We start from the raw sequence: 119,336 nt of genomic DNA on the forward strand, positions 1-119,336 counted from the left end.
ACGGGTCTGAATACCTTCTCAAAGAACTGTATATCTTAAAGGGGCCATCTTTAGTTGCCATATCAATGTTTGGACTTATAAATATGTACCCATTGATCATTGAAGAATATAACTTGTAAATGCCTCATGGTGAACTTAGTTCAACTGTCATACCTCATCAGAACCCAAAATATAGCTAATGTCTGTAAACAAAGTAAATGTAAACAAACACTATATAGCCTCAAAACGTACATTTTAATATCATGGATGATCAGTCTTTGCATCCATAGCTCTCTCTATGAATTTGAGTGGTTACATTTCTTCATCCCCATCCCCTTTAGCTTTTTTACCAAAACCGGCGCTATCGAGAATCCCAAATAAAACAGTATTGGACATGATCCAGAAATTAGGCGGGACTTGCAAAGCGTATAACAGCACAATACATCGGATTCAGAAGTTTACATACACTTAGGTTGAAGTCAATAAAACTTGTTTATCAACCACTCCACAAATTTCTTGTTAACAAACTATAGTTTTGGCAAGTGAGTTAGGACATCTACTTTGTGCATGACAAAAGTAATTTTTCCAAAAATGGTTTACAGATGATTTCACTTATAATTCACTGTATCACAATTCCAGTGGGTCAGACGTTTACATACACGAAATTGACTGTGCCTTTAAACAGCTTGGAAAATTCCAGAAAATGATGTAATGGTTTTAGAAGCTTCTGATAGGCTAATTAACATAATTTGAGTCAACTGGAGGTGTACCTGTGGATGTATTTCAAGGCCTACCCTCAAACTCAGTGCCTCTTTGCTTGACATCATGAGAAAATAAACAGAAATCAGCCAAGACCTCAGAAAAAAAATGGTAGACCTCCACAAGTCTGGTTCATCCTTGGGAGCAATTTCCAAATGCCTGAAGGTACCACATTCATCTGTACAAACAATAGTACGCAAGTATAAATACCATGGGACCACGCAGCCATCATACCGCTCAAGAAGGAGACGCATTCTGTCTCCTAGAGATGAAAGTACTTTGGTGCGAAAAGTGCAAATCAATCCCAGAACAGCAGCAAAGGAACTTGTGAAGATGCTGGAGGAAATGGGTACAAAAGTATCTATATCCACAGTAAAACGAGTCCTATATCGACATAACCTGAAAAGTCCGCTCAGCAAGGGAGAAGCCACTGCTCCAAAACCACCATAAAAAAAGCCAGACTACGGTTTGCAACTGAACATTGGGTCAAAGATCGTACTTTTGAGAAATATCCTCTGGTCTGATGAAACAAAAACCATCATTATGTTTTGAGGAAAAAGGGGATGCTTGCAAGCCGAAGAACACCATCCCAACCGTGAAGCACAGGGGTGGCAGCATCATGTTGTGGGGGTGCTTTGCTGCAGGAGGGACTGGTACACTTCACAAAATAGATGGCTTCATGAGCAAGGAAAATTATGTGGATATATTGAAGCAACGTCTCAAGTTAAAGCTTGGTTGCAAATGGGTCTTCCAAATGGACAATGACCCCAAGCATACTTCCAAAGTTGTGGCAAAATGGCATAAGAACAACAAAGTCAAGGTATTGGAGTGGCCATAACAAAGCCCTGACCTCAATCCTATAGAAAATTTGTGGGCAGAACTGAAAAAACGTGTGCGTGCAAGGAGGCCCACAAACCTGACTCAGTCACACCAGCTCTGTCAGGAGGAATGGGCCTAAATTCACCCAATTTATTGTGGGAAGCATGTGGAAGGCTGCCTGAAACGTTTGACCCAAGTTAAACAATTTAAAGACAATGCTACCAAACACTAATTGAGTGTATGTAGACTTCTGACCCACTGGGAAAGTGATGAAAGAAATAAAAGCTGAAATAAATCATTCTCTCTTCTATTATTCTGATATTTCACATTCTTCCAATAAAGTGGTGATCCTAACTGACCTAACACAGGACATTTTTACCAGGATTAAATGTCAGGAATTGTGGAAAAACTGAGTTTAAATGTATTTGGCTAAGGTGTATGTAAACTTCCGTCTTCAACTGTATGGTAAAATGTACAGTGCTTTGTGTCTATAATAAAAATAGTAGTTTCCAATTGTGGTTGAGCCCAAGTGTTATTTTCTGGTTTAATGTAAATAATTGGATGAGGTTATTTTGACTAACAGAGGTCTTGCAAATGTTATGCAAACGTTGTACTAGTACTTGACTGAGAATATGTTTAGCTAAAGCTCCTTAGGAATGGAATTATTGTAAACTTGCTCATGGCTTTGCAATTTTGTACTCCATTTAGGAGTGTCACTGACAGGACTGTGATTACTCTTTTGGACTTTAATCCCGACACACTCACCCACACACCTTAAATGACAAAATATTCGCTCTGGAAAAAAAAAATCCTTGAGTCCTGGGACACCACGCTGGAAGTGGAACACACAAAATACTATCTCAAGGTGAGAAGGACATTATGAAACATACTTGCTGTTCTGGAAATCATGGCTGTAAAAGTATCCAGTTGTAAATGCTATATATAATGAGGTGTTTTCTCCATCTGAACCATTTATAAAGAACTGTGGCAAAAACAAGACATCACTTATTGTCAAACCAAAACCAAGCAATGAAAGGGCTTCACAGTAACACATGTGTTGTATCCAGTAAAAACAACTGCAAAGTACGGAAGTTCCAAACATATATCTTCTGAAAGTATTCACACCCACTGACTTTTTACACATTTTGTCCCACTGAATTTTAAATGGATTAATCTAAGATTTCTTTTGTCACTGGCCTGCAAAGTGGAATTATGTGTTTATTGTTTTAAAAAAAATCTATCTATATAAAAAAAAAATCTGAAATATTTTTGAGTCACTCACTATTCAACCCCTTTGTTATGGCAAGCCTAAATAAGTTCAGGACTAAAATGTTGCCTAGTTGCCTTGCACAGAATAAGTTGCATGGACATTGTGTGCAATATTAGTGTTTAACATGATTTCTGATCGACTACCTCATCTCTGTACCCAACACATACAATAATCTGTATGGTCCCTCAGTTGAGCAGTGAATTTCAAACACAGATTCAACCACAAAGACCAGGGAGGTTTTCCAATGCTCAAAAAAATAATGTATCAATACACCCAGTCACTACAAAGGTACAGGCGTCCTTCCTAACTCAGTTGCCGGAGAGGAAGGAAACCACTCTGGGATTTCACAATGAGGTTAAGGGTGACTTTAAAACAGCTGTAATTGTGGAAAACTGATAGATACTCCACAAGTTGACCTAAGCACAGGCAAAATCCTTGAGGAAAACCTGGTTCAGTCTCCTTTCCACCAGACACTGGGAGATAAATTCACCTTTCAGCAGGACAATAATATAAAACACAAAGCCAAATCTACACTGGATTTGTTTACCATTTGAGTTAGGCAGGACACCCATATCTTTGTAGTGACTGCAGCTTCCTCTGAAGCCAAGCAGGGTTGGTTATGGTTGATCCCTGGATGGGAGACCAGATGTGGCTGGAAGTGGTATTGGAGGACCAGTAGGAGGCACTTTTTCCTCTGGTCTAAAAAAAAAAAATAATAATATCCCAATGCGGAAGTGATTGGGGGATTTTTCCCGGTTAGGTTACGGTCTTTTGAATGGGATGTTAAATAGGTGTCTTGACTCTGTTGCCACTAAATATCCCATTGCGTCCTAACTAAATTCCCAATCTGGTCCTCATACCATCATGGCCACCTAATCATCCCCAGCTTCCAATTGGCTCATTCACCCCCCTCTCGCCTGTAACAATTCCCCAGGTCGTTAATGTAAATAATGTGTTCTCAGTCAACTTACCTTGTAAAATATGGGATCAAATAAAGAAAGACAGTGAATGTGGACAAGTTACAGTTTTGACATAAATCTATTTCATTTTCAATAAATCTGCACAAATTTCTAAAAACATTAATTCACTTTGTCACTATGGGGCATTGTGTGTAAATGGGTGAGAAAAAAAGTATATTTAATCCATCTTGAATTCAGGCTGTAATACAACAAAATTGTGGAATAAGCCAAAGGTATGCATACTTTAAGGCACTGTATGTACAGTCGTGGCCAAAAGTTGAGAATGACACAAATATTAATTTCCACAAAGTTTGCTGCTTCCGTGTCTTTTTTAGATATTTTTTATCAGATGTTACTATGGAATACTGAAGTATAATTACAAGCAGTGTCAAAGGCTTTCATTGACAATTACATAAAGTTGATGCAAAGAGTCCATGTTTGCAGTGTTGACCCTTCTTTTTTAAGACCTCTGCAATCCGCCTTGGCATGCTGTGAATTAACTTCTGGGCCACATCCTGACTGATGGCAGCCCATTCTTGAATAATCAATGCTTGTCAGAATGTGTTTTTTTGTTTGTCCACCCGCCTCTTGAGGATTGACCACACGTTCTCAATGGGATTAAGGTCTGGGGAGTTTCCTGACCATGGACCCAAAATATCGATATTTTGTTCCCCGAGCCACTTAGTTATCACTTTTGCCTTATGGCAAGGTGCTCCATCATGCTGGAAAAGGCATTGTTCATCACCAAACTATTCCTGGATGGCTGGGAGAAGTTGCTCTCGGAGGATGTGTTCGTACCATTCTGGCTGTGTTCTTAGGAATTGTGAGTGAGCCCACTCCCTTGGCTGAGAAGCAACCCCACACATAAATGGTCTCGAGATGCTTTACTGCTGGCATGAGCGCTCACCTTGTCTTCTCCGGACAAACTTTTTTCAGAATGCCCCAAACAATCGGAAAGAGGATTCATCAGAGAAAATGACTTTACCCCAGTCCTCAGCAGTCCATTCCCTGTACCTTTTGCAGAATATCAGTTTGTCCCTGATGTTTTTCCTGGAGAGAAGTGGCTTCTTTGCTGCCCTTCTTGACACCATGCCATCCGCCAAAAGTCCTTGCCTCACTGTGCATGCAGATACACTCACACTTGCCTGTTGCCAATCCTGAGCAAGCTCTGTACTTGTGGTGCCCCGATCCCACAGTAGAATCAACTTTAGGACAGTCCTGGCACTTGCTGGACTTTCTTGGGCTCCCTGAAGCCTTCTTCACAACCATTGAACCGCTCTCCTTGAAGTTCTTGATGATCCGATAAATGGTTGATTTAGGTGCAATCTTACTGGCAGCAATATCCTTTCCTGTGAAGCCCTTTTTGTGCAAAGCAATGATGACGGCACGTGTTTCCTTGCAGGTAACCTTGGTTGACAGAGGAAAAACAATGATTCCAAGCACCACCCTCCTTTTGAAGCTTCCAGTCTGTTATTCAAACTCAATTAGCATGATAGAGTGATCTCCAGCCCTCACACCTGTGTTAACGAGAGAATCACTGACATGATGTCAGCTGGTCCTTTTGTGGCTTGGCTGAAATGCAGCAGATTTTATTTTTTTGGGGGGGGGGATTCAGTTCATTTGCATGGCAATGAGGGACTTTGCAATTAATTGCAATTCATCTGATCACTCTTCATAACATTCTGGAGTATATGCAAATTGCCATCATACGAACTGAGGCAGCAGACTTTGAAAATTTATATTTGTGTCATTCTCAAAACTTTTGGCCACAATTGTACACTATACTGGTCATCAGTGGTTGACACAGGCAGCGCAATTCTGATATATTATGTATACTAGTAATACTGTGTATGCTAAAGCTTAAGAAAACAAGTTTTGGGTCATTAGATCTGTAAGCGTTTATTCTGTCATTACCTACTTGGTCCAAAGGGAGGTCAAGGCCCAGCTATGATGGATCAAACTATAAACCACATGAAAAACTAATGTATAAATAAAGTAACAAACACCAATAACAATGCATTTTTTAGCCAGCTGTGACAAAGCAACTCACCTTGCAAGTGGTCAATGGTCAACAATTACAAAGAAAATTCAGTCAATGCTAGACCCAAAGAAATAATTGGGTTTGATTATATATATATATATATTTTACAATGATCTGGAGGAAATACCCTGAAAACATTTGGTATTAAAAGGTGCTACACAGGATTTAGGGGGGAAAAAATGTTAGCATTGTAATTTCAGAAAATGTCCAAAATATACAGTTGAAGTCAGAAGTTTACATACACCTTAGCCAAATACATTTAAACTTAGTTTTTCATAATTCCTGACATTTAATCCTAGTAAAAATTCCCTGTTTTAGGTCAGTTAGGATCACCACTTTATTTGAAGAATGTGAAATGTCAGAATAATAGAAGAAAGTGATTTATTTCAGCATTTATTTATTTCATCACATTCCCAGTGGGTCAGAAGTTTACATAAACTCATAGTATTTGGTAGCATTGCCTTTAAATTGTTTAACTTCGGTCAAACGTTTTGGGCAGCCTTCCACAATAAGTTGGGTGAATTTTGGCCCATTCCTCCTGACAGAGCTGGTGTAACTGAGTTAGGTTTGGAGGCGTCCTTGCTCGCACAAAATTGTTCAGTTCTGCCCACATATTTTCTATAGGATTGAGGTCAGGGCTTTGTGATGGCAACTCTAATACCTTGACCTTGTTGTTCTTAAGCCATTTTGCAACAACTTTGGAAGTATGCTTGGGGTCATTGTCCATTTGGAAGACCCATTTGCAACCAAGCTTTAACTTCCTGACTGATGTCTTGAGATGTTGCTTCAATATATCCACATAATTTTCCTACCCCATGATGCTATCTATTTTGTGAAGTGCACCAGTCCCTCTTGTAGCAAAGCACCCCCACAACATGATGCTTCCACCCCCGTGCTTCACGGTTGGGATGGTGTTCTCCGGCTTGCAAGCCTCCCCCTTTTTCCTCCAAACATAACGATGGCCAATATGGCCGAACAGTTCTATTTTTGTTTCATCAGACCAGGACATTTCTCCAAAAAGTACGATCTTTGTCCCCATGTGCAGTTGCAAACCGTAGTCTGGCTTTTTTATGGCGGTTTTGGAGCAGTGGCATTCTTACTGAGCGGCCTTTCAAGTATATCAATATAGGACTCGTTTTTCTGTGGATATAGATACTCTTGTACCTGTTTCCGCCAATATCTTCACAAGGTCCTTTGCTGTTGTTCTAGGATTGATTTGCACTTTTCGCACCAAGTACATTCATCGCTAGGAGACAGAACGCATCTCCTTCCTGAGCGGTATGACAGCTGCGTGGTCCCATGGTGTTTATACTTGCGTACTATTGTTTGTACAGATGACGGTGGTACCTTGAGGCATTTTGGAAATTGCTCCCAAGGATGAACCAGACTTGTGGAGGTCTACAATTGTTCTGAGGTATTGGCTGATTTCTTTGGATTTTGCCATGATGTCAAGCAAAGAGGCACTGAGTTTGAAGGTAGGCCTTAAAATACATCTACAGGTACACATCCAACTGACTGAAATGATGTCAATTAGCCTATCAGAAGCTTCTAAAGCCATTACATCATTTTCTGGAATATGTAAACTTCTGACCCACTGGAATTGTGATACAGTGAATAAGTGAAATGTCTGTAAACAATTGTTGGAAAACAACTTGTGTCATGCAAAGTAATGTCCTAACTGACATGCCAAAACTATATTTTATTAATAACAAATTTGTGGAGTGGTTGAAAAACAAGTTAATGACTCCAACCTAAGTGTATGTAAACTTCCAACTAACTGTATCTGCAGTAATAGTGGAATGATAATGTTTCACAGTATTACTTACTTGCCAGTGTTGTGATTGGCAGTGATATTCACCTGTTGATTTCTCCTACCAGAGCAGTATCTGTTGTCAGAATGGGTAAGCTAATTCGACTTTGTAGCTGTGTTATCTAGGATGGGTCAATTGGCCAATGTAGAAATCACTTTTCCTAGTTGCAAAAATTCTACATGGTTCCCTCAATTTCAGTTTATGTGAGAAAACAGAAGTGTTGGGAAGCATTGTACCATCCCAAAAATATATATATTTTTTAATAGAACTGAAGGGAAGAAAAAAAAATGGGGGGAAAAAAATGAAGTTGGAGACTCATATCTCCCTCACCAGCTCACAGATCACTGCACCTGTAAATAGCCCAGCCAACTACCTCATCCCCAAACTGTATTTATCTTGCTCCTTTGTACCCCAGTATCTCTACTTGCACATCTATCACTCCAGTGTTTAATTGCTATATTGTAATTACTTCACCACCATGACCTATTTATTGCCTTACCTCCCTTATTTGCACACACTGTGTATAGACTTGTATGTTTGTTGATTCCATGTGTAACTGTTGTTGTATGCGTCAAACTGCTTTGCTTTATCTTGGCCAGGTTGCAGTTGTAAATGAGAACTTGTCCTCAACTAGCCTACCTGGTTAAATAAAGGTGAAAAAAAATAAAAAGCAGGTGACTAATTCTACAGGGAAATGGGATGAATGGGAGGGGGAGATCTGCTTTGAGTGCCTATTGCAGTTGCAATTCACCTGCTTCCACAGAGGAGAAATTCTAGCTGTAGCACCTTTTAAAATGTTTCTTTCAACCCCCCCCCCCCAAAAAAAAAAAAACACACCCGACTTGACAAAACAAATACATTATTTTTATTTTTCTTAAATATTTTATCACAAATAGATGCAATGTATCAAAATTTCCACTGTAAACAGTACTCTGTTGACCCCAAATAACCAGAAAATGTAAGTTTTGTACATTATTATTTACAAATGTTTGGTAAGAGGAATGGCGCATGAAAATAGTTCCCTTCTTCTAACAGGGGGGGGGGGGGGGTTTAGAGACATGCTAGTCCAGCGCAATGATGTCATTATCATCATCAGCTGAGGGTTGACTCAGGTGTTGGCGCTTAGCCGAGGCCTCGCCTGTCTCAGCATCATGGAGCTTCCTCTTGTGGCCTCCTGACTCCATGCTCACAGCCATAGTGCTGGAGGACGGCACCTCCTCGTCTGAATCAACTAGCAGAATGTCATTCTGTTCAGCAGGAGCTAAGAGGTGACAGGAAAGCAAGAGGAAAACAAAGTCAGATTGACCTGTACCCCTTTAGAGTTTCCATTCAACTACAGAAGAAACATTGCCTCATTCTCAGCACTATAAACAAATGGTTTAAGGACCGGACTGATTACTTATGACCAGGATTTGAATGATCAGATGTAGTCTAAAATAGTTCATTTCTGTAGACAGTCAGTTTTGCTCACCTTCAGAAGAGGTGGACGGTTCTGAAGATTCTTTGTTGCCATTGGCAATGTTCTTTCCCTCTTCTTGTGACCTGGTTGGGGTTGGGGCCTTGTCAGGTGCATCACCCACCACCTCAAATTCCACATCCTTCTCCAAGTTCTCACTTTTTCAGCAGAAATACATTTACATTAGGGAAATACAAAGGCGAATACAGCACACAGAGAAATACATCCTTCTCTTACCAGTGAATCACATTAACCAGGAGTGTGTAATCCTGCAGAAAGTCATCCACTTGCAGACGGCTGCCATTTCGAATCGCAAAGTCAGACAGGAACTTGCAGTTGTTTGCTATGAGAAGAGAATGGTGCATGAAAAGATTTGTATACTGATGATAATAAGAGCGTATACTGTTTAGGGGTGGGCACAGTTAATCAAATATCCCAACAGACGTTAGTATCGGATTATTTGCAAGAGTATTCATGTTGGTGATCGTGTGCCCACTGTTTTTATCTGATAGAAGAAGTGCAACCCGGTGTGGTCTGCTGCAATAACCCTCTACAAGGTGTGGAAAACTTTCCACAGGGATGCTGGCATGTTGACTCCCAATACTTCCCACAGTTGTATCAAGTTGGCTGGATGTCCTTTGGGTGGTTGACCATTCTTGATACACACGGGAAACTATTGAGCTTGAAAAACCCGGCAGTGTTGCATTTCTTGACACAAACCAGTGCGCCCGGGCTTGCACCTACTACCATACCCTGTTCAAAAGGCACTTAAATATTTTGTCTTGCCCATTCACCCTCTGAATGGCACACATACACAATCCATGTCTCAATTGTTTCAAGGCTTAAAAAAAAATTACTATTTAACATGTCTCCTTGTTCAGTCTGTTTAGGCTCTAAACATCATATCACTCACCTATTTTAAGACACATGTAGGCTGTGAAAACTGGTAAGAATCGGTTCTTGATTGTGTTAATGCTTTAATGGAGTAGAGCTAAGAATCTCATCTCTCATGTAAGCTTGCCTCCCTCTTGGAGGGGTAAGCAGTTCGGAGAGTGCCTCAATTAGCCTTGCTAGCTAGCTACTTTGTCGATTTGACGTACAGTGTCAAGAAAAAGTATGTGAACGCTTTGGAATGATCTGGATTTCATCAAAATCACAACAGACAAACAGTCTGCTTAAACTAAAATCACACAAATCATTGTATTTTTCTTGTCTATACTGAATAGATCATTTAAACTTTCACAGTGTAGGTTGGAAAAAGTATGTGTACCAGAAAAAGTACCAACATCCCCACTGTAAAGTATGGTGGAGGGAGCATCATGGTTTGGTGCTGCTTTGCTGCCTCAGGGCCTGGACACCTTGCTATCGTTGACAGAAAAATGAATTCCCAAGTTTATCAAGACATATCGCAGGAGAATATGGAAGGCTATCTGTCCACTAATTAAAGCTAAACAGAAGTTGGGTGATGTAACAGGACAACAACCCAAACACAGAAGTAAATCAACAACAGAATGGCTTCAACAGATGAAAATACGCCTTCTGGAGTGGCACAGTCAAGAGTCCTGACCTCAACCCGATTGAGATGTTGTGGCATGACCTCAAGAGAGCACTTCACACCAGACATCCCAAGAATTTTGCTGAACTGAAACGGTTTTGTAAAGAGGACTGGTCAAACATTCCTCCTGACCGTTGTGCAGGTCTGAGCCACAACTACAGAAAACATTTGCTTGAGGTTATTGCTGCCAAAGTAGGGTCAACCAGTTATTAAAACCAAGGGTTCACATACTTTCCCCACCCTGATCTGTGAAGAAGGTTTACACGGTGTGCTCAATAAAGACATGAAAACGTATAGTGTTAGTTTAAGCAGACTGCGTGTGTCTATTGTTGTGACTTAGATAAAGATCCGATCAAATTTTATGACCAATTTATGCAGAAGTCCAGGTAATTCCAAAGGGTTCACATACTTTCTTGCCACTGTAGTTAAAACAGGCACTACCAGATGGTATGATAGATAACCTATAGCAGCAAGTTTGTCAAACTAGCATGACTATGGCTACTTTCACTCTCTGCCTATCCATCCCATCTCTCACATATACCGGCCCCTGCCCTTCCCACTCTGCTGCAGCTCTCGAGTCACGCAGCAAACAAGAGCTGTTTTACAAAAAACATGCATTTCGACTATCTGAAAGAATGTCATGATATTATTTGAACAGTACAAATATTTCAAATGCAAACCCTTAACTGTTGAGTGCAATATGCAGTCCTCTACTGGTCTCCTTTGGGACAGTCTGATAATATTCTGTGATTGTCTCATACCTTCTGTTTCACCCTCCTCAGAAGAGATAAGGATTGTCCCTTTCCCATCCTCGATCTGCACATCTGGCGCCACCATCCCAAACTTCTCCTTTAATATCTAACAAAGAAACAAGAGTCTTTAGCTGAACACATGGTTATGGAGTAGCCTAGTGGTTAGAGCGTTGGACTAGTAACAGAAAGGTCGCAAGATCGAATCCCCAAGTCGACAAGGTAAAAATATGTTGTTCTACCCCTGAACAAGGCAGTTAACCCACTGTTCCTAGGCAGTCATTGAAAATAAGAATTTGTTCTTAACCGGCTTGCCTAGTAAAATAACAGTATAAAAAAAAAAAGGTTAAATATATATACACATGCTGATCACATTTCACTCTGTCATGTTTGCAACAACGAAACAAGATTTGTTTTGTTTAGATTTTACATGCAACCCACTAGTCAATATCTACATGGCTTTATCTCTTCCTCCCTCGTCAAAAATGTCTCTGTCTGTGCATTTGTCTGGCTTTATCAGTATGATTGTAAGCAAGGTTACATGAAAAAGGGAGCCAGAAAGCCATACATTACCTTGTCTTGTAGGGCCAGCACAAGAGTTTTGTGCACATTCAGTTTGACTGTGACTTCTGGCTTGCTGGCGCACACATAACAGTTGGCACTGGGTGGGTCCAAAGCACACGGAACCAGCAACTTTTTCCTGGGGTTGGGCTGCTTGTTCAGGAAGATCTAGGAAGACAATACAGGAATGGACATTGGAATAGGTTTCAGATCACACTAGCTATACACTAAAACAGCCCTAAGTTGCCATTAAATTATTCACAACCACAGGGTATCTGCAGGTTCAATGACGCTACATTTTTAATGGCACTTGGAATGCAAATTAATACGAACTTGATGTCTGCACGCACCACACACACGCCAATATTCCTCTCCAGAAATGAGCACATATTGGCAAAAATAAGTCTTTTTTTGGGCTGACTTTCATCAGAAGGCTATAGCTTATATTATCAGGCAGGTGTGCCATTTTAGGCTTACTGATGTAGCATAGTGGCTAGGTTATAGATGGGTAAAGCATGGGGTTGCCCATCTGCATTTGTTTAGGTTACCCCGATGGGCTAATCATTATAACCTTTATTTAACTAGGCAAGTCAGTTAAGAACAAATTCTTATTTACAATGACGGCCTACCCTGGCCAAACCCTAACGACACTGGGTCAATTGTGTGCCGCCCTATGCGACTCCCAATCACAGCCGGGTGTGATACAGCAGGGAATCGAACCAGGGTCTGTAGTGACACCTCTAGCACTGAGATGCAGTGTCTTCGACCACTGCGCCACTCGGGAGCCCTTTCATTAGCTAGATCACAAACTAAGTGTTCAGAATATTTTGGGTTCAATACCTAAACCAGCCTAGTATAATGACACTCAATATCATAATGATACCACTGCCTTAAAGTCAAATATACAGCACTGTTACTCTGCATCTGGAGAGCTAGGCCACATAGGAGTCAGATTAACAACGTCCTGTTGAGCAGTGTGCTAGAGTAGAGCTGGACCAAAAGTCTACACACTCAATCGCTCGCTCTGAGGTATTATGCTATAACATTAGCCTACAACCAAGAAGTCTAATATATTCCTTAATTCCGTGAAACAGGTATAAAATGGCTATACTTTGAAGCAAAGTAACTAAGCAGGAGAGCTCTAGACTTACTTGGCACTGGGAAAAAGTAAGACCTGGCAAAAGTTAGATATTTCAACTAACATGTTCAGGGAACGCATGATGGATATTTTTATGTGCAGCATGTCAAGGCAGGATCCAGAATAATCACAATTATTTTTGGCTCTTTAGAGAGATTAACTTGCCGGCATTGTTTGTGTACATTGGCATAGGCCATGCCTATATGCTACATAACTCAAATCAAATGTTATGGTCACATGCGCCAAATACAACAGGTGTAGAATTTACAGTGAAATGCTTGTTTACGATCTCTTTCAAACGATGCAGTTAAAAAATTATTAAAATAGTAACAAGAGGAATGATCAATGCCAAGCGTCGGCTGGATTGGTGTAAAGTTCACCGCCATTGGACTCTGGAGCAGTGGAAAAGCATCCTCTGGGAGTGGTGGATCACACTCAGCCATCCGGCAGTCCAACAGACGATTCGGTGTTTGGTGGGTGTCAGGAGAACGGTACCTGCCCGAATGCATATTGCCAACTGTAAAGTTTGGTGGAGGAGGAATAATGGTCTGGGGCTGTTTTCCATGGTTCGGGCTAGGCCCCTTAGTTCCAGTGAAGGGAAATCTTAACGCTACTGCATTCAATTACATTCTAGACAATTCTGTGCTTCCAACTGTGTGGCAACAGTTTGGGGAAGGCCCTATCCTGTTTCATGAAATTGCCCGTGTACAAAGTGAGGTTCATACAGAAATGGTTTGGCGAGATCGGTGTGGAAGAAGTGGACTGGCCTGCCACGCCCTTGACTTTAGGGGCCCACAGTTACACTGCAACCATCACAGCTACTATTACAGGGAATGATACAAAATGACAGGCAGGTAAGAGGGCTACAACAAAACCGTTCTGTCACCAAATGTATTTTGAAATAAATGCTGTGTTGTGTACTTAAAATTATGAGTTTTGAAAATAGTTCCCCATTCCTACTGTCAAACTTCCCCCGGGGTGTATTCATTAGTTGCACACCATAGCAAAACGTTTAGCAACGGAAGCGGTTAGATCCAAACGGAAAATGGTATGCAACGAAAACAAGAGTTTGTATTGGACAAGTTCAGGTTCGTCCTGTTTGGTTCCTAGTTAATATGACAAAATGTTTGAAGGCTTAGAACCACCCTTAGCAGAAAGGATCACTCCTGATTTCTCACTGTGCGACACTGCTCCACATCTCCTGAAAGAATCTTCAGTGCCTCCAGCACTATGAGGCCAGCAATGACTGCATTGGTCGTGGCAATCGCTGGGATGATGTTCCCTGCCATGGCTGCAAGGAACAATTTACAACACGTCAAAACAGCTTACTAGGAAACAGACCTTGCAACATTTTTATCAAAAGTAAAATCACTTATAATAAATCATCAAAATAACATACATTTTTTTTTTTTTACAAATGCTAGACAGCTTTCACTCAAAATACCCACACTTGATGTCAAAACGGCTCTTCATATTCATGCTGAAAATATACATGCGCAGGTTGGCAGCTGCTGTCACAAAGTCCATCGCTGGAGGATCATCCTAGCAACAAGAGGAAGACAATCATATGGCCTGCCAAAGAACTTGCAATGAAACTTTAAGCTTAAACTATGAGCACATCTTCACCGTTCTGTTGTACCTTGATAATATATTGTGTTCCAGTTTAGACCCTGCAGTTATCCATCCAAAGCCATTCCCTGTGTCCTCACCTTGTCCCACACAAGCTCTGCTCCATCCCCTTTGTCAGCCAGCACGGAGTGCAGGGTTTCCACGCTGCGGGAGAAGAGCTGGCAGTAGCCTCCCACACCCAACACCTGCTGGTCCTTCAATCCCGTCCCAGTCACCCCCTGGGGACACGCTATCACACAACCAGAGAGAATCACAAACCTAAACCTCAAAGCTTCTATAACAAGACCAGAAAATGAATCAGAAAATATTCAAATTCAATTTGTATTAGAAGATGTTCTCATTCAATTTCATTGAAAAATAAAAATAAAAATCTACTTCAAATTGGAGCAATATAATATAGGATGTGAATATCTTACTAAGTTTCTGATGCTCAAGCCAATCCAGAGGCAGTGGGGCTTTCCTCTTCTTCCACAACTTGTCCATGGTCAGGAGGTACTGGATGTCATCTTTAAAAAGCTGCAGGACCACACAAATATAGTCCTGGACTAGTAGCTATTTCTATACATTTTAATACCCATAGCTTAGGGTAATAAGCTGCTTGACAACAAGACATGGGGCCACATTCAAGCAGTCCTCTAGTAAATGCTTGCTCACCCGTAAGCCTACAGTACCTTGTTGAAGAGTTTGACTGGGTCGTAGCCAGTGGAACGTGCCCAGTCCTTAGTGGACACACGTTTGATGTCTCCATCCTGGTCAGATGCTGTGGCTCGGGCTTCAGTGTCTGCAGGGTTCCCTGGGAATAGGCAACAAATATCCAATGGCATATATTATTATCCCAAAGAAGCCCAGAGTACACACGACTCAGTCTCATGGAGACCAGGGAGAGTGGCAGTTGGAAAATGTTCAAGTGTTTTGTTATACTCACATGAAAGCTCTGGGTCAGCTGTGTCAGGGGACACCTCTTGATCTGCATCTTCCTCTCCAAAAAGCTGGCTGAGGTGGAGATAGAACTGGATTGTCAATACCATGGACGACAGCACAACCAACCTGATCGCAATAACAGATCTACACCAGGAATCCCATCAATAACCCCCTATTGGGTAAAATGAAAAATCTACTCCACAATTGTTTACTACGAGAGAGATACAAGCACTTTTACTAGGCTTACTTGAAAAGGTACTTGGCCCACACAATGCAATGTATGGGCTCAGATGGGGTGTTGCGAATGGTGCAGCCAGGGAATGTTTTCTGTGTGGGTTTGGGCTGGCACTCATAGCACTCAGTAAGACCCTGTAGTGTGTAAAAACAAGAGGAGGGAGGTGGTTGTTATGTGTTACATTGGTGCTCAACATTAACAATTGGATGAATGGTACTCACAGGTTGTGGTTGACAACTACACACATGTGATTCACAATCAAATTGTTAAACTCATCCTTAGAAGTTTATAATCTGTTTCTTACCTTCTTAATAACGGTCACCTGCCCAAGGTAGCCAGCTGTGCCACTCTCAATAAGGGGAATGTCAGCTGCAAGACACATCCTGTTCACATGGTTACGAGCCACTGCAAGGAAGAAAAGATTCAGCTGGCAGCAATGTTCCAAAAAACATTTTATGCTCTTGTAGGAAGCAATCACTCCCCTATTGCTGACTACAAATTATCTATAACTGGGCTAATAACTCACTAACTAGCCAAAAAGATATGAACAAAATGTACACACGTGGCTACATGCAGCTCTTGCTTTGATCTCAAAACAAGCGCATCTACTCAGGACCGCTCATGCTGTCAACATAGTTCAGTTCAAAGTAAATGCCACAGATCCATATATCGCATTTAACTATTTGCATATAGGCCTACTGCAGCTCTGATTGGTTATGCCGCACCGGTCTGTGTAGAGTACGGTCTGAGTAGTGCGTATCAATTCAATAGAATCCTACTCCGATGCGTTCTGCATACAACAAAATCTCTTGGATACTTAGTCTTGCATAGTTTGTTTTGTTTCAGTATGTTGCATTGAAAGGGGCTAATATTGCATTGATTCAATCACAATTGCCAGAGTAATGGGAAACGTTGAGTGTTAACAGGGAAAACTCTAGAAAGTTGTGTGAAGTTCAATCTCGTGCTTCTCTCCATGGGCTTATATTTCTTCTGTGTGGCAGTCCATGGAAGCTGAACGGCAGTCTCGGGCTACTGCACACAGCTTAGAGGGAACATTGGCTGGCGGTAAGACAAGGACCATAATAATTGGTAAAAGATACCAAATATACTCTACAAACAGACAAATTGACTAGGGATCAGTATTGAGGGTTTCATTAGGAAGGCATTGAGATTCCACTATACCTCGATTGTCCAAGGCATTCATTACAAGCATGAAGTTCCTGAAGAATTCCACATTGTAATCTGGACTGGGAAGGACAAACAGACCAAGGACATCTCAGTTTTCCCATCAGAAACTCATGGTGACAAACACACACAATATAATATCATGTGCACAATGAACAATCATGCACATAACTACAGTAGCTAGTTGACTTACTTCATGATGCTGTCATGGTAGGCCGTGATATTGGCAGTAGGACAGAATTGCAGCACACTCTCTTTGGCCACCTGCAAGACAGCCACAAGTTCATGTATAGCAGGGGTTGGCAACAGGCAGCCCCCAAGAGTTTTTAGTAACAAAATAAAAAATATATAATAAATAAAATAAATGTAGCTTTGGGTCAAAAAGCCTATTAATCACCAGTTGTTCAGCTTAAAACTATTTTGATTTAGGAAATCTGCTCCCAAGTATTCCCACAAATAAAAAGAGAGGTGATTGTGTCTCAATGTAATCAAGGAATGAAATGTTCAAATACAATCTATTTTGGGGCTTAAATTGTGGTAATTTGCAATGTGCAAATTGTTATATTTATGTTCAGGCATCGTGGGGGGGGGGGGGGGGGGGATGTTTTTATTTTTTTTAAATCAGCCTGCAGTTGAATCTAGTTGCCTACCCCTGATATAGTATTTTGGTTGTATAGCTACATAGCCTACAGCAAAAGTGAGAATGGACCAAAAGTATCAAGCAGTGATGCATGTTTGTGAAAAGAAACATTGGGTCCCCTACCTGAGCCTTGGACTTTCCCACATGTTTCTTCTGGAACAGGAACTGTCTGTTCAGGTTGCTCACATCAATAATGTCCAGATCAATCTATAATGAACACAGGTAAAGCCAATTAAAATCCAAATCCAAGTTAACAAGACAATTACTAATAGCTGCAACAACAAAAAAAATGTACATTTTGTCAGGTTCACTAAAAGAGTGAATGTATGAAAGAATTTGCTACAAGCAACAATGTATCTAGCTACCTAACAGAAATGCACATTATAAAACACCTGAGGGGTAGAGTACAAAGCAAGATCAATGACTGACCAACCCTGCAGCTAAGCTTATTTACACTGAGCTACACATTTTGGAATGGCAGTGTAGGCCAATCAGCTCATTTGTTGTTCAACGCGACATGCCATTCCATAATGGCCGTTGTGGCTACTGCCCGCTAGTATGAGGACAAAAAGGGCCGTTTTCCAGGAAAAAGCAACAGTATCTCAATCTTTGATGGAGCAGTGTCGATAAAGATAACATTTGGAGTGCAGTGGTATATTCCATCCCTGCATTGAGGTACATTGTCAGACCCATATCTCGCATCGGCTCTAAAGGTGCATTCGTAAAATACTCTTGACGCTCTACTCAGACATCAGAGCGCTCTCTTCTGAGAGGGTTGATCGGGGTGTTCTGGCCTCACAACTAGTCAAGCACCCAAGCTAACTGTCTCGAATTAGCTAGCTAGACAACTGCTTCCAGGCACAATTGAGAGAACACTTCACTCTGACCATTTTTACAGAGGAAGAAAATTGCAAAATTGTCAGACTCCAGTCACCCAAATCGTAGACTGTTCTCTCTGCTACTGCACGGAAAGCTGTACTGGAGCGCCAAGTCTCGGTCCAAAAGGCTCCTTAACAGCTTCTACCCAAGCTATAAGATTGCTGAAGAATTCATTAAAAAGCTGTTCTTACACTGCTGCTGATTATCTATGCGTAGTAACTTTACCCCTACCTAAATGTGCAAATTAACTCAAATAACCTGTACACCCACACCTAGACTCCGTATGGGTACCCCCTGCATATAGCCTCGTTATTTTTATGCCATTTTATTGTGTTGCTTTTTTAAATATATATTTTTTTAACTTTATTTAGTAAATATTTTCTTAACTCTATTTCTTGAACTGCATTGTTGGTTAAGTGCTTGTAAGTAAGCATTTCACGCTACACCTATTGATTTCAGGATGTTACAAATACATTTTGATTTGCCCTAGCAGAGCTGGTTAGGCTGTTCTCATGTTATCTAGGTCGTTAGTGATTAACGGTGCTGTTGAAAACAATTTCATTTAACATTTTTGCTGACGTTTACTGTCACCGGTCATATTTAACGGATGTTTTGTGTTGATAAATTAATCAGTTATTCTGCGCTCTGGCACACTCAGCCAGAACACCCAGATCAAACCTACTCCGAGGCCAGAGTCCAGTCTGCGCTCTGAACGCTGAGAGCATAACGCTCTGAATTTAGGAACGCCCCCGAGGGCACTCTGCCACTCCAGACTGAATATAGGAACGCCCCGAGGGCACTCTGCCACTCCAGGCTGAATTTAGGAACACCCCGAGGGCACTCTGCCACTCCAGGCTGAATTTAGGAACGCCCCGAGGGCACTCTGCCACTCCATACTGAATTTAGGAACGCCCCGAGGGCACTCTGCCACTCCAGACTGAATTTAGGAACGCCCCGTGGGCACTCTGCCACTCCAGACTGAATTTAGAAACGCCCCGTGGGCACTCTGCCACTCCAGACTGAATTTAGGTACGGGTGACATGGGTGGCATTTTACCAGGGCGGAACCGGGCGCCGAGGGGGGTTTGCCCAGGGCGCCATATTGAAACAAATAGCCAAACCGAAAACAGCAGACAAAAATGCTTTCTGCTACTGAGAACAGTGAAATTTAGGCTAAACTGACAACGGATTAAAGAGCAGAAATCTCAAATAGCAAGCAAATCGCAGCAATGAAGAACACGAAGGGGAGGAGATTTTCAGCACAACACCGGGAAAGATGAGACTCCTTAGTATTGTCTAACGTTACAGACCAAAGTCAGAACATGGCATGCAATTTACCATTTAGATGAAGTGACAACTGTTAACTAGGTAGTTCTCTTCATTCATGACTATATCTAAAGAGAACGTCACCACTTAAATATAGACATGTTCGAATATAATTATTTTCAGATTAGCTAGCTAGGCCTTTTATATCACCCCGGCAAGTGTCCGCCCCCTGCACGACTTACCACTTCTATATTTTTAAAACCGGTGAGAACAACATTTTTCAAGAGCTCACAGCCAATTCCTCCAGCTCCGACCACCAGCACCCGGCAAGTGGATAAGGAGTCAGCGAGCTCTTTTCGTAGAGACCCCACTAGTTGTAACGTTACCATTGTTGACTGCTTCAAGATAGAAACTGTAGAGGACGAGATAGTAGCTTCTTCTTTTGTGGATTTTATAAGGCGGTTGGCAACCAACTTTAGGGTACATTACCGCCACCAACTGGACAGGAGTGTGGACCAGAGACCGTGAAGGTCTAAATCCTATCCAATATCGGCCTGAGGAGCTCCCTGCCCCCACCTTTTCCTGGATTTTATACAGGTGTCTTCCCTTACTCTCCCTATTCCACAACTCTTGCCACTTATTTTTAAGCAGTGTTCTTATTAATCCATTGGTTTCTGCTTTACTGATTGACAATTCCATCTCAACATTAGGATGTTTAAGAGCCTGCTTAGCAATAATATCCACTTTTCTCCCACATGAGCTGGTACCCAGAGGAACATCACAAATACCCCCATCTGTTTCAAATTCAATTGTATTTGTCACATGCTCCAAATACAACAGGTGTATTAGACCTTACCGTGAAATGCTTACTTACTCCACCCTATTCAAACACTGCAAAACCTCAAACAATACATCCTGTCTGCTTTGAGACACACTTGAATTTACACTCATCAGTGTAGCACAGGAGTCAGAGCAGATGACTACCCTGTCTGGCCTCACCTCCTCCACCCACTCTGCAGCCAACATTACGGCCAACAACTCCATTGTGTAAACAGATAAATTATTTGTTGCTCTTTTTGTCACTGCCACCTTAAACTCAGGAACACTAAAAGCTGCTCCTGTCCTCCCTGTTTTAGGGTCCCTAGATTAATCTGTGAATATATTCAAGAAAGTATAGTATTTTGTTCTTAAATGTTCACTTACAACTGAATCTACTCCTTCCTCAACATCTCTTACCCTCTCAAGCAACCCTATATATATCACTGGTTGAGGGAAAAACCAAAGTGGGATAGCAGAAAGAACCACAGAGGGGCTAAACTCCCTCCAAAACCACCCCATCTCTCTCACCATCTGCTATCCACCCAAAGCTTGTATTCAGATTTTGTTCATGTTCCCAGCACTCAAGGAGCACCTTTTTTGTAGAATGTGTAACCCTATTTCCTTGTAGATTTACCCAATGTCATGGCTGTTGTCTTTTTATATTTAACGGCATCTCTACCTGCATTGCTGCCATCGGAGGTCCTTAGTGCTCCACAACATATTCTTAGGGCTGGGCCTGAAAACATCTAGCTTTTTTAAAGATGTCTGAGCTGCTGATACATATGCTATACTTCCATAATTCATTGATGACCTTAATACCGCTATGTATATCATTTTCAACGCCATTCTATCTGTCCCCCACTCCATTCCTGATAAGCAACATTCAATATTGAATATTGAACATTCAATATTTTCTTTCCTTTGACAACTACTCTGTTAATATGCTCCACCCATGTCATTCATGTCAAACCAGACCCCCAGGAACCTAAACCCTTGGGAGAGTAGCAGTGACCAAAGATTATGGCTATACTGACAAGGTACATGTCTCTCAACCCTAACAATGGGAGTCGTTGTCCATAAAGCGGCCCGGCTTGCTGAATAGCTCCCGCCTATCCTTTCTTTGGATTGGTGGATACATTTCATTATTCAAATTATGTTTTGAATATTCGATAAGGGTTGTTGTTGCCAACCACCTGTATTCAATGGAAAGAGATGCTATGCTACTAGCATCATGTCATGAATATGCATAGCCATCTCAAAATATAGTGTTCTTTTCTCAAAGTTACCGGGATGTCACGTGTCCTACTTATATCAGTACACCCGTAACAACTTAAACATTACGAAACTTCTATTCGATCAAATAAATCTCACATAGCAAATAAGCCATACATTTTTGTTGTAGACTGAAATTTGACACTCATTGACCTCCATTCAAAAAAGTCCTTGCTTTGTGGGCGAAACAACGAAAAGACGCCACCTGTTGGGCCTCGCTCTTCTTCTTCCTCTCTGTTGTTGATACAAGCTAGCTGGTAGCAGGCACCACCTCCTCACTCCAATAGGGGGTGTTCTGCCAAAAGCACACAGCGTGATCCAACTAGTGCCGCCTGCTGGAGAGGCAAGGTTTAGTTTACTTCTCCGATAGTGCAGTTCACAAGTTCACATCAAAACCATGACCAAAACAGCCTTGGTTGGCTTTTTCACTACGTGGGTGGGAAGATATTGTTGGATACCATTTTTTATTTAAATGTTCAAGATAGAGCCATGGCAAATTAACTCAATCCAGATGAACAAAAACATCCAGTCAATCGCGTTGTCAAGCTCAAACAAATAGTCATGATGAAAATTATTAAGAGCCAGAATATAACGAATATAAAACTAGTTTATTGCTTTGAGTGGTGGTATACCTAATCAAAACAGAGAAATTGAGGAATGTCAGATTATGGAGTGGGGGAAGGATGTGATTAGGGAGCTGTACGTGATCATGTTTATCACCACAGGTGATTGGCCAGTCTGGGGTCTCGTCTCAGTCTTTCATCCAGAGCCAGGTATTTCTGGGGGGCTTTGTCCTTATGCCTGAAACACAACCCAAGTCATCCTTCACAAATAATCTAACAAAATAACTATTGAAGTATGTAAATGTCTATACTAAAGCCCAGTCATATGAACTAATTTCTATACCGATCGTAAATCAAGGCTTTGAAACGTAAAACTTTTCAGTGCTTACCTGCTCAGACGCAGTTTGAGAATATGGATCCTGAACATGGCATCAGAGCAGTAGGCAAGGTATTCATCTTCATCCTCCTTGGTCATAGTGAGCTGGTTCTTCTGGTACCACTGCTGTTTCTGCTGAAGCTCCTGGGTCTCCTAAACATACAGTATGCATTACAATACATGAATAGAGAAACATGACAAAATATAGAGATATCCATCAAGATTAAACCATTATTTTTCTACCAGGAGTATTCCCAAACCTTGAACCTTTGCTTGTTTAGTTTATTTTAACATTACTGTACAGATATTCACAAAACTGTTTGTTCTTTTGATTCTACTTATCCTGTGCTTTGACATACCCTCTCAAAACGAGCCTGTATGAGGTTGGCCTTATCAATGAGCCGCTGCTTCAGGTCAGCCAGGCAGTCATTCCTCAGCTGTAGAGCAGCCTGTCTGGTCAGGTTCTCTGGGTCACCCAGCTGGGCCAGAAGAGGTGCTAAGAAGTCCAGCTCCTTCTCCTCCTGTCGGAGACGCTCCTCTTTGGCCGTCCGCTCCTGAACATAAGGTAGAGAGGAATTAGGTTAAGGAGGTTCCTGAGGGTCAGTCAGTCTTCTATGATAAGAGAGTGTGATGCTCACCAATGCCTCTCGGTGGCAGCGTGCTCTCTCATTTCTCGCTGTGTTGTAGATGGAGATGTGGAGCTCAATACTGCTCTCTTCTTGTTCCCTAACACCCAGTATCGCCCTCACCTAAGCAACAATACAAATGCATATTAGCAATACCAACTACATACCTTGTATTACTTTTCGAATTCTCTCATTTTAAGACGTACTGGAAAAGGTATATCAATTCATGCCAGAATACCCACACAATGCATGCATACCTCTTTTTCAGACTCCTTGACTCTGAGAGCAACGCGCTCCTCCTCCTTCATCATATGGACTAGCATTTCATACAGAAAGAGATTCTTACTGGGCTTCTCAAATGGATCTACCTGAAAGCACATACATAAAAACAATTGGAAAAACACCCTAGTTCACTCAAACCAATTAACAGAAGAATATGTTACCTCAAATTGATGGTGGCGCCAGTTGTAAATGAATCTGAATTGGTTGTTGTTTAGGTACTGTTTATTGTCCCTGGTGATGTCTGACCTGGAAAGTGGAGGCCATTTGAGGGGTGAAGGAGTGTGGGTTCTGGGAATCGCCTGAATCTCTGGGCTTTATGAAGTTTCTCCAAGCAGGAATAATCCGGTCGTCCTCCCGGTGGTATGTCACTTGGATCCTGTCCTCAGACACTAGAAAGATACGCTCTGCTACGTCCTCCCCGGCTGGCTTGGACCGGTCTCGATTGAATTGTTCCACCACCTTCTTCTCATAGACCATCGGAGATATCGTCAAAGATGTTCAAATGTTTAACCATATATTTTCCAGTGATGCAGACATGTGTATGACACATTATGGTGGTGTTAAATTTACCCAAATGGAGTTATGTTTGAATGGTAGTGCAACCAATTATTATCATGTAATGTAAGCAGTATTACCTGTAAAGGGCGTTGCCCCTGGTCAGGTGCCTCAGTATTACTGGGGCCGAACACTTTGATACGTTTGCCAAAAACGACATGACGATGGTACATAAAGTCTGGTCGATCCTCAAAGGTCTCTGTCATCTCAAAGGGCATCTCGACCCGTCTGGCCAGCCCGTCTGCTCGGGCATGGCTGTAGAAGTCCATCTGACGCTCCGTCTCCGGAGTCATAGTAATATACCTGTGGGCTTGACAGCAAAACACACATTTGTCATGTATGCACTCTTGTCACTTTTGTCTTTATGTTTAGATACATTATCTGATGTAAATGTTGTAACACGGTTAAGGCAGCTGTCATAAGCTGACACTAGCTGTTATGTCACGATTATGGCAGAGTCATGTAGCCCTTATGGGAGTGGGTTCAAGTTACAGTTACTGTTTTTCCACTTTGTCCAATTTTCTAACAGTTACATTTTAAAGCATAGCTCCGTCCAGGTCTGAAATGCTCATTAGTGACATTGCTAGTCTTCTTCAGTTCCCGTTCCTCTAGGTGGTCATGCCTGTGTTGGTACCACTCCTTCACAGTGCTGGGCTGGGTACCTACAGAAACACACCAGAGGGGGACAGGAGGGAACAGGAGTCAGTGTCTGAGGTAGGAGATAGATTAATCAGAGACAGACTCAAGTCAGAGTTCAGATACCAGAGAGAGGAGAGACATTATTGCTGATCATTTATCAGTGTGCTGGCTTTATCAGTCCACATTTAGGACTTTTACTGTAACACATATTAGGCAATCACAGCACCATGACTCAATATGTCAATAATATGCAACTCACAGTCGAGGTCTGAGTATGAGGTCAAGCGTGTCACAAGACCATCCGGGAGGAGGTAGGGTGCAAACTTTTCCAGCTTGGCCTTCCGATACTGGATAACTTTCATGCCCCCAGGGCAGCGTGTCTCCATGTCTGGACAAAGTCACAAAGGTCACTCAGGCCAGACAGATGGAGCATGTAACATTTGATAAGGATAGGAGACATGAGACTGGGTTAGGCTGGTTAATCCATGCCAGAAGGTCCAGTTAGTTATGTAAGATTATGAGGCTGAGTAAAGCGGAGGGCCAGTAGGTGGCACTCTTTCCTCTGGTCTAAAAAAATATCCCAATGCCCCAGGGCAGTGATTGGGGACACTGCCCTGTGTAGGGTGCCGTCTTTCGGATGGGACGTTAAACGGGTGTCCTGACTCTCGGAGGTCATCAAAGATCCCATTGCACTTATTGTAAGAGTAGGGGTGTTAACCCCGGTGTCCTGGCTAAAATTCCCAATCTGGCCCTCAAACCATCACAGTCACCTAATAATCCCCAGTTTACAAATGGCTCATTAATCCCCCCTCCTCTCCTCTGTAACTATTCCCCAGGTCGTTGCTGCAAATGAGAACGTCTTCTCAGTCAATTGACCTGATAAAATAATGGATCAAAAAATAAAATTAAAATAAAGCAATGAATGACTTACCTTGTTGAGAGATGTTGATTTGATTCACCCAGGATGGAGGCATTTCAAACACCTTGGGCTCATCCACTTCTTCCTTCAGAAAAACAACAAAGTACACATGCTCATAGTGAATCATAGCACAAATATACACCCATGCATGAACTTCACTATTTATTCCCACACGGTCAATGCCATAGAGGGTGTGCAGAATCAAGGGTAAAGTGCACCAGAGCAGAGTTGAGCAAGAGAGTGAGCGAGGGAGTGCGAGATTGGGATTGCACCTCTTCATCATCCTCTGCCTCCTGCTGTTTTTTCATGTCAGGGATGAGAAGCAGAGATTGGCCAGTTGTGCCATAGAGCAGATACTCCCACTTCACCGCATCCCCCAGGTCGAAATTCATCTCCTGCAAAAACATCCAGTCATTCCCCAATTTCAATAACACCTTGTCACTAACTCTGTGAGCAAGATATAATACATGTAGTACATGCATACAGTACAAATCACATTGTCACAGACAAGAGGGCATTACTAACCACACAGCCGAACCGGCAGTCCTGCATGTTGACCCAGTAGTTCTGATGGTTCCAGATGCTCTCTATGCCCAGGAAGCATTTGTTGGTGGTGGATAAACTCTTCCCTGTGAGTGGGTTAATGAAGAAGTTCTCTGGAACCTCCCGGTTGCCAGACAGAATGAGAACCCAGCAGTGGACCCGCAGGCCCAACAGGGGATCTGGGGGTAGGCGCTCTCGCTCCTTAGGCACATAACAGAGGGACAGTCACAGACATATACACTGTGCTCAAAAAAGGACAATACATTGACAATTCATTTTTTTCTCAGAGAGTGTTTCTGGAGTTGCCTCCATACCTCTTGAAGTCTCTCTGCCTCCTGCTGTTTCTTCAGGAGGATAGCCTGTGCATCAGCTTGTCTGCGTTCCTCCTGACGCTGCTCAAAGCCACTGCGAAGGTCCCGTGGTGGTTTCACTGAGTACTTCTTCACCTGCCGCTTCTGCTCAGTAGCCTTTCCCTGAAACACACAAACCCGCAGGAAAACCACAAGAGTGATGCAATTGTGCTATAAGGGACGGATGCAGTGAAATTACATACTGTAATTTGAACATGAAATGAAAGCAGATATACCAGTTCAGTGGTACTGGAGGGCAATGTACAGGCCGTGTAGCCAGGTTGCTATAGGTCACTCACCTTAACATGTGTAACCAGTAGGGGACATTCCTGGAGGGACTGGTTGAGGAGACACATTTCCTTCACAGCGTATCCACTAACACAGTAGGCATTGTAGCCTGCACCCAACAACAGGCTACACAGCAGAGTAGAGAAATCAAAGCAGGAGCCTCGCTGAGTCTGCATCAACCAGGTTGGAGAGTAGAGGTGTCTTGGCTAGAGATAAAGAACATTACTCCTTGCGTCTCTTATATACAAAAGTAAATGCACCAAATCTTCTATTAGTATTATATCATTTTTAGGACAAGCGAAAAGATGTCTCTCTCCCTTACCGGGTCAATGGGAGGATCCAGTGGCTCTAAAGACAAGAACTCTGACACAAAGCTTGCACATCCCTCCCAGCTGTACAGCTCCGGGTATGAGAGCAAGGTGGGCCTCAAGGTTGTACTGACAAATTTCTATTTTGGCCGTTAGAAAGATAAGAGTGACAAAAATGCCCATTCAAAGATGGGATGTTGGAGGAACATAGGAAGTATGGGTGTCAGTGTGCACAACAAACATGTCACAGAGAAAACAAAGTCAAAGGTGAGTGTAATTGTGAATGCTGTGGAGTTTACCTGGACTCCACACTCATTGAGTGGGCTCAGCAGAAGGGGTTTTCGGTCAGGGTAAAGGTGCACATACTGGCAGCAGAAGTTGTCGGCGATGGCAAGCAGCAGCTTTTCCTGTGGTGAGTTTTCTTTATAAGAGGTTGGGTATTGGGACAGGTCAACCTCCTGTGCCCGTTCTGGCCTGTTAGGATTGGATCTGAGCATGAGTGTTGATGCAGCTGTCTAAGCATGTAGTAGGGATGTGAATACAATAAGATTATGTATGTATGCGAGAGCACTCTACGTCATTGTGCAAGTAATCATGACATTGAACATAAACATCCTGTATGTTTATACTTTTTGGTAGAAAGCCATATGAATCAATAACCATGTGCCCTAGTTAAACATGACTAAAAGTGTAACAAAAGTAACCTCACAGTGAACACGGTGTTGGGGTTATTTGTATGTTGCAGAGGGTCTCCTCTAGTTTAAGCAGATCCTCGTTAACCTCATCCTGTCGATCCTCTTCAGCTTCCTCAATGGCAACCTCTTTGTCAGATTCCACTTTAGGCAATACCTCCATCTAGAAACAGCTATTTATTTAGGCATATCAATAACTAACATTCACATTTTCTAATAACTAATATAGTGGGTTATTTATGGGTGCGTTCGTAAATAAATGTTGGCTATCTAATCCGATTTCAGAGCACTCGTTTGAGTGTGCCGGGCGCAGAATAATTGATGAATTTACGAGCATGCAACGGCCGTTGAATATGACAGGTGTCCGTAAAGGTTGGCAAAAACAATTAATTAAATTGTTGCTAGCAGCAGCTACAGTCACTAACGCTCTAGATAACATTAAAAATAAAACGTCAGGGAGTTATGAACGCTCGGATCAACCCTACTCCTCGGTCCGGTGTGCGCTCCGAGAGCGAAACGCTCTGAATATACGAACGGCCCAGAGCGGACTCTGACACACTGGAGGCAATTCACGAACGGCCCAGAGCACACTCTGACACACTGGGGGAAATTTATGAACGGACAATCTGAAAACGCTCAATATTTACGAACGGCCCAGAACGGACTCTGACACACTGGAGGCAATTTACGAACGCACCCTATTTTGACGCTTAGTTGACGTCAACATCCATGTGAGCTAACGAGAGCTAGCTTGCAAAACTAGCAGCGTTTAACGTTAGCTACCAAACAGGTGACAGACATCCGCAATCCAGAGAATAACACATTTCCAAACTTCTATGTAGAAATATTGTACATAGCAACTATTACAAGATTAAACAGTTTATTGAGAACGATAAACGTTTCTTTATGCCGGTTACCTTGGATTAGACAAGATGTTTGTTGTCGTATGTCTGTCGTTTACCATCTCCATAGTAACGGAAATTGTTTGACGTGTTCAATTCTGGAGTCCTACCCACGATTTCGCGCAGCTAGAGATGTAATTCCCGGAATCATGGTCGATTAAATAAAGTAGCCAAACATTTAATGAACTATATTTGTTAATGATATTATTAATAGGAAATGTGGAGTTATGTCACAAGTGCAGCTAACAAAAATATATGGAAATGTGTGCTCTATCCAAAATTAAACCAACTGATTTAAGCATTAGACTACTGCAAAAATGGAGGAGAAAAGTGGAAAGGGAGAAGGTAGGAAATGTTTGTCTGCTCTTTATTAAATACCAAAATTGGGTAAACAAATTAATAAAAATCGTCATAAATAGAAAAATATAGCCTATCAGTTATATGGTTTATAAATGTATATTTATACCTACGTCATTGATCTAGATCGATTTACAGGAGGGCAATGACAGATTTTTCACCTAGTTGGCTCGGGAATTAATCCCAATCCCCTGTCCCCGCAGGGGGCCTTTTGCCTCTTGGTAGGCTGTCATTGTACATACGAATTTGTTCTTAATTCACTTGCCTAGTTAAATAAAGTTTCAATAAAAAATGTGGGACTGTAACTGTGCTGCTGGCAACATTTTAATAAAAAATGTTGCCAATGTTTACCTTCTGACACCGGTCACATTCAACAGGTGCTGCTCATGTATCGGCTGCAGATACGCAAAACAACGCTTGATTTAAAACGTAATTTTTTAAATGAATTATTACAAAAAATTGCCGCCAACAGAATGTTACACTATATATACAAAAGTATGTGGACACCCCTTCAAATTAGTGGATCTGGCTATTTCAGCCACACCCGTTGCTAACAGGTGTATACAATCGAGCACACAGCCATGCAATCACCATAGACAAACATTGTCAGTAGAATGGCCTTACTGAAGAGCTCAGTGACTTTCAATGTGGCACTGTCATAGGATGCCACCTTTCCAACAAGTCAGTTTGTCAAATTTCTGCCCTGCTAGAGCTTCCCCGGTCAACTGTAAGTGCTGTTATTGTGAAGTGGAAACGTCTAGGAGCAACAATGGCACAGCCACGAAGTGGTAGGCCACACAAGCTCACAGAACAAGTGCTGAAGCGCATGGCGCGTAAAAATTGTCTGTCCTAAGTTGTAACACTCACTAACGAGTTCCAAACTGCGTCTTACAGCCTTATTCTAAAATGTATCAAACTGTTTTTCCCCGCATCAATCTACACACAATATCCCATAATGTCAATGCAAAAGCAGGTTTCTAGAAAAAAAATTTTTAAACGGAAATATTATATTTACATAAGTATTCAGACCATTTAACCCAGTACTTTGTTGAAGCATCTTGTAACATAGACGCTGGGAGTCGGAACCAAGTACAGGTGGTGAGTTTAATAATAAACGGAACATGAAACAAAACAAGACACACGAGAAGCGTACAGACATGAAACACAGAGTCAATCCTGCCTGGGGAATGGAACTAAGGGAGTGACAGATATAGGGGAGGTAATTAGTGAAGTGATGGAGTTCAAGTGTGCCTAATGATGAAGCACAGGTGCACGTAATGATGAATGCCAGGACGAGTGGTGAGTAAACCGGCGACGTCGAACACCGGAGGGGAGGAGCAGGAGTAGACGTGACACACCTTTAGCAGCGATTACAGCCTCGAGGCTTCTTGGGTATGACGCTTCAAGCTTGGCGCACCTGTATTTGGGGAGTTCATCCCATTCTTCTCTGCAGATCCTTCAAGCTCTGTCAGGTTGGGTGGGGAGCGTCACTGCACAGCTATTCTCAGGTCTCTCCAGAGATGTTCGATTGGGTTCAAGTCCAGGCTCTTGCTGGGCCACTCAAGGACATTGAGTCTTGTCCCGAAGCCACTCCTGCGTTGTCCTGTTGAAAGGTCAACCTTCGCCCCAGTCTGAGGTCCTGAGCCCTCTGGATTAGGTTTTCATCAAGGATCTTCTCAGTACTTTGTTCCGTTCATCTTTCCCTCGATCCTGACTAATCTCCCAGTCCCTGCCGCTGAAAAACATCCCCACAGCATGATGCTGCCACCACTATGCTAAACATGGTGCTTGGCATTCAGGCCAAAGAGTTCAATCTTGGTTTCGTCAGACCAGAGAATCCTAATTCTCATGGTCTGAGAGTCCTTTAGGTGCCTTTTGGCAAACTCCAAATGGACTGACGTGCCTTTTACTGAAGAGTGGTTCCGTCTGGCCACTCTAACAAAAGGCCTAATTGGTGGAGTGCTGCAGAGATGGTTGTCCTTGTGGAAGGTTGCCCCATCTCCAAAGAGGAACACTGGAGCTCTGTCAGAGTGACCATCGGGTTCTTGGTCATCTCCCTGATGAAGGCCCTTCTCCCCCGTTTGCTCAGTTTGGCTGGGCGGCCAGCTCTAGGGAGAGTCTTGGTTGTTCCAAACTTCTTCCATTTAAAAATGATGGAGGCCACTGTGTTCTTGGGGAACTTCAATGCTGCAGACATTTTTTGATACCTTTCCCCAGATCTGTGCCTTGACACGATCCTATCTCGGAGCTCTACAAACAATTTCTTCAACCTCATGGCTTGGTTTTTGCTCTGTCAACTGTGGAACCTTATATAGACAGGTGGGTGCCTTTCCAAATAATGTCCAATCAATTGAATGTACCACTGGTGGACTCCAATCAAGTTGCAGAAACATCTCAAGGATGATCAATAGAAACAGGGTCTGAATGATGGGGTATTGTGTGTAGATTGATGAGGGAAAAAAGTTATTTAATCAATTTTAGAATAAGGCTGTAACGTAACAAAATTTGGAAAAAGTCAAGGGCTCTGAATACATCCCGAATGCACTGTAAATCTTACCAAATGTTGCTTTTTTTCTGTCAGAAAATAGACATTTCCCTTTAGATGGTGGCGTTTTCCCACAAATTACCCAATGTGTTTAAGTACTATCTATCCAGATGTAATGTACATTAAATAACTCTATTCTTGCTATGGAACTACTGTGAAAAAAATGCAATGTATGTAAAAATGTGTGTAGGATGTACATGTAACAAAAAAAAATTCTGGGGGGTGGCACAATTTTTTTCCAAAATGAATAAAAAATAAAAATGATGCTGACATCTAAAATGTAATTTCCCAGCCAGAAATGAGGCCATTAACATATTGTTCCATATTACCAGGCCGGTGTGCTATTTAACAATACTCATTGTCAATTGATTAAGCATCGTGGTTAGAAATAAATAGGCTTGAGGGTTTCCCATCTGCATTTACCCTATTAGGCTAATCATTAGCTAGATAAGAACTCTGAAGTCTAAACCTTAGGCTATCTTGTTGCTAGTTAGCAACATATTGATTACTTGAATGTCCTACCAAAAATAACGTTCCACTGGCCCTCAGCCAACCAAGGATCATATACTGTGAATATATTTTAGGCCTGTTACAGCGGACCCTTGTTACATTTAGCCCTGGTCTTCCATATGCATTCAACGCCATTGGCGAGCGAATAAACCATGCTGCTGCTGAAAACTCAGGCTCTAAAATTGTGCATTTTAGCCAACTAATTTATTGGATTTAAGAAATAAGTGTAGCCTAGTAACACTAGAAAGCTCAGTGATCCTCCTCTTTTAACAGTGGCATTCAAAACTGTTTTAAAAAGTGTGTTTTCCTGCGACTGCATTAAGAATTTACAATGACGACTGGGTATGCATATTTCTCGCCCTGTGCGGCACTCGCAATTTGAATGCGCCTCGAGATTAATATTATTTTCTCGGATTGAATGCGACAGGCGGAACAATTGAATAGTTAAACTATTCCACCATGGAGTTGTCTAATTGTAATGTTGTTTACTCGTTTTTTTGACTGTGGAAAATGTTCATGTGGACAATAACTTTTCATTAGATAATTCAAATAATCAAAGCAGATTCCGGATCTCAGCTCAGCCTACATGGCTATCATTTAGGTACCGGGTCTCAGACCCAGGGGGACCCGTCCCAATTTAACCTCTGTGTGTAGGTTATAATAAGGGCTAATTGTAGACGTAGCCTCTATAAAAATGCATTGGCTATATCAACAGGCCTATATTTTATATAACATTGTAAAAAGCCAAAACATGTATTGCATGATAATCAAAATATGATATTCAGCAAATCAGCTAACTTTTTTTTCTTCTAAATGTTTTTTTTGTTGTATAATCAATAGAAATCTCTAAATGCCGGACTGTAATGAATAATTTACCTTGGGACCATAGCGCAAACAGCCTTGACGGAATGGGACTTGTACAACAATCAATAGGGCAATGGGTATGTGGTAGGCTACACGTTGTGTTTGTCCTTCTCTCTGTGTGTGTGTGTGTGTGTGTGTGCTTAAATTTCCATATAAATTCAGTTAAACTATAACCCGTCGGCCTTTTACGTTTACTACACGGTAGAAGCACACAGCTGCTCTTATAGAAGAACAGATACGCATCATGTTGATGTTGTTTATAACGTTACCTGATTTGAGATGCGCTTTGAAAGTGCAGTCCAACGATGGTCGAGTAACTGACCTCACATTTTCCCTCTGATTTCGCGCCCCACCTCTTTCACACACAGCATTAATAGGCCAGTTCTCCTCCTCCTGACCTAGTGAGAGACAAGACAACACTGTCAAGATTTGGACAGAATGGGATATGCGCACTGCTGTACCGTGCTCCTTATAGTATTCATTGCGCTACAGCAATCTGCTGGATTTTGGCTCTTCGATGTGGTATTCCCACCAAGTGCCAAACCGCAAAACAAAGTGGCAGACAATAGCACTCCGCCGGTTCTTATAGGTAAGCGTTTTTATTTCTGGATTAGTTTGCTGTGATGTGATTGCACCGTGTTATTTATCATGGAATTCGATGTATGTTTTATGTGATTGTAATATCAGTTGGCTTTCTTGCATACTGAAAGTCCAAAATGTATTTCACAAGACAGGTCGATTTTCTGTCTGGAACTTGAAGCCAGCTCCAGGCCGTTTTCTATGGTATCTGCAGGTGTTGGTATGAATGCTAAGTGAATCATATGGTCCTAGGCCAGGGATATATATATTTGATTCCTAATAACATTGGCTGATTCAGTAATAACTGTCACAAGGCTGTAGTCTCTTGTGGACAAATGGGTGTCCGAGATTACAAAGGTTGGAGGCTCAATAGGCTCTAATTACCTCCTGTGAATGCGCACTCTTCAAAATTTCCACTCAATGTTGTTGCTGCTAGCACTTGCCCCCAATAAGTGTAACATCTGGGTTAACTTGATTTACTTTACAATAACAGATCAGATATAGGCCAGCCTCACTGACTGAAGTCTACCATACGGGTGTCATTCCACATTATAATACAAAAATAACTTGTAATGTATGTGCACGTTATCGATGATGACAACCTGAACCTCCTTGCCACCCAAGTGAGAGAATAAACCCACAAGTACACCACAGAGTACATGTAATATCTGCATAAGTACAATGTAATTACTAGGTGTTACACAGGATATAGCTTGTGTATCGTGAGGGGTACTTACTTGTAATTATTGTGTACTTATATAGTAAATGACTTATCCTGACAATCTGGTCCTTATTTGAAGGCTTCCGAGAGCGCCATCCAAGTGGGAGGTTAAACACACTAGTACCCACAGAGTACATGTAATATCTGCATAAGTAAAATGTCATTACTAGGTGTAATACAGAATATAGATAGTTAAAATGAAGTGTAACTTCTTGAGGGTTACTTACTTGTAATGAATGTGTACTTTTATATAGTAAATTACTTATCCTGACAACCTGGCCCTTATTTCAAGGCTTCTGGAAGCACCATCCAAGTGGGAGGTTAAACACACTAGTACACAACAGAGTACATGTAGTATCTACACAAGTACAATGTAATTACTAGGTGTTAGCTAGTTAAAATGAAGTGTATCTTGAGGGGCACTACCTTGTAATTATTGTATACCTACAAAGCTCGTTACCCAATTGGACAATCTAATTGTCAGCTTCTGAGAGCACCATCCAAGTGAGAAAATAAACACACTAGTACTAAACAGAGTATCTGTAATAGCTGCATAAGGACACGGTTGTTGCTAGTTACACTGCAAAATTACTGCAGTACAAAAACATTTTTGGGGGGGATGCAGTATTTACAGAATGCTGGAGTTATACTGCACTCTAACTGCAATCTATTTTCGTAAGGGAAGTGAAATGTAACTTTATAGTTACCCATGAGCAATTTCTATATAATTACTTATTACTCATTACTAAATGAAAATGCCTACAAACAAAAGATGAGCTTCTACTTTAGTCAACTTTATTGCAAAAAGACATTACATTTCATACAAATAATAACTTGTTGTATTGTTTGTTTAATCTAATTAGTCAAATTATTAATCTAAGATATACAGACCTACTCAATAACATAAAAATAACTATTCTAGTGGTGACTCAAATCTGTAGCCTATATAATGGTGAGTAACCTAGATAGCTAGCTAATACAAAAATGGGATTGTCTTTTTATACCCTTTTTAACATTACAAGTAACAATGGAAATTGACAACTCTGTCTCTGACTCTGTGTTGATCCGTTTATTTCTTGTCAACATTTTCCGATCCTGGAGTCTGAGATCTTGTGGGAATCAGTGGTAGAGAAGAATCATGTATAACAACTTAGCATAGGCACTATATATTACCCCTATTTCTCATCATCATGATTCCTAGGCATGTAGCCAGCTAAGCTTAGCTAGTTGTTGTGTTATCCAGCTAGCAATAATAGTGCTTGTGTTGACACAAGTAGCTAACTAGCTAGATGATGTTAACATGCTGGGTGTCTCACGTAATACAGTGCATTCGGAAAGTATTCAGACCCCTTGACTTTTTCCACATTTTGTTACGTTACAGTCCTATTCTAAAATGGGTTAAATAAAACATTTTCCTCACCACCTATGGTAGTCCACCTGTGGTAAATTCAATTGATTGGACATGATTTGTAGAGGCACACACCTGTCTATATAAGGTCCCACAGTTGACAGTGCATGAATTGTCCATAGAGCTCCAAGACAGGTATGTGTCGAGGCACAGATTTGGGGAAGGGTACCAAAACATTTCTGCAGCATTGAAGGTCCTCAAGAACACAGTGGCCTCCATCATTCTGAAATGGAAGAAGTTTGGAACCCCCAAGACACATCATAGAGCTCGCCGCCCAGCCAAACTGAGCAATCAGGGGAGAAGGGCCTTGGTCAGGGAGGTGACCAAGAACACGATGGTCACTCTGACAGACCTCCAGAGTTCCTCTTTTTAAGATGGGAGAAACTTCCAGAAGGACAACCATCTCTGCAGCATTCCACCAATCAGGCCTTTATTATAGAGTGGCCAGACAGAATCCACTCCTTTGTAAAAGGCACATGACAACCTGCGTGGCTTCGAGAAAAGTCTCTGAATGTCCTTGAGTGGCCCAGTCATAGCCCGGACTTGAACCCTGTTGAACATCTCTAGAGAGACCTGAAGAAGCCAAGAAGCCTCGAGGCTGTAATCACTGCCAAAGGTGCTTCAACAAAGTACTGAGTAAAGGGTCTGAATACTTATCTAAATGTGATATTTCAGTTTGTTATATACATGTGCAAAAATGCATATTTTTGGGGGGTTCGTCATTATGAGGCCATTATTTAATAAATTTTAGAATAAGGCTGTAACATAATAAAATGTGGAAAAGGTCAAGTGGTCTGAATACTTTATGAAAGGACTGTACCCTTGGGGTACGGATATCTTGAGAACAAGGTTCAGGGAAGATAAGACCATTGAGCCTAGCTAACGTTAGGTAGTGAGTAGAAACCATAGGCCACTTTTTGCCAGCTTTAGGTAGCTAGTTAGCTAGTCAAGGTTAGAAAACTAGCTAGCTAGCTAAAGTGCTAGCTAATTTTAAAAATGCTAGCTAACTGCCTATGCTAAATTGTCCCGCAGAATTAATGTATCCAAAAATTGTATGGGAAACTTACTTTCTCTTTCCTGTGTTGATGATTTTGGCCTACAACACTTTGTTTCGTTCACTGAAATCTTTAATGTCTGGATTTTGCACACTGAGCGTGTACTCCAGGGGTTGACAAACTTTTCCACTCAGGCCCCCCTTCCAGCATTTGGGGAAAAAAATCTAGCTAAAAAACTTTAGCTGACAATTTATAAATAGCTCTCTAACATATATTTAACTAGAACAAATTCTTATTTTCAATGGCAGCCTAGGAACAGTGGATTAACTGCCTTGTTTATGAGCAGAACGACAGATTTTTACCTAGTCAGTTTGAGGATTTGATCTTGCAACCTTCCAGTTAGTAGTCCAACACTCTAACCACTAGGCTACCTTGCCGCCCCAAATGCATTGACCAATTTCGAAAATGCACCTTGTGCATTCTACTATTACAACTTTCAAGAGTAAGTTGAAAGCTGGACTGAGTGCCTTAAATATATACAGTACCAGTCAAAAGTTTGGACACACCTACTCATTCTCGGGTTTTTCTTTATTTTTACTATGTTCTACAATGTAGAATAATAGTGAAGACATCAAAACTGTGGAATAACACATTTAGAATCATGTAGTATCCAAAAAAGTGTTAAACAAATCAAAATATATTTTATATTTGAAATGTTTCAAAGTAGCCACCCTTTCCCTTGATGACAGCTTTGCACAATCTTAGGAATTCTCTCAACCAGCTCCATGAAGTAGTCACCTGGAATGCATTTACATTAACAGGTATGCCTTGTTAAAAGTTAATTTGTGGAATTTCTTATCTTCTTAATGTGTTTGAGCCAATCAGTTGTGTTGTGCTTCTACACCTGCATTGCTTGCTGTTTGGGGTTTTAGGCTGGGTTTCTGTACAGCACTTTGAGATATCAGCTGATGTACGAAGGGCTATATAAATAAATTTGATTTGATTTGATTTGATTTGTTACAAGTTAGGGGTGGTATACAGAAGATAGCCCTATTTGGTAAAAGACCAAGTCCATATTATTATTAGGCCTCCCGGGTGGCGCAGTGGTTAAGGGCGTGGATTCTGTCTGCCATCAGAGAATCTGGGTTCGCACCCAGGCTCTGTCGTAACCGTCCGCGACCGGTAGGGAAGTCCTTGTCTCATTGCGCACCAGTGATTCCTGTGGCGGGCCGGGTGCAGTGTACGCTAACCAAGGTTGCCAGGTGCACAGTGTTTCCTCCGACACATTGGTACGGCTGGCTTCCGGGTTGGATGTGCGCTGTGTTAAGAAGCAGTGCGGCTTGGTTGGGTTGTGTATCGTAGGACGCATGACTTTCAACCGTTGTCTCTCCCGAGCCCGTACGGGAGTTGTAGCGATGAGACAAGATCGTAGCTACTAAAAAACAATTGGATATTATGGCAAGAACTTATCCTCTGCAGCAGAGGTAACTCTACGCCTTCCTTTCCTCTAGCGATCCTCGTTTCATCATTGCACTTGATGGTTTTTGCGACTTGAACTTTTCCATATTGACTGAGCTTTATGACTGTTGTTTCTCTTTGCTTATTTGAGCTGTTCTTGAGCGGATGATCTACGCATGTGTGGTTCCCACCGTGAAGCATGGAGGAGGAGGTGTGATGGTGCTTTGCTGGTGACACTGTCTGTGATTTATTTAGAAATCAAGGCACACTTAACCAGCATGGCTACCACAGCATTCTGCGGCAATACGCCATCCCATCTGGTTTGCGCTGCATCAGATGAACTGGCCTTCAAAATCACCTGACCTCAACCCAATTGAGATGGTTTGGGATGAGTTGGAATGCAGAGTGAAGGAAAAAGCAGCCAACAAGTGCTCAGCATATGTGGGAACTCCTTCAAGACTTTTGGAAAAGCATTCCGGGTGCAGCTGGTTGGGAGAATGCCAAGTGTGCAAAGCTGTCATCAAGGCAAAGGGTGGCTACTTTGAAGAATCTCAAATCTGAAATATATTTCAATTTTTTTATATATTTTTTGCTTACTACATGATTCCATATGTGTTATTTCATAGTTTTGATATCTTCACTCTTATTCTCCAATGTAGAAATGTAGAAATGTAGAAATGGACACCGCACCCGCCCTGCCGACTCCTTTTTTATTTTATGTGAACTGTTTGTAAACCTGTTTTTGTCATTGGTGTCACGCCCTGACCTTAGTTATCTATGTTTCATGTATTATTTTGGTCAGGTCAGGGTGTGACGAGGGTGGGTATGTGTGTTTTTGTCCTGTCTAGGGTTTTTGTATATCTATGGGTTTTATGTATGTCTAGGTAATGTAGGTCTATGGTGGCCTGAATTGGTTCCCAATCAAAGGCAGCTGTTTATCATTGTCTCTGATTGGGGATCCTATTTAGGTTGCCATTTTCCATTTTTGTTTTGTGGGTTATTGTCTATGTGTAGTTGCATGTCAGCACTAGGTCGATATAGCGTCACGGTTGTTTAGTTGTCTAGCTTTATTTAAAGAAGAATGTATTCATATCACGCTGCGCCTTGGTCTCCTCTATACGATGAACGTGACAATTGGGCCAGGGCATCAGACTCCAGCTCTTTATTGCAAAATTGTGTCAATGAATTTGTCAGTGTTCAATTGGTTTACACTTATCACGTGGTTTGTGCAGGCTGAAATATGGTGCGTTGGGATGCTATTTGAAACTTTAACATTTGTAACAAACATAATCAATTATTTGTTGTTACAGCCCTGTAATTAGACTCCAATTACCACATGTTGTTATTAATGTTACTATTATTACAATTAATTAGCCTTAAATGAAGTGTAATCATTCTTTTTATTGGTCAATGTCTTGTCTGTTTGATGGGACAAATCACATTGACAGTTGTGAAACAAGGGAAAACACAAATCTCTACGTTGACTTGTCATCCTTTTCTTCATCTACCCTTGTTGTATCCTCTTTTTAAACGACTTTATTGTAAACTGTGATGATTGTCTCTACATTGTTCTAAACTTGCCTCCTTGCTCATCTGGCTTCTAAGTTCTAAAATTTTTCCACTTTTGACCAGTACCTGGGAACCTAGGAAACCAGCTTGAGGCCAAGATTGACAAGCCAAGCCTTGTGCATTGGATGTGCTACAAAAAGACAGATGACTTTTTCACACTTTGGATTGACCTGAATATGTTTATGCCAATTGGGCTTGACTGTTGGATCGATAATATAAGGTGAGGGGGAGAATGAATCTGATGTCAAAGTAATTCTGTTTATCTTATAAATTCAATCATTTCAATTAGCAAATTTGCTAATTGTTCTTTGCTGTATTAATAAATAATGCACTGTAATAGAAGAGAGAAGCATACAACCGCAACTCTATCTTCACAAGTTTGATTTTGAGTGTGAGGCATTTTAGTGGTTGGGATCATTTCCTTATGCAATAACATCCTGTACATACTGAATATTTCCTGCTACAGAATTGTATACAATAGGACAACTCGCAAGACCTCCAATTCTGCAGGGGTGACTGTGAGAGTGCCTGGTTTTGGACAGACCTATTCTGTTGAGTTCTTGGACACAAACAAGTTGTCAGGTGAGAACAACCATAATGAGGACATTGTTCCTATAATTGTTTTCTTTTTGATGATGATGTCATTAAATGAAACCTGTCCTTTTCCAGGATATTTTCACACTATGGTTACACATTTGGTCAACATGGGATATGTCCGTAATGAGACTGTCCGAGCAGCACCATACGACTGGAGGGTAGCTCCAAGTAAGTGACATCATTGGACACACACACACACACACCATCCAACTGACAATAACATTCCTGTAAAACAAAAGTACAACTCATTCATTGTTTATGCATACATGCTTTCTCATTATGTGGCCTATTTGTCTCTCCTTATCAGACGAGCAGGAGGAATACTTTGCACGACTGAAGAAGCTGATTGAGGATATGTACGAGCAGTATCAACAACCACTTTACCTCTTGGGACACAGCATGGGAAGCAATTATGTCCTCTACTTCTTATATCAGCAGACCCAGACTTGGAAAGACCAATACATCAAAGGCTTCATTTCACTTGGAGCACCCTGGGGTGGGGCAGTCAAGCCTATTCGAGTGCTAGCATCAGGTACTATATGTCAAAGTCTGGTGGACAGATTGAAACAACCTTACCTATAGTAGAAACATAACCTAAAAAAATCCTGATAACCGTGTGGAAGTAGTTTTTACTGTCCTGTAAATCACATTGACAGTAATCGGTACATATTGCAAAATCATTTTACTAGTGATGATGCCCACATCTTCATTTTCCTGAAAGGGTGGTAGGACTGTTTTGTCTGGATTACTTTGGCGAGTCACACATTGATGAAAGATTGCCAAGAGAAAATAATTTACGATAACAATTGTTTCTGCAGGTGAAAATGATGGCATCCCAATGGTATCCAACATCAAGATCCGGGAGGAGCAACGCATGACCACAACAAATCCCTGGATGCTTCCATTTGAAGAGGCATGGCCTGCAGACCACACCTTCATCTCCACACCCTCATTCAACTATACCCACCAGGACTACCAGCGCTTCTTCAAAGACATCGACTTTGAGGATGGCTGGTTCATGTGGGAAGACACCAGAAACCTGACAGCTGGTCTGCCCCCTCCTGGTGTAGAGGTATACTGCTTCTATGGTGTGGGGCTGCCCACACCGGTTACCTATATTTATGATGACCAGTTCCCAAATGTAGACCCTATAGACTATGTGTATGCTGATGGGGATGATACAGTGGACAGTCTTAGCATGAGTTTATGTAAGCGTTGGATAGGAAAGCAAGCACAGCCTGTCTATGTCAAGGAGTTCAGGGCCATGCCCCACTTGGAAATAGTATTCAATAGCAAGGTGCTCAACGTGGTCCAGAGTATCCTGGAAGGAAGATATGAGGAAGAGGATTCTACATTCCATGAGACTGATGAACGTCCCATTGACTCTGCAGTCATGCAAGATCAAGTCCAGCTGGACAAGGCTCCCAAATCTACACTGTAAGCTTTTGGGGAGAAAATAATTCACTCTCCCAATGTACATACGATTACTGATGTAGTAGCTACTGAGTTGGACTTACACACTGAGTGTACAAAACATTAAGAACACCTGCTCTTTTCATGCCGTAGACTGAACAGGGGAACCTGGGTGAAAGCTATGATCCCTTATTGATGTCACTTGTTAAATCCACTTCAATCAGTGTAGATGAAGGTGAGGGTTAATTAAAGAAGGATTTTTAAGCCTTGAGACATGGATTGTGTATGTGTGCAACTCAATATTAGGTGTTCCTAATGTTTGGTATACTCAGTGTATATGTACACACATCCTAACTAGTATTACTAATGAGATGCCTCGTGTTTCATTATGCTTATCTTTTCCTCTTAGCATGATAGGAAATCAAAAAATAAACATGTATTTGGTCAGTGTACGTTTCCTTATATTGATTTTCGAGTCAAAACAGAGTGGAAAAACAAAACGGCTAAAAACATTTTTGAATAAAAACATTTTAAAAATCATAAATCGACTTGTTTTCCCATCTATTGTGTCAAAATTGGACATGGAATAATGGCAAACAAATAACAACAAATTGTATTAAATGTTATTTTCATACACGGAAGTACACACCCCCTCAGAGTATTCACAGGGTTGGGGTGGGGTTTAACAGCCTATGTTGGCAGCTAAAAGAAAGGATTAGACTGAAATAGAAAATAATAATGTTAGCTAACATGCAGAACTTATTATGAAGATCGCATGCCAATAGCACAAACTTAATAACAACTGTACAAAGTTGGCTTGGACTAGCTGGCTAGCTAGCACTAGCCCTACCTGGTTACTGGATATAGTCATGCTAGATAGTAGTAGCTAGTGGAAGTAAGTTGGTCCCTTCACTTGCAACAAGATGACGCTGCCCAGTTAGAGCTAACTGCTGCAGAAATGTCAGACTCCAATACTTAGCTAGCTCTTCTGTTGGCTAATAGTCAAACACTAAGTAATGATGAACAGCAGTTACTGTAAATGGATACCTTATCTGGCACGTTGCATAGCTATTGCTGAATGGGCAAATAGTTAAAGTTCTAAAGGGAAAATAAACATAAATATGGGTTGTATTTACAATGGTGTTTGTTCTTCACGGATTGCCCTTTTCTTGTGGCTACAGGTCACAAATCTTGCTGTTGTGATGGCACACTGTGGTACTTCACCCAGTAGATATGGGAGTTTATCAAAATTGGATGTGTGTAATCTGAGTGAAATATGTGTCTCTAATATGGTCATGCATTTGGCAGGAGGTTAGGAAGTGCAGCTCAGTTTCCACCTCATTTTGTGGGCAGTGTGCACATAGCCTGTCTGCTCTTGAGAGCCAGGTCAGACTACCGCGGCCTTTCTCAATAGCAAGGCTATGCTCACTGAGTCTGTACATAGTCAAAGCTTTCCTTAAGTTTAGGTCAGTCACAGCGGTCAGGTATTCTGCCACTGTGTCCTCTCTGTTAAGGCCAAATAGCATTATAGTTTGCTCTGTTTTTTGGTTAATTCTCAAGTTTGCTTCAAGTGTGTTTTTTTACTAAAAGTTGACAGATGGCACTTGTATGGAGGAATGTGGGTGGCGGGAGAGAGTGGATACATGTTTGTTTTTAAGAAACTCCCTCTCCCCTTACATCCCCTCCTTCTCTTGATGAGTAATAAAAGTAAATGTAATTGCTGCATTTTACCTGTGATCCAAAATCGAATAAAATTGAAGACAAAATGAGATTTCATATTGCGTTGTCTTTACACATCTATTCCCTACTTGCCAAATGCAGTCCCCATCCACTTCAGATAGCATTTTCTGTTTTAGCTCTGTTTAAGGTCAAGCACTTTGGATGAAATGTCAAAAATGTGACAGACTGTATTATCATGCTTATGTATGTGTTGGTCCTGTATGTACAATAAGGTCTCCAATATTCTTAAATCTGACAAATATTCCCATTAGTTCTCTCTGCTATAAAATAAAGATGCCACAGATATATGTTAAATACTCAAGCACTGGCTCATTGGAAGAAACATACATTTTATTTGTATTCAGTCAGGGTCTCAATTTACTGTTGAGAGGTCGAACAGTAGAATAGACAAGGTGCAATTTCACAAGCTGGTTGCGCATCAGCACTTTCTCTAGTTATGTCAGTCACTGACACACTTAATTAGCCCATGTCAGCTAACGTTTTTACATTGGTCAATTAGTCTAGCGGCCCTCTACGAAAACAGCTTTTTAATGTTAAATGTTGGTCAGGATCACCCTAGACCCTTGTTAAGGGATTTTTTTATCAATGATGACTAATTATGTATACATTTCAAATCAGGACTGACTAATCCGAATACTATTATGTTACTGTACATGTATGAATTTTCTCTCTTGCTCCCAGTATTGAATATAATGTAGAAACAAGAGTTTAGAACAATGACGGTCTGTTCCTTGGTACAAATGAATGAACTATCTCCAGATGGCAGGGACGGACTATCTCCAGACTGTCTAGAATGCTTATCTACACTGACTGACCTTGGCTCTAGGCGAGGAGGGAAGGCTTGAGATCTATAGAGCCTTTCTACCAGTGTCAAGAAGAGACAGAACATTTAGAAAACGCTGACGTCATTTTCAGTTTATAACCCGTGGTAAAATGTGTATGAACTTAGTACTCTCTTGATTAAAGGCTGTTACTTGACTTTTAAGACCGGGGCTCTGTCCATTCTTATAAAATAAGGGTCTTACAAACCCTTATGCATTGACAGAGTGTATAATTTTGATTGGGAATTAAAACAGAGGAATGAAATTCCTTCAAAAACCCTAGACCCTATGCACTATGCAGATGAGGAGATCTGAGGTGTGTGTGTGTGTGTGTGAGAGAGAGGGAGAGAGATGAAAGGGAGATTACTTTCTCACAACACGAAAATAATCCTGCAGCAACAGGAAATGTGAATTATTGTGTAGATTATAATGAAATTACAAAACTTTAGATGCCTTTTTATACATTGAATATTCAGAGAAGTAGGTCAATTGTCACAGCAATAGTAGTGTTCACAACTGAAGAGTATAGCCTACATCTGCCTTTCAGTAAGCAAGAAAGGATGTTGGTGAAGTATACCCATACCAATAAAAATGCTAATTTTAAGTTACTGTATTGACTGATGTAACTACATGAAGTTCATGATGATCAGCTAAGATGCCATGCTGTGCTTTTCTCCTGTGGGAACATTCAGAACTCACAGGCACACACACAAACAGAATAGCTCAATTGAAAATTGTTGTATGTGTAAGTACTAGCTAAGTCAGCTATTCAAAGAGCCAGGTAGGTAACCATTTAGAGTAACTGATGTTCATTATTACTCAGTCAATAAACACCATCAGCTGACAAAAGATCTAGCTAAGCTACAGTAGCTACAGAAATGAATGGAGAAATCTGACCTTTCTGCTGCAGGTAGCTCTGGCTGGGCAGCTTCATCTTGTAGCATGTTGAGGGAATAATTTACTTCCACTATCTACTACTAGCTAGCATGACTATAGCCAGTAACCAGGTAGGGCTAGCTAGTCAGTTAGTGGAAGCCAACTTTGTTATGATGTTGTTTAGTTTGTGCTATTGGCATGCTAACTTCATAAAAGGTTCTGCATCTTAGCTTACATGAGTATTTTTCACACTCACAGGGTCAAATTCTTTCCTTGTACTGCCAACCTAGGCTTTGTGTTATTCTGAGGGCACAATGTCAACTGATTTTGATTGGGTGTCCAGGGGGTAGAATAAAAAATAAATATATAAAAATATATATATTAGTGTATCAAATATTCTTATGGTTATATACTAGTGGAGTTTACTTCTTGAATGTTTTGAGATGAAATGTTTTCTGAATTAAAGTTATTTCAGGCTACAGCTGTTTGTCGGCCACTCCCATCGAATTTCGACACTTCACACATCACTACTCTAAATTTGATCTGGGGGATATTCTTTTGGTTTGATGATTATTATCCGTTGCATCCCTGCGGAGTGTTGTTATGACCAGTTATGTTTTCATGCTGTTAAACGTGCCAGCAAAGGGATTTCTTTGAGTAGATAAATGTCTCAATTTCCTCATCAGGGGTAACATATCACAGACCATGATAAAGTTGGTTTGAGATTCGATATTCGCCAGACAATCTGGACCTTCAAACTTCAATAACTCGCAAACCTTGTCACAACACAACGAATTGGCTCAAACGCATGAACTTTTAATAATTAATTGAAATGCATTCCAGTTGACAAGGTCATGAAGCTGGTTGAGAGAATACCAAGAGTGTGTAAAGCTGTCATCAAGGCAAAGGGTGGCTACTTTGAGGAATCAAAAACATATTTTGATTTGTTTTACACTTTATGGTTACACATGATTCCATGTGTTATTTCATAGTTTTGATGTCTTCACTATTATTCTACAATGTGGAAAATAGTACAAATAAAGAAAAACCCAACATTTTGACTGGTACTGTATGTAAATGACATATTTCTGTTTTCAATACATTTGCAAACGTTTCTAAAAACATGTTTTCAGTTTGTCATTATGGGGTATTATGTGTAGATGGGTGAGAACAAAACATATTGAATCCATTTTGAATTCAGGTTGTAATGCAACAATGTGGATTAAGTCAAGGGGTACTTTCTGAAGGCACTGTGTGTTACCATCCACTAACACCCCAGTCTCACACTTCTTGTTAGAGGTTTTTGAGCATATTACTCCAGTGCTAGCCTCACTACACTGGCCTTCTGTTAAGGATAGGGCTGATTTCAAGGTTTTACTGTTTACCTACAAAGCATTGCATGGACTTTCTCCTTCTTATCTCTTTGATTTGGTCCTATGGTACATAATGTACCTACACGTACGCTATGATCACAAGACGCAGGCATCCTTTTTGTCCCTATAGTTTCAAAGGAAACAGCTGGAGGCAGGGCTTTCTCCTATAGAGCTCCTATTTTATGGAATGGTGTGCCGATCCATGTGAGAGAAGCAGACTCGGTCTCAACCTTTAAGTCTTTACTGAAGATTTATTTCTTCAGTAGGTCCTATGATTGAGTGGCTCAGGGGTGTGAAGGTGAATGACATGGCACTTGCAAGAGGAACCACCTTTTCTGTCTCTGCCTGGCCGGCTCCCCGCTCTCTCCTGGGATTCTCTGCCTCTGATCCTATTATGGAGGCTGAGTCACTGGCCTGCTGTCGCTCTCCCATGCCATTCCTATGAGGGCGCATCAGATCATGCTAGGCTTTGTTAACTATACTCGACTACCTTGGGTGGGTTGAGTCACTGACGTAATCTTCCTGTCCTGTTTTGCGCCCCCTAGGGGTAATGGGGTGTGGGAGATCTTCCTCGGTTATACTCAACCTTGTCTCATGGTAGTAAGTTAGTGGTCTGTTGATTTCCCTTGAGTGGTGTGGGGGCTGCGCTTTGGCAAAGATGGGTGTTGCTTAATCATGCCTGATTTGCACTGTCCAGGAGTAATTTTGGAAGGGGCCACAGTGTTGCCCAATCCCCCTGTTTCTGTCCCCATTGATTATGTTGCAATAGCTTATGTGTTGGGGGATATGATCAGTCTGTCCTATCTGGTATACTGTGTGATCTTAGGCATGCTCCCTCTGATCTTCCTCTATCTCTCTGTGTCCCTGTGTGTGTGTGTGTGTGTGTGTGTGTGTGTGTGTGTGTGTGTGTGTGTGTGTGTGTGTGTGTGTGTGTGTGTGTGTGTGTGTGTGTGTGTGTGTGTGTGTGTGTGTGTGTGTGTGTGTGTGTGTGTGTGTGTGTGTGTGTGTGTCTCTCTCTCTCTCTCTCTCTCTCTCTCTGTGATTTTATTGTTATATATTGTTGTACATTTCTCGTTCTAGGTAGAACTGTTTAGGTTTAAGGTTTATACCGAGCCCCAAATGTGGTTCTCCTGTAGGGACATGCAGAAGTAGACTATATGTTCTACTTAGTACATGTTTTCCTAAGAGTGTACAACAATAATTCACTCTCATTTGTCATTCAGTTCTTGTGTTGTGATGAGTTCAGTGTGTTGCTTGAATTATGTAATTTGTCATAGCTTGTCAAATGTTTTGTTAAATGAAATTGAATATTTAAATCCAGTTTCTAGTGGGGGGTGCGGGGAGGGGGGATTATTTAAGATAATTTTTGAAGAGGTAGGGTTTCAGATGTTTTTTCAATAGATGGGCAGGGACTCTGCTGTCCTAGATTAAGGGGAATGCTGGTACCACCATTGGGGAGTGGGGTGACATGGGAGAATTTGGTAAGGCTGAATACCAGGCAGGCTGCGGTTTTCTGGATAAGTTGCAGGGGTTTGATGCCACAAGCAGGGAACCCAGCCAATTTGGTAAGGCTGAATACCAGGCAGGCTGCGGCCTTCTGGATAAGTTGCAGGGGTTTGATGCCACAACCAGGGAGCTGTTGAAATGTAATTGATTTTTATATATATTTTAAATGTAGGAATAACTTTATGAGAAAACTAAAGGGTATGCAACATGCCTCTCTGTATGAGGGATAGTGGACCGCTGAAATGAGGTTGGTGGACAGATAAAATGGGTTTCCAGGTGGAGGAGAGGTACCTATGACAGACTGGTCCAATAATGCATTTGTTATTGGACTGCGTTTTTTGGACAAGGAGGTAAATTGGGAAATCCATTTTTACTATCAAGGGCTGTGAAGAGAGCAGTGGGAAAGGTGGATTCAATCAAGGTGACTAGATGTGGCCTTGTTTTAGTTAATTGTGTTGATGAAATTCTCTGAAACAGGAAACACTTATCTCCCTCACTAGCTTTAAGCACCAGCTGTCAGAGCAGCTCACAGATTACTGCACCTGTACGTAGCACAACCTATAATTTAGCCCAAACAACTACCTCTTTCCCTACTGTATTTATTTAGTTTTATTTATTTATTTTGCTCCTTTGCACCCCATTATTTTTATTTCTACTTTGCACATTCTTCCACTGCAAATCTACCATTCCAGTGTTTTACTTGCTATATTGTATTTACTTTGCCACCATGGACTTTTTTTTGCCTTTACCTCCCTTATCTCACCTCATTTTCTCACATCGTATATAGACTTGTTTCTACTGTATTATTGACTGTATGTTTGTTTTACTCCATGTGGAACTCTGTGTCGTTGTATGTGTCAAACTGCTTTGCTTTATCTTGGCCAGGTCGCAACTGTAAATGAGAACTTGTTCTCAACTTGCCTACCTGGTTAGATAAAGGTGAAATAAAAAATAAATGAAGAATAGAAGAAGGCTAAATTCCCACATCAGAAGTAACCTGTGTTGATCTTCGGAGCAGGGCGCCTGCCAAAGGAGTTATAGCTGGAGTCTCGTTAGATATACTGTAGATGACGAGTAGCTTATTCAGAAAGTGGTCAGTACACGTCACTTGACCCGTATGGTAAATGGAAGGAAGGAGAAAAGCCTATCGCTACTATTGTTGTTTAGGGAGATTCTACATGTGAACATGTGAAGCTTGGCTATGTGAGGTATGCTGTGAGAGTATTTGTGTCCAAACCACTACAGTGTGGGAATTGTAAAATATATGGTCATGTGTCAAATGTTTGGAGATGGGAGAAATATGGTATTGAAGAATCTTTGAATGGAAAATGTTGCAACTGCGGTGGGGATCTTACTCTAGAGTTCCTTGAGGTGCCCTGTTAGGGTGAAAGCGGTTGAGGTGTCAAGGATCAGGGCTGTTCGGCAGATCTCCTATGTGGAGGAGATGAAGAGAGTCGAAGGGGCTAGAGGCCACAGTGTTGAAGAAGATATGGAGGTGGATGCATTTCTGGCCACAGTGATTAATTGTACAGCAGTGTCCAAGAAGCTGGACATCATTATATCTGCAGCCAAGAGGTTTTGGGGGCTCCAAGACTTCATGGCAGAAGCACTGCAAGGACAATTGTTGCTTGGAAATGTCCTGCCTTCACAGGAGTCTTCTGAGCATGTGTTTATTATAATCTACCTGATTATAATTTGTTGTTTTTTTGTTAGAGAAAAGCAGGTTGATTTTGTTTAGTAAAAAAATAGTTTAATAGTTTGTATGATATTTTCAAAAAAATGCATCCACATTATTTCCTTTTTGGGATCCTTATTATCCATTAGCACAGTAGGTGGCATAATCCATAAGACTCAAATGCATGCTTTTTAACCGTTCGCTGCCTGCACCCGCACGCCCGACTAGCATCACCACCCTGGATGGTTCCGACCTAGAATATGTGGACTATATAAGTACCTAGGTGTCTGGCTAGATTGTAAACTCTCCTTCCAGACTCATATCAAACATCTCCCATCTAAAATCAAATCTAGAATCGGCTTTCTATTCCGCAACAAAGCCTCCTTCACTCACGCCGCCAAACTTACCCTAGTAAAACTGACTATCCTACCGATCCTCGACTTCGGCGATGTCATCTACAAAATAGCTTCCAATACTCTACTCAGCAAACTGGATGCAGTTTATCACAGTGCCATCCGTTTTGTTACTAAAGCACCTTATACCACCCACCACTGCGACCTGTATGCTCTAGTCGGCTGGCCCTCGCTACATATTCATCGCCAGACCCACTGGCTCCAGGTCATCTACAAGTCCATGCTAGGTAAAGCTCCGCCTTATCTCAGTTCACTGGTCACGATGGCAACACCCACCCGTAGCATGCGCTCCAGCAGGTGTATCTCACTGATCATCCCTAAAGCCAACACCTCATTTGGCCGCCTTTCGTTCCAGTTCTCTGTTCTCTGCTGCCACGAATTGCAAAAATCGCTGAAATTGGAGACTCACCAACTTCAAACATCTGCTATCTGAGCAGCTAACCGATCGCTGCAGCTGTACATAGTCTATCGGTAAATAGCCCACCCAATTTTACCTACCTCATCCCCATACTGTTTATATTTATTTACTTTTCTGCTCTTTTGCACACCAATATCTATACATGTACATGACCATCTGATCATTTATCACTCCAGTGTTAATCTGCAAAATTGTAATTATTCGCCTACCTCCTCATGCCTTTTGCACACAATGTATATAGACTCTCTTTTTTTTCTACTGTGTTATTGACTTGTTAATTGTTTACTCCATGTGTAACTCTGTGTTGTCTGTTCACACTGCTATGCTTTATCTTGGCCAGGTCGCAGTTGCAAATGAGAACTTGTTCTCAACTAGCCTACCTGGTTAAATAAAGGTGAAATTTAAAAAAAATGTAAAAAAATAATGCACATTCAATTGTTGCAAACAGTATTATATCATAGAAGAAGAAGATATTAAGTTGCTAAGTCACTTGGTGTAAGAGCAATTGAAATGTGAATATTGTGATCATGCACTTTGTTGAAGATCCCTAACTAGTTGCATTGACGGGGTGCCAGGCTGTCTCCACAATTGCCATGTGATTACTTAACTCGGGTCAGAATCGGGAAAATAAGACTTGTGCAATGTAAACCCTTTGTCCTTCACAAAAGAGACCAGTCTGAGGTGTGTAGCTCAAATCGTTCGCCAGCTATTGAAGTTTTGAGGTCCGAATGTCTGGCGAATAGCGAATCTCAAGCCAACTTTTCCAGGTTGGGGAGTGAATGGGAGAAATGGTATCCTGTGGGTTGACTAACACAGCGCTCTTCCAGCTGTGTTTGTTGTTGATTTTGGTACCATGCATCAAAGGCAGAACATTTGAGAAATGTCTCCCGGGCAATGCATGTCGATCGGAAAAACCTCCAGTAGTTCTAAGTAAGTGGTCATTGTTTATCCTTGATGTATAACGTTAGCTAGCTAGCTCTTCTATTTTCAGCTGTTCATTATTGTGAAACAGATGGTCAGACAGCGAACAAGGCTAGTTAGGATAAACTCGTGCGTCCAAAAAAAAGAAACTCATGCATCATGTTTCTCTCTCTCTCTCTCTCTCTCTCTATATATATATATATATATATATATATATATATATATATATATATATATATATATATATATATATATATGTATATATAACTATTTTTTTTAGATGATCCCGAGTTGAACCCTGCATTATTTCATTACATAAAGGGGGTAAAAAAACAACAACAACTAGCTAATATACAAATCAACTAAACTGTTGATGGTCGATGCATGCTTAATAAGGCTACATTGTTGTCTCCAACATTACAATGTAGAATCTGTCTCCAATTGTTTGAAATGGAACTTAATTTGACTTGGACATTTTGTTTCCCATGCGCTACAATGTCTCTAGCGACCGGTCTATCTAGCTGCTGTTACTATGTAACAGAAATGTAACCACATTGTAGTAATTCTGTTTTCTGTCACTGAGAACAGAAAATGATCAGTCCTATCACCTTTTTAATTATACTCAGTTATACAGTTAATCATGAAAATAATTATAGCAGCCTAGAAATTAGTAGTATGATTTGTATGTTTCAACAAAGGTTGTCTCACTGCCATACTCTCATATCTAGAGTTTGTCAAGTTACAACATTTTAACGGTACCCTAGCAGTATTTGTAAGTCTACATGCATGTGATAGCAGTCAGTAAAGTTTTCCCTAGGTCAGTGTTTCTCAAAATCTGTTCACGTTTCGGGTTTTAGCCCTAGCACTGCACAGCTGATACAAATCATCAAGCTTGGATTGTTTTAATCAGCTGTGTAGTAATGGGGCATAAACCAAAACGTGCACCTCTTGGGGTCCCAAGGACTGAGTTTGGGAAATGCTGCCCTAGGGTTTCCATTCTGGTTTCAGCTTTTAACTTGTGGTTGACTCAGGGTCACAAAGGGTTGTGAGTCTGTGATTACATACATGTTGAAATTTTAATCTGGCAGGTTTTCAGTGATTGACCACTAATCTCTACATTACCCCCCCCCCCCCCCCAACCATGAGTTTGTTTCAAATAGTTCAAGAAATGGGGTTTAATGGGGGGCTGGTAGGAAAAGGTGGTACACTCAGTGTTTTTTTCTAGTACATTGGGCTAATAAATGGCAACTGATCACCTTTATCACACTCTAAATTGATAATGTCTTTGATTGGCCATCCTCATCATATTGTCTTGTCCCACAGTTCCTGGGGACCTGGGGAACCAGCTGGAGGCCAAGCTGGACAAGCCCAGCGTGGTTCACTACATCTGCTACAAAAAGACTGATGCCTACTTCACATTATGGCTCAACCTGGAACTGATGGTGCCGGTGGCCATTGACTGCTGGATTGACAACATAAGGTCAGTGCTTTAGTGTTGTGTGAGGTGGAAAATAGAGTGATTGGTGCCAGGAGGGGTTGGGGGTATCTGATTTAGTATGAGCTCTGTATAAAGCTACTGTCAGCATCTCTACTGCCAACTTGACATTAATAATAAAATAATTGTAATACTATTACGTAGCTGGGTAGGCATGAGAGAGAGGGATCTGTTTTTCTAGAGATCTGTTTTTCTGTAGCCTAGGTTGAATAGGTTATCTTCTGACCTTTGAATCCCCTTTGTAATCAATATGTTTTCAACAATTAGTCGGTCTCAGAGCGTATAGTTCATTTAATAGTGAAGCCATAGTTCACAACCAGTTGGGTCTTTATTTTCTCCCCGATTAGGACTAGTTCCTCTTGAAATGCAGAAATTCTACTGAAAAATCATTCAAACAGGTGCTTCCAGATGGGTCGCTAACCAAGTAACTACAGGTCATTGTGCTGTGGCTTTATTCCAGGAACAGCTCATGAATTAAGGGAAGAAGTGAAAGTTTCCAATTCTAACCCATATCATCTTCACAATACTTATATTGTAAACTGTAATGTCATTGTAATTAAAGGTAGACTCAGCTAAATGACTGCCATGAACAACACCGCAGATATTGAGTGAGATGCAACCCTTTGCTCTCACAGTATCTGTGCCTGTGCAAGGGTTTGCTTCATGCTATTACAGCACGCTAGCCACGGGACTAAAAACAGCAGAGAAGTTGAGCCTTGCGCGTCAATGCTCTTAGTAGTTTTGGAAATTGACCCACTATGCTGTTTTTCCTGCATCCACATCATATCGCCGAGTCCATCTTGAACTTTTCTAATATTCTTGGATGTCTGTCTGCATTAGACTGATTTATAACCGTACAACAAGGCAGACAGAAGCACCTCCGGGGGTAGATGTCAGAGTGCCTGGCTTTGGACAGACCTTCCCTCTGGAATACCTTGACCCTAGCAAGGGCGATGTTGGTGAGTGGACCCATCACCCTAGCGTGCCTAAAGTATCTATTCAACAGTCTCCCTAATAGTGTGTGTGAGTATGTCAGTCTTTGCTTGTGTGTGGGTTTAAGTGAGCTACTATTGTTTTTGTTGCAGGTGTGTATTTCTTCAACATAGTGCAGGCACTGGTGGAGTGGGGATACACCAGAGATGACGATGTTCGAGGAGCTCCGTATGACTGGCGTAAAGCTCCAAGTAAATCAGTCTTTTCATTCTCTTACACACACATTTTAAATGTAGATGCATGTCTGTCAAAGAAACATTTGTGGTCTGATGAACAGAGCTTGGTCTTTGGATGGATTGTATGTCCTTGCAAGGAGCTAGCAATGTTATTGACACCCCCTAGAACTCTCAAACTCAACTCTGGACCTCGAAGCCAGTCCCACTGCTTTTTTTCATTGGTCCCCTCTAATCAGGGACTCATTTAGACCTGGGACAACAGGTGGGTGAAATTAATTATCAGGTAGAACAGAGAACCAGCAGGCTCTGGATCTTGTAGGTTATAGGGATAGCCCCCTTTCTTTCAATTTTTGCCTAAAATGTCATGCCCAAATCTAACTGCCTGTAGCTCAGGCACTGAAGCAAGGATATGCATATTCTTGGTACCATTTGAAAGGAAACACTTTGAAGTTTATGGAAATGTAGGAGAATATAACAACAGATCTGGTAGAAGGAAATACAAAGAAAAAACGTTTTTTTTTTCTACCACCATCTTTGAAATGCAACAAAGGTCACAGTTCTAGCCATCACTCTCTGGTTGTAATTCTGAAGGTGTCCATAAGATGGCGGCAGTGTATGTGCTTTGATTGAGCTTTTCCAGTATTAGTAGCCATATTATAAGTTCAACAATTGCAAAACACCCAGTTTTCACAACTCTCCATATTCTTATTTTTTGTCCAAAAGGAAAGGCTTGCTGTCGCACAAGGTTAGCAGCTACATTTTGCCACAGACACCGGGTTTCCAGATACTCCCGTAAAGCCAAGCTCATTGGCTATCTAGCTAACTTTGTTTGACCCCGATTGGTGCTAATTTAACAAAGTTAGTCGATCAAATGAAGACCGCTCGAGACATCGGCGTGCCATGAAGGCGTCGCTCTCTGACCAAATTTGGTGCCCTATAGGATATACTACACACCTAATGATATAGTGAAGTCTGGTTTATGTTCTAGGATCTCTGAGGAATAAATACGAACATGATTTGACTGGTTGAAACAATGTTTAGGGTTAGATTTTCACAGATTCCGTTCTTTGCAAATTGAATGAGTGGAAATGCAAAATCGATCGTGCATGCTATATGGACCTTTTTAGGATATGAAAAATGATTTTCTGACAAAACGACATTTCATGTTATCTCTGGGACCCTTTGGATGAAAAATCAGAGCAAGATTTCAGAATGTAAGTACACATTTCACCTTCAGAGGTGAATTTATCAAACCTATCGCAGTGAAAACATTTGTTGTTTCTCTAAAATCTGCGATTGTGACAAGGCGCTGCATGATTTACAACTGTCCTGTTGACGGGACGCCTATCCCCAAGAAGTTGTAAGAGTTAAATGCCCTAGACTAGAGTCTAAGGGTCCAGGGCTGGGTTTCTACTAAGCTAACATATGGAATTGTTTTAAGACGGTCATACCAAGGATCATTTAGCTATTTTATTTTGAATTATAGGACCCCTGTAGGAATAAAATATATATTTTACACACTCTTCCGTTCAAAAGTTTGGGGTCACTTAGAATTATATATATTTTTGTCCCATTAAAATAACATCAACTTGATTTGAAGTACAGTGTAGACATTAATGTTGTAAATTACTATTGTAGCTGAAATGCATTCTTTTAATGGAATATCTACATAGGTGTGCAGAGGCCCATCAGCAACCATCACTCTGTTCCAATGACACATTGTGTTAGCTAATCCAAATATATCATTTTAAAAGGTTAATTGATCATTAGAAAACCCTCCCTTGTCACAGCTCACCTGATTGGCTCAAACACATTAAGTTAAAACCTTTCGTGACCAGGGGGCAGTATTCATTTTTTTTAAAATAACGTTCCCGTAATAAAACGGGATATTTTGTCAGGACAAGATGCTAGAATATGCATATAATTGACAGCTTAGGATAGAAAACACTCTAAAGTTTCCAAAACTGTAAAAATATTGTCTGTGAGTATAACAGAACTGATATTGCAGGCGAAAGCCTGAGAAAAATCCAATCCGGAAGTGACTCATCTTTTGAAAGCTCTGCGTTCCAATGCGTCCCTATTGAGCAGTGAATGGGCGATCAACCAGATTACTTTTTCTCCGTATTCCCCAAGGTGTCTACAGCATTGTGACGTAGTTTTACGCATTTATGTTAAAGAATACCCGTAAGCGGCTACATTGCGCAACTGGTCACCTGATGGCTCCCAGAGTGATTCTCGCGTAAAATACAGAGGTAGCCATTATTCCAATTGGCCCTACCGGTGGATATATTATCGAATAGATATTTGAAAAACACCTTGAGGCTTGATTATAAACAACGTTTGCCATGTTTCTGTCAATATTATGGAGCTAATTTGGAGCTATTGAGCTATTTCGCCTACAAAAATAATATTTTTGGAAAAAAGGAACATTGGCTATCTAACTGGGAGTCTCGTGAGTGAAAACATCCGAAGCTCATCAAAGGTAAACGATTTAATTTGATTGCTTTTCTGATTTCTGTGACCAAGTTACCTGCTGCTAGCTGGACAAAATGCTATGCTAGGCTATCGATAAACTTACACAAATGCTTGTCTAGCTTTGGCTGTAAAGCATATTTTGAAAATCTGAGATGACAGGGTGATTAACAAAAGGCTAAGCTGTGTCTCAATATATTTCACTTGTGATTTTCATGAATAGGAATATTTTCTAGGAATATTTATGTCTGTTGGGTTATGCTAATTCGTGTCAATCGATGATTACGCTCCCGCACGCAGGATGGGGAATCACTAAAGGTTTTAAGAAATTCCACAAATGAACTTTTAACAAGGCATAACTGTTCATTGAAATGCATTCCAGGTGACAACCTCATGAAGCTGGTTTAGAGAATACCAATAGTGTGCAAAGCTGTCAAAGGCCAAAGGGTGGCTACTTTGAAGAATATAAATTATATTTAGATTTGTTTAACACTTTTTTTGGGGGGGGGGGGGTTACTACATGATTCCATATGTGTTATTTCAGTTTTCACAATTCTACAATGTAGAAAGTAGTACAAATAAAGAAACCCTTGAATGAGTAGGTGTCCAAACTTTTGACTGATACTCTATATATTTTTGGGAATGTGGAAATGCCTTATTCACTTCCATAAAAATGGTTTGGCCCTGTACATTACAGCACTTGTAAGGGTTGTAGAGCAAAAAAAGAGTACATGTTCGTGAGTCATCTTGCCATAAGAGTGGTCATATTAGTTTGTACCCAAAACCTGTTCGGACACTACAGATATTTTTCGGGATCTGTTCTGACAAACACCGCTGTAGCTCTTCCATTGCAGATGCGTTAGGCTGACATCTGTAGCTTAAAACAGACATTTTTTTATCATTACACTAATTAGATTTTTGCGGGGGCGCGGACATCGACTATAGGTTGATAGTCTTCGTTGTGAGGTTGTTTTTAGCCTTCTATTGTAAGATTTATTACCTGACTTCGGTCCAGTCATTATGAGCGACATTTAAGAGGAAAGGGAAAGATGGGTGTTAAGACCTTTTTAGTGTATTGAATATATACTGAACAAAAATATAAATGCAACAATTTTCCCATGACTTTACTGCGTTACAGTTCATAAGGAAATTCGTCAATTGAAATCAATTAATTAGGCCCTAATCTATGGATTTCACATGACTGGGCAGGGGCACAGCCATGGGCGGGCCTGGAAGGCCATAGGCTCACCCATTTCGGAGCAAGGCCTACCCACTGGGGAGCCAGGCCCAGCCAATTTTTCCCTACAAAAGGGCTATATTACAGACAGAAATAGTCTTCAGTTTCATCAGCTGTCCAGGTGGCTAGTCTCAGGTGATCCCACAGGTAAAGAAGCCAGATGTGGAGGTCCTGGGCTGGCTTGGTTATTCGTGGTCTGCGGTTGTGTGGCCGGTTGGACATATTGCAAAATTCTCTAAAATAATGTTGGAGGCGACTTATGGTAGAGAAATTAACATGAAATTCTCTGGCAACAGCTCTGGTGGACATTCTTGCAGTCATCATGCCAATTGCACACTCCCTCAATGTTTGAGTGGCCTTTTATTGTCCCCAGCAGAAGGTGCACCTGTGTAATGATCATGCTGTTTAATCCATTTGTTGTTATACCACACCTGTCAGGTGGATGGATTATCTTGGCAAATGATAAATGCTCACTAACAGGGATGTAAAAAAAAATTGTACACAAATGCGAGAAATAAGCTTTTTGTGCATATGGAACATTTGTGTTCTTTTATTTCAGCTCATGAAACATGGAACCTACACGTTGCGTTTTATATTTTTGTTCTAATAACAATATTTAATTGCAGTAGTTTGGAATGATCAGTCTCATGCATGTTTTCCCCCATTTTTAACAGATGAGAACAAAGCCTACTTTTTGAGACTGCAACATATGATTGAGGAGATGGCCGTGAAGGCTAGGGGTCCGGTTGTCCTGATAGCCCACAGCATGGGGAACATGTACACCCTGTATTTCCTAAACCATCAGCCCCAGGCCTGGAAGGATCGCTACATCAAGGCCTTTGTGTCCCTGGGTGCACCTTGGGCTGGTGTGGCTAAAACCCTGAGAGTTGTGGCTTCTGGTAAGCGTTTGCATATGCTTTTCTGCATGAATTACATAGGTGTCAGAACCACAATAGTAAAGTTACCGTGGGCTGCATACTATTTAATGTTTAGCAACCATGTATTTTATATCTACACTATTGCATTGGATTATAATGTCTCTTTCCTTGCAGGTGATAATAACCGTATCCCAGTCATCAGTTCACTAGAGATCCGCTCACAGCAGCGCTCTGCGGTCTCAACCACATGGCTGTTCCCATACGCACATTCCTGGCCTGCTGACAAGGTGCTAATCCAAACACCCACCACCAACTACACAGTGAAGGACTACCAACGCTTCTTCAAGGATATCGACTTTGAAGATGGCTGGGAGATGCGTCAAGACACTGAACCACTGGTCAGTGCACTAGAGCCCCCTGGGGTGGCCATACACTGTCTTTATGGCAGCGGAGTGCCAACCGCAGAGGGTTTTCTCTACACTATCTTTCCTGATACAGACCCCACACTGATTCTCGGAGATGGGGATGGGACGGTCAACCTGCTGAGTGCCACCCAGTGCAAGCGTTGGATAGGCCACCAGACACAGCCTGTCCATATGTTTGAACTGGAGGGGAATGAGCATGTGGCCATGTTGCGCAACTTTACCACAGTAACCTACATCAAGACTGTGCTCTTTGGCCCTTGAGCAACCTTAACCAACTACTGCCCCTCGTCTTGCTGTCTTAAGTGACAAATTCAAAGATAAAGAACGGGGATAGTACAAAGAGAGAACTGATAGGCATTTGGACACATGACGGTCTCAGAGCCTGAGGAGGAATTGATGACGGCACTGAATGTTTTATCCTATTTTAAATTATCCCCTCAGCAGACATTTGCACTATGTAAATTTATAATATTTGTAAAGGTCTTTCCCAATTAACTCAGATTACCAGGTTGTAACAGTTTACTAGGTGAATTAGCAGCAGTAAGCTGTGATGAATTAATAAAATCAGGGTCTTGTTGTCGATGCTGGATTGCTTACAGGACAGGAAGATGTGATCTGATCACCTTGATTGTAACTAAGCGCAATGGCAATGGTTGGACTTGAACAATATATTGCTGGAACTATCTCATGATCTGTGTGTTGTGACGATTAAGTAAAATATAATGTTAAACATTGCATTAAGCCAGCCTTCTGTGTGAGCTCTTTGTTATTAAAGTAAGAAGGGGTGACACTCATAGGTTCCTCTTCCCTAGTCTCTTCTCACATCTGCTGTAGAGCGTGCCTGCAGAGCGCTACCTCTTTCCCTCGGTCTTAACACATCTATCATATCAACATGCAACACTTAATCAGGGTTTCTGTATTCATCAATTCTAGTCATTGCATCTTATCGTCTGGATTATAATTTTGGGATTATTCCATCCTCTCTTAAATAAAAGCTTAACGGGTCTATCCTACTAGTTCACATCAAGTCGAGCTCTTTTTAAAGAATGGATTAAGGGCTGTGAAGATTAATGGAACAGATTAAAGCTTTAGCTGACAACTGTCATAGGTCAATAAGAATTTGAAATACTCTTAATCTCAGGTCTAGGATCAGTGTCTTGTCATACAGGAACTGTAGCAGAAATGCTTGAACACATGTTTTAGCAAAACAAGACTCACGTACGAAGATGTGCGCAACCATCAAAAGGAAGTTGCTTGATCAATATCGCATCACTGCCGTTTTCTAGATTGAATCAAATAACCTTTCACTCGTTTAAAAAAAAAAAACTTTTTACATTTTACTGTTGAGGTATCCAACATTAGACTGAATGACAACTGGTTTTGTCAGTGTAGTGGAATGGAAAAGGTCTTGTTCCCAGCCTTACAACGCAGCTCTTGACAATCCAGCCTCAAGAGAAAGGGTCCATCCTCATGGGAGTCGACCAGACCCTGATGGGCGAGAGAACACAATGGGTGCATTCAGTTAAATTGAGCGTTTACTACATGGCATAACAGCTTGTACTGAATGACACATTTCCCCAAAACGTTCAACATTCTTAAACAGACACTGAGGTACGTTTGCTCCGTTTGGTAGGTGTGGCTTGAAGAAATGAGTGATGTATTTAATATTTATTATTTAACTAGGCAAGTCCGTTAAGAACAAATTCTTACTTACGACGGCCTACGGGAACGGGGGCTTGGATTTAAAATAATAGGACAAAACATCACGACAAGAGACACCACAACACTACATAAAGAGACCTTAGATGACAACCGCACGGCAGCAACACATGATAACACATGGCAGCAGCACATGTTAGCAGCACAAAAGATGGTACAAACATTGGGCAAGGACAACAGCACAAAAACAATACATCACGCGAAGCAGCAACAACTTTCAGTAAGTGTCCATGATTGAGTCTTTGAATGAAGAGATGGAAATAACTGTCCAGTTTGAGTGTTTTTTGCAGCTTGTTCCAGTCGCTAGCTGTAGCGAACTTGAAAAGAGGAGCGACCCAGGTATTTGTGTGCTTTGGGGACCTTTAACAGAATGTGACTGGCAGAACGGGTGTTGTATATGGATGAGGGCTGCAGTAGATATCTCAGATAGGGGGGGGGGGGGGGGTGAGGCCTAAGAGGGCTTTATAAATAAGCATCAACAAGTGGGTCTTGCGACGGATATACAGATCCAGTTTACAGAGCAGTATATAGTGCAGTGATGTGTCCTATAAAGGAGCATTGATGGCAAATCTGATGGCCGAATGGTAAAGAACATTTAGCCGCTCTAGAGCACCCTTTTACCTGCCAATCTATAAATTACGTCTCTGTAATCTAGCATGGGTAGGATGGTCATCTGAATCAGGGTTAGTTTGGCAGCTGGGATGAAGGAGTGATTACAATAGAGGGAACCAAGTCTAGATTTAACCTTAGCCTGCAGCTTTGATATGTGCTGAGAGAAGGACAGTGTACCATCTAGCCATACTCCCAAGTACTTGTAGGTGACTACCTCAAGCTTTAAACCCTCAGGAGGTAGTAATCACACCGGTGGGGAAAGGGGCATTCTTCTTACCAAACCACATGACCTTTATTTTGGAGGTGTTCAGAACAAGGATATGGACAGAGAAAGCTTGTTGGACACTGAGAAAGATTTGTTGTAGAGCGTTTAACACAAAATCTGGGGAGGGGCCAGCTGAGTATAAGACTATCATCTGCATATACAGTGGCTTGCAAAAGTATTCACCCCCTTAGGCATTTTTCCTATTTTGTTGCCTTACAACCTGGAATTAAAATAGATGTTTTGGGGGTTTGTTTCATTTGATTTACACAACATGCCTACCACTTTGAAGAAGCAAAATATTTTTTTATTGTGAAACAAACAAGACAAAAAAAAAACTTGAGTGTGCATAACTATTCACCCCCTCAAAGTCAATACTTTGTAGAGCCACCTTTAGCAGCAATTACAGCTGCAAATATCTTGGTGTGTCTCTATAAGCTTGGCACATCTAGCCACTGGGATTTTTGCCCATTCTTCAAGGCAAAACTGCTCCGCTCCTTCAAGTCGGATGGGTTCCGCTGGTGTACAACAATCTTTAAGTCATACCACAGATTCTCAATTGGATTGAGGTCTGAGCTTTGACTAGGCCATTCCAACACATTTAAATGTTTCCCTTAAACCACTCAGGTGTTGCTTTAGCAGTATGCTTAGGGTCATTGTCCTGCTAGAAGGTGAACATCCGTCCCAGTGTCAAATCTCTGGAAGACAAACAGGATTCCCTTAAGAATTTCCCTGTATTTAGCGCCATCCATCATTCCTTCAATTTGGACCAGTTTTCCAGTCCCTGCTGATGAAAAACATCCCCACAGCATGATGCTGCCACCACCATGCTTCACTGTGGGGATGGTGTTATCGGGGTGATGAGAGGTGTTGGGTTTGCGTCAGACGTAGCGTTTTCCTCGATGGCCCCCCAAAAAATGTTTTGTCTCAGAGTACCTTCTTCCATATGTTTGGGGAGTCTCTCACATGCCTTTTGGTGAACACCAAACATGTTCGCTTATTTTTTTCTTTATGCAATGGCTTTTTTCTAGTCGCTCTGTGGAGTGTACGGCTTAAAGTGGTCCTATGGACAGATACTCAAATCTCTGCTGTGGAGCTTTACAGCTCCTTCAGGGTTATCTTTGGTCTCTTTGTTGCCTGTCTGATTAATGCCCTCCTTGCCTGGTCCGTGAGATTTGGTGGGCGGCCCAATCTTGGCAGGTTTGTTGTGGTGCCATATTAATTCCATTTTTTAATAATGGATTTAATGGTGCTCCGTGGGATGTTCAAAGTTTCTGATATTTTTTTATAACCTAACCCTGATCTGTACTTCTCCACAACTTTGTCCCTGACCTGTTTGGAGAGCTCCTGGTCTTCATGGTGACCCTTGCTTGGTGGTGCCCCTTGCTTAATAATGGTGTTGCAGATTCTGGGGCCTTTCAGAACAGGTGTATATATATATACTGAGATCATGTGACACAGATTGCACACAGGTGGACATTAACTAATTATGTGACTTCTGAAGGTAACTGGTTGCACCATATCTTATTTTGGGGCTTCATAGCAAAGGGGGTGAATACATATGCACACATCACTTTTCCATTTTTTTTTTCACTTCACCAATTTGGACTATTTTGTGTATGTCCATTATATGAAATCCAAATAAAAATATATTTAAATTACAGGTTGTAATGCAACAAAATAGGAAAAATGCCAAGGAGGACAAATACTTTTGCAAGGCACTGTACATGGATGGGAGAGCTTCCTACTGCCTGAGCGATGTTGTTGTTGTAAATTGAGAAGAGCATGGGGCCTAGGATCGAGCCTTGGCGTACTCCCTTGGTGACAGGCAGTGGCTGAGACAGCAGATGTTCTGTCTTTATACGCTGCATTCTTTGAGAGAGGTAGTTAGCAAACCAGGCCAAAGGCCCCTCAGACACCAATACTCCTTAGTTGGCTCACAAGAATGGAATGGTCTACCTTATCAAAAGCTTTGGCCAAGTCAATAAAAATAGCAGCACAACATTGCTTAGAATCAAGGATGACATAATTTAGGACCTGTAAGGTTGCAGTGACACATCCATAACCTAAGCAGAAACCAAATTACATACCAGAGAGAATACTATACACATCAAGAAAGCCAGTCAGTTGATTATTGACAAGTTTTTCCTAACACTTTTGATAAACAGGGCTAAATAGAAATTGGCCTATAACAGTTAGGATCAGCTTGAACTACCCCTTTAAATAAAGGACACACTGTGGCTGCCTTCCAACAATAGGAACCTCCCCAGAGAGGGGAGGCAGGTTAGAAAGGTCAGAGATAGGTTTGGCGATGATAGGGGCAGCAACCTTGAAGAAGAAAGGGTCTAAACTATCTGAACCAGATGTTTTTTGGGGGTCAAGTTTAAGGTTGGGGGTCAAGTTTAAGGAGCTCCTTTAGCACCTCGGACTCAGTGACCGCCTGCAAGGAGAAACTTTGTAGCGGGGGAAAAAAAGAGGGAGGAGCATCGGCCTAGTCGCATTAGAAGGGTTGGGAGATGAGGAAATGTTGGACAGGCAAGGAGGCATGGCCGTTTTCCAGAACTTCTTGGGGTTAGAGCCATAGAGAGAGAACTGCTCCTTAAAGTACCTAACTTTGGCCTTCCGGATAGCCTGAGAGCACTTATTTCTCATTTGCCTGATCAAGAGCCAGTCAGCCTGAGCATGCGTGTGCCGAGCCTTTCACCAAATGGAATTCTTGAGGTGGAGTAACTCTGCCAGATCACGGTTGAACGTGGGACTGAACCTGTTTTTAATTCTCATTTTCTTTACGGAGGCATGTTTGTTAACAATACCACTGGAACTATCAAAAAATAAAGTCCAAGTGTCTTCCACAGAGGGGATCAAGCTGATTCTATACCAATTTAGAGGCCAGGTCATGAAGAAAGCCTTGCTCATTCAAGTTTTTTAGCAAATCAGAACAGGTAATTTCACTGAGCAGCCATTACGAACCCAGGCTGGAAAACAGTGATCACTAAAGTCATTACAGAGAACACCAGACTGATTCCTATCAGGATTATTTGTGAGGATAACGTCAAGGAGAGTAGACTTTTCTGGGTGTTTGGAGTCATACCTTGTGGGATTGGTAATAATCTCAGAAAGATTTACGGAGTCCCATTGCCTTAGGACTTGGTCAGGTGGTTTAAGCATGTCCCAGTTTAGGTCACCTAGCACGACAAATTCAGACTGCTGATCAGGTGCTGATGGTGGACGATAACACCCAGCAACAGTCAACAAAGAGCTATTTGAAAGTTAAATGCTTAAAACCAGCAAATCAAAATTGTTTGGAGACAGACTTGGTGGAGACAACCGAGCACTGAAGGTGATCCTTGGTAAAAAATTGCCACACCACCACCTTTGGAAGATCAGTCTTGCCCAAAAAAATTATAACCAGAAAGGTTAACAGTGTTCAAAACACTCTTTCTTAACTACGTCTCAGTAATGACCAACACATCTGGATTGGAGCTGTATATTTATAGGGCAGCGGTGTATTTTGAACCCACAAACCAACTCCTCTACGTTTCTCAAATTGTCGTTCAGAACAGCAGTTTAATTTAATGTTGCATTACATTTTTTCATACTGAACGCAGGCCAGGCTTTAGGCTCTGAGTGTGACACTGGGGCTGTTTCATTCCCCTGGTAGGATTAGATAGCCGATGAGATCAACATGGCAGAAACTAGACGAAGTTAGCCTATGGTTTGCATCTATCAAGTCCTCTCAAAGCCACAGGTGGAGGAAACAGCCATAGATGTTATTAATTGATGAGATTACCAAATTAAACAGATACATGGACAGAATAAACATATAGGAAGAGGTCATACCTGCAACTCCTGCAGACACTTTTTGCGAATGTGTTCAGTGCAGTCACCAACACACCAGGCCAGACTTATATGGAAGGAAGGATTCTAGAAGAAAAGTGAAAGTTCAGTATTCACTCTTCATCTTATGCAATACTGTTTATTTGTTTATCAATTCCTTGCTCAACAGTGCCATTAGTGTCTGAAACATGCTCCTGCAGTGACCAAATCCTATGTCAATGCACCTAACAGATATTTGAGAGATGTCAGAAGAATTGTGAAAGAGATAGAACAGTGATGGGTTGGAAATCGATAGTGTATTTTTAATACGCTAAATTGTTGTGTTCAGACCTTGTAAAAAGTGTCAAGGTTGAACTCCTCCATAGTGCTGTCCACTGCTTTCACAAGCTCTAGTAGCTGAGCCTGTCCTGTGGAGACTTCCATAGCCAGGAACATCCTGTCGGGGAGAGCAGAAGACTAGACCATAAGACTAGCTGCAAAATAAACCATAAGTCTAAGCACTTTAGAATGCACTTCTTCATTCATGCTGTCAATGATCGTGATAAGAGATCCTACTGTACCTGGTTTTCTCATCATTAGAGTAGACCTTCAGCTTCTCAGCCAAACAAATGAACCTATAAACAAGATCATAATCATTTTACCTCATCCAGACTATTTAGCATAGTATTTGTTTGCTGCCTGCGTACTTCTGGTGACATGCATCCTCTAACCAAAATATTACAACAGAGAATAGTAACTCCACTTCCACAAAAACAAAGGGACTAAACATAATAGCTGGGTGTACTGAGAAGAATAGCAGACCTCCTGCTGTGTGTCAAGCCTGTTCTGAGGGACTGTATGAAAGGCTGGATCCAGTGATGCCTCAGAACCACTGTCTTAGATAAACTGAGGTGAAACTCATCTGTATGAGTGAGGGAGAAGCTATGGGATGCTGCTACTTCAGTCATCTCATCAAGCAGCTCCAAGAACCCTTCCTCTGGGATGTCTAAGGAAGGAAATAAGAAGAAGTGGCAGGATGTTAAAACCGACAGCAAGCAATCCTTCAAGACAAAAACATTGTGTATGTGAGTGTATGCAGCTCTGAAGATAAGGCATTTACATGGAAAGTACACGTAAGTGGCCCAGTTTCCCCTCTCGTGTTTGAAGGAGCGAATTCGTCCACCATGTTGCATGCTGTCGTCAGTCAGTGGGTCCTCATCTTCCCCCGTGAACATGTCCAGCACACTGCCAGGAACAGGCAGTCTCGACTTGGAGTCATCTTCCTCCCTATTCACAGATACACTTACTGAGATGTGATTAAAGATATCAATCAAGGAACAAATCAACTTATAACAATGAGACATACTCTTTTGGGAGATGTCATAGGCTATCTAACTGACGATAGAGAACAGTTGAAACAATATTTGGGAAAGGAAGTTACCTTGCATTGAGGGTGTGCTCTTCTGATTTGTGCTTCTTCCTCAATGAGTTGTCATCTTTGTGCCAACTTTGCTTCCTTTTTGTTACATTCCCTCCTAATCGTAAATGTTCTGTCTCCTCTTCAGAGCTGCTACTATAACTGACTAACATTCTTCTAAAAAAAGCTCATACATCAATCCTTATATCAAGTTTCTTGATTCGTGTCTAAAATCAATTTTTTTTTTAAATACAGAAACGTTGACTAACGAATGGCTTGCGATATTCTTCCGAGAAAAACAGTTGTTGTGGGTAATTTATGTCCCCCTGAAACAAGAACGTTCAAATAGGTTCCATATTCAGTGACATATCGTACAGAATTAATTTTGACAGTAGCCTATATTTAATCATAATTGACTTAATGTTAGTATCATTTAACTAGCTACTTATGTGGAGTATGTCAAATTCAATATGATTGTCTTGTCAGAAGTGATTATTTGAAACATCCTCCCTTTATAGCAGCATGATCTTCTAGATAGCATAGCAAGGCAGCCACACACCCTTACTTAAAATCAAATAACATTATTTGTGAAAATTCACAAGTGTATTACTGTAATGCATAGTTATAGTCATTGACGAAAGATAAACGCTATTCGTTGCAGGTTCCGGGTATATGTTGTGAGCATGCCAATTAAAACTTGGATCATTCATGTTCCCGTGCCTGGGCAGGATCTCTGAGGCTAGCCAGTTAGCTAGCTAACGTTTTATTCCAAATACTCTCGCCTTTTTAAACGGGAGGAGAATGGCCCTGGCCTAGCTATCACACATTGACAGGGTGTTAAGGAAGTTACCCCTCTGGGCTGAATAGAATATTAGAAATGTAGTGCGGTCATTTGGAACGACACAAAAGCTCTGAATTCGTCGGACCCGGAGTGGCTCTTGTGGAAACCCGCCGCGCCACAGCTTCGACAGGCCGAGGCTGCGAAGATGAAGGAACAGATTCTACGGCCTACGAATCATTTTCCATTTCTGGAAAAATTGTCAGACGCTACAAAAAACTTTCAGTGAAACGTTAAAGGTATGTTACCAGTAATACTGTCCTCAATATGTCAAGTATCCTACTTCTGTAGATCAGTTAGCTAACGACGTCAATAACCAAATATTTTCCGAGCCCAGCATTAGCAAATGCTAACTAGCTACCTCGCCATACAGATTTATGCTGCTGCAATCTGAGACAGACTGTCGCCCGCCACTGTAAAAATGATGGGCCGTATACTTTTCTCCCCTTTGTGGCAAATGGCGTAGTTAGCTAGGTTTGCGTTACTGCATGAACACCCCCAATGGATGCGTATTGATTGTGTTCACGCTGTGGATGATTTGCATACAACCAATACTGTAATCATGGGGGGATGGGGGTGAAGGATTTCTTCAAATGGGATGGCAGAGAAACGGATGGGTCAAATAGTCGTCACCGAAAGCCTGCCAACACAGACAGCTCGTTGATCACCCCAAACCAATATGATTGACCCATTCTGGAAAGGGTAGTGGCGTTCTGCTGACCAGATAGAATGTTGAAAAAATAGACAGGTACTCGGACGCACCAGTTTAGATATTGTCTGCCTCCTTATAATACGTCTGAAATGAGGGCATTTGTTTGGATATATTTTAGTGTGTTTGTAGTGATGGATCATTAGGCAGGTAAACGGAACTGATGTAGCCTATCCCTCTAGAGCTTTAATCTGATGGATGGATAGGGTCATTTCCATGTAAAACCCATGAGCACCAACATGTGAAGTTCATAGGAGCATATCAAATTTGGTGTAATACGAAAGCTAAGAGTATGTTTTGGGGAAATGGAGGCATAGATACGTTTTTCAACCATTTTCCATCCTAAAAATGTATTTAGGAATAAGCAAAAGCTTTGGTCACACAGCTAGAAAAAGGGTCTTAAAAAACATCTACTAGGAAAAAGTCTTAAAAAGGGTTAGAAATACATCACAACACATGCATGTTAAAGTAAAGGCTCCTGCCAATTAATATTTAGTTTGACACAAATTATTTACCTTAAATATTGCCTAGTGTCTATTCATTCTGTTACCAAAAACCTACATACAGTTGCATTCGGAAAGTATTCAGACCCCTTGACTTTTTCCACATTTTGTTTTCCGTTACAGCCTTATTCTAAAATTGATTTGGAAAATAACAATCTACACACAATACCCCATAATGACAAAGCATAAACTGTTTTTTAGACATTTTTGCAAATGTATTACAAGTTGAAAAGGGAAATCACATTTACATAAGTATTCAGACCCTTTACTCAGTACTATGTTGAAACACCTTTGGCAGCAATTACAGCCTCAAGTCTTCTTGGGTACTAGCTTGGCACAACTGTATTTGTGGACTTTCCCCCATTCTTCTCTGCAGATCCCCTCAAATTCTGTCAGGTTGGATGGGGAGCGTCGCTGCACAGCTATTTTCAGGTCTCTCCAGAGGGTTCAAGTGTGGGCTCTGGCTGGGCCACTCAAAGACATTCAGAGACTTGTTCCCGAAGGCACGCCTACATTGTCTTGACTGTGTGCTTAGGGTCTTTGTCCTGTTGGCAGGTGAACCTTCACACCATTCTAAGGTCCTGAGCACTCTGGAGCAGGCTTTCATCAAAGATCTCTCTGTGCTTTGCTCTGTTCACCTTTCCCATATGGATGGTGCCAGGTTTCCTCCAGATGTGACGCTTGGCGTTCAGGCCAAAGGGTTCAATCTTGGTTTAATCAGACCAGAGAATCTTGTTTCTCGTGGTCTAAGTCCTTTAGGTACCTTTTGGCAAACTCCAAGCAGGCTGTCATGTGCCTTTTACTAAGGAGTGGCTTCTGTCTGGCCACTCCATACAGGCCTGATTGGTGGAGTGCTGCAGATATGGTTGCCCTTCTGGAAGGTTCTCTCATCTCCACAGAGGAGCTCTGCCAGAGGAACCATTGGGTTCTTGGTCACCTCCCTGACCAAGGCCTTACTCCCCAGATTGCTCAGTTTGGCAAGTGGTGGCCAGATCTAGGAAGAATCTTGGTGGTTACATATTTGTTCCATTTTAGAATGATGGACGCCAGTGTGTTCTTAGACTTTCAATGCTACACTTTTTTTTTGGTAACTTTCCCACAATCCTGTCTCGGAGCTGTACAGACAATTCCTTCAATCTCATGGCTTGGTTTTTGCTCTGACATGCACCGTCAACCCTGGGACCTTATATAGACAGGTCTGTGCCTTTCCAAATCATGTCCAATCAATTGAATTTACTTCAGATGGACTCCAATCAAGTTGTAGAAACATCTCAAGGATGATCAATGGAAACAAGATGCATCAGAGCTCATTTTTTTTATTCTCTTAGCAAAATGTCTGAAGACTTATTTAAATAAGGTATTTCTGTTAGTTTTTTTGCACATTTTCATTATGGGGTATTTTGTGCACTGTTCCTCAAATAAATGTGTTTTAGTAACATTTTCAGTGTTAATTGTTAAAAGTAGACTACATATTTAACTAGGCAAGTCAGTTAAGAACAAATTCTTATTTACAATGGCGGCCAAACTCTCCCCTAACTCGGACGATGCTGGGCCAATTGTGCACCGCCCTATGGGACTCATGATCACGGCCGGTTGTGATACAGCCCAGGATCGAACCCGGGTCTGTAGTGACGTCTCTAGCACTGCGATGCAAGTTTCTTAGACCATCACTCGGGAGTCTGTTTGTTCAACTTTGCAATACATTTGTTTTTTGCTTGGCATAAATTTTAAAGTGAAAAAGTGAGTGCCAGCCTCACTCTGTTCCGTTGAATTGCCCATATAGTCGTAGCAGTGTTGTCTTCTGACCTGCTTCCTCTGAAGTCTATACTTTTGGGCTCTGATAATTATTCTGTTGTCTAAGGGGAAGTCTCTGTGAAACTGAGATTTTGCACATCTTCTAGGAAGCCATAACACACACTGTAGTAATGAATAGTTGAATAATAATTGTTTCCTTTTTCTGCAGTTATCAGAAGAGGACTTGAAGACTGGTGGAGACGGTGTATTTTCTTTTTTCTCAATTTAAATGTCTTTGCAGCAGGTGTTATTCCTCTGCACATTATTTTCAGACACAATCTATTGCTTCCTAGAAACAAGCCCTTTGTCATATTTTCTATGTGCTTATGTTCGTCACTGACATGGCAGACTAAGTTACTGAGATTTTCCACCCCGTCCACCGATCAATGTACCTTTGATTTTTCTTCATAAAAAGACCCAGTACAATATAAAACTGAATCCCTACACGAGAGCCAGGATGTCCGAGGCGTGGCAGCAGCACGCTGTTGCTCCTCCTCCGGTGGTGCACACCATACCACCAGGGGCGGAGAACGCGTTGGGCTGTGCTGTCTACGGTATCGTCCTGCAGCCTGACCCTGCTCTGCAGCAGTCACAGCAGCAGCACCAGCATGGCCAGCAGCACAGCCAGCAGCATGGGCAGCAGCAGCAGCAGCACCCTGCCCAGGTACAGCAGCCTTCTCTGCAGGTAGGGGGCGAGGGCGGCCACAAGTGTGGGGCATGCGGCCACGACATCTCTCACCTGGCCAACCCACATGAGCACCAGTGTATGGTGAGCCAGGACCGCTCCTTTCAATGCACCCAGTGCATGAAGATCTTCCACCAGGCCACTGATCTGCTGGAGCACCAGTGTGTGCAGGTAGAACAGAAGCCCTTTGTGTGTGGTGTGTGTAAGATGGGCTTCTCCCTCCTCACCTCGCTGGCACAGCACCACACCTCACACAACAGCACCAACCCCATGAAATGCTCCATTTGTGAGAAGACCTACCGACCGGGCTCCTCTGGAAACACCACGCCCAGCTCCTCTGCCACCAACCCTCAGCAGCCGTCTGCTGATGGAGCCTCTTCCAGTGGGAGTGCAACAGTGGGATCCTCTTCCTCAATTACATTTCCATCGGCCCGTGACAGGCCCTACAAGTGCTCTGTCTGCCAGAAGGGCTTCAGGCACCTGTCAGAGCTGGCCCGCCACGAGCGTGTGCACACCGGAGAGAAGCCCTTCAAGTGTGACACGTGTGACAAGAGCTTCAGCCAGTCCTCTCACCTGGCCCATCACCAGCGCACCCACAGCTCTGAGCGCCCATACAAGTGTGCTGTGTGTGACAAGAGCTTCAAGCACCGGTCCCACCTGGTGCGCCACATGTACGCCCATTCCGGAGAGCACCTGTTCAAGTGCAACCTGTGTGAACTGCACTTCAAGGAGTCTTCTGAACTGCTGCATCATCCATGCCACCCACAAGGGGCACGCCCCTTCCGCTGTGCCACCTGTGGAAAGGGCTTCAAGCGTCCATCAGACCTGCGGCAGCATGAGCGCACTCACTCTGAGGAGCGTCCCTTCCACTGTGAGGAGTGCCAGATGAGTTTCAAACAGCAGTATGCCCTGGTGCGCCACAGGCGCACACACAAAAACCCTTCTGACCGCCCTTTCAAATGCAACCTTTGCGACAAAGGCTTCCTGCAGCCATCCCATCTGCTGTACCACCAGCACGTCCACGGCATGGAGAACCTGTTCAAGTGCGCGTCCTGCCAGAAGGAATTCAGTCAGTCAGGAGAGCTGCTGCGCCACAAGTGCGGTGAGTCGTCCTCTTCATCTAGGGACACAGACAAGCCCTACAAATGTGACGTGTGCGGCAAGGGATACAAAAAGAGTTCGACACTGCAGCGACATCAGAACTCGCACTGCCAAGAGAAGCCCCTAAAGTGCTCCCTATGTGACCGCCGCTTCCTGTCATCCTCAGAGTTCGTGCAGCACCGCTGCGACCCGTCCCGAGAGAAGCCCCTCAAGTGCCCCGACTGCGAGAAGCGCTTCAAGTACTCGTCTGACCTGAATCGGCACAGGCGCGTCCACACCGGGGAGAAGCCCTACAAGTGTGCTAGCTGTGACAAAGGCTTCAAGCAACGGGAGCACCTGGCCAAGCATCAGAGTGTGCATTCCAGAGATGCCCAGTTCAAGTGTGTTTGGTGTGGAGAGCGCTTTGGAGACCTGGGAGCTTTGCAGGAGCACACAGTCCAGCACACAGCTGAAGGAGGGGGTTACCCTGTGCCACCTTGCATATAGTTATGCCCCTCCATTCTGTACAAGTTCATAGCAAACGTCCCTGTCTACCATTAATTTGCAGCACCCAGCTTAACACACTTGAACTGGGCATCTCTGGAGTGCACACTCTGGTGCTTTCCAGAGATGCCCAGTTCAAATGCTTTGGAGACCTGGGAGCCTTGCAGGAGCACACAGTCCAGCACACATCTGAAGGAGGGGGTTACCCGATGGTAGGTTACTCTGTGCCAACTTGCATATAGTCACGCCCCTCCCTTATTTTCCAGTTCATAGCAAATTTCCCTGGCTAGCCCTAATTTGCCCCCAGCATATAGAATCCCTAACCTCACTTCCCATCTGAAACTGTTATCAGTCGCCCCTACCCCCAAAATCCCATACAAATGATCATTGTCTCATAAAATGGAAGTCACAGCTTATCATTGTACTGCCAAGTGTCACTGCTTCAGGGCTACCATCTGAAGGACAGAGGAGAAGAAACCATCAAGGATATGTCTTTCACCTCAAACTCTAGGGTGGATGTTCTAGTCCAGGGCCCAGTTTCTGAAAAGCATCTTAAGGCTAAGTTAATCGTTAGAACCTTTTGTAGGAGCATCATTCAATCTCTGAGCTGTTTCCCAAACCATCGTTATTGGCGGTGCACTTGAAAACGCTCGTAATCTAACTCCTGCCTCAGACCACTCGTAGAACAGCGAAGTGCGTCGTTAAATAATTTTTTCATCTTCCCGCGTCACTTTATATACACAAGATCTCCACTAAACTTAGAATCACATGGTTTATCCCTCTCTGTGAACAAAGTTGACTACAAATGCACAGTTGCCAATATCTTTGCAATTGATACAAACAAGCCACGTATAAAAAGATGCTTCAAATGAAAACTGAGATTACTGCACTCAAATATACATACAGTAGGCTATAGTCCTATTTCAACCATATTGAAATACATTTTATGTTCAGTAAATTCAGTTCTATTTTGCTAGCTGTACACTAATCTCTCATTTGTCTTAGTATACTGTATTTCATGATGTGTAGCCTAACGTGTGCAGTGATGTGCCAAATCAGTGATATTTTTATTGGCATTAGAATAAGTCGCCTCAATATTTGCAGCGGTAGCGGAACTCATCCTTAGTCAGTATTGTGGAATACTTCTGTTTCGATCCTATCAGTATCGACACATGCTCCAACGATGCACTTAGCGACTGTTCTCTCTCTATGGTGTTTTGCGTAACACATGTTATGTCTTCGGCCATTGTAGGAAAGATGAATCGTTAAAACACTCAGAAGCCTAAGTTCCACTGCTTTCGGGGGAAACTGGGCCCAGGTCAATTACCTTCTCCTCTATCCTTGAATCAACTGCCCAAGAAGGAAAAAAGGAAAGAAATGTACATCACCACATTAGCCTACATTTCTGTCTATGAAAAGCTTTGTATTTGTACATAAGTTACCTTGTAGACTTGTATAGGAAAGGGAATGTGGACCAGTTCCCCTCAACCTGCTCAACAGGTCTGTAAGTGTTAAGGGTTGCACCATGACCCAGAACTCTTCTCTTGCCAAAAGTGGTTGTCACTCTAGAACCCATCTACAGAGTTGCTGCATGCAGTAATGTTCCATACTCTTACCCAGGATAGACTTGAATTATTGCTAAGTTTCAGCAGTTGCTACAGTCTGCTGATGGCCTCTTGCTTTTTTATTATTATTTAGGAATCAATTACGCTGTATCAACGCTGATATAAAATGTTTTTGTTGGGTGGGTAGTGGGTCGAGATTATTGTGTATTGGTTACTTTTCCACAACCTCATATCACTGTAGTAGCAGTGTATGTATATATACTAAAATCAGACACCTCTTTACCCGTTGTGCTTTAGTATTTTTAAGCTTTTTATGTATAAGTATCAACTCCACAACTATTAGTGTTTTTTTTTTGTGTGTGTTTTTTTAAGACATGAGGGTTTATTGTGCTATTGTGAAATATTACATATGCTTGTGAGTGTATTTGGAAGTATATGTTTGTATCAAAACACCATTCTACTGCACCAGAATCCCAAAGGTGTGGCGATTAACCAGCTGAAGTTTCATCTCACTGCTATATAGAAATTGTATAGAAATCTATATTTCACACTAATATACAGTTGATATTCCTACCGAGATCAGTGTAGACTCTGCTGAAAACGTGTAAAAACCTGATCAAGCTTCCTCTTAATGTGTGTGTGTGTGTGTGTGTATATATAGTACAGTATGTATGTTTACCAGCTCCACTGTCTGTTTCTAAAACGGCATTAGCAGTTTTGTATGTTACTATTTTTTATCATATGGGGACTGAAATGTTTTTTTTTCTTCATTAAAGTCATAGTTATGATAGATTGTATGTCAAGTTTCCAAGGAGAACATTGTCTGTAAGCCCTACAAGGATTCTGACCCCTTCGTGCTCCTTGAAATTTTAGGATGAATGATTGTTGAATCATGTCTGTGAAAATGGAATCCTGGCTGTGAAGTGGATTGTATAATACATACATTTGGGGTAGAATTTGGGCAGGTCTGTAGTTTTAGTTAACCCAATTTATGTCAGAGAAACTTATCTGCAGTATATTTGTGCAGGTCATGCTAACTTCTGGTTTTTATAGCCTTTAAAAAATATAAATAAAAGCTAGCATCCTTACCAAAATGGGCTGCTACAGCTTAATTGCAAAAATTATGTATTTACCCTCTCGTCTAAGTAGTAGACTTTTAAGTCAAATCCAGAATGGCTCAAATTGACCTCAATTTGGGTTTTTGATGTGTGCAGGTGTTTTTAAAAACATTTTTTGCAAGTGAAGCATTTCAAATGGTCATGTTTTGTCCCATTTGGTGGTGGATTTGTGGTTTGAGTGCAGTATTGACAGTGTTTTATGATGGGAGAAGGTAATGATCATTTTGAGGAAGGTTCTTTTTATAATCAGATTCAGTTAAGACTGTTTGGCCTTAATCTGGGGTCAGGGTTAATTAGAAACCCATTCTACTCCAGATCTGACTGCCTCCATGTTGTTGATCTGTTCCTTGTACTCTGTTTTGTTTTCTCCATTGGCATCTGATGTAGGCTAACATTTGGTGTCATTTGTCTTTTGTCTGTCTTTTCTTAAATGTGTTCATGTCTTTCATCCGGCATTAAGACAACATAAAAGAGCAGTTAGGAATTTATTATTTTTGTAAAAGTACTGTATACGTTTTTGTCTTTCTCTTCAGTTTATTAATACCAAATTTATATAAACATTGTTTAAAATCTATATAAATATCTATATTCTTGGAAGGAGTTAACAGGGCCTTTGGGATGTAGGGGGGGTGTTTGTTTGATTGATGGAAGGGTCATTAGGAATGTGATTGACATGAATTTTGATCTAGTGTAGTGCAGAACAGTTAGCCCCTGCCTGTTGACCCTGTTTTCTCTGTTCTGTGCATGCTTGCTGTGTTAGTTCCTGTAATCTGTCCCAGGCATTAGTGCTTCAGATAGCACTTATTCCTCTTATCGCTTTTTTCCAAATTGTAGTATGTGAATGATGTAAAAAAAAAAAAAAAAACGTGACAACGTACAGTATGTGTACATTCATGCTAAGATATCTGTATGTAGCATTCAATACACACAGCACTAACAAATAAACTTTTTTCATTTATAAAGGGGGTGTGTCATGCGTGTTTAATTGCAGAGGGAACTGACTGGTATTCTTTTTAAAGTATATAGATTAGGTACATTAACTAAAATCACAAAATGTTCTCATTTGTAACAGGGTATATAATGCTTGTTTAAATGCAGGTTATGACCTGTCCTTTATGCCACACGGTAGAAAGACGGCACTTACCATTTGATAATGTAGTACAGAAATATAACACATTTTCTGGTTAATAGTGACTTGATGCATGATTGTTCAACCATTTTATAAACATGTTCCATATACTGCAAGTTAAACAAAAAAACAGCTATATTTATATGCGGTTTTATCTCAGTTTACAAAAGAGTGATGGATTTATGACTGGTTTTGGGCTGCTTTGGATTATTGAATAAAGTATTAGGAAGCATGTGAGGGTTCACCGGGCATAAACTGGTCCCGCTCTTCAATCATCAATCAAATGTATTTATAAAGCCCTTCTTACATCAGCTGATGTCACAAAGTGCTGTACAGAAACCCAGCCTAAAACCCCAAACAGAAAGCAATGCAGGTGTAGAAGCACAGTGGCTGTGAAAAACTCCCTAGAAAGGCCAGGACCTAGGAAGAAACCTAGAGGATCCAGGCTATGAGGGGTGGCCAGTCCTCTTCTGGCTGTGCCGGGTGGAGATTATAACAGAACATGGCCAAGATGTTCAGATGTTCATAGATGACCAGCAGGGTCAAATAATAATAATCACAGTGGTTGTAGAGGGTGCAACAGGAGTAAATGTCAGTTGGCTTTTCATAGCCGATCATTCAGAGTATCTCTACCGCTCTTGCTGTCTCTAGAGAGTTAAAAACAGCAGGTCTGGGACAGGTAGCACGTCCAGTGATTGGGTCAGGGTTCCATAGCCACAGGCAAAACAGTTGAAACTGGAGCAGCAGCACGACCAGGTGGACTGGGGACAGCAAGGAGTCATCAGGCCAGGTAGTCCTGAGGCATGGTCCTAGGGCTCAGTTCCTCCGAAAGAGAGAATTAGAGAGAGCATACTTAAATTAACACAGGACACCGGATAAGACAGGAGAAATACTCCAGATATAACAGACTGACCCTAGCACACCGACACAAACTATTGCAGCATAAATACTGGAGGCTGAGATAGGAGAGATGGGTATCACATAAGGGTTTCATAACACATTGCACAACACAAATTCATAAGCAGTACAGAAGCCATCGTAATACAGCTGGCTGGCTACGAGAGGCCTTAGCTGTGATGTTTTGCAGCACGTAGGGTACGTGGAAGTCTTTCAGCTGGCCTCACAGTTTCCTGTTTAGGATTCTGTCTGCACAAATGGTAAAGGTCAGAGATTGGGATATAATGACGAGATACTCATGTCTCCACCCTAACACGCTGACTACACCATCCTCGTTTTTTTTTTATTTATTTTACCTTTATTTAACCAGGTAGGCAAGTTGAGAACAAGTTCTCATTTACAATTGCGACCTGGCCAAGATAAAGCAAAGCAGTTCGACAGATAAAACGACACAGAGTTACACATGGAGTAAAAACAAACATACAGTCAATAATGCAGTATAAACAAGTCTATATGCAATGTGAGCAAATGAGGTGAGAAGGGAGGTAAAGGCAAAAAAAAAAGGCCATGATGGCAAAGTAAATACAATATAGCAAGTAAAATACTGGAATGGTAGTTTTGCAATGGAAGAATGTGCAAAGTAGAAATAAAAAAATAATGGGGTGCAAAGGAGCAAAATAAATAAATAAATACAAATTAAATACAGTTGGGAAAGAGGTAGTTGTTTGGGCTAAATTATAGGTGGGCTATGTACAGGTGCAGTAATCTGTGAGCTGCTCTGACAGTTGGTGCTTAAAGCTAGTGAGGGAGATAAGTGTTTCCAGTTTCAGAGATTTTTGTAGTTCGTTCCAGTCATTGGCAGCAGAGAACTGGAAGGAGAGGCGGCCAAAGAAAGAATTGGTCTTGGGGGTGACTAGAGAGATATACCTGCTGGAGCGTGTGCTACAGGTGGGAGATGCTATGGTGACCAGCGAGCTGAGATAAGGGGGGACTTTACCTAGCAGGGTCTTGTAGATGACATGGAGCCAGTGGGTTTGGCGACGAGTATGAAGCGAGGGCCAGCCAACGAGAGCGTACAGGTCGCAATGGTGGGTAGTATATGGGGCTTTGGTGATAAAACGGATTGCACTGTGATAGACTGCATCCAATTTGTTGAGTAGGGTATTTGAGGCTATTTTGTAAATGACATCGCCAAAGTCGAGGATTGGTAGGATGGTCAGTTTTACAAGGGTATGTTTGGCAGCATGAGTGAAGGATGCTTTGTTGCGAAATAGGAAGCCAATTCTAGATTTAACTTTGGATTGGAGATGTTTGATATGGGTCTGGAAGGAGAGTTTACAGTCTAACCAGACACCTAAGTATTTGTAGTTGTCCACGTATTCTAAGTCAGAGCCGTCCAGAGTAGTGATGTTGGACAGGCGGGTAGGTGCAGGTAGCGATCGGTTGAAGAGCATGCATTTAGTTTTACTTGTATTTAAGAGCAATTGGAGGCCACGGAAGGAGAGTTGTATGGCATTGAAGCTTGCCTGGAGGGTTGTTAACACAGTGTCCAAAGAAGGGCCGGAAGTATACAGAATGGTGTCGTCTGCGTAGAGGTGGATCAGGGACTCACCAGCAGCAAGAGCGACCTCATTGATGTATACAGAGAAGAGAGTCGGTCCAAGAATTGAACCCTGTGGCACCCCCATAGAGACTGCCAGAGGTCCGGACAGCAGACCCTCCGACTTGACACACTGAACTCTATCAGAGAAGTAGTTGGTGAACCAGGCGAGGCAATCATTTGAGAAACCAAGGCTGTCGAGTCTGCCGATGAGGATATGGTGATTGACAGAGTCGAAAGCCTTGGCCAGATCAATGAATACGGCTGCACAGTAATGTTTCTTATCGATGGCGGTTAAGATATCGTTTAGGACCTTGAGCGTGGCTGAGGTGCACCCATGACCAGCTCTGAAACCAGATTGCATAGCAGAGAAGGTATGGTGAGATTCGAAATGGTCGGTAATCTGTTTGTTGACTTGGCTTTCGAAGACCTTAGAAAGGCACGGTAGGATAGATATAGGTCTGTAGCAGTTTGGGTCAAGAGTGTCCCCCCCTTTGAAGAGGGGGATGACCGCAGCTGCTTTCCAATCTTTGGGAATCTCAGACGACACGAAAGAGAGGTTGAACAGGCTAGTAATAGGGGTGGCAACAATTTCGGCAGATAATTTTAGAAAGAAAGGGTCCAGATTGTCTAGCCCGGCTGATTTGTAGGGGTCCAGATTTTGCAGCTCTTTCAGAACATCAGCTGAATGGATTTGGGAGAAGGAGAAATGGGGAAGGCTTGGGCGAGTTGCTGTTGGGGGTGCAGTGCTGTTGTCCGGGGTAGGAGTAGCCAGGTGGAAAGCATGGCCAGCCGTAGAAAAATGCTTATTGAAATTCTCAATTATGGTGGATTTATCAGTGGTGACAGTGTTTCCTATCTTCAGTGCAGTGGGCAGCTGGGAGGAGGTGTTCTTATTCTCCATGGACTTTACAGTGTCCCAGAACTTTTTTGAGTTAGTGTTGCAGGAAGCAAATTTCTGCTTGAAAAAGCTAGCCTTGGCTTTTCTAACTGCCTGTGTATAATGATTTCTAGCTTCCCTGAACAGCTGCATATCACGGGGGCTGTTCGATGCTAATGCAGAACGCCATAGGATGTTTTTGTGTTGGTTAAGGGCAGTCAGGTCTGGGGAGAACCAAGGGCTATATCTGTTCCTGGTTCTAAATTTCTTGAATGGGGCATGTTTATTTAAGATGGTTAGGAAGGCATTTTTAAAAAATATCCAGGCATCCTCTACTGACGGGATGAGATCAATATCCTTCCAGGATACCCCGGCCAGGTCGATTAGAAAGGCCTGCTCGCAGAAGTGTTTCAGGGAGCGTTTTACAGTGATGAGTGGAGGTCGTTTGACCGCTGACCCATTACGGATGCAGGCAATGAGGCAGTGATCGCTGAGATCTTGGTTGAAGACAGCAGAGGTGTATTTAGAGGGGAAGTTGGTTAGGATGATATCTATGAGGGTGCCCGTGTTTAAGGTTTTGGGGAGGTACCTGGTAGGTTCATTGATTATTTGTGTGAGATTGAGGGCATCAAGTTTAGATTGTAGGATGGCTGGGGTGTTAAGCATGTTCCAGTTTAGGTCGCCTAGCAGCACGAACTCTGAAGATAGATGGGGGGCAATCAGTTCACATATGGTGTCCAGAGCACAGCTGGGGGCAGAGGGTGGTCTATAGCAGGCGGCAACGGTGAGAGACTTGTTTTTAGAGAGGTGGATTTTTAAAAGTAGAAGTTCAAATTGTTTGGGTACAGACCTGGATAGTAGGACAGAACTCTGCAGGCTATCTTTGCAGTAGATTGCAACACCGCCCCCTTTGGCAGTTCTATCTTGTCTGAAAATGTTGTAGTTTGGAATTAAAACTTCAGAATTTTTGGTGGTCTTCCTAAGCCAGGATTCAGACACAGCTAGAACATCCGGGTTGGCAGAGTGTGCTAAAGCAGTGAATAGAACAAACTTAGGGAGGAGGCTTCTAATGTTAACATGCATGAAACCAAGGCTATTACGGTTACAGAAGTCGTCAAAAGAGAGCGCCTGGGGAATAGGAGTGGAGCTAGGCACTGCAGGGCCTGGATTCACCTCTACATCGCCAGAGGAACATAGGAGGAGTAGAATAAGGGTACGGCTAAAAGCTATGAGAATTGGTCGTCTAGAACGTCTGGAACATAGAGTAAAAGGAGGTTTCTGGGGGCGATAAAATAGCATCAAGGTATAATGTACAGACAAATGTATGGTAGGATGTGAATACAGTGGAGGTAAACCTAGGTATTGAGTGATGAAGAGAGAGATATTGTCTCTAGAAACATCGTTGAAACCAGGAGATGTCATTGCATGTGTGGGTGGTGGAACTAATAGGTTGGATAAGGTATAGTGAGCAGGACTAGAGGCTCTACAGTGAAATAAGCCAATAAACACTAACCAGAACAGAAATGGACAAGACATATTGACATTAAGGATAGGCATGCTTAGTCGAGTGATCAAAAGGGTCCGGTGAGTGGAGAGGTTGGTTGGTGATTTAGACAGCTAGCCAGGGCATCGGTAGCAAGCTAGCATAGGATGGAGGTCTGTTAGCCACCCCTTACGTTCCGTCAGTAGATTAGTGGGGTTCCGTGTGGTAGAGGGGATTAATCCAAATCACACAACAACAACAAAAATAAAAACAATAGATATAGTTATAGAGGCCCAAGAAGAAAAGATAATAATAATAATTTAAAAAATAATTTAAAAAAAAATAATAATAAAAAAATTGTCCGATTGTCTATTCAGATAGCAGCCGGTAAGACAGCTAACGGTTAGCAGGCCGCAGATGGGCGTTCAGGTAACGTCGCGACGGAGGAGCCGGCCGAATAACTCCTTCGGGTAGATAACGTCGGCAGTCCAGTTGTGAAGGCCCGGTGGGGCTCCGCGAAGGCAGTAAAACGGGTCCGGATAGGTGACTGCAGCCCAGGTGTGATTGATGGAACTCAGGAGTGATTGACGGAGCTTGCTAGCTCCGGAATAATTGATGAAGGCCGATGGTCACACGGATAGCAGCTAGCTAGCTGTGAGATCCGGGTATGAATGTCCAGGGACATGGAGAGAAAAATTGGTCCGGTATGTTCCGTTCCGAGCCGCGCTGCGCCGTACAGAACTGGCGATAGATTTTCGAGCTAAAGGATAGCTGATGACCACAAACCGTGGTTAGCTGAATACTAACGATTTGCCAGTAAAGGAGCTAACTAGCTTCTGAACTAGCTTCTGGATTAGCTTCTGGCTAGTTTGAGGCTAGCTTCTTGGAGTTTCTGGCTAGCTTCTTGGAGGATTACAGATCTGAGGTAAATAATACTTTTTTATAAATATACATTGGTGAGGCGGGTTGCAGGAGAGTGTTTTGAAGATGAGTTGATGGAAAATAAAAATAAAATGTATGTGAAAAAGTTGTAAATATATATATATACAGGACACGACAAGACGAGGACAAAAGACGTCTGAACTGCTATGCCACCTTGGAGGAATGGATGTTGCGTGCACTAGTGTTGCAAAAATACATTTACATGTTATTCAATCATTTTTATCCAAACTGCTCGTGGGCATCAACGAGCATCTGCATGGCCAGGCGCTAAAATAGAACTAGATCTCCTTATTAGTTTTTAGGAGCATATACCCACGTGTGTGGGATTGAAAGATAAACTGAGGTCCACACTCCCGTCCAGTTGGTAGTGGTAATGCATCTTAAAGTTGGTTGCCAACTGCCATAAAAAGTCCACAGAAGAAGACTGAAGGAGGTGCGATTACTGGAAACGAACTAAGTTTCCCCTTTTATCTGTATATTAATTGTCGGAGAAGAGAACACATGATTTTGTATCTCAAAATGGGTAAAAATTCTACAAATATCCACATAAAAGGACCTTGTACATTTCAGATAAAATAACAAGCCAATGTGTATATCCCAGGAAAAAATAGCTAGCAACCGCAAGCTAGTTAAATGTCTTTGAATGTTTCATGTGTTTTGACCTGTCCCCAAATTAATATAGTTGGTTCAGTGTTCGTTTTGATGTTTCAACCTGCGTGTCCTGATTGCTTCTGGTGTGGATGGACGCATCATGCACGTGCCCGGTCTAGTCAGCATGCAACAACTGGATGGGTTGTACACAGCGGAATGGTGGGCTGTTAAACTCCTGCCTATTCCTCTCTTTGGATTGGTGGATACATCTCATTCATATTTTTTGAATATTTGATGAGGGGTGTTGACGTCAATGGAGATATGTGCTATGCTACGAGACCCATGTCATGTCATGAATATGCATAGGTATCTCGAGACAACAACGATATAGTGTTTTTTTCTCAAAGTTGTCGGGATATCACGTGTCCTACTTATGTCAGTACACTCGTAACAACTTAAGCATTACGAAACTTCTATTCAAATACACCTCACGTAGCAGGTAAACCATTACATTTTTTGTTGACCAAATTCGACCCTCACATTGACCTCCATACGAAAACAGATTTCTGGCGGAGTTATTTCTCTCGTGTGCCCTCTTCATCTCTGTAAATGTGCCTTGTGTCTCCGCCCATTCTTTCCCATCAACCAATCAAATTCAAATGGCCACTTGTGCTTTCTGCCTTTTCTCGCTCCTGCCCAAGGAATACAGGTATAGGTAGCTGTGTCCCGGACTGGTCTCGGGAGTAGTGGGTGTGTCAAAAGGAGGGGGTGTGTCAAAGCGCTCTGCCAATGGGACGCTGTTGATTGAACGGCTTTGTCTAGAAAGAGTTCACATTGGTCAATTCTAGACCGTTCTCTATCTGATGTTGCGGAAACTACTGACATGCTGTATTGTTTTGTAGCTAATATATTCTCTTTGCTTTTGCCTATTTTAAAGTCACTCACTGTCCATAAAAACTGCATCACCAGATTAGCATAAACAGTGGGTAACACTGTTACAATAGCTTTTTCCATGTGATAACCAACATACCAGTAGTTATAGCACACGCAGTGGCGACCCGTCAATCAGGGTTTTGAGCCCCACATTTTTAGCACATTTTTTAAAATTTTATATATATATATACAGTGCCTTGCGAAAGTATTCGGCCCCCTTGAACTTTGCGACCTTTTGCCACATTTCAGGCTTCAAACATAAAGATATAAAACTGTATTTTTTTGTGAAGAATCAACAACAAGTGGGACACAATCATGAAGTGGAACGACATTTATTGGATATTTCAAACTTTTTTAACAAATCAAAAACTGAAAAATTGGCGTGCAAAATTATTCAGCCCCTTTACTTTCAGTGCAGCAAACTCTCTCAAGAAGTTCAGTGAGGATCTCTGGATGATCCAATGTTGACCTAAATGACTAATGACGATAAATACAATCCACCTGTGTGTAATCAAGTCTCCGTATAAATGCACCTGCACTGTGATAGTCTCAGAGGTCCGTTAAAAGCGCAGAGAGCATTATGAAGAACAAGGAACACACCAGGCAGGTCCGAGATACTGTTGTGAAGAAGTTTAAAGCCGGATTTGGATACAAAAAGATTTCCCAAGCTTTAAACATCCCAAGGAGCACTGTGCAGGCGATAATATTGAAATGGAAGGAGTATCAGACCACTGCAAATCTACCAAGACCTGGCCGTCCCTCTAAACTTTCAGCTCATACAAGGAGAAGACTGATCAGAGATGCATCCAAGAGGCCCATGATCACTTTGGATGAACTGCAGAGATCTACAGCTGAGGTGGGAGACTCTGTCCATAGGACAACAATCAGTCGTATATTGCACAAATCTGGCCTTTATGGAAGAGTGGCAAGAAGAAAGCCATTTCTTAAAGATAACCATAAAAAGTGTTGTTTAAAGTTTGCAACAAGCCACCTGGGAGACACACCAAACATGTGGAAGAAGGTGCTCTGGTCAGATGAAACCAAAATTGAACTTTTTGGCAACAATCCAAAACGTTATGTTTGGCGTAAAAGCAACACAGCTCATCACCCTGAACACACCATCCCCACTGTCAAACATGGTGGTGGCAGCATCATGGTTTGGGCCTGCTTTTCTTCAGCAGGGACAGGGAAGGTGGTTAAAATTGATGGGAAGATGGATGGAGCCAAATACAGGACCATTCTGGAAGAAAACCTGATGGAGTCTGCAAAAGACCTGAGACTGGGACGGAGATTTGTCTTCCAACAAGACAATGATCCAAAACATAAAGCAAAATCTACAATGGAATGGTTCAAAAATAAACATATCCAGGTGTTAGAATGGCCAAGTCAAAGTCCAGACCTGAATCCAATCGAGAATCTGTGGAAAGAACTGAAAACTGCTGTTCACAAATGCTCTCCATCCAACCTCACTGAGCTCGAGCTGTTTTGCAAGGAGGAATGGGAAAAAATGTCAGTCTCTCGAAGTGCAAAACTGACAGAGACATACCCCAAGCGACTTACAGCTGTAATCGCAGCACAAGGTGGCGCTACAAAGTATTAACTTAAGGGGCTGAATAATTTTGCACGCCCAATTTTTCTATTTTTGATTTGTTAAAAAAGTTTGAAATATCCAATAAATGTCGTTCCACTTCATGATTGTGTCCCACTTGTTGTTGATTCTTCACAAAAAAATACAGTTTTATATCTTTATGTTTGAAGCCTGAAATGTGGCAAAAGGTTGCAAAAAGTGGCAAAAAGTTCAAGGGGGCCGAATACTTTCGCAAGGCACTGTATATATATATTTTTAGGCTTACCTGTTTTGCATGTTATTTTGGCATTAATATGTGCAAACAATGTAAAAAAAAAAAAAGAAAAGTGAATGACTTAATAAAGCCGCATACAAACATGGTCTCTTGTTTGCATTCTTGAGTAATGCAGGTGTTTGAGCCTAGCTCAGTGATTTCTGTGGTGGTGGGACAGCCAGCGGAGGTGTTGGTAATGTTCTCTAGTTGCGCCATGATTAGCTCAGTGTTCTGTCACTCGTGGGGACAGTATGTCACTGCCATGTTAAAGGGTAGACCTCGAAAATTCAAGCCCCTTGGGTGCTGCCATAGAGTTACATTACAAGTGCCCAAGCAAGGTCATTGGCCATAGATCAAATCACATTATATCATTATCTACAGTAGCTTTGAGTGGACTGAGCATGTCAACATCCTACTTTCAAAATCTTAGCTAGCAGTCATGATCATGAATCAAGTCGAGAATCTACTGGCAAATCCTTTTTAATCCTTGTCATATGAAGAGAAATAATGAAGAGAAATTACAGATAAATCGTATCTGAGCCTTTTTATTTCTCTATTTGGTTAGCTCAGGGTGTGATTTGGGTGGGCATTCTAGTTTCTATTTCTTTGTTGGCCGGGTATGGTTCCCAATCAGAGGCAGCTGTCTATCGTTATCTCTGATTGGGAATCATACTTAGGCAGCCTGTTTTCCACCCTAGTTTGTGGGATGTTGTTTTTGCACAGTAGCTGTATAGCCCTGCAGAACTTTTTTTTCTTCATTCTAATAAAGTACGATGAACACTTTCCACGCTGCGCTTTGGTCTCATTCCGACGACGGACGTAACAGTGCCTTGCAAAAGTATTCATCCCCCTTGGCGTTTTTCCTATTTTGTTGCATTACAACCTGTAATTTAAATTGATTTTTATTTACATTTTATGTAGACATACACAAAATAGTCCAAATTGGTCAAGTGAAATTAAAAAAATTACTTGTTGAAATGTATTTTTAAAAACGGAAAAGTGGTGCGTGCATATGTATTCATCCCCTTTGCTTTGGAGCCTCTAAATAAGATCTGGTGCAACCAACTACCTTCAGAAGTCACATAATTAGTTAAATAAAGTCCACCTGTGTGCAATCTCAGTGTCACATGATCTGTCACATGATCTCAGTATATATACACCTGTTCTGAAAGGCCCCAGAGTCTGCAACACCACTAAGCAAGGGTCACCACCAAGCAAGGGTCACCATGAAGACCACCATGAAGACCAAGGAGCTCTCCAAACAGGTCAGGGACAAAGTTGTGGAGAAGTACAGATCAGGGTTGGGTTCTAAAAAAATATCCAAAACTTTGATCATCCCACGGAGCACCATTAAATCCATTATTAAACCATTTAAAGAATATGGCACCACAACAAACTTGCTATAAAAGGGCCACCCACCAAAACTTACGGACCAGGCAAGGAGGGAATTAATCAGAGAGGCCACAAAGAGACCAACGATAACCCTAAAGGAGCTGCGAAGCTCCACAGCGGAGATTGGAGTATCTGTCCATAGGACAACTTTAAGCTGTACACTCCACAGAGCTGAGCTTTACAGAAGAGTAGCCACAAAAAAGCCATTGCTTAAAGAAAAAAATAAGCAAACACGTTTGGTGTTCGCCAAAAGGCATGTGGGAGACTCCCCAAACATATGGAAGAAGGTATTCTGGTCAGATGAGACTAAAATGAAGCTTTTTGGCCATCAAGGAAAACGCTAAGTCTGGAGCAAGCCCAACACCTCTCATCACCCCGAGAACACCATCCCCACAGTGAAGCATGGTGGTGGTGGCATCATGCTGTGGGGATGTTTGTCATTGGCAGGGACTAGGAAACTGGTCAGGATTTAAGGAATGATAGATGACACTAAATACAGGGAAATTCTTGAGGGAATCCTGTTTCAATCTTCCAAAGATTTGAGACTGGGACGGATGTTCACCTTCCAGCAGGACAATGACCCTAAGCATACTGCTAAAGCAACACTCGAGTGGTTTAAGGGGGAAATTTTAAATGTCTTGGAATGGTCTGGTCAAAGCCCAGATTTCAATCCAATTGAAAATCTGTGGTATGACTTAAAGATTGTTGTACACCAGTGGAACGGACAGTGGAACCCATCCAATCCAGCAGTTTTGTCTTGAAGAATGGGCAAAAGTCCCAGTGGCTAGATGTGCCAAGCTTATAGAGACATACCGCAAGAGACTTGCAGTTGTAACAAAGTATTGACTTAGGGGAGGGGGTGAACAGTTATGCACGCTCAAGTTTTTTTTGTGTCTTATATCTTGTTTGTTTCACAATAAAAATGATTTAGCATCTTTAAAGTGGTAGGCATGTTGTGTAAATCAAATGATACAAACCCCCAATAAATCAATTTTAATTCCAGGTTGTAAGGCAACAAAATGGGAAAAATGCCTAAGGGGGTGAATACTTTCACAAGCCACTGTAACCCATCTGAACAGTAGGCTAACGTTCCCTTGATGTGCCATAGGCCTATTACCTGGATTTCTGTATAAATTGGATATTATCCTACACCACCACAACAGTAGACAAACACAGGCTGCTTAAATTAATAACACACAAACAATTATACATTTTAATGTCTTTATTTACCACACTATGCCAACATTCACAGTGCAGGGTGGGAAAGTATGTAAACCCTTGGATTTTATAACTGGTTGACCATCCTTTGGAAGCAATAACCAAACATTTTCTGTAGTTGCCGATCAGACCTGAACAACGGTCAGGAGGAATTTTGGACCATTCCGCTTTACAAAACTGTTTCAGTTCAGCAATATTTTTGGGGTGTCTGGTGTGCTCTCAAATCGGGTTGAGGTCCGAACTCTGACTGGGCCTCTCCAGAAGTCATATTTCCTTCTCTTGAAGCCATTTTGTTGTTGATTTACTTCTGTGTTTTGGGTCGTTGCCCTGTTGCATCACCCAGCTTCTTTTGAGCTTCAATTGGCCGCCTGATCTCCTTACATTCTCCTGCAAAATGTCTTGATAAACTTGGGAATTCATTTTTCTGTCGAAGACAGCAAGCTGTACAGTCCCTGAGGCAGCAAAGCAGACCCAAACCATGATGCTCCCTCCACTATACTTTACAGTTGGATGAGGTTTTGATGTTGGTGTGCTGTGCCTTTTTTTCTCCACACATAGTGTTGTGTGTTCCTTCCAAACAACTGAAATTTAGATTAATCTGTCCACAGAATATTTTGCCAGTAGCACTGTAGCACTGTAGAACATCCACTGGCTTCTCTTGGCATGCATGCCACTGGGTCTACTTTAACCACTTCACCAAATCTTTGCCAAACATTACTTTTCTGGCCCTCCCTTCATTTGCAACTCTTCATTTAGCAGATTTTCTCTTATTGAATTAAACTCCGACATTTTCCTTTTTCCCTCTGTGGATCAACATGAACTTTTTCTGCCTGTCCACAAAAGCATTTGGCAATTTGCATGTAGGCTATTTGTTAGGCCCTAAAGTTGAGGTTAGGCCCTAAAGTTCAGGTTTATGCACTAATGCCAAAATAATGAATGAAAAAAATGACATGAAGCCGATAGATATAAATTGCACAATAATTATACAGCCTCTGTGTCTGTGGATACTTTCCCCTTAATGTATTTTTCATGTCAGCCAGGCCCATCTTTTCAAAGAAACACCATTTATTTCAACCTCTATTTGAGTAAAATAATTAGTTTTGTTTAGATCACAAGAAAATCTTAACAAATTAGCAAAAACTCTGAATGTTCATCATAAAATGGGGAGAATTTGTTTCCCTGGCTGTTATATGGTTTATAATTAGAAATGCTAAAACAGTAAATTAATAGATTACATTCACTGCTATAAACCTGTCTCCAGTATGATCACATAGTTTACACAGGCCCACGGCGGACCTTTGACAAATACACCCCCGTGTGAAAAGTCGTCCCATGGTGTTTTTTTAACGAGCTCAATGTATTCCAAACACTGGTGGTAACCAGATGATCCCGATAATTTAGGTAGTAAATGATGCCCACCTCTGATATGCTCTATTGCGAACTGTCTGGGACTCTATGTTTTTTTCTTGAATACTACTCAAAGATATTTGACTAATTAAGTCAAATTCGAAATTAACTGCAATACACTGGGGTCAAATATATTAGCATAACTAAGCTACACAGAACCCCAGTGGACGCATAATAAAATGAGAGGCTATTCTCCATGTAAAACCTGTCCCAGTCACTGAAGTATACTAAGGTCCCAGTGCAATATTCCTAGCACTGCCCATTGTGGCGTGGCATACATAGAGCTCTAAGAAATATATGTATTGGACTGTCATACATATACAGCTAGATAATGTGTTTGATAGGTCTAAATACAAGGACAAAATTGTTACCACTTAAAATGTTCCTGCACAAACATAGTCACTTTTTTATAGTATTTTTCTTTAAAAACAAGGCAATATTTCTAGCAACTAAATTACATTTCCCATTATTTATGAATAAGTATATCTTCCTAGTCTCTAGACAAATGTTAATGCTTTGATATCATGAAATTGTCAATGATCAATGATGGGAGTAATTATTTGCATTGACACACTAGACGGCACTGCAGCCTTTTCTAAACCTGGAGCCACGTGGCCGTTCCACAAATTTATCCAGAGATATTAGAGAAAAGAGGAGATAGAAATCCCATTGTGACAATAATGGAGAAACGTATAACGACCCACCCAGCAGACTGTTGTCAAATCGGATTCACGTTGTCATGCTGCGTCACGCCGTTGCTGGGGGGGGGGGGGGGGGGGGGCATTGTGTCAGATTGTCCGTTTCGCTCTCGGAGCGCACACCGGACGCTCTGTGGCAAGGAGTAGGCTTGATTTTAGCATTCTGACCTCACAACGGCAGTCAAGCACCCAAGATAACTGGCTAAAGTTACCCCCTAGCTCGATTGTCCATTGTTTGTAATCTATGAATGCTTGTGTTCCCTCATGTGCTTTATGTATTGATTTGTTGTTAATAAAAATAAATTAAATATATATAAAATAAAAAAATAACTGGCTAAAGTTGGCTAGCAACTTCCATACCCAAATGAGAGAACACCTCACTGACCATTTTACTTGCCCAAGCAAAGCTGGTTAGGATGTTTTCATGTTATCTATGGAGTTGGTGACTGTTAAAGTGCTGTTGGCAACAATTTAATTACGTGTTGCCATTTAATGACACTGGTCATATTCAACTGGTGTTGTGCATTCCTAAATGAATCAGTTATTCTGCGCTCTGGCACACCCAGACGAGTGCGCATTGAAATCGTAGTAGATAATCAGAGTGAATTTACGAACGCACCCCGAGTCGGAATTAGGAAAATCGAACATTTTCTACTTGCTTATTCGTTTACTGAGGCACGAGTATAACTACCAAGCGTTCGCATGTCCGCGTAATATAGTTTTTTAGTGCCGACTAGCATGTGGACGCGGCATAAATTGAGAAACCTGCCTATTTCCCTCGAAAGCATGTAATGTCACGATTCCACAGCCACGCGATATTACAGAGAACAAATTAATTATCTCACATCTCGAAAAATATTAGCAATGTTTTATTTGAACCTTTATTTAACTAGGCAAGTCAGTGAATAAAAAATTCGTATTTACAATGACGGCCTACCAAAAGGCCTCCTATATAAATATAGGACAAAACACACATCACGACGAGAGACAACATTACATAAAGAGAGACCTAAGACAACAACATATTACACTTATTGTTCACTAGCGCCCAATTGACTCCCATTCACTCGTTGAAGGAGAACTCTCCTTGTTCCAGAATAACCCATAATACACCGGGTGATTGGCGACGTACACAATGGCCGTTAATACGATTCCAATGGAGTTTCCCATCTCTTCAAAATTATATTTGGTTTATCCAGATGATATTCGTTTCCGGGTGCACTTTCTATCGCAATCCGGTTTCTTGCGGTTCGGAATAAGGACCGGGGGCGGGGGCGGGGGGTCTATAAGAAAGCCCCAAAACCCGAACTCCAACAGGTTTTTCAAGCGAATTTTTAGGTGGTCTTCACTCCGATTGCATATGTCACGGGCCCACGTGGGTGCATTGCACCGCGCTCAACGGTGGCGCGATTCTGACTGAGTTAGCATGCTAGCTAACAAAATGTATTTATACTCCACCCATCTCCAACGGGCTGTAGCGACTAGTCAATAGTCCATAGTTAGGGGTGAGCTGTAAAACCCAACTTCTCTATTGGACTTTTCCGTTCAATTCCTCCCCATCCACCCGCTGGAAGATTGTTGCATTGGGAGGGCCATAACAAGAAGAGTGTACTCTGGTAGGAACCCAGTTTTGGATTCGGGATTTAAGGCCCACAAGGGGGTTGGGGGTTTAAACCACAATCATTTGATCCCTAAACCCGCCATGCCTGGCATCTCGGTCAGTGTTTTGGTCACTTTTAATAAAAATGTTTGCCTTTTATTTTATGTAAATAGTGGCAGTTCTTGAATTTGGCTTTCTACCTCAACACTCCATTTTCATTCTCCTCCCAGACGTCTTAACACTAGCAGTATCTGACGGCCCTCGTCTCCCCTTATCCATTATCAACCTCGGTGCGCAGCGCACTGTGGTCATCTCCCGCGGGGAAAAATACAAGATAATAGGAACCACCTTCCCCGGCAAAGCGAGACTCCGAAAAGAGAACGGTGATCTGTGTTCCCTTTCCAAGTAGCAAACGAGCTCTGTGGCAATCGAATCCTCAAAACAGACCGGGCTCCGGTGCTCGCCATGCCCGGCCCGGCGGCCGGCAGTAAATCTCGGGTGTATGCCGATGTCAACACGTTGAAGAGCAGGGAATATTGGGACTACGAAACCCACGTGCCTAACTGGAGGTAAGGGGTTTTATTTTTTTGTCGGGCTGGAATTTCTTAACGTCATAATGCATTATTTAGTATTTTATTGCCAAATGCTTTATCAAATATATGATCTCCATATATGTTTTCTGTTTTTGTTTTATGTCCTTCATAGTTTATTGCTGCAGGCTATTCATATTCGCTATTCACTCAACACGATGTACAGGTAGCTACCACAACAGAATATTCTACTACTACCATGGATTATCATTATGGTCGAATCTGTGGCCATATATTGTCCCATTGCATTGGTTCTGTGTGGGCGGGTGCAATATCAGACTAGATAGCTAGCTATCATAATTAATACATAATACGAACGTACTTTGAAGACTATATTTGGAAAATAATGTATTTTGTTGATTTAACTTGGTTAACAAGGTTTTGTTGGGAACGTTCATGGTTTGAGTAAGTGAGTCTGGGCCAAGCACATTCAGATTGGCGTGGGATGGGAAAATCATCAATCTGTGAGATCGAGGAGGCCTTGCTGGCAGCTGACGCCGAGGCAGCACCAAATGATGCTTGTGAATCGTACAACAGTAGATACATATTTTCCCACATTTCATAAAACTTTACATAGCCAGATCACATTATCATTCCTTTAAGTGGCATATATAGATTTTTCTTTCAGATCTAGCTTATTTGGTTACATTTACACAAGCTGTTAATAAGACACAACCTTTTAATTACTTAATTAAATGTCTGTACAGTTGCAGCACTTTATTGAAGATTGACTAGACCTTGAATTGAATCTGTTTCCATTAGACCACTAGTTTAATATATTCAGTTCGATGCACAAAATAGGGTTGTCCCAGCACCACTGGTCTTATTCATTAGTATAATCAAGGGCCCTCAAAAAGATGGATACTTGGAATGTCCCCTCTCTGTGGTTGAAATGTCACTCTCGCTTTCATTGACTGGGAAAATGAGTCTTGTTTATAAAAGATTCAACCTCTTTCCATCGAGGCCTATTCTATACCTTCAGTGTTGTGATGGGAAGGAAGGATATGGCATAAAATGTTGACTAATCTGTTTTCTCATTTACATTAAAAAAAATGTATTGTTATTTAACCATTATTTAACTAGGAAAGTCAGTTAAGAACACATTTTTATATACAATGATGGCCTACCAGAAGGTTAAAGACCTCCTGCGGGGACGGGGTCTGGGATTAAAAAATAAATAAAAAATATAGGACAAAACACACATCACGGCAAGATAGACACCACAACACTACATAAAGAGAGACCTAAGATAACAACAACAGCATGGCAGCAACACATGACAACAACAGTTGTAGTAGACCTTACAGTGAAATGCTTACTTACAAGCCCTTAACCAACAATGCAGTTTTAAGAAAAATAAGTGTTTAGTGAAAAATAAGAATAAAAGTAACAAATAATTAGAGCAGCAGTAAAGTAACAGTAGTGAGGCTATATACAGGGAGTACCGGCACAGAGTGAGTCTATGTGCGGGGGCAACGGTTAGTCGAGGTAATATGTACATGTAGGTAGACTTAAAGTAACAATGCATAGATAATAACAGAGAGTAGCAGCAGTGTAAGGGGGGGGGGGGGCAGGCAATGCAAATCGCCTGGGTAGCCATTTGATTAGCTGTTCAGTAGTGTTATGGCTTGGGGGTAGAAGCTGTTGAGAAGTCTTTTGGACCTAGATTTGGACCTAGAGTGTCCATGATTGAGTCTTTTGAATGAAGAGATGGAGATAAACCCTCAAACTGGACTGTTTTTGCAGTTCGTTCCAGTTGCTAGCTGCAGCGAACTGAAAAGAGGAGAGACCCAGGGATCTGTGTGCATTGGGGACCTTTAACAGAATGTGACTGGCAGAATGGGTGTTGTATGTGGAGGATGAGGGCTGCAGTAAGTATCTCAGATTGGGGGGAGTGAGGCTTATGAGAGTTTTAGAAATAAGCATCAACCAGTGGGTCTTGCGATGGGTATGCAGAGATTACCAGTTTACAGAGGAGTATAGACTGCAGTAATGTGTTCTATAAGGAGCATTGGTGGCAAATCTGATTGCCGAATGGTAAAGAACATCTAGCTACTCGAGAGCACCCTTACCTGCCGATCTATGAATGAAGTCTCCATAATCTAGCATGGGTAGGATGGTCATCTGAATGAGGGTTAGTTTGGCAGCTGGGGTGAAAGAGGAGCGATTACGATAGAGGAAACCAAGTCTAGATTTAATCGTAGCCTGCAGCTTTGATATGTGCTGACTAAACTCTTTTCCGTCTTCCCTCTAGTAACCAGGAAGACTACCAGTTGGTGCGGAAGCTTGGCAGAGGGAAGTACAGTGAGGTCTTTGAGGCCATCAACAACAATGAGAAGGTGGTTGTCAAGATCCTCAAGGTAAGTTGCTGAAGGCCTGCTTTGCTCTTCTGAATGCTCCAGCAGCGATGAAAGAGTGGTCTGTTTTATTTAAACATGTACAGTGGAGTCCAAAATGATTTGCACCCCTGATAAAGATGATTTAAAAAATACTGTATAATACAAATACTGAGCGTTATTGTATGCTCCAAAAAATTGGGACATTATTGTATACTAATACAATTGCTCAGATATATATATATAATCTAGTTTAACAAGTAATAAAAAAACTTCTAAATAAGATAGAGGTCAAAATGATTGGCAATCCCATAAAACATTTTAGAAAAAGGCTGTGTCATTATCCTCACAAAAAGAGAGTGCTACAGTATTAAAAACTAGTGCCAATAATTTTGAGTCCTATCTTTTTTTGTTGTTGATTTTTTTTAAATATTACTTGTTAAAATGTCTTTCTCTGTATTAGTATAAAAGTATATAATTTCCCTTTTTATTTTAGCATACAATATAGCTTCCCTCTAGTAACCAGGAAGAAAGACTACCACTTGGTGCGGAAGCTTGGCAGAGGGAAGTAAAGTGCGGTGCTTAAAAAATAAAAAAGAATAGAGTTGCTCAGAGAAAGACAGTTTAACCAGTAATACAAAAAATTCTAAATAAAGATAGGGCTCAATTATTAGCACCCCTGTTTTCAATACATGTAGGTAGCATTCTCTTCTTGAGAGGATAAAGACCCTAAGCCTTTTTCTAAAATGTTTTATCAGATTGCCAATCATTTTGACTCCTATCTTTAGATGTTTTTATTATTATTACTTGTTTAACAACATCTATGTCTCTGAGCAATTACATTAGTATAAATAATGTAAGAATTTTTTTCGAGCATACAATGTAGCTCAGTATTTGTGTAATTTATTTTATACAGTCTTTTTTTTTGCTCATCTTTTTCAAGGCTGCCAATAATTATGGACCCCCCTGTACCACATCACATTGTCCAAGTAATATTCAGACAGGATAACAGTGGGAAATATGGTGACATGGGAGGAAAAGTAGAGGGAGGAAAAGTGGACCTCTTGCTGATGCTTTCACTATTACCACTGTTGTTAATGAGATCACATCCTGCACAATCAAATGTTTAGGCTACATCCTGGTTTAATTGGATGTCTCTGTTATCATCACCCTAATTAGCCTGTCAAGAAGAAGAAAATCAAGCGTGAAATCAAGATCCTGGAGAATTTGCGAGGTGGAGCCAACATCATCCGATTGGTGGACACAGTGAAAGACCCTGTGGTATGTTACAGCTCTACTTTCTTCTAGCTTCTAGGTCTTAGTCACCTGAGATCAGATTTGTTTACATTGTAAACCAATTTTGTCAGTGTTCCTATACATATAATGGCTGTTGAATTGAAGCTTCGGTGTTGTCAGGATACCTTTTATGCTTGCAAAGATAGCAAATGTTATCCTCACAAAATGAAGGTTTGGCTAATGAAGGGGAAAGACCACACCATATCAACATTTTTACAGTTACAGTTGACGTCCTTTCTAATATCAGCACATTATACTTTACTTATTGTGAATGCGTTTGATATTCTTTTAGTGATGTTCACTTTAAACTGTTTGAAAGTTCTGCAAACTAGTCATCTTACTCACAGATGAAGTCTTAAGCTAATTAACTGACAGACGATCTGAAAGCAGGTAGATGATCTGGTTCTTGCATGGCAGCCTTGATATTAACTGTACGTGGGGATACGGGACTCAGTCTTTTTTACATTTTGTCAGGGTTATTTTGAGAATAATGTTTATGGATGCAAGGAAGATGCCCAACCGATAACATTACCTCCTCAAATAATTGCTTACATGCAATTCTTCATCACCTATTCCCTATGCTGCTGCCTACAATAACAGAAATGGGAATGATGATAATGGAAATTACTGAGGCTAACATTGACATGGCTTATCTTTAATTACAAAATGATTGCAATTGCAACCGGGACCAAATTGGGATGTGATTGCTATTATATTATTTGATGTTTTATCTATGTTGATGTGCTTCTGCTGTGTGGTGGGTCTTAAGCCACTTGTTGCTCTACCTTTCCCTTGCAGTATACATTTCAAGTCGGAAGTTTACACACACTTAGGTTGGAGTCATTAAAACTCATTTTTCAACCACTCCACATATTTCTTGTTAACAAACTATAGTGTTGGCAAGTCGGTTAGGACATCTACTTTGTGCACGACACACGTCATTTTTCCAACAATTGTTTACTGACAGATTATTTCACTTATAATTCACTGTATCACAATTCCAGTGGGTCAGAAGTTTATATACACTAAGTTGACTGTGCCTTTATTAAACAGCTTTGAAAATTCCAGAAAATGATGTCATGGCATTAGAAGCTTCTGATAGGCTAATTTACATAATTATAGCCAATCGGAGGTGTAGCTGTGGATGTATTTCAAGGCCTACCTTCAAACTCAGTGCCTTTTTGCTTGACATCATGGGAAAATCAACATAAATCAGCCAAGACCTCAGAAAATATTGTAGACCTACACAAGTCTGGTTCATCCTTGGGAGCAATTTCCAAACATCTGAAGGTACCACATTCATCTGGACAAACAATAGTAAGCAAGTATAAACACCATAGGACCACGCAGCCGTCATACCGCTCAGGAAGGAGGAGCGTTCTGTCTCCTAGAGAGGAGCATACTTTGGTGCGAAAAGTGCAAATCAATCCCAGAACAACCGCAACGGACCTTGTGAAGATGCTGGAGGAAACGGGTACAAAAGTATCTATATCCACAGTAAAACGAGTCCTATATCGACATAACCTGAAAGGCTGCTCAGCAAGGAAGAGGCCACTGCTCCAAAGCCACCATAAAAATTCCAGACTACGGTTTGCAACTGCCAATGGGGACAAAGATCGTACTTTTTGGAGAAATGTCCTCTGGTCTGATGAAACAAATATAACTGTTTGGCCATAATGACCATCGTTGTGTTTGGAGGAAAAAGGGGGATGCTTGCAAGCCGAAGAACACCATCCCAACTGTGAAGCACGGGGGTGGCAGCATCATGTTGTGTGGGTGCTTTGTTGCAAGATGGACTGGTGCACTTCGCAAAATAGATGGCTTCATGAGCAAGGAAAATTATATGGATATATTGAAGCAACATCTCAAGACATCAGTCAGGAAGTTAAAGCTTGGTCGCAAATGGGTCTTCCAAATGGAAAATGACCCCAAGCATACTTCCAAAGTTGTGGCAAAATGGCTTAAGGACAACAAAGTCGAGGTATTGGAGTGGCCTTCACAAAGCCCTGACCTCAATCCTATAGAAAATTAGTGGGCAGAACTGAAAAAGCGTGTGTGAGCAAGGAGGCCTACAAACCTGACTCAGTTACACCAGCTCTGTCAGGAGGAATGGGCCAAAATTCACCCAACTTATTGTGGGAAGCTTGTGGAAGGCTACCCAAAACGTTTGACCCAAGTTAAACAATTGAAAGGCAATGCTACCAAATACTAGTTGAGTGTATGTTAACTTCTGACCCACTCTGAATGTGATGAAATAAATAAAAGCTGAAATAAATCACTACTTTTATTCTGACATTTCACATTCTTAAAATAAAGTGGTGATACTAACTGACCCAAGACAGGGAATTTTTACTAGGATTGAATGTCAGTAATTGTTAAAAACTAAGTTTAAATGTATTTGGCTAAGGTGTATGTAAACTTCCGACTTCAACTCTATATGGCTCATAGCATAATGTAATTTTTAATGTTTGCTTTATCAATTAATGTGATTTGAATATTTCCACCTTTCTCAGATTTTTTCCTCTATTTGTCCTCTCTCTCAAACCTCTCTACAGTCCCGAACGCCTGCGCTTGTCTTTGAATGCATCAATAACACAGATTTTAAGGTAGAATCATCTCTAGGCATGTGGTTTCACTGGTATGGGATGGTGTAATGAGTGGGAATCTTGATCATTTCACCCATAATGCTTTTTTAATAGCCTATTAGGCTATACCGTTTCAGATACCATGTTGGTAGCAATGACTTATAGCATTGTGCAGAGAATTTTCCACTCAATATGTCTGGCTGTCTCTTGTTTTTGGTTGGTTGAAAGTGTTTCGGTAAATTGTGTTTGCTTCATCATGGTTGCATGCATCACATACTTTCTTTCTGCAAATTACATTTAAAACTGGATTTTCTTCTCTGCCCAGGAGCTCTACCAGAAGTTAACAGATTTTGATATCCGTTTTTACATGTATGAACTACTTAAGGTGAGCCTTACAGTTTGACCCTGTGTGTTTTCACATCCCACCTTCACACCTTCCTAACTGTGGGGTTAGTTTGTGGTGTCTAGCCAATGTGTCTCTGTCATGATGTGGGTATTTGTGCTCTCAGGCTCTGGACTACTGCCACAGTATGGGGATAATGCACCGTGATGTCAAGCCCCACAATGTGATGATTGACCACCAGATGAGGAAGGTAGGGGGAGCTCTTCACCTTTCTTATGAGATGTTTGGTCCTCAGAAAGCTCTAGGAGTTGGATGTTATTCTCTGTTTGAAAAGTCTACAACGCTTACAGAAATGTGTCAGAGATTTGTCTAAAGTGACTATTTCTCCACCATTATAATGGGTGTTTGAACTCTTTTAGTCTTCATCAAATACAATATTCTTATGGCATCAGATTGCATAAGGACACATACAGGACTGCTGAGGCTTTTTCCAGTAGCAATTTCCCTCGAGCGGTTTATATTGTGACGCGGCGCGGTTTATATTGTGACGCGGCGCGGTTTGTATTGTGACGCGGCGCGGTTTGTATTGTGACGCGGCACGGTTTACATTGTGACGCGCCACGGTTTACATTGTGACGTGGTTGACATTGTGACACGGTTTATATTGTGACGCGGTTTATATTGTGACGCGGCGCGGTTTACATTGTGACGCGGCACGGTTTACATTGTGACGCGGCACGGTTTACATTGTGACGCGGCACGGTTTACATTGTGACGCGGCACGGTTTACATTGTGACGCGGCACGGTTTACATTGTGACGCGGTTTACATTGTGACGCGCCACGGTTTACATTGTGACGCGCCACGGTTTGTATTGCAGCTACGTCTAATAGACTGGGGCCTTGCAGAGTTCTACCATCCTGCACAGGAATACAACGTCAGAGTAGCATCTCGCTACTTTAAGGGACCTGAGTTACTGGTGGATTACCAGGTAAATCACCAGCACATGCAAGCAAACACACAGACACAATTGGTATTTCTATACATTTGCCATGTTATTGTGTACCGATTTTCATTGTTATTGGTAACTGTATGTGTATTGATGTATGGCAGTAACTGATGCATTCTGTGATTTCCTGTCAGATGTACGACTACAGTTTGGACATGTGGAGTCTTGGCTGCATGCTTGCCAGTATGATATTTCAGAAAGAGCCCTTCTTCCATGGCCAGGACAATTATGACCAGGTATCCCACTAACTATAACCACTCAACAGATGTTCCCCTTCTATTGTCACCACCAAACTTTAGTCTCACTACAACCGCACTTATTCAACCCAATGTTACTACTAACTTGTGTAATCTCAACCTCAACCAACACTGACTCAGTGTTTCCCCTATATTTATACCGAATTAGCTTGTGCATGGAAAAATATTCCCTAAGACAAACCCAAACACTTGTGTGAAATTGTCACTGTTATTATTTCAGCTAGTCCGAATTGCCAAAGTCCTGGGGACAGATGAACTTTTTGGTTACCTGCGCAAATACCACATTGAACTGGACCCACGCTTCAAGGACCTTCTTGGCCAGTGAGTACCAAAAGGGAGTGCTGTTGAGACATGGAAATAAGGGTAACTGGTATGGGGAAGCATTTGAATTAGTTGTATGATATCAATTATTTCAACATGCCCCACTACAAGATTGATTCTATTAGTGATATATTTAAGCAATAAGGCACAAGGAGATGTGGTATATGGCCAATATACCACAGCTAAGGGCTGTTCTTATGCATGACACAATCTTTAATAGCTGCCAGACAGTGGCCCACTAGTTCCAGAAAAGGAAACATAATTTCCCAGGCGACAATAATGTTGTACAGTGCCTTCAGAAAGTGTTCATACCCCTTGACTTATTCCACATTTTGTTGTGTAACAGCCTCAATTCAAAATGAATACAATAAAATAAAAATCTCACCAATCTACACACAATACCCCATAATGACAAAGTGAAAACATGTTTCTTGAAATGTTTGCAAATGTATTGAAAATGAAATATAGATATCTCTCTTACATAAGTATTTACACTCCTGAGTCAATACTTTGTAGAAGCAGCTTTGGCGGTGATTACACCTGTGAGTCTTTCTGGGTAAGTCTCTTAAGAGCTTTGCACACCTAAATTGTACAATATTTGCCCTTTTCTTAAAAAAAATATTTAAACTCTGTCAAGTTGATTGTTAGACAGCCATTTCCAAGTCTTGCCATAGATCTTCAAGCCGATTTTAAGGCAAAACTGTAACTAGACTACTCAGGAACAGTCAATGTCGTCTTGGTAAGCAATTTCAGTGTAAATTTGGCCTTGTGTGTTCGGTTATTGTCCTGCTGAAAGGTGAATTGGTATCCCAGTGTCTGAACCATGTTTTCCTCTAGGATTTTGCCTGTGCTTAAAGCTGTATTCCGTTTATTTTCATCCTAAAAAAAAAACCTTGTCCTTGCCGATAACAAGCATACCCGTAACACGATGCAGCCACCACCGTGGTTGAAAATATGAAGAGTGGAATAAGTTGTGTAGGATTTGCCCCAAACATATCACTTTGTATTCAGGACAAAAAGTTAATGTCTTCGGCACATTTTTTGCAGTATTAATTAAGTGCCTTGTTGCAAACAGGATGCATGACAAACAGGATGCATTGAGGATTTTCATTGACGCAATACCGCTACTCACTGTTTGTTTAGGGGTTCCCGAGTGGCGCAGCGGTCTAAGGCACCTGCATCTCAGTGCTTGAGGCGTCACTACAGACACCCTGGTTTCATTCCAGGCTGTATCACAACCGGCCGTGATTGGGAGTCCCATAGGGCGGCGCACAATTGGCCCACGTCGTCCAGATTTGGCCATTGTAAATAAGAATTTGTTCTTAACTGACTTGCCTAGTTAAATAGAAAATCAAATGTTATTATCTATGCGTAGCCTACCTACATGTACAAATTACCTAGACTAACCTGTACACCTGCACATTGACTCGGTACCGGTTCCCCCTGTATATAGCCTCATTATTGTTATTTTATTATTTTATTTGTATTATGTACAGGCTTCCTTCTTTTTACTCTTTAGGTTAGTATTGTGGAGTAACTACAATGTTGTTGATCCATCCTCAGTTTTCTTATATCACAACCATTCAAATGTGTAACTGTTTTAAAATCACCATTGGCTTCATGTTGAAATCCCTGTTTTTTTTTTTTACACTTCTACCAATCGGTGCCCTTTGTGAGGCATTGAAAAACCTCCCTGGTCTTTGTGGTTAAATTTGTGCTTGAAATGTATTACTCGATTGAGGGACCTTACAGATAATTTAATGTGTGGGGTACAGCGATGGGGCAGTCATTCAAAAATCATGTTAACCACTATTATTGAACACGGAATGAGTCCATGCAACTTATAATGCTATTTGTTAAGCACTTTCTTTACTCCTACACTTATTTAGGCCTGCCATAACCAAGGGGTTGAATACTTATTGACTCAAGACATTTCAGCTTTTCATTTTGTATTAATTTCTAAAATGTTCTACAAACCAAATTCCACTTTGACAATATGGGGTATTGTATGTAGATCAGTAACACAAAATCTCAATTCAATCCATTTTAAATTGGGGCTGTAACACAACAAAATGTGGAAAACGAAAAGGGGTGTGAATACTTTCTGAAGGCACTGTATGTGACTGGAGGTATTAAAGCTGGCTCTCTGCCCCCCCCCCCCCCAGACAGACGCGGAAACGCTGGGAGCAATTTGTCCAGACCGAGAACCAGCACCTGGTTAGCCCTGAGGCTCTGGACCTGCTGGATAAGCTGCTGCGCTACGACCATCAGCAGAGACTGACGGCCACAGAGGCCATGGAGCACCCCTACTTCTGTGAGTAGCTCAACCTGAACCACGGCTGCTGACTACCTCTGCTGTTAGTGGCGTGTCAGTTATTGTGCATTGATGAAAGGTGACGTGATCTTTAACATGTTGACTCCTCTACACAGATCCTGTGCTGAAGGAACAGTCTCTCTCTAATGCGGATGGCAATATGGTGTCCAGTGGATCCACTACGGCTCGATGAAAGCAGGTGAGTGAAAGAATCACAAACACTTGTTCTAAATTGCTCCATTGATTTAAATTGTTCTAAGGCCGTACGAATTTGATTTACTGTATAACAGATGCCCCATTTCTCCAAAAATAAATAATAATCATTACAGCGATTTAATTTGATTTTCATTAATTTATTTATTTCAACGATTCCTTATGACAAATCGTATGACTCACTTCGCCATTGTAATGGTTGGGATTCGGTTCAATCACTGTGGATTGAATCATGAGAATCAAAAACAAATCAGTTGTACTGTAAATCACATTTGTCAGGCCTAATGCTCTGTGTTAAAGTTTCTATTTAAAACTTTTAAAATAAAATCACTTTAATATTCTATAAAATGAATGCGCATAAACAGTATAATTTCTCTTCCCTTTTTGTCTTTCAGGAGAACATTTGTTACCTCGACTTTTTAGCCCTTTGTGGCAGAAACTTCTTCAAGTGTACAGTGACAATGGATCAGAGCGACACCAGACACACACCTTCTCTTTGTCAGTCTGAGGTTGACTTGCCCCAGTTACATGTCAAGCAGCCAGACCAATGAGCTTGGTGTCTCACTGCTGCCCCTGTCCTTCTCTGCCCCCTTCTCTTATCACGAGGTAAACAGAAAATGTTCAAAGACAAGAAAAAAAAGGATCCTTCCCTGTCATTACCCCCCTCCCCCTTTGGCCCCCCTCCCTCGTTTAACTAAGCATGGAGTATGAAAAGGAACGTGAGCCTGCCCCCCTCCTTGGTCAGTCTGTCTGTTCAGTGTTCAGCCACTTGGCAGGCCTATGCTCAGACTCCACACACTGTAGTACCAAAGTGTTATGGTGGACCTTTTCTCTGCTTTAGGTAGAATGATAATATGAATAAAAATAATACCTTTTTTTAATATGAATGTGTTTGTGTCATGAATTGGTCATATTTCGCCATAGCATATTGTTATTCATACTGTCTTACAGTATATTTGAAAGGGGTAATTCATCATACAGAACTACAAATACTACCTGTATCTGGTGGTCAAAGAACAGTTGTCATCAATGCCATTAATAGCTGAGGAAGGTGACAAATGTGACAATAGCTGGGGAAGTTGCCACCACAACCGTTAATGGGCTTGGCATCAAGATGTGCACAACCTAGAAAAGGCCAAAATGTTTAGACAAACCATCCATTGAGAACCATCAGTGCTAACCAGTGTAATCTTTGTGCACTTATCTGTTGAACGACGGCCCTCAGGAAACCAGAGGAGATACCTGAAAACCTCTGACAAATGAGTGTCTGGTTCACACCTTGCTACCACACTCAGGACAGTAGTGTGACTACTAGGAAGGGCACTCTGAGAGTGTCACATTGCAGCATGAAGACCTATTATTCATCTGTGTTTTGATCCTTTTCCCTTGGTTATATTCGGACAGACTTCAATCTCTGATTGTTGTGTTGTTGGGTATATTTATCCATCTCACTGTGTGTTTTTACCCACATTTACAGGCATTCATGCTGTGACCTTTACTGTAAGTAGGCCAGTGGTATCGGAAAGCGTTGCGTCGCCTGACCCCTGTGCCTTAGTGCGTTCTGGTTCCCCTGAGTAGCTGAGTACAGCCCGTTGCACAGGAGCCCTTGTGAATGGAATTACTGGGATGTCAGGTGACATAGTGTCGTACAGTCAGAGGAAAAGGTGAAGTGAGAGGGTTCACTCCTGTCAAAATCTCCACACGGGAATAGAGCTATAAGAAGACCACCCACCTTTGGGACAACGACTCCCGTTGTTTGTGCAGAGACAAGACCCTCTCATCATTATATACAGTATCTCTGGTACGGTGTTGCTCTCTGATCACCTCAGGAACTGACACAGTTTCTCCACAACACTTCCCTTCTGCTAAAATGTCCACCTATCGGTGCTCAGCAATGGCACACATATTTGCATGAGGCAGATGTATCACAAGCACCAAAACAACCAGCACACAATTTAAACCTATGAGTTAACTCCTTAACAAACCCATTTTATACCCTTTATAAGTAGTAACTGACTGTAAAGTGGTACCCATCTAACAAAATACTGTTTTAAAAAAATTAAATTTGACCGGTATATAGAATTCAGCTGATTGACCTGATTAAACATCACTTGTGGAAGTTATCAGAGTCCCTGATTCTTTCGCACGTCTGCAGTGATGAGGCAAACTTTATGCATGTAGGCTAATGGTATCGTCGTGTAATCTTGGTAAGAGTTATAGACACTACCAGTACACCTTGTGTTGAAATTGTACCTGTACATACGAATTGGCTCCTTAACTGTTTGACCTTGATATCAGAATACAGGAGTAAACATTTGGTGAGACGGAAAAGGTGTGTTGTGTCCAGTACAGTACGATCTGATATCACGTTCAGGGTACATAAATCAACCTGGAACCTTTTTCAGTGAGTTGTCTCTCTCACCCCCAGGTAGGCTTGCTTATGTAATGAACTACATTGACATGTACCATATAGGGGATCCATTGGCCATTAGTATGTCTCCACCCAAGGAACCGGCCAATTGTAAATAAGTACTGTAAATGGTGCTGAAGCCCAGGAGCCAAACAGCCACTATTGAGGGGCATTGTTATTGATTGTGTATCGAGTGTATAACTACATCATAGGAGTTTTTGACACTAAAAGTTTATCAATGCCATCAGGCCTTATTTTTGATTTTGAGTGTGCAGCTGCATCACATCTTGTTTTTGTAAATGCGTGTGAGTAATTCCAGGGTAGCGTGGCTGAAATATCAACTTTCTCCTTAAGAGGAAACCTGAGAGCGAGCTTCCTGTCCTACAACCAGACTCCTCTGCTCCTCACATTCAGAAAACATCTCTCCCAATCAAAGTTTTAACAGGGGCCTTGTCAGATCAGCAGGCGCCCATGTCCGGTCAGCTGTGTTCAGGTCTGCATGGCTTTAGGCAAGCAGGAGAACAGGAGTCGGTGTTTACAGGGGTGTGAATGAGATTTTCCATGTCATTTAACAACCATATGAATCTTTTGGAATTGATGGGAGGGCTTATTTTAGGTCTCTTGTGTCCAGTGTTGTTTTTAGTGTCCAGTGTTTTTAAAATGATTTTAAGTGTGTCTACTTGTTACCTATTCTTCCCCTTTCTTTGTGTCTCTCTGTCTTTAATTTGTCTGAGGATCATTCATATGAGTCTTTTGGAATAATTTACTCAATTAAACAATGGAACCTCAACTGCAAAACAATTCATCATGTTTTTTTCCATCATTATGTTTGTTCCTGAACTTCCCTCCAGCTCTATCCTGGAACCCTTAAGGAAAATGGAAAACAAGGCGTCCACGAAATACCCGGAGGCGGGAGCTAGCAGCAGATACCAAAAGATGTGGCATGGGGTGGAACGAGAGAGACAAGAACTAAGTAAGTAGAACTTCCTCCAAGCCAGTAATTACTGTAATGTTTTGATTACGTATCTCCATTTGGAATTAACTGGCAAATGCTTGAAATGATGTCTGCCACAAACAGGTATGCAAGTGCTAAGTACTATGTGTGTTCCATTGTAACTACTGGGTCTGTCTTTGTTACCACCATGTAACTCAGAGTCTACACTTCAATGGACAGTCATCTATTTGATTACATTTACACAACAAACAAACACGTAATATTACATCAGCCCAATGCGACAGACGAGGAGTTAAGTTGATTGAAATAGTCAAAACTTTAATAAGGAAACCACAGTAGAAATCCAATACAGGTTTTCACAGTGCCAATGTCAGTCAATTACACTTTCCGTTTAGCAATGTACACCCAGAATTAAACACCTAAAAAAGAAAACACCCAAACCCCCAAAAACAGTTTGGTCTCCTTTCCTGACCCCTGGAAACATTCCACAGGTTTAATTACCGACTGACCTTTGCAGTGAGCAGAGTCTCACCTTTTGAAATTACGCACAAGACAAAATAAATCGGTGTGGTTGAAGCTGAGTCTGTCAGTCACTGGTACACAAAATACATGTTTTCTTTGTCTCAGGAGTGCCCTCCCTACCCCCAACAAACAAAGCATGGGGACATGGAGTCTGTGCTTCTCTGTACGGGTTTGTGTGGGAACGTGAAGGGAACTCACTCCCATTGGCTGGGTAAGGATTGTTGGAAGGGTAGGGTTGGGCTCTTGGGATCCATTATCATCCAAAACTCTTTATGTTACTAGTATTACGTCTGTGGCGAAAGCAGGAAGGCAGACATCTCCTGTTTGACTTGGCCGGAGAGCTAGGTGGTGGAGGAGAAGATGCTTGCTTCCTGAAACCCAAAGAGATTGACTATCATTCAGTGATATATACAGTATATTGAAGTATTAATTTACATTCTCTAAAATATTCAGAACGGGATTTTTTAAATGTATTTAATTGACAATTTCAGACCATATCCCTTTTCCCCAATATAACACATTTTGACAGTGCTAGATTATATATATTCTACCTACACACACAGGGCTTGAAGAGAAATAAGACTGGCAACAATCCATCTAGAGACATGACACAATGCATCTAGAGTGATCTTGCAGGGCAGTGCAGCATGGGGATTTGGCCTCACCTGTTGTTGGCTGCAGCAGCAGCCTCAAAACGCATCACACGCAGCATTCTGCAGATCTGACATAGAGTCAATTTAGGGGCATTGCATGCCAAACGCGGGCGGGGGACATTACGAGGGCTACGGTAGGCGATGAGGGACATGTAGCCACACTTAGGGCCCTTCCCAAAGAGTTGGAGAGGCTGATGGAGAGTGCTGTTTCCATAACAGGATGCAAACTGGAGGATACATGTAGAGAGAACGATAAAGTTTTTAGTAGTCTAGTATTCTGAAACGACACAGAATGTCAAGTCTATTTGTCTGATTTTAGTGCCAAAAAATAACAAATTAGGACCCTCGTCAATGAAAACTACTGTTTTCAAAAATAAAAAAACGGCATTATTTGTTAGGTTTTGTTCATTTTAGTTTCTAACAATGAACATTGTTTTAACAATTTCATCGTACTCGCACAGTGCTAAATGTTATGTCTCTACCCAGAATTTCAGTAAACACTTCAGAAAAAACAGGCCACGTGAACCAGAGATATAAATACAGAACATTATTAACACTATCAGATCACACCCAATTAATTTGCATACGAGCCGTCGCTGGCCTCTTAATCACCCTCTCCATCAGAAACCCAAGCCCAGCACACACTCACAGGCTCCATCTATCACTGGATCCATCCATCTACCGCCATCTACCTCCACCTTGTAATCTCCCACATTTCTCCATTAACTAATAACCATCATTTCATCAAAACTCTTCTGCTGATCCAGTTCTGTTGAGGATCATCCATCAATTAACCCACATTTTCCCAAAACCATTCTTATTACCCAAACACAGAAATACTCACAGGCACTACAGTTGCCATGGACTGAGATGGAGCGATGAAGAGACTGCTCTATCTGTTCAAAGTGCTGTGGTTCAGGTGGGAGGGTAACTTTGAGCCACTGTGCAGACATGCCACCTTCGTATAGCTTCTGAGACAGTGAAGCTGAATAGGGTACGGACAATTACATTACAGCCAATACAAAACAGACCTGCCCACTTCTGACATCACCGACTGAGCTCACTGCTCCCTATGAACCTCCACTACACACACGGAAAACAGCAAAGAGGAGGTCTCATGTTTCAGAAAACCACAAACAAGCTCTTAATTATTAAGAAGGCTTTTGTCCCTATGTGTACATTTAGAAGCAGAGCGGTGGGAACAAGTGGTTGGAACCAAAATTATTTTCCAATAATTTATTTCTGAATAGAACCATTTTTTTTATATGCCCCGACCAGCAAAATAAAGTTCTGAACCAGGTCGAACCCCCAAAAGTACTGGTTTATATCGTTCCTTTCTATTCCTTTTTAAACCTCTGTAATCATATTTTCTTTTACATTTAGCTCAACATTAAATTACTTCACCAATCATGCACTGAGGATAGAGAGCTGGCTAGGGAGCTTGTTATGGAGCGGGCAAACTATATAGCCCCACCATGGATATGTCATAATACCCATAAAACATAGGGGTCAAACATGGAAGAGAGAATAAAGTAGACGGCGCGCGTCAAACGTTTGATTTATGACCGTAGGTCCGGATGACGTGTGCATGCCCAAATATGGGCATCCGGTCAGGACATCCTGGCAGGAAGTTATCATGTGGTTATGCCAATATTGGGGCATCCTGTCAGGACATCCTGTTGTCATGTGTTAGAGTGTGTGTTAATTTATGCATATAGTGCATCTATTCCTTTGAAGTTGTCATGATGATTGATGTGTAGGGACCTCGTTGAACTGGGGGGTATGTGTTTGAACATTTCAAAGAGGATGGCCCCACATCCCCTATTTTATTGACCTTAGGGCTGTTGTCTATGAAGCTCTCTCATCAAACAGCATCCAAACAGCAGAAGTTTGTGGCACTACTGGTGGTGCTTCTGCTCCATCTGATCCCTCTTCTTCCTGGTACCTGAGCCAGCTGACTGCTAGGGCTGTCCCTCCCTGCTGCTGAGGTTATTCTTTGAAGAGTCTCATCAATCACTCTGGCATCACATGATTATATTCCATTCTGTGGAACTTTCTGTCCATTGATGAACATAGGGTGTCCTGTGGTTACATTTGCTTCTCTCTGGCGGCTGGCTGTGATTCGCTGCAGACCCTTACACAGGAGTATCATTTTTGAGGCTGTCACATAGCTGAAAAGAGAGAACAGTAACATATTAGTCCAGGTTCATGTTTTGTCTACTGATACTACATTCTCATCTACTGCTCATCTACATATATAATACTGGATTAAATAATGATGTAGTAATAACTGCTTACTGTACCTCTCTCCCATGATCTCCACAGTGACCTGCTCAAAGGGTTCCAGGACTCTGCACACCTCCTCTACCACCTCCCATTCCTCTTGGGTCAGAGCATCAACAGGTGCATGGACAATGGCCAGGGGAGAGATGATGGCATCCTTTGACTCAAGAAACCGCTTCAACATATAACATGTTGAATTCCACCTTGTAGTGCAGTCTTGTTTAGGCCTCAGCTCATGCATCCCCATCTGGCATTGTGTAGACTTTAGTTTTTCAGAACCTACTGTGCTCCTGTGGAAGTATTCCACAGCTGCTTTCACCTTCAGAGCATCTCTTACAATCAGGTTGATTGTGTGGGCAAGACATGGATGATGGGTCCATTTAAAAATGTTCATGGCTTTGGTTATGTTACAACAGACCACTTTTCCATCTCCTTGCCATTCTCTGGCCACTCTCAACAGTTCCTCTGCCAAGTTCTCTGAGGTGTGTCTGTTGCTGAACTCAAAGCAGTCCAGAAGACAGCAAGACATCGAAAAATCTATGAAGTGACATGTAACCGACATGTAAGAAGTGGCTACCCTTGATGTCCAGCAGTCAGTGGTAAGGCAAACTGTAGTAGCTTTTCGGACTCTTTCCCGTCCTGAAGCCTGTGTGCTCTCGTACAGTTGTGGAATAACTGATTTTGAAAGGGTTTTCCTGCTTGGAATTGTCTACATTGGATTTAGACTATTGCTATAATTTCTAAAACCTCTGTCCTCCACGATTGAAAATGGCTGGAAATCGGTGGCAATCATTTAAGCCAATTTAATATCCATTTGGCCTTGTTTTGCTACAAGCATAGACTTTGGCATAAACTGGTCCATAGAAGACTGCGTTGCTGTGGGTCGTGGAGTAGGCCTACTTGACTAAGTTGATACATCTCCACGTGTGGAGGTGCTGGCTCCACCACTATCACTATCACCGCTAGTTTCTCGAAGCTCTGCTACAGCTAACTTCACATTTGGGTGCACAGTTCGCATATGCCGGTGTAGGTTGTGTGTAGAACCGGCTTTATATGAGATTTTGTTTTGGCAAATTCTACACTGTGCTCTAACATTGTCTACATTATTAAAATGCATCCAAATGCTACTGTGATTCCGACTCATTTCCCAGCTGTTGTTTTCACAGCTGTTCTTCCTCTCTCCTCGGCCGCTAAGTGTGTGACTGTGAGTGAGTTGGCTCGGCCATCCCTCACGCATCTTTGGTTCATTGCATGTCTGATTGACAGGACAACAGGCGAGGCTGTTAGTCTGAGCAGACAGTCAGAACGAATGTGTGCGCTTGAGCATTTAGGCCTATATTATTTTATTTATTTTTTCGTTTTTTGAAATAGTTAATTCTATTAATTTAAAGGTTTTCACTATCTTAATTTAAAAAATATTTTTATAAACAGATTTGGCTCTGATATGCGAGCCGGCTCCCAACGTTCACCTACGAGAGCCGACTCGTTCGCGAACGACCCATCACTACTACTTTGAAGTATCTCAAATATAAAATATATTAGGATTTTTTTTAACACTTTTTTTGGTTACTACAACTCTTGAATGAGTAGGTGTGTCCAAACTTTTGACTGGTACCCGTGGAATCAATACCATTGAAATGAACACTGGTTCTGGAATAGACAAGGTGTATGTAAATACAGCATCAATAACATGACAGTCATTCTATCTTAAAAACAAATGTGTGATTACCAATTAATGTGTAAAACCCACCATAGCAGGTAGGACTAAATAAGGTTACGTAACCTTGCTTACTAGCTATACTAATGATATGTTGTTCAGAGGGTAACAACAAACTGATTCATGTCTTGCAGTACAGTAAGCACACTGTTGACTCAAGAAAGGATGCTAATCAGTCCATCTATGAAACCTCTCAACAATCCAGACCCAAATAATACAGCTAGCTTGGGTAGCTACAAGTCAAGTAGTTACTTGAAATAGACTACCCACCCACCCCTCACACACAGACACAAACAAACATTATCAAGAACACCTAGCTTCACCATCTATGTTAGCTAGCTAGTTAACTAACAAGCTAGACTGTTGGTTTATAAAATCCATGAATTTCCCATGCATTTAAATGGCTAGACAACAGGTTTCGTCCGCGTTTTTTTACTTGCCCGAGACAGTTCACAGAATTCTCAATTTAAGCAAGTTGATCCTTCAGATCATCATGGCCCTGGTGATGGACGTGAAGCTTGAGACAGGAATTTGTAGTTCTGTTTGCAGTTAATTAGCATATCATTTTGGGGGGTTAAGTACTTTGTCCGATAGAGATTTACACGGTTATCAAAACGTCACGCCAGAATCGGCTTAACGTTGGACTAGAGAAGCTAGCCAACAAGCTTGTATGTGCAGAGTGGCACCAGAATTAAAAACATGTCTGACCTTTTTGTAGTTAATGAATTAAAAGTGATAAATATAGCATCCCTAACTAACATAGAAAAAGTTAATTCATTCTTCTCTAATAAAAAAATCTCTCTCCCTATCTTCTGAATCATGCTTGTAATGTCAGTAGACACTGGAAGAAGTTCCTGATTGACAGAGGGAGGGTTTGCATAGGTGCTTTGTTGTGTTTTCTTGTGGGACTGGAGAAAACATGCCCGGTACGTAAAATAATGTTATTAATCGGTTCCCAACAGTATAGATCACTTTCATTCCCTTTTAAAATCAAATCAAACTTTATTTATCACATGCCCAGAATACAACAAGTGTAGACCTTACCATGAAAGCTTAGTTACAAGCCCTTAACCAACAGTGCAGTTCAAGAAGAGTTAAGAAAATATTTACCAAATAAACTTAAGCAAAAAATATAAAGTAACACAGTAACATAACAATAATGAGGTTATACACAGGGGTACCGGTACCGAGTCAGTGTGCAGGGGTACAGGTTAGTTAAGGTAATTTGTACATGTAGGTATGGGTGAAGTGACTATGCATAGATAATAAACAAAGGGGTGGCAGCAGTGTACAAAACAAATGGAGGTGGGGTGGGGGGAAATATAAATAGTCCAGTCACTATTTGATTAATTGTTCAGCAGTCTTATGGCTTGTGGGTAGAAGCTGTAAAGGAGCATTTTGGTCCAAGACTTGCTGCTCCGGTACCACTTGGCGCTCCGGTAACAGAGAAAACATTCTATTACTTGGGTGACTGGAGTCTCTGACAATTTTATAGGCTTTCCTCTGACTCCGCCTATTACATAGGTCCTGGATGGCAGGAAGCTTGGCCCCAGTAATGTACTGAGCTATACGCACTACCTCCCTCTTTCTCTCTTTCTTTCTTTCTCTCTCTCGGAGTCCTAGGACCATGCCTCAGGACTACCTGGCATGATGACTCTTTGCTGTCCCCAGTCCACCTGGCCGTGCTGCTGCTCCAGTTTCAACTGTTCTGCCTGCAGCTATGGAACCCTGACCTGTTCACTGGACGTGCTACCTGTCCCAGACCTGCTGTTTTCAACTCTCTAGAGACAGCAGGAGCGGTAGAGATACTCTGAATGATCGGCTATGAAAAGCCAACTGACATTTACTCCTGAGGTGCTGACTTGTTGCACCCTCGACAACTACTGTGATTATTATTATTTGACCATGCTGGTCATTTATGAACATTTGAACATCTTGGCCATGTTCTGCTATAATCTCCACCTGGCACAGCCACCCTTCATAGCCTGGTTTCTCTCTAGGTTTCTTCCTAGATTTTTGCCTTTCTAGGGAGTTTTTCCCAGCCACCGTGCTTCTACACCTGCATTGCTTGCTGTTTGGGGTATTAGGCTGGGTTTCTGTACAGCACTTTGAGATATCAGCTAATGTAAGAAGGGCTATGTAAATACATTTGATTTGATTTGTAGATGCCGAGCAGTTGCCATACCAGGCGGTGATACAACTGGCCACTTTTTGAGGATCTGGGGACCCATGACAAATCTTTTCAGTCCCCACTTCACGACTGTCTTGGGATGTTTGGACCATGATAATTCGTTGGTGATGTGGACACCAAGGAATTTGAAACTCTTGACCCACTCCACTACAGCCCCATCGATGTTAATGGGGGCCTGTCCGGCCCGCCTTTTCCTGTAGTCCACGATCAGCTCCTTTGTCTCGCTCACATTGAGGGAGAGGTTGTTGTCCTGGCACCGCACTACCAGTTCTCTGACCTCCTCCCTATAGGCTGTCTCATCGTTGTCGGTGATCAGGCCTACCACTGTTGTGTCATCAGCAAACTGAATGATGGTGTTGGAGTCGTGTTTGTCCACGCAGTCGTGGGTGAACAGAGAGTACAGTAGGGGACTAAGTACACACCCCTAATGGGCCCCAGTGTTGAGGATCAGCTTGGCAGACGTGTTGTTGCCTACCCTTACCACCTGGGGGCGACCCGTCAGGAATTCCAGGATCCAGTTGCAGAGGGAGGTGTTTAGTCCCAGGGTCCTTAGCTCAGTGATGAGCTTCGTGGGCACTATGGTTTTGAACACTGAGCTGTAGTCAATGAACAGCATTATCTGTTCACTGATCCGGTTCCAACCCCTAGTGGGAACATAAGTGTAGTTCTGTGAATGAATAGGGAAAATAATAGGATGACACGCTTGGCAAGAGGGACGCATTTTGTCATCATTTCATTGTTTGAATTGGGCCCCTGGTGCTCATGATTGACTTAGACCACTTGAGAGGACTACTCTGTACCCAGAGGAGCGCTTCCATTGAGCATAAAGGTGAGCTGCTGTATGAAAGTATGCCTTATCTATGCTATGCTTCACATCATTGTCAGTAGAAGCTACAAACAGACAGACAGACAGACAGACAGATGGGACACCTAATTTTAGGTAAAAAAAACCCTGCTTTTTACAGTTCATCATGATTATATATAGGCCAGTTATTACTAACTTTATTTTGCCCCAATTTTGCCAGGGGAAAAGAAACAGGGGCGACACAGAAACACTTGAAGGAGAGACGCCCAGGCAGAAATGACTGAGAGCGGTCTCAACTGGTGTGTCCATAACCCAGTAAGATGGAGGACATTCGTCAATGACCTATGCTCCTGTCGTAGGAGCCAAGGGTTTAAGTCAAGTAAGAGCATTTTTGCCATCAGAGGTGGTGTTGAATTACTGAGTTGAATCCAATTTGATTCCAGTCTTATGATATGAAGCTCATTTAAGTAATGTAAAAATCCTCCTAGAAAATGACAGGTTATTTTCCATCCTAATGCATGTTACTTTATGGGTGAGGAAAATACTCTTCTCTGTTCTTCTGCCACCTATGGGGAGACTCTTGAATTGTTATAAAACTTACAGCACGGATGAGTGTTTTTAGAACGCTATAGAACGTTCATGTTTGTAGTTTGTTATCACAGCTTCTCTTAGAATTAAAAAGAAATTCATTGTGATAATTGAATAGTCATGAAATGCCTTTTGTGTTGTGTTGTAGAGCTGGACTATGTGTCTTACTGTTCCACCAAGCATAATGATGTGTGAAAGTGACTGTTTTATGGAAGCTGTGAATGCCATTTTGAGTACTGCAAGCTTTGACCAAAAATATATCAAAACCTGTTTTTGCTTTGTCATTATGGGGTATTGTGTGTTGATTGATGAGGGAATAAGAATAAGAATAAGGCTGTAATGTAACAAAATGTGGAAAAAGTAAAGAGGTCTGAATACTTTCTGAATGCACTGTTTGCTCCCAAAAATATTATGGGTAAACCTAATAACCAATGTTTCAGCAATGCAGTTCCTTCCTCAGGGTTTCATAATGAATGCTTAAACCAGGTTATGTAGACAAAGATTGCAATTAGGGTAACCAATGAACACAGTGAAGGGTGTGTTATAGCAATTAGGCTAATGAGGGATGAACATCAAGATGTTGAATACATTGGGCTATTATTTGCATTATCATATTTCAACATGATTAGATATGGTAGAATACATGTTATTAACCTCATTAATCTTTGTCGTTTCATTTAATTTGTTTCATTGTTTCAATTTAATGTCATCTTTGTTTTATGTCACCATCTTGTGTTTCAAACACAAGGCATAATAAACATTAGTAGTCAGCTATCACGATCTCCAGTAGACTGGGCCTCCATGGTTGCTTGAGAAAGTTTGAATCCTATGCAAAACTGACCAGTGTGATCACTTGTGCTTCCTGGAAAACATTGATCGTGCAAGTGGTCCAGCTTTAAATGAAGTGCAACTTATGAAGGCTTCATAAGCACTTCATACATTTGTCACAAATAATCTCTAACTGTATGTCATGCTCTATAAAGGGTTCATAAATGGGGCCTAACTGTGTGATATAACCATCAATGTCAAATATGACAAAAACCTATGCTTTTTAAAGGGTGGCATAACCACCGCTTAATAAAGGCTTTAAAAATAATTCAAATTGAGGCTTCACAAAGCATCTATAACCTTGTAATGTCATACATTTCTAGGATGTCCCAACCTCTTTCCCTCTTTGGTGCATAGCCAATATTGGACCTGACCACAACCTAAAATGCAGTCATGGAAGTCACATTACACCAGGCAACACTTACTGTACCTTGATGAAAGCCCCCAACATCAGGAAATTGAAAGTGGCTTTCTTCTGGAACTAAGTTACATCTTTCTCAGTACACAAACATGTACCAGGCGGACCAGTCCATCTGGCATTTGCCAGAATTGTCCTATGATGACCAGTCTGTCCATGGGTTCCATATACTCTAATGTATGGAATAAATAGGCCTATTCTAACTTTGTAGACTGCTTTGGTTCTAGACTACATCCACAGCTTTTAAACCATACTAAACCACCATTGCTACATCCACAGCTTTTAAACCACACTAAACCATCATTGCTGCATCCACAGCTTTTAAACCATACTAAACCACCATTGCTACATCCACAGCTTTAAAACCATACTAAACCATCATTGCTACATCCACAGCTTTTAAGCCATACTAAACCATAATTTCTTGCTACATCCACAGCTTTTAAACCATACTAAACCATAATTTCTTGCTACATCCACAGCTTTTAAACCATGCTAAACCATCATTGCTACATCCACAGCTTTTAAGCCATACTAAACCATAATTTCTTGCTACATCCACAGCTTTTAAACCATGCTAAACCATCATTGCTACATCCACAGCTTTTAAGCCATACTAAACCATAATTTCTTGCTACATCCACAGCTTTTAAACCATGCTAAACCATCATTGCTACATCCACAAGTCCGACAGCAAGGGCACTCAAAATATCTGGTCTGATTACTGTTCGACTGATTATTTAGGGCCGCTTTGGACTCCGACAGACCTTAATACACCTTAATACCTTAATAAACCTGTAGCGACCTTAGCCCAACACCTAGCGACCTTGTCAAGTGGTTTGTAACTCTTGGTGTAACAGTTTGACAGTCGCTGGAACCAGGTTAGAGTCCCTGTTGGGGCCATCCTTAAAATTCACTACATTAGTAAGGGCTATTTGACCAAGAAGGGGAGTGATGTAGTGCTGCATCAGATGGCTTGGCCTCCACAATCACATGACCTCAACCCAATTGAGATGGTTTGGGATGAGTTTTACCACAGAGTGAAGAAAAAGGAGCCAACAAGTGCTGAGCATGTGTGAAATCCTTCAAGACAGTTGGAAAAGCATTTCCGGTGAAACTGGTTGAGAGAATGCCAAGAGCGTGCAAAGGTGTCATCAAGGCAAATGATGGCTACCGGTACTTTGAAGAATCTCAAATCTCAAATATATTTGGATTTGTTTAACACTTTTTTGGTTATTACATGTGTTATTTCATAGTGTTGATGTCTTCTCTATTCTTCGACAATGTAGAAAATAGTGAAAATAATAAAAACCCTTGAATGAGTAGGTGTGTCCAAACTTTTGACTGGTACTGTATATACAGTGCCTTCAGAAAGTATTCATACCCCTTGACTTAAATCTCACACATCTACACACAATACCCCATAATGACAGTGAAAACATGTTTTTTGAAAAGTTAGCGCATTTCGGGAAATTTAACTACAGAAATATCAAATTTACATAAAATTACATATTCACACCCTTGAGTCAATACTTTGTAGAAGCACTTTTGTTGGCGATTACAGGTGTGAGTCTTTTTGGGTGTCTCTAAGAGCATTGCACATCTGGATTGTACAACATTTGCTCATTATTCATTTAAAAAATATTGATTGTTTATCAGTGCTAGACAACCATTTTCAAGTCTTGCCATTTATTTTCAAGCCGATTTAAGTCAAAACTGTAGCCAAGCCACCCAGGAACATTCAATGTTGTCTTGGTAAGCAACTCCAGTGTAGATTTGGCCGTGTGTTTTAGGTTATTGTCTTGTTGAAAGGTGAATTCATCTCCCAGTGTCAGTTGGAAAGCAGACTAAACCAGGTTTTTCTCTAGGATTTTGCCTGTGCTTAAAGCTGTATACTGTTCTTTGTATCTAAAAAAAACTCCCTACTCCTTGCCAATGACAAGCATACCCATAATATGATGCAGCCACCACCATGCCTGAAAAATATTAAGAGTGGTACTCAGTGATATGTTGTGTTGGATTTGCCCCAAACATAACGCTTTGTATTCA

The 119,336-nt window shown here is 41.6% G+C and overlaps 7 protein-coding genes across 23 annotated transcripts; 4 read left to right on the plus strand and 3 right to left on the minus strand.

Moving 5' to 3' along the window:
* Positions 1-8,480: 8,480 nt before the first annotated feature.
* LOC109867208 (SUMO-activating enzyme subunit 2-like) lies at positions 8,481-20,306 on the minus strand. 2 transcript variants are annotated; one of them, XM_020456222.2, is made up of 17 exons: positions 20,094-20,306; positions 17,831-17,914; positions 17,261-17,331; positions 17,065-17,129; positions 16,187-16,287; positions 15,895-16,016; positions 15,652-15,719; positions 15,398-15,519; positions 15,143-15,242; positions 14,807-14,955; positions 14,546-14,639; positions 14,276-14,388; positions 11,972-12,127; positions 11,411-11,507; positions 9,332-9,437; positions 9,110-9,252; positions 8,481-8,899 (listed from the first exon to the last, which is right to left on the minus strand). In XM_020456222.2, the coding sequence occupies exons 1-17, from the start codon at positions 20,238-20,240 to the stop codon at positions 8,700-8,702; spliced, it is 1,938 nt and encodes a 645-aa protein (XP_020311811.1). In that variant the 5' UTR covers positions 20,241-20,306; the 3' UTR covers positions 8,481-8,699. The 2 variants fall into 2 exon arrangements, 1 of the variants encoding a protein (XP_020311811.1); XR_004204811.1 differs by having other exon boundaries at positions 11,972-14,388; positions 15,381-15,519; positions 16,187-17,129.
* A 2,225-nt stretch (positions 20,307-22,531) lies between these two features.
* ccdc135 (coiled-coil domain containing 135) lies at positions 22,532-33,641 on the minus strand. Of its 3 annotated transcripts, none has more exons than XM_020456009.2 (18): positions 33,531-33,641; positions 28,101-28,246; positions 27,691-27,865; positions 27,406-27,531; positions 27,095-27,289; positions 26,760-26,918; positions 26,428-26,646; positions 26,175-26,297; positions 25,915-25,987; positions 25,243-25,371; positions 24,878-25,006; positions 24,425-24,654; positions 24,036-24,251; positions 23,765-23,875; positions 23,520-23,630; positions 23,241-23,435; positions 22,895-23,034; positions 22,532-22,743 (listed from the first exon to the last, which is right to left on the minus strand). In XM_020456009.2, the coding sequence occupies exons 2-18, from the start codon at positions 28,244-28,246 to the stop codon at positions 22,659-22,661; spliced, it is 2,562 nt and encodes an 853-aa protein (XP_020311598.1). In that variant the 5' UTR covers positions 33,531-33,641; the 3' UTR covers positions 22,532-22,658. The 3 variants fall into 3 exon arrangements, with proteins under 3 accessions (XP_020311598.1, XP_020311595.1, XP_020311597.1); XM_020456006.2 differs by lacking the exon at positions 33,531-33,641 and adding an exon at positions 29,001-29,124; XM_020456008.2 differs by lacking the exon at positions 33,531-33,641 and adding an exon at positions 29,001-29,088 and having other exon boundaries at positions 28,101-28,256.
* On the plus strand, positions 33,446-43,777 carry lcat (lecithin-cholesterol acyltransferase). The gene is made up of 6 exons (XM_020456010.2): positions 33,446-33,850; positions 40,055-40,211; positions 40,458-40,573; positions 40,661-40,756; positions 40,896-41,120; positions 41,407-43,777. The coding sequence occupies exons 1-6, from the start codon at positions 33,700-33,702 to the stop codon at positions 42,027-42,029; spliced, it is 1,368 nt and encodes a 455-aa protein (XP_020311599.1). The 5' UTR covers positions 33,446-33,699; the 3' UTR covers positions 42,030-43,777.
* Positions 43,778-51,373: 7,596 nt separating this feature from the next.
* pla2g15 (phospholipase A2, group XV) lies at positions 51,374-60,165 on the plus strand. Of its 2 annotated transcripts, XM_020456119.2 has the most exons (6): positions 51,376-51,753; positions 53,068-53,224; positions 54,080-54,198; positions 54,325-54,423; positions 58,792-59,016; positions 59,170-60,165. In XM_020456119.2, the coding sequence occupies exons 1-6, from the start codon at positions 51,603-51,605 to the stop codon at positions 59,679-59,681; spliced, it is 1,263 nt and encodes a 420-aa protein (XP_020311708.2). In that variant the 5' UTR covers positions 51,376-51,602; the 3' UTR covers positions 59,682-60,165. The 2 variants fall into 2 exon arrangements, with proteins under 2 accessions (XP_031657267.1, XP_020311708.2); XM_031801407.1 differs by having other exon boundaries at positions 51,374-51,753; positions 58,792-60,161.
* Positions 58,633-68,608, minus strand: usb1 (U6 snRNA biogenesis 1). 3 transcript variants are annotated; one of them, XM_020456123.2, is made up of 7 exons: positions 67,271-68,608; positions 66,950-67,116; positions 66,652-66,835; positions 66,411-66,464; positions 66,181-66,286; positions 65,854-65,937; positions 58,633-60,908 (listed from the first exon to the last, which is right to left on the minus strand). In XM_020456123.2, the coding sequence occupies exons 1-7, from the start codon at positions 67,417-67,419 to the stop codon at positions 60,804-60,806; spliced, it is 849 nt and encodes a 282-aa protein (XP_020311712.1). In that variant the 5' UTR covers positions 67,420-68,608; the 3' UTR covers positions 58,633-60,803. The 3 variants fall into 3 exon arrangements, with proteins under 3 accessions (XP_020311712.1, XP_020311710.1, XP_020311713.1); XM_020456121.2 differs by having other exon boundaries at positions 66,950-67,131; positions 67,271-67,728; XM_020456124.2 differs by having other exon boundaries at positions 66,950-67,135; positions 67,271-67,382.
* Positions 67,951-77,004, plus strand: znf319b (zinc finger protein 319b). 2 transcript variants are annotated; one of them, XM_031801406.1, is made up of 3 exons: positions 68,214-68,323; positions 71,260-72,877; positions 73,043-77,004. In XM_031801406.1, the coding sequence occupies exons 2-3, from the start codon at positions 71,548-71,550 to the stop codon at positions 73,360-73,362; spliced, it is 1,650 nt and encodes a 549-aa protein (XP_031657266.1). In that variant the 5' UTR covers positions 68,214-68,323; positions 71,260-71,547; the 3' UTR covers positions 73,363-77,004. The 2 variants fall into 2 exon arrangements, with proteins under 2 accessions (XP_020311707.2, XP_031657266.1); XM_020456118.2 differs by having other exon boundaries at positions 67,951-68,323; positions 71,260-77,004.
* Positions 77,005-92,246: 15,242 nt separating this feature from the next.
* LOC109867284 (casein kinase II subunit alpha'-like) lies at positions 92,247-104,800 on the plus strand. 10 transcript variants are annotated; one of them, XM_020456358.2, is made up of 13 exons: positions 92,274-92,770; positions 92,884-93,222; positions 95,498-95,603; positions 96,759-96,860; positions 99,389-99,481; positions 99,786-99,845; positions 99,970-100,053; positions 100,684-100,794; positions 100,947-101,048; positions 101,290-101,390; positions 103,556-103,704; positions 103,821-103,903; positions 104,313-104,798. In XM_020456358.2, exons 2-12 carry the CDS (start codon positions 93,119-93,121, stop codon positions 103,895-103,897), a joined length of 1,089 nt encoding a protein of 362 aa, XP_020311947.1. In that variant the 5' UTR covers positions 92,274-92,770; positions 92,884-93,118; the 3' UTR covers positions 103,898-103,903; positions 104,313-104,798. The 10 variants fall into 10 exon arrangements, with proteins under 10 accessions (XP_020311950.1, XP_020311949.1, XP_020311947.1 ...); XM_031801411.1 differs by having other exon boundaries at positions 92,284-92,669; positions 99,431-99,481; positions 104,313-104,800; XM_031801410.1 differs by having other exon boundaries at positions 92,286-92,770; positions 99,431-99,481; positions 104,313-104,800.
* The last annotated feature ends 14,536 nt before the right edge of the window (positions 104,801-119,336 follow it).

Source organism: Oncorhynchus kisutch, linkage group LG22 (assembly GCF_002021735.2).
Source record: "Oncorhynchus kisutch isolate 150728-3 linkage group LG22, Okis_V2, whole genome shotgun sequence".
Lineage (NCBI taxonomy): Eukaryota > Metazoa > Chordata > Actinopteri > Salmoniformes > Salmonidae > Oncorhynchus > Oncorhynchus kisutch.

Coding starts and splice junctions, on each gene's coding strand:
- LOC109867208 (XM_020456222.2), bottom strand. CDS start 20,240: ATGGTAACGTTACAACTAGTGGGGTCTCTACGAAAAGAGCTCGCTGAC. Junction 16,017..16,186: donor AGGTGACCGTTATTAAGAAG/GTAAGAAACAGA, acceptor TACACACTACAG/GGTCTTACTGAGTGCTATGA. Junction 14,956..15,142: donor GCTTGAGCATCAGAAACTTA/GTAAGATATTCA, acceptor GTTGTGTGATAG/CGTGTCCCCAGGGGGTGACT.
- ccdc135 (XM_020456009.2), bottom strand. CDS start 28,246: ATGGAGGTATTGCCTAAAGTGGAATCTGACAAAGAGGTTGCCATTGAG. Junction 25,007..25,242: donor CTCATACTCAGACCTCGACT/GTGAGTTGCATA, acceptor GTGTTTCTGTAG/GTACCCAGCCCAGCACTGTG. Junction 23,035..23,240: donor TACAGGCTCGTTTTGAGAGG/GTATGTCAAAGC, acceptor CTGTATGTTTAG/GAGACCCAGGAGCTTCAGCA.
- lcat (XM_020456010.2), top strand. CDS start 33,700: ATGGGATATGCGCACTGCTGTACCGTGCTCCTTATAGTATTCATTGCG. Junction 40,212..40,457: donor TGTTGGATCGATAATATAAG/GTGAGGGGGAGA, acceptor TTCCTGCTACAG/AATTGTATACAATAGGACAA. Junction 41,121..41,406: donor TATTCGAGTGCTAGCATCAG/GTACTATATGTC, acceptor TTGTTTCTGCAG/GTGAAAATGATGGCATCCCA.
- pla2g15 (XM_031801407.1), top strand. CDS start 51,603: ATGGGAGAAATGGTATCCTGTGGGTTGACTAACACAGCGCTCTTCCAG. Junction 54,199..54,324: donor CCCTAGCAAGGGCGATGTTG/GTGAGTGGACCC, acceptor TTTTTGTTGCAG/GTGTGTATTTCTTCAACATA. Junction 54,424..58,791: donor TGACTGGCGTAAAGCTCCAA/GTAAATCAGTCT, acceptor CATTTTTAACAG/ATGAGAACAAAGCCTACTTT.
- usb1 (XM_020456121.2), bottom strand. CDS start 67,419: ATGTTAGTCAGTTATAGTAGCAGCTCTGAAGAGGAGACAGAACATTTA. Junction 66,465..66,651: donor GGCTTGACACACAGCAGGAG/GTCTGCTATTCT, acceptor TCTTGTTTATAG/GTTCATTTGTTTGGCTGAGA. Junction 60,909..65,853: donor AGTGTCTGCAGGAGTTGCAG/GTATGACCTCTT, acceptor CTCGCCCATCAG/GGTCTGGTCGACTCCCATGA.
- znf319b (XM_020456118.2), top strand. CDS start 71,548: ATGTCCGAGGCGTGGCAGCAGCACGCTGTTGCTCCTCCTCCGGTGGTG.
- LOC109867284 (XM_020456358.2), top strand. CDS start 93,119: ATGCCCGGCCCGGCGGCCGGCAGTAAATCTCGGGTGTATGCCGATGTC. Junction 95,604..96,758: donor TGGTTGTCAAGATCCTCAAG/GTAAGTTGCTGA, acceptor CACCCTAATTAG/CCTGTCAAGAAGAAGAAAAT. Junction 99,482..99,785: donor TCAATAACACAGATTTTAAG/GTAGAATCATCT, acceptor TTCTCTGCCCAG/GAGCTCTACCAGAAGTTAAC.